At 45.3% G+C, this 144,179-nt stretch overlaps 2 protein-coding genes and 1 pseudogene across 11 annotated transcripts; 1 reads left to right on the top strand and 2 right to left on the bottom strand.

Moving 5' to 3' along the window:
* Nucleotides 1–21,283: 21,283 nt before the first annotated feature.
* CLEC19A (C-type lectin domain containing 19A) lies at nucleotides 21,284–42,677 on the bottom strand. The gene is made up of 6 exons (XM_037813811.1): nucleotides 42,474–42,677; nucleotides 31,390–31,413; nucleotides 31,208–31,351; nucleotides 25,388–25,482; nucleotides 21,987–22,119; nucleotides 21,284–21,363 (listed from the first exon to the last, which is right to left on the bottom strand). The coding sequence occupies exons 1-6, from the start codon at nucleotides 42,559–42,561 to the stop codon at nucleotides 21,284–21,286; spliced, it is 564 nt and encodes a 187-aa protein (XP_037669739.1). The 5' UTR covers nucleotides 42,562–42,677.
* A 7,210-nt stretch (nucleotides 42,678–49,887) lies between these two features.
* Nucleotides 49,888–138,652, bottom strand: SYT17 (synaptotagmin 17). 10 transcript variants are annotated; one of them, XM_037815274.1, is made up of 9 exons: nucleotides 135,041–135,057; nucleotides 134,731–134,933; nucleotides 134,569–134,591; nucleotides 133,776–133,924; nucleotides 127,600–127,748; nucleotides 124,769–125,388; nucleotides 79,461–79,581; nucleotides 74,854–75,009; nucleotides 49,888–51,285 (listed from the first exon to the last, which is right to left on the bottom strand). In XM_037815274.1, exons 2-9 carry the CDS (start codon nucleotides 134,831–134,833, stop codon nucleotides 51,089–51,091), a joined length of 1,518 nt encoding a protein of 505 aa, XP_037671202.1. In that variant the 5' UTR covers nucleotides 134,834–134,933; nucleotides 135,041–135,057; the 3' UTR covers nucleotides 49,888–51,088. The 10 variants fall into 10 exon arrangements, with proteins under 10 accessions (XP_037671202.1, XP_037671205.1, XP_037671208.1 ...); XM_037815277.1 differs by lacking the exons at nucleotides 134,731–134,933; nucleotides 135,041–135,057 and adding an exon at nucleotides 138,245–138,652; XM_037815280.1 differs by lacking the exons at nucleotides 134,731–134,933; nucleotides 135,041–135,057 and adding an exon at nucleotides 138,245–138,652 and having other exon boundaries at nucleotides 133,776–133,910.
* LOC119518201 lies at nucleotides 116,216–116,530 on the top strand (annotated as a pseudogene).
* Nucleotides 138,653–144,179: the final 5,527 nt, after the last annotated feature.

Below are 144,179 nucleotides of genomic sequence, written 5' to 3'. Positions count from 1 at the left end.
TTTTCAAATCTCCATGCTCCCACTGCCTATCACAGGGTATGGGCAAGACTGGTGTTCATTTGTGTCTGCGAAAGGACCCTGAGTCTCTTTGCAGTCTTCAGTGGCCCTGCCAAGTAGTTCCTTGGGGTTGGAAGCCCCACAGCTCTAGGAAGCATGCAAACAGATTGCAAAGAGTGAGTGGAATAAATATTTGCACACTCCAGAACCGTGGTGACTTTATTAGGCTGACTCTCTTGCTGGGGGGCAAGTATCTGAGATTGATAGGTCTTTGGTGGGTTGGACTTGCTGTGTTATTTGGCAAGTCTGCCCCCAGAGGGTCATTTGGAAGCTAAAGAATGAATAGTCCAGGGCAACTGTGGGAAGGACTGGGGGAAGGTGTTGGATGAGACTTGCTGTGTGAGTCAGAGGCTTCTCAGCTGCAAGGAACCCAAAAAGGCAGACATAAGCCTACTCACCAGCCAGTCTGCACCCAAACCATGCCCTCCATAACAACTACATCATCCCTAAAATTACCCGCAAGTCCATCAGCTTGGCCTTGACCACGGTCTGTCCATGGGCTGCCTCCCACCCACCCTTCCAGACCTATCTCCTTTTGTTATTATTCCTCCATCTTGAGCATGATTGGTCTCACTTCCTTGGATATGAGCAGGAAGTTTGAAGTCAGAGAGCTCCGCATTCAAGTACTGTCTTCCCCATCACACCCTGAGTGCAAAGCCTATTGCCTAGCACATAGGAAGAATGCAATAAATAGTTTTAAAATAAATGAGTCCTTGCCACTCACAGTGTGGCTCCTAGAACCAGCAGCATAACCATCTCCTGGAAGCTGCTAGAAATACAGAATCTCAGGCTTCACCCTATTCCTAAAATACAGAATCAAAATCTGTAACAAGATTCCCAGACAATTAGTACCCACATTAGAGTTTGAGAAGCACTGATCTAATTCATAGAATTGTGAAAATTAATGACATCAAGTGTAACTGCCAGCAAGTGACTGGTAAAGGTGTTGGTGTTATTACAAAGTGCAAGTTGCAACCCACTAGTGGGTTGGGTAATAAATTTAGTGGGTAGTAACTATTTAAAAAATAAGTAGAAGAGGACAGAAAATATCAAAGGGCATCACATGGAGTAAGAGTATTGTTCCACGAAATTTTGTTTTTGCTTGCGTATGTGTGCATTTGTGCACGTGTGGGTCATTATGTAAAATATATTTGTTACTGAACATCATGATCTAAGAAGTTGGAAAGCCTTGGGTTAGTGGTCCGGAGCATAGATTCTGGAATCAGACAGCTAGATTCAAATCCCAGTTCTAGTGTTTATTGACTGTGTGACTTGGGAAAGTTACTCGATCTCTCTGAGCCTCAGTTTTCCCTCATTTTAAAAACAGAGATAAATATGTGGCCATTTATAGGATTGTTGTGCATAGTAAATGAGGGTGTTCGTGTAAATTGGGTGGCATAACACCCGCTATATTGCACATGTTCAATGAATGGTATCACCATTAGCAATGAATTTTCTGTCCAGTTAGGGAGACAAGGAAACACTATGGGCAAAAGGGAGGTATACTTGGGCTGTAAGAGACAGGAAAAACTTCCTCCTGTCCTTGAAAGACTCCAGGCTTAGGCCATCAGAAAGGGTTCCTGGAAGAGGTAAGACTTGAACTGTCCTTTGAAGACTGGACAAGCTGTCGGAGGGTGGATGGGATTGTGCAGGCCCTTTGTGGAAGCCAGCAGGGCTGCAAGCCAAGGACAGCAGAGCAGGGGCTCAGGGAACATGCCTAATTCTGGCTCCTGGGAAGTGATGATAAATATCGCAATCAGCAGCGATTCTTCTCTCTGACCGGGAATAAAACTTCCCAGTTGAGAGGAGGGTCTCTGGGCAGGGCTATTTTTATTTGGCGAGAAAGTTTTGCTGGGACCAAGATGGCTAAAATGGCTAAAAGGGCAAAAATGGCCCTCCGTCTTCCGAGTTGGTTTCTTGGCATCCTTGGAGGAGGCAGGGTTGGGAAACAAAGCAGGCATTCCCATGAATGGGTTTCTTTTCCTCTTTGCAAATACTCTGGATTTACACTCTGAAAGTCCTTTTAAGTCAGGAGCCATGGAAGGGAAAGAGCTTTGCCATGTACTATCCTACAGTTAGGCACTCAATTATTTTTAGCAGAAGAAATGCAGGAAGAAGGACTAGGTCCTAGGTTTCAACAACTAGATCTGGGGGCTTAGATAACTACATGCTGAAAAAGAAGTCACTCATGTATAATTTTCATGACAGACACACCATTTCCACTCTACAAAAATGATTTCCAATCAAGATGTTTCCATGGCCCTTATATGACTAGGGATTAAATTAGCTCTGCTGGAAAGAAGCTTTTTTAATTTTGAGTTTTCCTTTTATTGGTCTGATAATTTGGAGCTGACAAATTGTGGTGGATTTGTGTTATGTCAGCTTAGCTAAGATGGAATTGCATTTTGTCTTCCCTGCAGATTCTCAGGTTAGCGTGAGCCATGGAGATATCTCGCCCAAGATTTGGGAGGCCAAAGTGGAGCAGCCGCCATCTTGCTTTCTACCCATGGAAGGTGGGGCAGGCATGAGGGCTCTTAGAGCTCATGCATAGGCTTGCTTATCTGCTGGCTCACCTGGTTGGCATTGGGTAGCAGCCAGGCCCACAGTTCCTCCAGCTCCTGCTGGATCCTCTTTCAGTTCTCTCACTCCTGGGTCAGTCGTGTGCTCATCTGCCTGGTAAAGAGGACCAGCTTCTCCTGTAGGACACGTGCATCATTGAAGTTGGAGGTTTGCAGGCAGGGAGAGACCTACCTGGGTTCCAGTCTGCCGGGTCTGCCCTTGAGGGTTCCGGGTTGCAGGGTTGTCCTCATTCTCCTTCACTTCGTGTCCATCTTCCTTTACTGCCTGTCTGCCCTGTGGACATCAGGTTCCAGTACAAGACACAGAAACAACAGTCTCATGTGGACTGTGCATCCAGCTTCCACCATTGTGTAGGGTTGAATCCCTATATAAATCTCTTATGATATATATCCACTAGTGGTTTTGCTTCTCTGATTGAGCGAATTATCCTACCTCCATTCATACTCATGGTCTGATGTAGGTAAGGAAGACATTATTATCCTCATTTTATTGAAGAAGAAACAGAGCTTGAGCAACAGACTCAACTTGAGAAACTGGCTCAGTACTGGTGGAATCTGGTCAAGAACCGGGACTTCTCTCACCTCGGTGGGCCAATAGACCCAAGGATGAGGCAAAGGAAACCCAGCCTGTTTACTTCTTCCTGTGATTCTGTGCCCTACCCTCCAATGAGCTTCCATGCCTCAGTATTGAGAGAACAGAGTAGAGAAAGAAAGAGAGGTCAGTGTTGACCTTCAGCTCTGCTGATTGGTGGAAGAATGTGAGGGACAGCTTGAAGTGCCCAACTACCCTATCCTTTATCCTTTAGACCCTCTCCTTTCAGGGGGTTGGGCATTTAGCCCTCAGCCTGCTCTTTGCTTAACCCCTTCCTATTTCTGCTTTCTAAAGATGAGTTCTTACTCTAACTGGGCTGTGACTACTAGTGGGCAGAGTCACTGTTGATTAAAAGGTCATGCCCACATGCTCTCTTTCTAATTGATATGTAATTGGTAAACAGAGCCAGGGCCTCTCCTGGAGCCCAGAGATTGGCCCACCCATCTCTCCCTATACATGTTTATCTGATGTGGCAGTTTTAAAACATGCCCCCCAAATTGTTTGACACACCTCCCATCAAGACTCAGGGTCTATGTTCCTTCCCCTTGAATCTGGGTTCCTTGACTCCCTGACCTAGAGAACGCAGCAGAAGTGACTCTGCCAGTTTCCAGGCTCAGGCCTTAAGAAACTCACAGACTTCACTTCCTATCTCTTGGGAGGCTCACTCTTGCAACCTAGCCAGCATGCAATGGGGATGCCCAAGTAGCCTATGGAGGTGCCCCCATAGAGAAGACCTGAGACCCTTGGCCCACAGCCCTAGCTGAGTTCCCAGCTGAAAGCAAGCACCAACTTGCCAGTCATGTGACTGAGCCACCTTAGGAGTGAACCCTCCAGCTCCAGTCAAGCCACCCCAGCCAGTGCCATGTGGAACAGAGAAGACTTATGCCCACTGAGCTTTGCCCAAATACTCCATACATGAGCAAAAGAAATGATTATTGCTTTTTAAAGTGTTAATTTGTGGAGTGGTTTGTTAGGCAATGATAATAACAAAACCTAAGAAATAGGCCATTGCTTTGGAATTAGGGAGAAAAGGGAGGCTCCCAGCCCAGCCATGCTAGAGTTCTGCTTAGGGGGTTATTGAATACTGATCCAGTCAGTCACCAAGGGATATCCTGAGTCCCACTCTGCTCTTGCTCCTTCTGTATTCAGCTCCCTTAAATGGTGTATGTGTGTGAGTATGTGTGTGTGGATAATTAGAAAACTGGCAAGGTAAACACAGTAGATGCTATTGGTGTCTCACTCATATCCTGTAGGACACTTTTTACCTATTTGAGACTCCCACCTCCTAGCTGCTCACACCAACAACCTTCCCCAAGGATTGCCATTGGGAGACTGGAGCTGTCTTGGCTACCTGGGGGTGACTAAGGGTTAGGCTACCCCTCACTGGTGGTTAGTAACCAGAGGCTGACTGGTGTGGGGGTACAAAAGCCCAGCTCCCTTGCTTCAAAGCAGAGCAAACTCTGGAGTGCAAGTTATGCTCTAGAGCTCCCCATGGGATGAGGCTGAGGCTAGACTTTACCTGAAACCATGTTCTTTCTTAACTTCTTCTCCAGCCCTATTCTGATTTTCTTCCCCTACAAGTTTCTCCTGTGAGCACTCCCTCAGTATATCACTTGCACACAAATCTTCATCCTAGGTTCTGCTTCTAGGAAATGTGACCCAAGTGAGCAGAAATTCCTGGTTTCCTGAAATCTGTACTTCCTAAATGCTGGTCTGGGAGTTTTGAATAGATTGTAGATGATAACCCTCACTCAACCATCCATGAACATGTGTGTGTTTCCCAAATGCTGCCAAGTTCCAACTTGACTATTTCATAAATCCCAAGTGTCTCCATGCCCCTTAGACATTTATGTATGGATAAGATATAGGAAAAAAGGGAAATACAGGTGTGCTGGTTTGGATATATTATGTCCCCCAGAAAAAGCTATATTCTTTAATGCAATCTTGGGGGGCATGTTGATTAATCTTTTGATTAGGGTGTGACCTCTTGATTGAATGTTTCCATGGAGACTTGACCCCACCCATTCAGGGTAGGTCTTGATTAGTTCCCTTGACTACTTAAGAGAGCTCAGGCCCTGATGCTTGCTGATGCTGACACTTAGAGATGCTTGGAGATAAGAAGGATGTTTAGCTAAGAGATGAAGCCCAGAGTTTGCCCCAGAATATGCTAAGACAGGACTTCCAGGCACTTATAAAGAAACGTCCAGGGAGAAAGAACCAAGCAGGCACAGGAGCTGAGAGAGGAGCTGGAACACAATCTGGGATCAGCAGACACCAGCCATGTGGCTTCCCACCTGAGAGAGGTGTTCCGGATGCTATTGGCCATCCTTCAGTGAAGGTATCTGGTTGATGCCTTAGTTTGGACACTTTTATGGCCTTAGAACTGAGAATTTGTAACTTAATAAATCCCCTTTATAAATGCCATACATTTCTGGTATTTTGCATAATGACAGCATCAGAAAACCGGAACAACAGGGGAAAGTGTTATGGAACCATATGGAGACTTCATCTCCCCACTTCCCACCCCCCCTCAGAAATATGTGACCAAGAGCATGAGTCTGGGGATTCAGGACTGGCAGTAGGAGAAATATTATGGGCTGGCATGAACATTCCAATGGGATGAAAAATTCCAGTGTTAAGACTTGGAGTTTTGGGGTTCAGGGAACTGGGAGCAAATTGTGAGACCCCTGGTTGGGCAATGCCTCCATGATATGTTGATATATTTAAACTCCTGTTTTACCACAGGGACTGGGGAAATTGGGGGAGGGGGTGACAGCTAAGGGGTGCAGGGTTCCTTTTTTGGAGTAACGAAAATATTTTCTAGTTTATTATGGGGATGAATGCACTAATATGTGAATATTCCAAAAGCCTATGAATTGTACATGCTAGATGGGTAAATTGTATGGAATGTGAATTATATCTCAGTAAACCTACTTTTATAAACCCACCTGGATTTATTTCTGGCACACTATGGTAGCAGCAGCAGCAGTGTCATCCAGTAGTGGACAACTGGAATGGGTGAGGTCCGTGGCTGGGAGTTAAAGGTGGATAGTGCTACCCCTCCCCAATCCATTGGAGGGTGGATACTGAGTCTTGGGACGTACATAGTACCAATATAATCAAAATGCCACCCAGGAGGAAGAAGATGGTGGCATAGAGAGGAGTGAAGTTAGTTAGTCCCCCTGGAGCAACTAATAAACAACCAGGAACAACTAGTAAATGATCTGGAATAACTGCTGGGGGGCAACCGTGACTGTCCACACATTGTGCACAAACCTGGATTGGGAAGAATGCCTGAGACTGCAGTGTGGAATCTGTGAGTAGAAATTGCAGATGTGAGCTGGGAGCCCTCTCCCCCACAGCAGCCCGAATATAAAGCCTCGCTGTGATAGAGAGCAGCACTCTCTAAACAAGTGAATATACTCAGTCCAGTTCCAACTGGGATTTTAATTGGCAAAAATGGACTGCTCAATGCAAGCTGCAAATCCCCAACAAGTAGACAGAAGCTTTTAGTGACGAACAACCTTGAAGAGCCAGGGGACTTCTCTTTCCTGAGAGGGGGAGCCCAGAGGATGGAGTGCTATCTCTGGCTGATAGGTGAAACTGGGGGTTGTGGACTGATCATGAAAGGGGGCTTTCTGTCCCCTTTTCTCTCTCTCAACCTGAGCAGATCAGTGGAGAAAGCCTCAGCCATTTTCAGTTCCCAGCATCAGACCCAGATGAGGGTGGAGATAGCAGAGTCAGAGAGACAAAGAGCATATTTAAATGCAAATGAAAATTCCCTAGAAGGTGTATCTTCCCTAAGAGGAAAGAGGTGGTGCCAAGCTCTACTACCCTCCTTACATTCAGAACCAGACCCCAGGGCCTGGGGGAAAACAATCAAACCAAAAACAACTTAAGCTGAGAATTAAAGGGGCCACACCTCCTTACACCAGTCAGGAGTGACAGGCTAACAGATGCCACCTGCTGGGCAGGTTAGGAAAAGCACAGTGACTTGAAGCATGACAGAGTGTGCCAATCTTCTAAGACACACCCTCAGGGAAACCTGGTGCTGAATATTTCTTCCTTCAGGGACCTGAGCTACTTCTGGTCCGGGAAAACCTGATTAGGGTAACCAAGGAAACCAGATGCCTAGACAACAGAAAACTACAACGTACATTAAGAAAAATGAAGGTATGGCCGAGTCAAAGGGAAAAACTTACACTTCAACTGAGATACAGGAATTGAAACAACTAATGTTAAATCAATTCAAAAAGTTTAGGGAAGATATGGCGAAAGAGATGAAGCGTATAATGAAAACACTGGGTGAACATAAGGTAGAAATCAAAAGTTCAAAAAAACAACAGCAGAATCTATGGAAATGAAAGGCACAACACAAGAGATGAAAGAAACAATGGACACATATAACAGCAGATCTCAAGAGGCAGAAGAAAACACTCAGGAACAGGAGAACAAGACACCTGAAATCCTACACACTAAAGAACAGATAGGGAAAAGAATGGAAAAATATGAGCAATGTCTCAGGGAACTGAATGACAACATGAAATGCTTGAATGTACATGTCATGGCTATCCCAGAAAGAGAAGAGAAGGGAAAAGGGGCAGAAGCAATAATAGAGGAAATACTCAATGAAAATTTCCCATCTCTTATGGAAGACATAAAATTGCAGACCCAAGAAGCACAGCATATCCCAAACAGAATAGATCTGAATAGGCCTATGCCAAGACACTTAATAATCAGATTATCAAACATCAAAGACAAAGAGAATCCTGAAAGCAACAAGAGAAAAGTGATTCATCACATACAAAGAAGGTTGATAAGACTATGTGCAGATTTCTCAGCAGAAACCATGGAGGCAAGAAGGAAGCGGGGTGATACATTTAAGATACTGAAACAGAAAAACCACCAACCAAGAATCCTATATCCGGCAAAACTGTCATTCAAATATGAGGGAGAGTTTAAAATATTCTCTGACAAACAGACAGTGACAGAGCTTGTAAGCAAGATGCCTGCTCTACAGGAAATACTAAATGGAGCACTTTAGACAGATAGGAAAAGACAGGAGTGAGAGGTTTGGAGCACAATTTTGGGTGATAGTAGCACAGCAATGTAAGTACGCTGAACAAAGATGACTGTGAGTATGGTTGAAAGAGGTAGGTTGGGAGCATGTGGGACACCAGAAAGAAAAAGGAAAGATAAAGACTGGGACTGTATAACTCAGTGAATCCTAGAGTGCTCAACAATTGTGATAAAATGTACAAATATGTTTTTTTTCATGAGGGAAAGCAAATGAATGTCAACCTTGCAACATGTTAAAAATAGGGAGGTATTGGGGGAAAATACAATCAATGCAAACTAGAGACTATAATTAACAGAAACATTGTATTATGCTTCTTTTAATGTAACAAAGGCAATATACCAAAGCTAAATGCATGTAAGAGGGAGACATAAGGGAGGGGTATGGGACTCTTGGCATTGCTTCCCAGCTGTCATGTTTTTTTGTTTTTTTTTCTCTTTCTTTTTTCTTTTTCTTTTGTCTCTCTACCTTCTTTGACTCTTCCTCCTTCTTTGTGGAAGAAATGGATATGTCCTTATATAGATAGTGGTGATGGTGGTGAATATATAATTACATGACTATACAGGGAACCATCAATTGTTTACTTAGGAAGGAATGTATGGTATGTGAACAAAACTGTCTTAAAAAAATGGGTTGATGAAGAAACCTTGAGGGCACTATATTGAGTGAAATAAGTCAGACACATAAGGACAAATATTGCAGGGTCTCACTGATATGAACTAATTATAATATGTAAACTTATAGACACAAAATATAAGTTACCAGGATATAGAATGAGGATAAAGAATGGGGAACGGTTACGGTTGCTTATTATGAGCAAAATGTCCAACTAGTTTAAACTTAAATGTTTAGAAATGGACAGAGGTGATGGTAGCACGTTGTGAGAATAACTAACAGGGCTGAATGGTGTGTGAATGGGGTGGAAAGGGGAAGCTCAGAGTCACATGTGTCACCAGAAGGAAAGTTGTAAGTTAAAAGATGGGAATGTATAAAACAGTGAACCTTGTAGTGGGCAATGTCCGTGATTAACTGTACAAATATTAAAAATCTCTCATGAACCAGAACAAATGTATGACACTATAACTAGAAGTTAATAATAGAGGGGCATATAGGGGAAAAAAATATACCCACTGCAAACTATATACTACAGTTAGTAACATTTTAACATTCTTTCATCAACTGTAACAAATGTACTATACCAATACTACGAGTCAACAATGGGAGGGGGATGGTTAGGGGTATGGGAGGATTTGAGTTTCCTTTTCTTGTTTTTATTTCTTTTCTGGAGTAATGAAAATGTTCTAATAATTGAAAAAAAATTAATGGTGGTGATGGATGCACAGCTGTATGATGGTACCAGGGGCAACTGATTGTATACTTTGGATCTCTGGATAATTGTATGGTATGTGAACAATCTCAATTAAAAAAAAAGGTAAAAAAAAGAAAAAACCCCGCCACCCAATTCTCAACATAATCCTAAGGTACCTAGGTTGCCACTTTGGGCTTTGCCCTCCCTCCTCATCTCTCTAGGCTGGTAAATTTCAACTGCAAGGTAGACACTACTAAACCATTTTCTTTCACCAGCTATTTTCACCAGTTCTGACTGACCCCTGCCTGCTCAGAATGAGGCTTCTCATTCCCCGAGTTTCCTGGAAGGGCTCTCAGAGCTTCAATTCAGAGAACTCCTGAGGAGGCAGGGACCAGACAGACCATGGATTTCAGATTATTATAGATCATCGAGTCTGTATTTCTTTTGCTTTCAAAATGTAAGAATGTTAAGAACAAATGTTAAAGACAATTACCCACAATTTGACATAACGTGAAAATTGCTTTGTAACTTTTCAAAATCAAATTCAAACACTGTCTGCTTCAGGGCTATGTGGTCCTTTAGAACATGTGACTTTATTTGACTTTGTTATTGATTAGGCCTCAGATTCTATAAAGTTAGATATCAGGAAATTGATAATTTGCAAATGACTTTTATCCTGCAGAGATGCAACTGATTTCTGTCCAATAGAGATGATAACTTCAAAGATTATTGTCATGTTATTATTCTAGAGCAAGGGTTGGCAAATATTTTTCTGTAAAAGGCCAGATAATAAATATTTTAGGCTTTGCAGGCTGGATGCTCTCTGTTGCAACTACTCAGCTCTGCCCTTGTAGCATGAAAGCAGCCACAGATGATACATAAATGGATGAGTGTGCCTGTGCTCCAATGAAACTTTATTTATGGACATTGAAATTTGAGTTTCATGTAATTTTCACATCATGAAATATTGTTCTTTCTTTGTTGAGCCATTTAAAAATGTAACGAATATTCTTAGCCTACAGGTTGTACAAAAATAGACAGCAGATTGGATTTGGTCTACGGGCCAGACATTTGCTGATTCGTGTCCTAAAGTTTTCACTGCCCTGTAGGTCATTAAGCAGTTTTGCATTTAACATAGCAATGTCTCTTTTCCAATGAATGTATATGTGTGTGTGTGTGCAGTTGGAGGTGTGTGTATTAGTTCCTCCTACCCTCTTTAAACTATCTTTACCACCCTGCTGATCCCTTCATTAAATGAGTTAAAGAAATCTGTGACACGTACCATACAATTTGTATGGCAGTTGTTGTGGTAAATTGAATTAGGTATCCCAACAAACACTTATTCTTAATCTTAATCCGTGACCCTATGTATGTGAACCCATCATCAAAACGACCTTTTGAAGATGTTATTTTTAGTTAAGGTGCAGCCAATCAAAACAGAGTGGGTCTTAATCCATAGTGCTGGGGGTCTTATAAAGAGAAACCAGAAGTCATAGGAGCCAGAAAGGAGAGGATATTGTCATGTGATAGGAGGCAAAATACAAGCCAAGGAATTCCAAGGATTGCCAGCAGCCAGCACCCGAATGCTACAGACCCTGGGAGAAAGGAAATCTTGCTGATATTTGATTTTGGACTTCCAGCCTCAAATCCATGAGCCACAGTTGCTTGTTGTTAAGCCAACCCACTGTCTGGGTATTTGTCATGGCAGGCTGGCAAACTAAGACAGTTATGTTTTTACCCTTTTGGAGATTATACTTTGACATATAGAATAGAAATCCTGGGGAGCTGGCTTCTCCCTTTATGTCTCTCCCAAATTCCTGTCCATTTTGAATGTGGAACGTTTTGACTACGTCTTCTGTTACCTTGGCTCTCCCAACCCCAAGTGTTTTATCAAGATGCTCTCCTAAAAAAAAGGGAAGCCTGTCCCTAAAAGGAATTCTGATGCCTATGAGTTTCCTCCCACCACTCTATTATTATTATCACAAGCTTCCTTTTGCAACATCTTCTGCCATGAGACCTCCTTTAGGGGTGAGGGCACAGGTCAGGGGCTGGGACTGGCAATGGGCGAAAGGTAATGAGTTAATGACACTGGTCGTGGATGATGCACAGCGGGGCTTAGCTGGGAGGTTCCAGCAGACATCAAGCTGCCACTCTCCATGTAGAGGAGAGCAGGGCACATGGAACCCTCTAGGGCTCCCGCAGGGCTTCTGCCCATCTCTTCCAGCATCCTTCATTAGGGCGCAGCTGTGGATTCGCCCCTGTTGGTATATGCTATCATTATTACGGACCAGTGCTCCCCAGAAGGCATGGTTTTGACAGGCCAGTGTTACTGGTGGAATCTTTCTATTGTAAGGCAAATAGCAATGACTCCGGGGAGCTTGGGAGAAAAGTATAGGTTTCTACGGAGGAGAATTTCCCTAGATGCCTGGTTGTTGTTTGATTCCATAGGGGGCAGTTGTTAATTAAATGGTCCCTGGGCTGTGGGAGGTGGGCATTTCCCAGCCTGGAGTGGGGGGAGTGGAAAAGCTGGCGGCCCCATCCCAATTCAAGAAGATGGCCAAGAGAGCTATGAAAAATGCTCATCTACAGTTATAATCAAAGAAATAATGATTAAAAGCAGTTCCAGCAATAAATGTTACTGTTTTTGTCATTTCTGCCAACCCATCTTTGCACAGATAGGGTGTGAATTGGTATTGCCTTCTTGAAAGCATTTAGGCAATAAATATATTAAACATGTCAGTGTTTTGTCTCAATCACTGCCAGCTGGTCTTGGGTTCTTGCCAAAGTCAAATCTATAAGAAAGCACCAGGCTGAGGTTTATTAAATTTTAAAAGTAGCCATGTATATATTTTTTTTTACTAGAATGGTTGTAGGTTTACAGAAAAATCATGCAGAAAATATAGAGTTCTCATACACTCCCTCTCACACACGTTTTTTCCTATTATTAACATTTTTCATTGGTGTAGCATTTTTGTTACAATTGGTTAAACAATATTATGTAATTATGCAATGAACTTGAGCCCACTGTTTACATTAGGGTCCACTCTTCGTGTTGTACAGTTCTATGGATTTATTTTTTGTGGAGACATATACAACCTCAAATGTTCCTTTTTACCCCTTTTCAAATATACAATCCAGTGTTGTTAATTATAGTCACAAAGTTGTGCCTCCATCTCCATCAAGTAGCTATATGTATTTTTAACTACACAAGTAACACATGAATATATGCTCATTGCAAAAAAAATCAAACATGACAGATAAAACCAAAATTTCCCCTTGACCATCACCTCTGTCCCCAAGGTCTCTACTATTACTAGTTTGTTGTATATCTTTACAGACCTTTTGCTCTCTAAAAGTGAAGTATAGGTGTCTGGGGTTTTTTTTTTTTTGTACATAAATGATGTAACAGTCTATGTATTTTTCTTCAACTTGTTTTCATCACTCAACAATATGCCTTAGATATGTGTAGTATCTGTAAATAGAGACTGCATAGCATTCCATTGAACAAATTTGCCATAGTTTTTTTATGGCCAGTTTATTTTAGGGCAACAGTTCTCAATATTGTCTCCTCTGGCCCCATGCCAGAGATAATGGAAGATATTTACATTCATTTAACACATCCCTTTAGAGATGTCAGAGTTATACATGGTGTCCTGGGGGCCTCTGCATTCCATATTTTAAAAATTTCTTGAACTAGATAATTGTACTTAGGTGGCTACATAAGTGAATATCCTTGTTAAGAAATGCACATGGTATGCGTTCAAGGAACATCATGTATACAAACTTCTCTGAAGTCTTCAGACAATAGATACATAGGTAGATGGATAGATGGATTGATAGATGGAAAGACAGAATGATATGGCAAATGTGGCAAGATGTTAAAATGGGTGGATCTTGGTATCTGTGGTGGGGGATATGTTGGAGTTCTCTGTATGGGTTCTGTATTATTTTTGTAACTGTTTTGTAAGGTTGAAATTATTTCAAAATAAAAAAAGTTTAAAGAAAAAAGAAAGCACACCCTGGGAACTTTGTTAACCTATCCTTGAGGATCAGAGGAAGGAAGACAGGGTTTCTTCAAGAGAATTCCCCAGCTGGTGGGGGCCCCCTTAAAAAGACAGAGGCTGGGCTATTCGCTCTGGAATTTGCTTAAAAATAACTGAGGTCTGACTTTTTTGGTTTTTTATTAGCCTTCCAATTGAGTGAACCCCTTAACTATGCCCCATGTGTTTATCCTGACAGTTAATAATCGCCTTGTGATTCTGTTTTGCAGCTCCGCAGAGAACAGCCCACTTGCTAGAAGCCGAGAACAGAATATCCACCCCCAACCCCAAGGATGAGGCTTGGTTGTGCTCATCTCCGAGAAGACTCCCCCGAGCTGCAAGCCCTCCGTGTTTTCAACCCTTGCCACAGTTTGAAATTTAGAGTTGGTTCCTTGTTGCGTTCTTGCAATAGAGATGTTTTGTTTTGTTTTCGCCCTGGCTTCCATGAGCTCTCCTCTGGTAAAACAGCGCCTCTAATTCCTGTTGGTAAGATATCGCTCCCCATCTTTCAGCCTCAAGATTTAGGTAGCATCAGCCAAGCACCCGGCATGGACTCTGATTGGCTTAAGCAAGCAGACGTTTCTATTCTGGCCACAGTGATTGGTTGGGCAACACAGCCAATGAGAAAAGAGGTGATGGCTAGGGATTCTGGAAAAGAGCCACCTCTCCTTCTCTTAAAGGGTGTGAGATTTTGGGATTACTCTGGTCATTTTTGCTTCCTTAAAGGGAGAGACTTGAGCTTGGGGATGAGGCCAACATCATGGAGACAGAGCAGGGAAACAAATGTCCTGGCACTATCATTGAAGTCCCTGGATCAAGCTGAACCTGAAGCTAGAATACCTCTGGACTTTTCAGTTCCAAGAGTAAATAAAAGTCCTTTTGTGCTTAGGGCAGTTTGGGTTGGGTTTTCTGTCACTAGCAAGTAAAATCATCTCAATGAGGCATTTGTCTACAGAATGCCAACCGAGGACTGCCAGAGAGCGTGACCTTCCAGCTGCTTATTGGGACTCAACTGGAGAGTGGGGACCAATGTGTTGGCAAAAGTTCAGGTGAATAGGAACTCTCCTACAATGCAAGTAGGGGTGTAAATTAGACTTTTTGGCACCAAGATAGCATTAAATGGGCAAGGATTTTGTTAGAGAAAATGACCGTGTGAATGGAAATGCGGGGGTAGAGGGAGCAGAGAAATCTAGGGGAGCCAGCAGATGGGGAAGTGAGTCTGACCCACAGCCAAAGTCTGCCAATAGGGGAATCCTGTGTCTCCCAGGAACAGATCCACCTTAGTATCCCTGCCTCACTCAGCCATTTCCTGGGAGCAGCACAAATGAAGCGATGGATTTCAAAGCACAAAATCTGGAGTTCTCGGTCAGTAAAGCTTCTGGTAGTAGGAAGATTTCAAGGTGCCACTGTATACATGCCCAGAAGAGAGTCCACAGTTACACAAGGTCAATAGTGATTAACTCTGGCCAGTAGGATTATGGGTGATCTATCTATTTATCTATCTATATTTAACTCTATGGTATCTATATGTGTATCTATATATGCATACACATACATACATACATACACATACATACATACACACATATACTGTAGTCCACATACTGTTTTTATAATGCAAAAATAATTGTTTTAAAAATGTGCATATCCTTTGAAATAGCAATTTAATTTCTAGAAATATATCCCAAGAGAATAATTGAACATGTGTACAGAGATCTTATTGTGTTATTTATGATAGTAAAAAATCAGATGTAACTTAAAAGACTAACAATAGGAGAATGGATAAGTAAGTTTTGGTACATCCGCACAATGGGATCCCATGCTTTATTTACAATGGTAGCTATATTTATTGTCATGAGCATGAGTCTATCATCTATTTATCACCAATCTATTTATATCTATCATTATCTATTTTTCTCTAACAAAATCTATCATTTCCCTCACCCATCCATTCATCCATCCATCCATCCATCGTTTATCTCTCATTTATCATTGATCTCTTACCTTTCATTTATTCTCTCTCTAACTCCCTTTTTCTCACCTAGTCTGGGATCACTCTCAGGCTTGGTTGTCTGGATTTCCTGCCTACAGCATCTCAGCAACATCAGCCTAGAAAAGGTCAGGGGTTCTGTGGGCTGGCTTAGTGACACCCAGATAAAACGACGGGAGACAAATACCTGAAGAAGATGCAGCCCATAAGATCACGAGTCATCAAGAAAAGGCTAATTCTCTCGAGTGTAAGGAAGCAGGGAAATGTGAACAGAGTTTAGAAAGATTTCCATCTATAGTGGAAAAAGAGAGATAGTTGCGATGCCTGAGGAATGGATTTTAGTTTCCTGGAAAATTCATCAGCCTATGCAGAACTCCTTATTTCCCCAAACTGTCTGATAAATCACAGTCAGAGTTGGAAAGGTCTGTGTCTTGATTTTATACCATAGAAAACTGAGACTCAGGTTAAGCCACTTATATGAGGTCATCCAAAAAGGGGAAGAGGTGGGATCTGAACCCATGTCTTTTAAGTCAGAGATGCACCCCCAAGGAAGGGGGAAGAGGGCCTCCAGCCCCTTCAGAGTCTGCCTTCGCACCAGAGAGCTACCTTAACTGAAGTCATATCCTTTCCAGAGAAGCCCTCATCAGTGACTGAGTTAAGTAAGAGTCTCAAGGCTTGGTCGCCTCAGCCCTGGGTGGCACACTCTGAGGGACAATATTTGCCCCACATTTTCCTGCCCAGTTGGGTGAGAAGTTGTCAGGCTTGCATCTCATTTCCACTGCTTCCTCTGCCCCATCCTACTTCCTCTCCTTCCCTTCACAGGTTTTCATCCCTAATGAACCTCTTGCACCCCTACCTCTGTCTCAGCACCTGCTTCCAGAGAACCCAACTGCGACTGCTGATACCAGGAGCAGCCTGAGACGGCAGGTGACAAGATGGGGCTTGGGAGCTGGATCAGTGACTCCCAGGCTGGTGATGAGGATTTCATCACTGTTGGTAGGTGGAAGGCGGACAGCCCTGGCCCCAAGGTGGTGCCCAACTGTTAGAACTCTCATGGGGTGAATTGGGAGAGTGTAAGAGGGGAAAGCAATGCACTGGCAGGAGTGATGTATCAGGTGGTTGAGATGTACAGAGAGCAGAGTAGCTGTAATAACTAGATCGGATGGTTATTGCTAAAAGGCACTGATGCTCTCAGGAAGATTGCAAGCAGCTGAAGGCAAGTAACCAGCATTTGCCCCAGGAGTGGAAGCCCAGGAGCCTCTTTGGTTGCATACAAGGACGTTCTCATCTCCTGTGCCAGGAGGGCAGAGAAAGCCAAAGACCAAGCCCAGGACTTTGTTGTCAGAGTGACTGATCTTCACAGGCAGTTAAACTTCCAACCAAGGCAGGTCAGGGTCGTGGTGGGGACCCTGATCCATGGGATGGAGTCAACTTGGTGAAGCTTGCAAAAAGGTTAACACGCCAGACTCTTCTGAGGCTGCAGAGATAGCCCATGACATCACCAGGCTCCCTTGTCCTCTGGAATCCAGTTGAATTCAGCAAATAGGAAGCACTGATAGGAGATCGGGGGATAGGAAGGAGATGTTGGGGTGTTTATTCCCCTCACCCCTCCTCTGCTGGCCTGTGGGTTGATAATGGCTATTCCAGAGAACCCTTCTCTACAGCAATAGCTCTCTCCGAGTTTTTCCCAGCACCCCTGTCTCCCCTTGCCCCTTCACCCTGAGGGATGGTAACCTTCCCACTATTTCTAGTCCTGGAGAGTCTCACCAGTCTTCATTGATCTCCTTAACCCTGCTCATACCTTTGGAAATAGCCTTTTCATTAAACTCTCTTCCATTATCCTTTTGAGAATTCCCTCTATTCCGGACTGGGACCCCATCAGATATACATTGTGAAGACACTCCGTGGGCTTTGGTATCAGGCAGCTTACCTTCCTGTCTTACTTATCCTTTCTGAGTCTCAGTTTTCTCACCTGTCGAATGGGTACAATAATAGTCCTTACCTCATCATGTTGTGGTGAGGACTCGATGAGATAGCTTACGTAAAGTGCTAAGCACCACCTTGGCACTAGGAATCCTTGGTAAATGGCAGCAGTTATTTTTTCACTGAATGGCACAACATCACATCTAGGATTTTGTCTGATTCCTACAATAATCCCTAGAGATAGGACAGCTTGTTTTACTATCCCCATTTGTCAGATGCATCAACTGAGATTTGAGAGGGTTTAGAGGTATGTGAGGTCCCATGAAGAGTTAGTAGCAGAACCAGGCCCAGAATCCAGGGACCCTGAAAGCTAATCTCATGTAATCCCATACTCTTGTAGTCTCCTTTCCCGGTTTTTCCAATGTAAACCATATAGGACACAGGTTGGCAAACTACAGCCCGTAGGCCAAATCTGGCTCACCACCTGTTTTTTTACAGCCCCAGAGCTAAGAATAAATTTTGCATTTTTAAATGGATGAAAAAAAATCAAAAGAAGAATAATACCTTGTAACACATGATAATGGCATGAAATTCAAATCGAGGTGTGCATAAATAAAGTTTTATTGGAACTCATGGCCACATCCATAATGTCTATGGCTGTTTTTGTGCTAAAACAGTGAAGTTGAGTTGCTGCAACAGAGACTATATGGCCCACAAAATCTAAAATATTTACTTTCTGTTCTTAATAGAAAAAGCTTTCTAACTTCTGGAATAGGAAATGGCTTCTCTGGATCTTCTTTTATTTGCTAAGTGCAGCCTGCTCTTCTTGACAAGAAAACCCATGCCATAAAACTACTATCCCTCTTATTAATAATAGTAACAGTTAGCACATAATGATCTCCCACTAAGTGCCAGATCTTTTTCATTCAACATCGCATGTACTGTTTACAGGGTGATAGTTTTCTCCCCATTTTACAGATGAGGAAAGCAAGGCTCTCAGAGGTGAAGTGACTTGCCTGAAACCATGTAAATGGCAAGCAGTAGGGCTGAGAATAGAGTCCAAGCTTTCTGACTCCATAGCAGATGCATTTTTTTTTTATTAAACCTCACTCCCTCTCTGCAAAGAACCATTTATGACCTCTGCAAGCATTCTGTGCTGAGCAGTCTAAACCCAGAAGGATTTAAACAGGGGCTTCCCTCAAAAGGAATTGTTTTCAACTGAGTCAAACCCATCTTTCTTTCCTATGAGGACACCCTGGGATGCTGTTATTTAAAGGGCACACCAGTCCTGTCTGAAATTTCAATCTCACGCTGATCTCTATGTTTTATCTTCTCTGCTCTCTCCATCATAGGTCAGGCTTGTGACTCAAGGGGCTTGGGGTAGATGGGGGTATGGTTTTCGCTTTCTCTGCTTCTCCTCTCCAGCTCCATTGAATAGGGCAGGATAGGAAGTAGAGTCTGGTCCTGGGGCACATACCCTCATTCCTCTTTCCAGGCCTAGCTCCCCTAGTTGGGAGCTGGGAAGGAAAATAGGGAAGGCAGATGTCTTCTTACAGAATTTCATCTCCTGTTGGTGGTACAGAAATTCCTGGTTTCCCTCCAGCTTCATCTGAATCCATTTATTGCTGGTGACCTCTGACAATGGGTTAGTTTCCTAGTAGATGGTGCATGTGCTTTTCTTGGGCAGGGTTCAGTTTCATCCAGACTTACTCCATAACTGAAGCCCTCCTCGGATGGGGCAGTGGGGTCTCCCTTTGGCTCTTCTAGTGGCTCATGCCTCCAGCCCCATTTTGGACTTGATCTCATTTGGCACAATGGCCATCTGGGCAACCCTACAGCTCCTGTTTCTTTCTCTGACAATAATTGTGCAACATTGAATGAATGAGTAGCCTCAATTCTTCACTCTTCCCTGCATCTATACCCATACGATGGCCTCAGTGAGGGCAATGTTCCTCCTCTCCTCTTGACTTTGACCAATGGCACTTGGGCAGAATGGACCATGTGCTGGTTTTGAGTCTAGGCTTTCAGAGGCTTTGCCTGTTTCTGCTTGCCCCAGCTAGCCCACTCTTCCAAGGAGAATGAAGCAAAGCCACTCTAGCTGCCCCAGGGATCTGCAGTGAGAAGCAGAGCTGTCCAGCTGAGCCCTGCCTAGATCAGCCAAACCCCAGCTGAACCACAAATGCATGAATTATAAACCACTGAGTTTTGGAGTGATTTGTTATACAGCAGTTTTGTGGCAACAGCCAACCAATACAATAATAATAACACCTAACTTACATAGCACTATGTGCAGGCTCATTGAATTCTTACCTCAACACTCTGTGCAATGTACTATCATTTTATAGATGGAGCAACTGAGGCACTCTAGCCACTCTAACTCTGTGCTTCTACATGTGGAGCCAGGAGAACCACCACGGCCCTTTTCCAAACCATGCCTGGCCCATGCTCACATACTTTTCCTCCCAGGTCCACCCGCCACCGTTCCATTTCTCCTCTCTGCTTTGGGCAACTACAGGAAGCTTCCCACCTGGGGATCCCAGTAGATATCAGAATCTGCTCCCAAACTTCCTCAAGTTGCTCCTGACCCAGTTCCTTTCCAGTAAAGCACCAGAGGGGATAGCAGTTAAACAGCACAGCTTCCTGCTGGGGAGTGAGAGTCTAGTGTCTCTTTCTTGAAAGTACCCCATCTGTAAAACCAATTCCTTGGAGCTGTGTTCACTCAACTATCGGGATGGGGAGGAGACATTCCCTTTCCCTTCCTATGGGAAGGGGAAGTGAAAACCCTCTTCACCGTGCTCCCCACAAGGCCAGAGTCTTTGGCTCCCATTATTCTTGGGTCTTTACATGCAGGGGGCAGTGGAGTGGGGGTAGTGATTGTGGTAAGGCCGGTTCTGCAGACCTTATGTGAGCTCTGGGGGAAGGCTACTGACCCCATTTGTTCAGTGCTCTCTTTAGAATGAGGGGTAATTAGGACCTGTTGATTTCAATTGTGAGTCCCAGGGCCAATTCTGAAGTAACAGCAAAGTTCCCATTTTAACATCCTTTTTAGAAGGTTCTTCTTGAAAAATCTGAGATGCAGGATAATTTAGCAAATGTCCATTGAAGTTTTTTGTTTGTTTATTTGTTTGCATGTTTCATTCTCCCTCTGCTTTCTCACTGGTGCCCAAGGGGCTAGATTTTAATTTTGTTTCCTTTTCCCAATCCACATCAAAGAAGAAACAAAGCTCAGAGAATCAGAAATAGAATCCAGGTGTCCTGACTCCCAGTCCAATGCTCTTTCTCTTAACAAATATGTATTACTTTTCCTGCCTGGTCTCTAGTCTTTCTTTTGACCACATGGTTCAGACGATAGTGACTCCCATCCCATTTGCCCCTGGGATGTGCATCTAGGCAGGGCCCGGTCAACCAGCACATGCCGAAGTGATTGCTTCAGGAACAGACATGTGACCCGAGCCAGGCCAACAACCCCTGGACTTCAGTTACTTGAACCTATAAATCCATCCTCCCCCTTTGTGTTTATTAGGCCAGTTTGAGATGACTTTCCTGTCATATGTGACCAAGTGACCATCCAGTATCTTTAAGATTTGCTTGTTTAAAATATTTGTCTGGGAGATTTACCTTATCTGTGTTAACATTTACTGAGTGTCATCTCTAACCTAGGTATAGCTACAAGACGATGCTGGAGTTGGGTCTCACTCCAGGAGGACAAAACTGGATCAGCAGATGGGCAGGGATGGAATCTTGCAGACAAAGGGCAACTCCTGGCTGCAGGCATTATCATTCCATGACCTCAGAGCTGCAGTGGAAAGAAAGCAGAGAACCTGGGTGAATGTCCATCCACCACAATAAAAGTAACCTCACTAACCCATGGGGGTAAAAGCCTTCTCCAATAGGCCTCAGGTCTACACTGGCGGGCCTTCCTTGCTTATGCTTGAGGAGATTGCTGTCCAGCCTTTCTGTCTTATAAGGCTAGTCTTAGCCTGCCACTATGGATGGACAGGACAAATTTCACTCAGAGGCTTGGCCCAGCTGTGGATCATAAGCTCCAGGATGGCTTTCTGTTAAGTCTCTGCTCAAGTTCTGTATAACTAGGTTTGAGAACCAGCTCCACTACTTGCTTGCTGTGTGTCCTTGAACAGGTCTCTTAACCTCTCTGAGCCTTGTGGGTGCTTGCACTTTAGTAAATGAAGAAGCTGACATAGAAGCACCACTCTTTGACTACACACTGTACAATATGTTTTCATGTTCTGAATCATAGTCTGCACGACCATGATGTACCATTAAATATTTTTCAAAACTTCTTCACTACTCGAGACCCCTGGTCACTCTCCAAGGTGCTGAACGACTCACCAGTTGCCTGGGCACCCATGGTACCTCCCCAGAATCTCCTGCAAGAGCCCTGGCCTCTGCGGCACCCACTGCTGTTGGGCCGGTACCAGATTTGCATGCAGTCCTCCTCTTCTGGGTCTGTTTGGATGCTGTCATCTGGCTGGTTCCCATCCCAGTAGCTGTAGTCGTAGAAGGAGCCGTCGGTCCATTCAAACTGCCCTTCCTGATGGGTTCCACCCAGCGGTAAGGAAGCAAGCCAAAGAGAGGAAAATCAGGCATCTGAGCCAGCCCAGCTCAGGGATAACTTTCTAACACCTCTACACCTGTGCAGAAGCCCTTACTTTTAATCTGATACCACCGCTATTAATACCACTCTTACTAGCTGCCATTTGGCAACGGTTTGTTATGTGTTATGTCATTTTATCCTCACCATCCTGCAAAGCAGGCATTGTAATCATCCCCATTTTACAAATGAGAAAACTGAGACTCAGACTGGTCTACTCAAAGTCACACAACTCATAAAGCATTAGTGCTGGAATTTGAGCTCAGGTGTCTCTGACTTCAGTAACCAAAACCGTAAGCACTTCTATTTTACTGGCAGATGGGAGTCATCCTTCATCACTTTTCTTTTGTCCAAATAGCCTGTGTTTTTCTTGCCCGATGTGGAATGACTTTGTCCAATTGCAAGAAAAGTTCTGTTAGGAATCTGATTGGTGCTGCAATAAATACCCAAATTAACTGTTGGAAGAACTACATGTTTGTAATGCCAAGGAAAAATATCCATTTCTCCATTTATTCAAGTTTTAGAAAAGTCTTCTTCAAAGCACTGATGATTATGGATGTAAAGGGAATTGCATGTTATCACTGACAGACTAGAGCTTGAGATCCCAGCTCCCCTCGCTTTATGGCTCTGCCACCTGGATAAATTATTTACCTCTCTGAGCCTCAGTTTTCACACTTATACAATGGAGCTAATATCTCCCTCAGAGACTTGTGAGGGTTGAGTGAGTTAAAGCATTCAAAGGACCTAGCACAGTACCTGCTGCATGGTGATCCCTGAAAAGAAAACAAAACCAAGCCCTTTTACTGTACATTTATTATTATTTTTATTATCAGGTCTTGTATTACAAGTTTCCTAGATTCTCATTAAATGTATTCATAATCCAATGTTTAAAGTTGCTGTTATGACTAGAATGTTTGGGATTTTTAAATTACAATTTCTATATGGGTTCTTTCCAGATGAATTCTATTGATTTTTTAAAAATATACTGAATTTGTTACTTCTGTTATTGTAACAGTAACTTCTACCATCCTTAATGAGTTCTTACGTGTGCAAGGGCTATGCTGAGCTAAATGTAAATACATACATTAACTCATTTAATTTTCACAAGACACTATTATTTCCATTTTACAGATGAAGGGACTGGTGCTCAGAGAGGTAAAAAAAAATTGCCCCAAATCACTCACCAGCCAGTAAGTGGAAGAACAATAGTGCTCCAAAGCAGGATGAGAAGCATGTATGCAAAACAGAGACTCAGTATGCATCTTACCCAGGGAACATTTGGGGAAAAATCTCCAGGCGGAGCTTGCTGTGATATTGCTAGGGATGAAATCTGGCCCAAACCACCCTCTGCAGCCTTATCCTCCTGCCATTGCTCCATCCACCCCTGCCCCACTCTCCCTTCCCCCATCACTGTTCCATCACCCCTGTCCCATGTGTATGCCAGCCATTCTGGTCTTTAAGTTCTTAGAATGTGTCATTATCTTGCCCAACTCAGACCTTTGCCCACACTGATCCTTCTACTTGGGATGCTCTTTCTCAGTGTCTTAGTTTCCTATCTGCTAAAATAAACACCCTACGATGGGTTGCTTAAATAACAGGAATTTATTGGTGCATGGTTTTGAGAGCAGAATTCCAAAGTTGAGGTGTCAGCAAGGCACCTCCTTGAAGACTGGCAATCTGGGGCTGGCTGCTGGCGATCCTTGGGTCCATGGCTTTTCAATCACGTGGCAGTGCACATGGCAGTGTCTTCTTCTTTCTCTTCCAAGTTCCGTTGACTTCTACTTTCCACTCCTCCCTGGTGGCTTTTTCCCTGTGGCCTTCTCTATCAGGCCCCCAGTAATAGCGTTAAGATGCATTCTGATTCAGTTGGCTACATCTTAACTAAAAATAACATCATCAAAAGGTCCTATTTATAATGGGTTCACACCCACAGGAATGGATTAAGATTATGAACATCTTTTTCTGGGGTACATAATTCAGCCAACCATACTCTGTCTTCCTCCTATTTATCCCTTAGACACTGGATTAAATGTCTCTTACTTAGGGGGGCTGTGTCAGCCATGGATGTGCACTGCTCAGAGCTCCTTCAAGAGCATCAGCTCCAGGGATCATAGCTGACTAACGGCCTCAGCTCCTGCCTCTTTGGTTCCATCACCTTGTTTGTGCTGAGGATGTGCTTTTGTCCCTTTGGATCCAGCACTGCATTCACAGTGAGGCCCATGATTCCTCCAGGCTGTTCTCAATGTCTGAGAAAGTCAGGGGTGTGGAGGCTGGCCCTTTCCTGCCCAATGTGAGGTTACTGTAATAGGCATCTGTGATGGTTAAGTTCACATGTCAACTTGGTTGGGATATGGTGTCCAGTTGTTCAGTCAAGCAAACACTGGCTTGATGGTTACTCTGAGGGTATTTCACAGACAGATTTACATCCATGGTCAGTTGAATGCATCTGTGGCTGATTACATCTATAAACAACATAGGAGATTTCCCTTACCAATGTGGGGAGTCTCCTCATCCAATTAGTTGGACGTCTTAAAACCAGAACTGATGATTTCAGAAGTCAGGAGAAGAATTTCTGTCTCTGCTTCAGCCAGCAAGTTTCTCCTGGGAAATTCTACTTCACTTTCTTGAGAGTTTCCAGCTTGGAGTCTGCCCTATGGAGTTTGGACATGCCAATCCCCATGGTTGTGTTTGCCAATTCCCATAGTAAACCTGTTTCTCTGGAGAACCCCAACTAATACAGCATCCTTTGCTTGAGGACTCCCCATTAGCCAGACCAAGATTTTCCCAGACCTGTGCTATGCTCTGAGGCTCTTCCTACCTAATCCATCCTCCCCCATCCCCTTTTATGGGTCTCAGCCCCGCATCATGGTCTGCAGGCTTTCCCTGCCTACTTCTGCCCCATTTTTTTGTCCTGCACAGATGTTGCCCTTCAAAATCTCTTGTAAGTCTAATTTCACCTTGGTATCTGTTTTTAGAGAATCCAAACCAACACAGGAGCCTTCCCTGAAACCTCCATACTGCATGTTCTCACCATATCCTCTTTCACAACATTTATCACATTCTAACGGTGGCATCTTGGAGCCTTGAGTCCTCCCTGTTTGTGGGTACACATCTGTCCCTGGCACCTAGGTCTCTGTGAAAGTTGGTATAGTCAAAATGGAATCTTGGGGGGTGCTTCCGAGGGAGGCGATGGCCACTGCTTCCTCACCTGTCTATGATCTTGAAGCCCCATCCAGATGTCAGCTGGGATCCCAAGAACCCAGCTGTTTACAAGGTGATACACAAAGACATTCTCCTCCCAGCCGCAAATATGAAACACAGTAGCATGTTACTCATTATTTCTTTTCAGAGGACATAGTTGAAAATTGAAATTAATCCTTGTTAACCTTCCTGTGCCAAAGTAGAGGACATGATGAATCCTGTTGCTGCTTCTTTTTTCTAAATTAAAAGGCCACCCATGTGCGGCCATCCTTACAAGGTCATCTCTGGATTTGACCCATGTCAGTTTCAAGCAGGACCCAGCACTGTTATTTATCCCTAAAATTTAAATCAATCTCAAAATCACTGTAAAACAAGGTGGATTTTATTGAAGATAGCATGAAGAAACAAAGGGGTTTATATTGCACTGTACACATCAAATCACTTATGAAAATCTCCATTAGACATTTTTATTCTCCCTTAAAAGCCCACCTTACACCCAGTCTTTACCTATCATTCTTTCCCATACTATCTCCAAAACCTTCTCTTTTCCTGGGAAATTCATCTCTAGGCTTGAACTTGCATAGCCATCTCAGCAAAACATGCCCCAGTAGGCAAAACCAAAGCTCCATAGTTAGCCCACCCTCCCTAGAAGGTCTTGGTGTCTCCTTGGGGGAGTCTTATTCCCTATTTCAAAGAGTTTATCAAATAATTCACCCACCAAAAGAAGTCATGGAGGAACTTGGAGAGATTCTGCAGCCAATAACAAAGAAATGGATGAATGGATGATGATATACAGACAGACAGACAGACAAGCAAACACAGATTCACAGATAGACATATATAGATTTTCTTTGTGCCATTAAAATGTTTCTTGAGCACTGGTTTTATGCTAGGTACCGTGCTGAGTGTTTTTACGTGCATGAACTCATTTTGTCTTCATGCCAAACAGGCATGGGGGCAGACACTGCTGGTTGTTCACCTAATGGTCATTCCTAATCCCTTTGTCTATTGCCTACAATGAAACCTAGGAAAGTCAAATTATCACTTTCCCAGCCTCCTTTGCAGCAAATGCTGGCCATATGACCCAGTTTGGCCAACTGAATATAAGGGAGAGTTTCTAGGGGGTGGGGCTTCTGAGAAATATTTTTCACCCTGATAAAGGAAGGAGATGTATGTAGAAGGCCCCAGTTTCCACTACCGTCCTTCCTATTTGGGTTTAGCCATGAGTGGACATGAAACCCAGAACTGCTGCATTTGGAGTCCCTGGAGGAAGGCCAAGATAACTGTTCAACTGATGCCATATCAGGGAGCCTGAAAAATGTCATTTGCAGAGGTCAGAAGGTCAGGCAAGAGATATGAGAGTAAATGGACAAATGACAGGCACACTTCACTCAAGTAATTCACAGACCGTCCACACTGGAAAAGATTCCCATCACTGGCTTCCACATACCACTAAAGGGTAAATTTTAATGTGTTGACAAAGTCATTATAAAAGAATAATAAGCAGCCCCAGACCTAACACCTAACTAATAACTCATTTCAAAATATGACTCTGCTGAGGTATTTCTCATGGTACAACACAGTATACTGGCTCCCAACAGCTGCTTCCAAATGACCTCTCTCTGAAGGCTGCCACTTTGTCTAAAATGCCCCCATTAGAAGATTTCCTTTCAGTTGAGGCCTTGGTAGCAAATCATGGCACACACACTCACTCTCTTTAGTTCTGTGTTTGGGGAAGACATTGCTAATTTATTCTGGATTAATAGCACTCAGAATTCTTGTACCTAGAATCCTTCTCAACACAGTGCCCCAGGAGTCACATGTAGGAAGTTGCTTAACAGCCACTGTTGAAGGAAATGGAGAGGGAAAGGAGAGGGCAAGGCAAGGCTTGCTTGCCCTGAAAAAAGTGACCCGACATAGAAATGCTAAGCTAGAACTGACTTCCTTGGGGTGCCTTGCATTATAGTTAATAAAAACAATAATAGCTCCCACTTAATGACTATTGACTTGGCCAGGCACTGTGCTAAGAACTTTAGATATATTATCTCCTTTAAACCCGTGACTCTAAAAAGGTCAGTGAGTGTTCTGGTTTGCTAATGCTGCCTTTTCGCAAAATACCAGAAATGGATTGGCTTTTATAAAGGGTATTTATTTGGTTACGAACTTGCAGTCTTAAGGCCATAAAGTGTCCAAGGTATTGCATCAACAATTGGGTACCTTCACTGGAGGATGGCCAATGGTGTCCGGAAAACCTCTGTTAGCTGGGAAGACACGTGGCTGGCGTCTGCTCCAAGTTCTGGTTTCAAAATGGCTTTCTCCCAGGACGTTCCTCTCTAGGCTGAAGCTCCTCTTCAAGATGTCACTCTCAGTTGCTCTCGGGGTGTTTGTCCTCTCTCAGCTTCTGCGGAGCAACAGTCTGCTTTCAACGGCTGTCTTCAGACTGTCTCTCATCTGCAGCTCCTCTCTCAGCTCCTGTGTGTTCTTCAAAGTGTCCCTCTTGGCTGTAGCAAGCTCGCTCCTTCTGTCTGAGCTTTTATAGACTCCAGTGAACTAATCAAGGCCCATGTTGAATGGGTGGGGCCACACCTCCATGGAAATCATCTAATCAGAGTTATCACCTACAGTTGGGTGGGTCACATCTCCATGGAAACGCTCAATCAAAGAAATGCAATCTAATCAACACTAATATGTCTGCCACACAAGATTGCATTAAAGAATATGGCTTTTTCTGGGGGACATAATATATACAAACCCGTACAGTGTGATTATTGCTATTTCCCAGTTGTGCAGGTAGGAAGTGATGGAGCTAGAATTAGAGTCTAGGCTGGCCTGCTTCTACTGCTCCTACGCATTGCATACTCATCTCCCATGGATTTCTTCATTTGAAACATCTGCTGCCTCCATTCCCTGAAGTTTCCCAATTCTTCAAGATTGTGGTCCAGGGCCAGTTCTTCCAGAAACTCTTCACTGTGCACACTATCAAATTCTTGAACACCTATTGCCCAAAGTATCTGTTTCCCCAGGAGTTGGCTGGTAGGTTTGGTTTTCTATTTCTTAAGGTCTGGTCTCCTAAAACGGGCTGCAAGGACCACACAGACAGACATCATCTCATTTCTATATGACATCTCTTCCCTTATCCAGGAGTGTGTGTTCTGTCCAAAATGAGAGTGGTAAGATTCCTGGGGGACAAAAATGGTCTTCAGTCCAAGAAGTCTTTGAACTTGGTCCTATGAGGGTAAGCACTGTCATCCCCAAAAGCCTCTCTCATGCACAATTCTGGCTCTCCAACATCAACTGCAGAACATGCATTTTGAATGGCCACCCAGTCATTTCAGTACCATAGCCATCTTCATTCAACAGCACCTGCTTGGGTACTATTTGAATATTTAATCACATTTCCCCCATATTTGTTCAAAATTACCGGAAAATGGAAAAACCCAGGGTGCTGCTGCAAGTAATTAGAAGCAGAGATCAAATGAACTTAATTAAACTGTCAAACAAAATGTAAGCTGAAAGTCTGAGAATCTTAAACCTCCATTAGAGCCTCCATGGACATAAGCTGATCACATGTTTAATTATGAAGGACAAGAACAAAATTAAAAACCATGAAGAAAATGCTAGAAATATAGAATTGGATTGTGTCTCCAAGACAACATGCAATTAGGGATTTTACAATATTGTTTAGCTTTAGGGGACTGAATCCCATTTAAAACAGGTGAACATATTGTTCAAATTCAACTTTTCTACACATTTTCAGGAAAGTGTTATATGACAAAGTGGGGAACTATCTTTGTAAGAGAAAAAGGGGGCGCTTAAAAGAGAAAATTAAGTATGAGGAAAAGATGGACACTGGGAGTTGAGAAGAGGAAGAAGATAAAGTCGTGGCAGGAAAGAATGGAAAAACAGGTGCTGGGTCACAGACTGCTGGCAAAACCCGGACTTTGCCTGGAATTTCTTGTGATACCCAGTTATCCAAGGCTTAGGTCACAGCCACCATCAGGCAGGCTAAGCTGTCTCCCCTGTCAACTGACTAAAGTAAAATCTTCATCCAGAATCACTTTTATATTCACTCTTCATTACACATGTCTCATTTCGCCTTCTAGGTTGGGAGTTCTTTGAGAACTTATTTCATCCATCTTTCTAAGTGTCAATCCTGTGCCATGTTCTGCTCTGTATCACTAAGGGTTTGACCCTTGAAGACAGCATTTCCCAGGCTTTCATGTCTGCTGGCTTCCTACCAATGGGAGCCATTGATGAGTGATTGGAGGATGGGAGGAAGAGAGAAGCCCTTCTGTGCCTTGGGAATCTCTGGCAGGGGCCGTGGCTCCTCAGTGGCTCCAGCTCCCACAGGAGTGGCCATCAGCGTAGGGGTGGAGTTTGCTTCCTGCTATTGCAAATCACTAGTTTGCTTCATCATCTCCTCTTCAAATTCTCAGCTTCCATCAATTGTGAACCCACCTCCCTGTATTAAATCATCCCTGTTTAAAATATGTATAATACTTGTTCTCCTGGTAGGACCTTGACTGACTCAGTGTATTCTTGAGTGCCATTGAGAATGGAGCAGGTGCTCAAATTATCTGTTGGATGAACAGATGGGTCTAGTGAAGACTCATTTGGAAACTAAGAGAGTGAAGCCCTTTTCTATTTTTAACAAAACTCAGTGACTATCTATAGCAATAGAATAAAAATTTAAAAGGAAAAAATCCATGGAACTACGCTACACCATGAACCCTAAGTTAAAGCATGGACAATAGTTAATAGTACAATCATAAAAAATGTGCCTTTATCAATTGTGACAAACGTACCACACCAATGTAAGGTGTTAAAAATAGGGTGGTATATGGAAATCCCGTATTTTATGCATGTTGTAAAACCACAACTTCTCTAAAAAAATAAAACACTTGGTGACTCTAAAACATAAAGAACAAACCCTCTTTCTAGTCTCTGAGATTGTTGAATAAGAGAGGCAAGATTGCAAATTTGTAGTTTTGGGTGTCATGGGACATGTCACGCCTGGCTTCAAGGAAACAAAACAGTAGGGAGGTCAAATGTGAAACCAAGTAATTGAATCGTGATGAGGAAAGTGCTCTAAGAGAGGTGGGTATAATTAGGGTACCAGGGAGTCAGGGTGATGTCAGGGCAGAGGTATCATCAGATCTAAATCTTCAAGGTTGATGGAGGAGACAGGGACAGGAATTCCCCACAGAAGGAACAGAATGTGCAAAGGCATGGAAGAGTAAAGGGGCCGGACCAGACTGGAGAACTGCAAGGTGCTCAGTGTGGCTGGGGCTTGGGAGACACTGAGCAATGTGGAAGGAGGCTGTGGAGGAGAGGCGATGGCATCAGACTGCACAGGCTCGATGCCCATCCCCATCACCTAGTGACCAACTGAGCAAACTACTTACCTTCTCAGAGACTCAGTTTCCTCCTCTATAAAATGAGGATACCTACCTAAAATGGTCTCAGGTAATGATGTACCTGAAACACTCAGCAAATAAGTGGCAGTTATTGTTTCTTCTACTATGTGCCTTATATTCCTTCGGTGTCTATTATGCTGTTTGGACCACAGGGTTGAACCTCCTGTGACACAGAGCAGAGCACAGCACGAGACTGACACATATAAAGATGGATCCTGCAGTGTGCTCTTTGCTCTCCCTGCTAAATGCTTTGCCTTCTACTGCCAAGGACAGTTTCCATGAGAAATGGGGCTGGGTAAAAGTTAGCTTCAGTTATCAAAGGAAAGCACCAGTGGGAGCACCATTCTCCCCCTCCTCCCCTACAAGGGGTAGCTTGGTGATGCCATGGGGGACCCAGGAGCCCACTCACCTGTGGATGAAGGCCAGTTTGGAGGACTTGCTGCTGAGGGAGAACTGGGAACAGTGGAGATCTGCCTCAGCCCAGGTCTTATTGAGAGGGATGAATCTATAGCAGTGGTCTTTGAACTCCATCCAGAACAGGGGGCACAGGGAGCCTGGGATGGCTCTGGAATGGCTGGGGCAAAGAGAAAACGGACTGGGAGGGAGGCTGGCAGTGCTGAGATTGTTTCCACAGCTTACAGATGTTCAAGAACGCCAAACACGTCCCATTGTGATTCATCCAATTCTACAATTGAGGAGCAAAAAATACACCCATACCTGAAATCGACAAGATAATAAAAGTAAGATTGGCTCATTAGAGAACATTTGGAAACCACTGATACACTTGGGTATATTTTTCCTCATGCCACACTTGTATGCAGTGATTTAAGAAAAATGCCATTGTGATCATACTGCACTGTTTACACCTGCCAGTGTACTGATTTCTAAAAATTAAATGTTAAAGTAGAAGCATTTCCCCCATGTCATTATACATGATTTTGTAAACATTGTTTTAAATAGCTCTCTAATACACCACTGAGTGAACGTATTAGAGTTTATTTAATTATTTCCCTATTTTTGGATAATTAGATTGTTTCCTTTTATTTTAACCATTACAAATAATGCTGAGATGAACAGCTTTGTGCAGAAAGCTTTTCCGGCATTTCCAGTGATCTTCTGAGGCTTTGATACAATTTGCTAAATTGCCTCCTGAAAGCAATTTATACTCCCACAGTAATTTCTGAGAGTTCCCTATCTCAGCGTGTCCTTGCCAGAGCTGAATGTTATCACTTCACTAGAGATCTTTGCAAATTTTATAACCAAAAACTGGTATTTTGTTTCAATGTGCAGTTCTGGGCAATCTGGCGAGGATACTCACTTTTTCCATGTGTTTATTAATTAGTTATGGCCAAGGCTATTTCTATCTTTTGCCCATAGGATTTGTTCAGGATTTGTTCTTAATTCTGAAAAGGAACAAATGAAAAATCCTTCCAAGTCTCAGCCCCTCCAAAGGTCTTTTGGGAGATGCCCTTTGGAAACCACAACTCAAGATGGCAGACCAGGCAAGGCAAGTGTGCTGAGAACTTTACGCACGTCGGGTTGGTGTGGTTCATCTGTGGGGGCAAGTGGTGGGTCACAGTGAGATGGGCCAGGCTGGGCTTAGGAAGCCTGGGTCCCAGCCCAGCTCTGCTCCTGATCTGCTGGGTGACACTGGCCCACTGCTCCCCTTCTCAGCCATCAAACTAGCTGACCTCTGGAGTCCCTTTTGCAGTCGATCACCCAGAGGTATGAAATCTTTGCCTTCCAAGCCACTATCGTGGTTGGCTGAGCTCATGGAATATTCAGTGGTGGATGCCATTGATTGAGCATTTAGGATGCGTCAAGCACACATAGGGAAATTGAGGCTTAGAGTAAGGGACTTGACTAATAAGTCTGCTAATAAGGGGCAGAGAGGGGATTGGAGTCCACGGTTCCTGTTTCCAAAGTCTTTGATCTTTAAGTCCGTATAATGCTTCATCATGGGAAATCAAGAGGCTGAAAAGAGTTCCAGCACCTACCTTATAGGGTTGCTGGGCCAACTAATTGGGCCAACTAAATTAGTCCAGTGCTTGGCATATATTGATCACTCTATTAATAGCACCATTGTTATGATCAGGTCAGGGTCTCATAACTGGGGTTGATGGGCTTCAGGGGTCCAGGGAATCCCCCGAAATTGAATGCAAAGTCACCAAAGCCCGTGGATGCAAATGTGCATATATGCACATGTACCTCTGTGCATTTTTATGACGAAGGAAAGGGACAGTGTCTGCAATCAAGAGAGCTGTGCTTAGCAGGCACGTTCCAGGCCAAGCTTCTGATCACTAGTCAGAGCCATTTGGCTTTGCCATTTGACGGGAATCAGCCTCTCCCCCGCCCCGGCAGTTGTGCTGACCACTCCTGGCTAATCCCAGGCCTTGTGGACAGTCTTTGCCACGTGTCTTGCAATGCATGCCAGTATCTGAACTGTGGCCAGCTGAGTCGGAATCCACTCACCCTCCTCCATGTGGTAAAGGGAAAGCTGTGTTTGGGGAGTTAGGCAGGAGCAGTGTCCAATATCCTACTCCTCTCCCTGCCACTTTCTGGGCCTCAGTCTCCCCCTCTGTCAGTCGAGAGCACTGGGCAAGGAGGATGTTGCCTCAATACCTTTCAGAGGTTGAGAGGGTTGAAGGCAGCCCTTGTAACATCGGTGTCACTGGGCTCTTTGTGGGGACTTTTTGGCACTGTCTTCTATGCAGAAAGCCTCAGCTGAGTCACCCCCTCCTTTTGGACCAGTTTCCCCCTGAGCAGGGATGAGAAGCAGCAAATCCTCCCCATCTGCTTTCCACCCATCGCTTGCCACCAAGGACACTCATTTGTGAGAACCTGACCCAGTTTGTCCAGGAGCAGCTGGAATAGTTCACTGGAAGTACAGCATTTGCTGGTGCTAAGCCATGTGCCCCACTCCCACCCCATCACAAATATCCATACTAGAGATGAAAGCAGGGTGACCAACTCATCCCAGTGTGCCTAAGACTGTCTCAGTTTTTGAACTGAAAGTTCCACATCCTGGGAACCCCTTCAGTGCCGGGCAGACTGCACCAGCTGGTCACCCTTGAGCAGTGGTTCCCAATGATAGGGGGCAATCCCCACCCACCCCCTGGGTGGGGGTGTTTGGCAATGCTTAGAGACGTTCTTGGTTGTCATAACTTGGGGGAAGATGATGCTACTGGCGTGTAGTAGGTAGATGCCAGGGAAGCTGCGAAGCATCCTACGGTGCAGGATCCACAACAAAAGGATCACCCAGCCCCATATGCCAACCGTGCTAAGGCTGAGAGAGCCTGCCCTCGACGGAAGGCAGAACGCCAACAAGGTAAGATACCCCCGCAGCGCCACAACACAAAACATCCCGGCCAATCTCCACATTGCTCAGCCGATTCATATTTCCTTTAACAAAAATTAAGCCTCAGCCCCACAGCTGATTAGAAGCAGAGTTTGGATTATTTCACTAATTTCAACGTTAGAATGTATTACTATTGTAAGTCTGTGGCTCAAAAGCCCTGGAGACATTGCCATAGCATTGTGTTTCAATTTCATATTAGAGACCCCAGCAGCCATGGCTACAGAAGGGAAATCTTGCTCTTTCCTCCCCGAGTTTAGGATAAAGCAGAGAAACTTCTTTGCTCTCTATCTCTAATGTGGGGAATTTTTTTCCTGGTCTCCATTTCACTGAGGGTGGAAGTCTTCAGGGGTCTCTGCTTTCTGAGAGGGGTTTAGTCTCAAGTCCCTGCTTCAAATGGCTCTGACTCGACAGCCTACCCCTATGCCAGTGTTAAAACCCAAGCCCCTGTTTGGGTTCTAATGAATTGGAATAGCTAGCAGTAAATACCTGAAACTATCAGAGTACAACCCAGAACCCTGGAATCTTGAAGATGATTGTATAAAAATGTAGCTTATGAGGGGTGACATTGTGATTGGGCAAACCATATGGACCACACTCCCCTTTGTCCAGTGCATGGATGGATGAGTAGAAAAATAGGAGCAAAAAAAAAAAAAAAAAAAAAAACGCACTGAGTGTTCTTTTTTACTTTAGTTGTTCTTTTTCACTTTAATTTTCATTCTTATTATTCTTGTGTGTATGGTAACGAAAATGTACAAAAATTAATTTTGGTGATGAATGCACAGCTATGTAATGGTACTGTGAACAAATGAATGTACACTTTGTATGACTGCATGGTATGTGAATGTATCTCAATAAAATTGAATTAAAAAAAAAAAACCCAAAACCCTGGATCACTGAGCCTGACACCCAAACTCAGGGCTCTGCAGCCGATATGCCCACTGCTTCCATTTTTTTTCACCTCCCTCTTTTCCCTGGTCCCTGAGTGCTCCCCTCATGTTCTTGGAAGCCCAGCTTAACTTTATTTTTTTATTTTTTTTTTAATATTCATTTTATTGAGATATATTCACATACCACACAGTCATATAAAACAAATCATACATTCGATTGTTCACAGTACTGTTACATAGTTGTACATTCATCACCAAAATCAATCCCCAACACCCTCATTACCACACGCACAAAAATAACCAGAATAATAATTAAAGTGAAAAAGTGTGCTTCAGGTTTTAAAGCAGGGAAGGATAGTGAGGCATTTACCTTGGGCCCCAAATTTAAGGGGCACCAAAAAACTCAGGAAATAGTATTTGAATGCACCAGCTTAACTTTAAAAGGCTGTAAAATTTTATCTGGCATTTGTGGATGTCTATAGTTGAAAGGTTTTTTAACTTTTTATTTTGAAATAACTCCAAACTTAGAGGAAATTTGCAAAAATAATACAAAAGAAATAGATAGAAGTCCAATTTACCCCCTCACCCAGATTTACCAACTTTCAGCATTTTGTGGCATTTATATATCATTCTCTCTACCTAACCTGCTATCTAGTTATCTGTCTATCTATTATCTAAACATTTGAGAGAAGGTTTCATACATCGTGCTCCTCTAACACTTAACACTTCCAGGTACATTTCCTGAGAACAAGGATACTCTATAGTGGGGAGGTTTTATATTCTTTAATTCACCATTGTACCTGATCTGGAAGACTCTACCTATGGATATTGTTCCCTCTTGGTCTTCTATCTCTTTTTCTTTTCGTTTGCTTTTTTTTTAAATAAACTTTTAATTTTGAAATGAATTTAGATTTACTAAAAAGTTGCAAAGATAGCAGAGTTCCCATATACCCTTCACCGTTTCCCCTAATGCTGTCTTACAGAACCCATGGCAAGTTTGTCAAAACTAAGACATTCACATGGGCTTAATACTATTAATTCAACTACAGAATTTATTCAGATCTCACCAGTTGTTTTTTTCCCTCCTGTTAGCAGATCCAACTCAGGATACTGCCTTGCATTTGGACTACTTATGTATTTTATTTGTCATCAAACACTTTAGCTAGGATTGGATGACATTAGACAGACTTGGTAAGAATTGGCCAGAATTTTCCAGCATTCTTGGATTTTTGCTCAAAATCATCTTTACCTCCTTTCTTTGTCTTTTCCTTACATCCAATCAGTTTTTCAAGTCTTGCCAGTTCCATCTCATAAAACATTCAAGTTGGTTCTTTCTTTCCCATTTCCATTATTTCTGCCACTGTCATCTCTCCCCAAGACCTTTTCAACTCCTGTTCCTCCTGCCTCCAGTCTGGTCCTTCAGATCTGCTCCCCCCCAGGATTCAGAGGGGTCCTTGAAACTGTCTGAGCTCGTCTCACTGGAACTCTCCAGGTTTTCCCATAGCCCAGGCGATATGGGCCCCTGCCCGTCACTCACCCCTCTTACTCCATGCTCCAGGTTTGCTCGAGGTCTTACCACTTCTCAAACATGTGTCCAGACCTTGCAGAAACTTCCCTCTGCCTGCCCCTGGCCATTCCCTGCTTCTCCCGCAAGTTTCAGCTGAATGGTGACTTCTTCAGGGAAGATGGGCAGGCACCTCTGAAAAAGGCTCTGCAAGCACCCGGTACCCCAGCTCTCACACGCCCACATGAAATCTTGCCCAATGTTGGTCCCCATCCTGATCAATGCCCTTTGGGATCATCTCCCTCCCCAGTGCCTGGCACACAGCAGGTGCATGAAAACTCTTCTTTTCAATGAATAAATACAAACACAGCTTCTTTTGGGTGCTTTCACCACCTTATAGGGACAGTGGTGAGCTGGATATGTGCACCACCCATGCCTCCCTGACTTCAGGGTGGCATTCCTGCAGTTTTCTAAGCACTGAAGGCGACTTGCCCCATGCTGGTGGATATGTCAGAAGGAAGGCTCCAAGTGTGGAAGACAAGCTCTCTGAGGTTGACCCCTGCAGAGCTACTTAAGCTCCTTCCTCCCCATCCCCTTCTGTTCCCTTTGATTTTCTCCTCTGAGTAAATGGTGATTATGGATGCCTGGGGTGAAACATACCAGAAAGCAGAGGCTGTGACAGGTCCCCCCTTTAATCACTCCCCTTTTCTCCTTTAATTGGGAGGCAAAAAAGAACTGCTGGCTTGCACTGGGATAGTAATTAATTTGGACCTGGCTGGAATTCCCTCCATCCCTTCCTTTACCTCTGGGAATTTAAAAGTTGGGAATAGAAGGGTCACAGAAGCCTTCTACCAACCTGAACCCCAACCAACTTTTTCTAATTTGTGTCTCTCTCGTGACGGGATTTCTATAGTTCTATAGTTTGATGGTCACGTGAAGATAATTACGTAACAGCCAGAGCCAACCCTTCCCGAGCATTCACTGGGTGCCAAGTGCTCTGGACATAGCAATTCATTTCATCTTCACGCATCCTACAAGGTAGGGGCTGCTATCAACCCCATTTTACAGGTGAAGAAATCAAGGCACAGAGAGGTTGAGCTCCTGGCCCAAGATCACACAGCAGCCAAGTGGCAGAACTGGGACTTGAAGCCAGACTTTCTGGCCACAGACCTAATTCAGAGATTCCTGCCACACTTAAGCCCATTTTGCCCCAATCTTGTTGGGCTGGTCATTCACTCCTTCCTTTATTTACGCAGCAAGTTCTATTTTGCACCTACTAGATCTGAGCAGGTGGCAGTGTGCTGGAGTTCCTGGGGCAAACGATGCAGATGTGGCTCCTGACCTCATGGATATTATAGTCTCTGGAGACTGAAATTAAGAAAAAGTAGCACAGAAATAAAGATGTCATTACTAGGTAATTTATGGATGTGAGCCATGCAGGTAAAAACTTGAGAGAGCAGCTTCCAAATTATTTTGGAAACTGATTATTTGTTTGCTCTATTCCTCTGGTTGCAGCCCAGTCTCTAGCTTCAAGGAGCTCACAGATAGTTACAACTGGGCACCACGTGTCCACTTCCTGGGTGGAGGAAATACAGGGTTTTTCTTTGGGAGGACCTATAAGTGCCATGTAGACCAGAGTTGAGATCAGGGAAGGCTTCCTGGAGGAGGTGATGTCTCAACTGAGACCTGAAGGATGCATCAGATTCAGAGAGAGTTTGCAAAGACCTGGAAGTGTGAGAGAGAATGAAGCATCTGGAGGACTGAAAATGGCTCAGCCTGGTTGGGAATTCCAGAGGGGGAGGAAGCAAGAGAAGAGGCTGGAGGGGGCAGACGGGATTAGGGGTGGTGGGAGGGCTGGGAAAGAATGCACAAAGGGGCTTGTTGCTCTGGAAACCAGGAGCCTGTCCCTCAGCTCCAAAAACCCCCAAGATCTCCCAGCTGGGGTGGGAGTCAAAGCCTGTGGGAACTCTGAGCTTGTTATGGAGAAAGAACACACGACTGGAGTTCAGGGCTCCCCCCACCCCCCACCCCCTTTTAAAAAGAATAAATTGTCACCTTCCCACTCAATCTGGCGGCTGGCTCCCCTGGTCCCACTCCAGGCGCCCACGAATGCACAACCACCCTGCCTTCTCCTGCCCGGATCAGCCCTGGGAGCCAGCCAGGAGAGGAGGCAGAGGTGGGCTGGGTGGGGGGAGGCTCCCAGGGCAGGGGGGAAGGTGGCCAGAGGACAGTCGCCCTCAATTCTTGCTGCCCTGTTGGTTCACGTACCCCACTGCCGGGTCCTTCTCTCCCCAGAGAGCCCTGGCTCTGGGAGCAGAAATGGCTGCCCCAGCCTCTTCTTTCTGAGCTTTGCTTTCCCTTCTCTGGGCCATCCCTGTGGCCCTGGGATCCAGGGGGAAGAGCGAAGGACGTAGAGCGTGGCGGTGCACGATCTTGGGCCAGGACCTTGTATTGCTAAGGACAGCTACCATCCACTGGGTGCTTGTGTGTGAATCCTTGGGCCCAACCCAGAGCTGGGTGCCAATGTCACCCCCATTTTACAGATGAGGAAAAGGAGGCTCCGAGAGGTTAAGTCATTTGCCCTACACAGCTAGGGAGTGTTGGAAGAGCCAAGAAGGGGACCCAGGTCTGAAGAACTCAAAAACACAGGAAATATTTTTTTTTTGTCTTGCTTTCTTTCATTTGTTCAAGAAATATATTAAACAGCAAATTTAACAATTAACTAATTAAGCAAATAATCCAGAGCTTTCTGATGGCCTCTTTTGCTTCACTCGGTGTCTTCAAGCTGCTTACAGTCTGGAGGGAGAAACACCTATGTGGTGATGAGATATTCTAGACGTACGTACAAGACCAAAGAGGAGGGGCGGGGAATGGGCCAGAGTGACCCAGGGACACTCTAGGATCTGAACTCGCTGCCCTGCTCTAGTTGGCGAGGACACACAGGTGCTCCGGCTTAGGAGCTTGGACTCAGGAGTCAGATGGCCCCAGTTCTCAGGCCTCAGTTTCCTCATCTGTAAAATGGGCAAGATAGTGGTGCCTACTTCACAGCCTGTGCCTGGCTCATAGGAGGAGTTCTAGGAAATTAGATATTACTGCACCAGAAACGGCCTGAAACCTGGGACCTTACCAGTGGCTGGAGCAGAGGGGGCGATGCCAGCTTCTTGCAGGGGAGAGAAAGGGGCTGCAGACTCGACTGGTCCCCTATCTGCATCCCTTGTACCCCGCAGAAGCAGGCTCTGAGCTTCAAAACACTTTGCTATAATTTCCTTTGCTGCAGAGAGTTCTTGGGCTCAGGAGTCAGGGAAAGGAAACTTCGGGATGGTTAAAGAATCACAATAGCACCTAGGTGCAATTGTTCCAAGGCGCCAGGGACAGATCTAAGCACTTTACACTCATTAATCCATTTAAACTGATGATTCCCCTGGTGGTTGTTTGTGCTCTGTGGGCCTCAGTTTCCACAGCTGTAACCTGGAAGGGTTGGACTGATGGATTTCCAAGCGCCTTCCTGCTAACCCCAAATGCTGTGCTCTCCAAGGTCGCTGGGTTTGAAATGCTCTCAGTCCCCTCATTTGTAGAGCAGGGGTGAGGGGTGGGGAGAGATGTCCGGAAGTTTCTTTCTATGATGGAGGTTTTTTGGTCACACCGAAAACTGTATCTCCTGGTTAATTCTATCATAACACCATCAACTGCAGCAGCAGAAGTGGTCAGAATAATGACTCATTTTCTAAGCACTTATCATGTGCCTGACACTTTGCTAAGCACTTCATATGCATGAGCTCATCGAGGCTCCCCAAAACCCTGGTAAGGGCCAAGTTTATCCCCACTTTCTGGAAGAGGAAGCTTGAAGCTCAAAGAGGTCCCTTGGTTATAGCAAACAAGAAAGGAAAAAACTGCCCTAGTTGCTCCCACTCTCAAGCTCACCCTCAAATCCCCTTCCCTCCTGGGCCCACAAGCAAGATTTAGAACGTATGAGGCAGCCTTCAAAAGCATCTCTCCTGCTCGCCCATTGCACAGGCTCTGTGGTGGATAAATGTTGAAGAACTGGGTCACAATCTTGCAGCAGAATGGCCCGCAGACAAATGACGGCCACCCACGCGGAAGATGGTGAATGCCAGCCCATGGAGTCGGAAGTTGAACCTTGTACAATTAACTTTCAGTCGTGATTTCCCATCTACATTTCCTTTGCTCTGTTGGTAGCTGAATTTTGTGTTTTACAAATCCTCTGTTAAAGCAGAAGGGGTGGTTATGAGTGGTCACAGCATCTCTTAGAAGCTGGGCTGGACAATTTCACGAGGTCAGTAGTTTAAACTTTGGATTGTCAAAAAAATAGTAATCATGTGAAGCAAAATCAACCAAAAAATGATTCTTGCACATGAATGGCACATGTTTAAAATGTGTTTTTTTTTAGAAAGCCCCAATCTTGCTGATTTCAAACCCTTTTTTTCTTCAGTGCGTTGCTTTTAAGAGAGTTATTGGTCAGCTATCAGACTCTGGTTTGATGCATTTTGTACCTAGCTCTACTGTGGCATGTTTTCCATTGTTTTACGACATCAACATGAGAGCTGTAATAAAATGTGCAATGGGGTTGGAAGCTGGGGAGGAGAATTTTCCGCTGTACAGTTAATAAATCATAACAGATTAACACATGTTCAAAAAAAAAAAAAATCAGGGGGGTCCAAGGACACTCCAAGAGTCTAAAGACAGAACTGGAAACCCTGATGCTCCCCTGAGTAAACTAAGACAATCCCCCAACCCCCTACCACTAGTGTTGCCAGATTCAGGGGGAAAGAAAAGAAACAGGATACACAGTTAAATTAGAATTCCAGATAAACATTGGGCAATTTTTAGTATAAGTATATCCCATGCAATATTTGATACATACTTATAGTCAAGATTATTTATTGTTTATCTGAAATTCAAAATTAACTGGGCATCCATCTAGTATTTTATCTGGCAACCCTATCATCTCACCATTTCAATCTTCCTCAATACTTGAACGGTTCAATAACTTGCCCTTATGAGACTCTCCGTCTAGGTATTTCATTATTAGTTTTACTTCAAAGGGGATAAAAATAGTGTCTCTGACAAAGCGCTGTTGTGAAAATTATTGTGGGAATTAAATGAGTCTATGTATGAAAAATGCTTAGAACAGTGCCTAGCACGTAGTAAGTGTAATGGAAGTCTTTGTTGTTGTTGTTGATGATATTATTATTAGATTCAGGACTCTTTCCAAGGAAGTGACTCCAACATACAGAGGGTCCCCTGGAGTCTACACCCCGGCCTCCCCAATGCAACAAGGAAGAACCTGAGCTCATTTGAAGCCCTGCTTCCTTCCAGTGGGACTCTGGGAGGTCACAGGCCCGAGGCTGATGGGTCCCCAAACCCTTAGGGCTGGGTGTCACTGGGCCAGGCCTCCAGGGAGGCCACCGGAGGGACAACTGGGCCCTTTCTGCATGCCCAACCTCTGACGGCACAGCAGTGGGGTTTGAAGCTCCCTGAGAACAGCTGTCACAGTCCAAGGAACCTGGGTGCTCAGATGATGACATGTCCATAACAAAAATACCATTTTCAGGGCTCCCCATGGCACGAGGCACCACATGCTGGCATTTTCCCCATGTTGTCTCCTTTCCCTCACACAGCAGCCCAGAGAGGGGCTATTATAATCCCTGCTTTCCAGAGGAAGCTGAGACTCAGAGAGGTTAAGAAACTTGCCCCAGGTCACACAGCTTGCAACCTGAAAAGCTGGGATTTGAAACCCAGACCCCAAAGCAGTCCTTTTGGTCTGGCCCTAGGAGTGTGCCCATGATGGGGGCTGTCAGGGATCTCTGCTAGGTTCCTTGGCCCAGGTGGGCCTCACTGATGGAACCTCAAGTCCCTATGCAGCGTCCCCCTGTCTACCTGCACCCAGCCCTGGCCCTCACACTCACCTGGGCTGATGCCGATGTCCGTTTGTGGGAAGGCCTCTGCAGACAGGAGGGTAAGGGAGACCACAGCCTGCAGCTCCCACCTCTGCATCCTGAGCCCCAAGAAAGCCTGAGAAGAGGAGAGAGGCCCTTCGGCAGGAAACTGGGGTCCAGGATTGCTGTCTGGGCACAGGTGCAGCTTCCCGGGAGCTCGGGAAAGATAGGGTGGGCCCTGTCCTCTCCTCCCCTCCTCCGCTCCTCCCTCCTCCCCTCCCTCCTCTTTGCACCTCAGTGGAGACGTTCAGAGTGACAGCCCCTGGGCCAGCCCCGCCCAGAGACCCAGCCCATCCAGCCTCTGAGGACGCAGTGGCCTTGGTGGCCTGGCTTTTCCGAGGCTTGGTTTCCTGCTCTGTAAAATGGGATAGTGATGGAGCTCACATCCCAGCCTGTTAGGATGTCATGGGAGGTAATGCATCTCAGCCGCCTCAGAGCAAATTAAAGGAGGTAGAAGGTTCTTGACATTTGACAGTAAACCAAATGCTGTCAGCGCCCAGCTCTCTTGCATAGACTTCTCACACTTCAAGTAAATGTTTAAAAACCTGTGGGTGTTTTTTGTCAGGAACTCATCACATTTATAGAGAATTAATATCTTTAAAACTTGGAGTCTTTCTCTCCCCTGCTTTGTGTGTCCTTATGCAAGTCACGTTACCTCTCCGAGCCTCAGTTTCCTTCTCTCCGAGCCTCAGTTTCCTTCTCTATAAAATGGGGGATGATAGCAGCCACCTCACAGAGATGAAATAACGTGTGTATATTATACTCAGCATCGATAAATAGCAGCGAATTTTTAACTGCTATTGTTAGTATCATTTTATCTTTATTGCCCAGTCGCAAGCCTTTTCCTGACATCCCCCCCCCCCCACCCTGCGCTGCACCCTTCTCCAAAATGCTCAGCCAGCTCTCCTGACACTTTGTGTCGCTAGCATTCACAGGGATGACTCCAATGTGTCGTGTCGGCTTGGCTTCCAAGTTGCTCGTTTTCTCTCCGAAACACCCGCTGCCGAGGGTGAGGAATAACTTAGTTCGTGCCCACGCTGCGTGCTTTGCACTGCTGGCACTGGGGCTGAAAGCCTGCCAAGGCCCGACTTAGGGTGCGAACACAGCTCAGGCCCGGTTTCAGTCTGCAGCACGCCTCGGGCCTACCAGTTGCCTCAAAACTTTGGCACTAGTACACTCCTACCCGTAAGAAACTTTGGTGCACGTGTACACACTTATAGATGATATGCATCTTCTGCTTACTGTAACGGTATAGCATGTCTGCTATAAAACACACCCACTAAAATTTTTTGACATTTGAAGAGGTTGATACAAAATATGACTGTAGAAGTTTGGGTGCTCTCTCTCCACACCCCGTCATCTTGTGTGCTGCCTGGTGGAGGTCCCTGCTGTCGTGTTCCCGGGGGTGGCCTGAAAACCAAACACGCCCTCTTGTGAACATATTAGGTGAGGAGGAGGAGGGCGGTCAAATGCAGGCCACTAGAAATCCTTTAGAAACGTGGAAAAATTCTTGGATTCAGCAAATAAGCCCTCTAAATTAGCTGTGTTGAATATGATGTCTGAAGGCTTTTGTAAATCAGTTCATGCCCCCTCTCTGGACGGAAACACAGAAAGTACTTATACAGCAGCATCACCGGCTCTTCCACTACCTGGAACCTGTCAGAAATGCAGAATCTTGGGCCCCACCCCAGGCCGGCTGAATCAGAACCCGTATTTTAACAATATCCCCAGGCAGGCAGGTCGTGTGTACATTAAAGTTTAAGAAGCATTGCTCTAGACCAGGGGTTGGGAAATTTTTTCTATAAAGAGTCAGGTAATAAATATTTTAGGCTATGCACGCTATATAGTCTTTGACACAACTACTTAACTCTGCTGCTGTTGTACAAAGCTGCCAGGACAATATGTAAATGAATGGACATGGCTTTGTTCCAATGAAACTTTATTTACATAAACAGGAAGCCAGCTGGATTTGGCCTGGGGGCTCTGGTTTGCCAATCCTTGCTCTAGAACTCAAGTTTATTGGTCAGAAAGTAGAAACCTCTTCAGTTGACAAATATGACCTTTGGTAATGTTTGGGAGGTTGTGTTTATTACATAGTAGTGTCTGGATTCTTAAAGTTGTGTTTATTGCATGATGGTGTGCCCCTAAGCACACATACACACACTCACACACACTGTGCTTAAGGTGACCCGAGAATTCAGGGAAGAACTAGCTATCAACAATTATCTATCTATCTGTTCCGGTTTGCTAATGCTGCCATTAAGCAAAATACCAGAAATGGATTGGCTTTTATAAAGGGAGTTTATTTGGTTACAAAGGTACAGTCTGAAGGCCATGAAAATGTCCAGATGAAGGCATCAACACAAGTATACCTTCACCGAAGGAAGGCCAATGGCATCCGGAAAACCTCTGTTAGCTGGGGAGGCACGTGTCTGCCATCTGTTTGCCCCCAGGTTGCGTTTCAAAATGGCGGTCTCCACATTGTCAGCTTTCAGCGGCCGTCTTCAAAATGTGTCTCTCAGCTGCAGCACCTCCTTTTGTCTGTGACCACTTTTATAGGACTCTAGTGATTCATTTAAGACCCACCCTGAATGGCTGGGGTAACACCTCCATGGAAATTATCCAATCAAAGGTCTCACCCACAGTTGACTGAGTCACATCTCCATGGAAACACTCAATCAAAGGATTCCAACCTAATCAACAGTAATACATCTGCCCCCACAAGATTGCATCAAAGAACATGGCATTTTGGGAGACATAATACTATCTATCTATCTATCTATCTATCCATCTATCCACCTACCATCTATCTATCTATCATTATCTACCATCTGTCTCTCTCCTTTAACTTTTTTAGATTTTTTAAAATGTTGTATATTTACCAAGAAAACCAACTGACTCAGGATTCAAACACAGCTCAGGCCCCCTTTCAGCCTGCAGCATGCCTTGCATCTACCAGTCACCTCAAAACTTTTGTGCTTTTGCACACCTGTCAGAATCTTCCCAGCCCCCCTCACCACCATTATAAAAGAAGCAGTAAAGGCTGGAGGTCCATGTCAAGGCTTTCAGTTTAGACACATCCTGTTCAAATTCCAGACCTGCTGCCGCGTGACCACACACTGCTTGTTGAATCCCTCTAAGCTTCAGTTTCCTCATCTGAAAAATGGGGACAAATCAGAGCTTCCTTCAAACAAGTCAAGTGCTTGGAACAATGCCTGGGACGTGTGCTAAGTGCTCAGGACACGCTATTTATGAGCAGGTCACAGTGGAACCTTTGAAGGTACTGTAGAGGAAAGTGAAAATTTGAGGCATAAAATAGCACCCAAAGGAAAATCCCTGCCAATCTTTAGGACACTGCCTTCCAGTCTTTTTTCTAGGAGTAAGTTTTGCGTTTTTACCTAACTGCCACCATTCCCAAGTTATTTTTTTTCATAAATATTATTTTATTAACACAGTCTATTTATGAAAAAAAAGTCTTTTCTATGATGTCAGAGGAGAAGCGTGGTGCTTGGGGTCACCTGGAGAGAGGTGATCTGCTTCTCTATATAGAGTTCATGGCTTGTCAGGAATTACACCTGGGAAAAGCAGATTTGTTTCTGTGTGTATTGCCCATTAGAGACGATCTTTCCTCAATATATTTTTTAGTTATTTGGACTTTAGGGATAGAAGCAGGTGGTATGGGGATTTTTTTCTTTCTTTCTTTTTTAAGGAAACTTGGCCTCATCTTCAAAGTAGTTGGCAAAAGTAGTCACTCTCTAAATACACTTGGGCCTGTAGGGGTGGATGTAAGAGGGGGTCCTTCAAAAGGTAGAAGGAGAAAGAAAGAGAAATGGAAAACAAATGAGGCTGAATGGGAGTTGAGGAGATGGGAAATAAGGTATACATAATAAATTTAATCTTTGAAACATGGCTCTGCAATATGGGAAAAGAAGAAGCAAGGGAAGTCATAGAAAGCACAACCAAGAAAATGTAGCTATTGAATGTTGACTATCATAGAATCAGGGACACAGGGGCCCTTTGATTTTATCCTATCTAATCCTGTGCTGCATACTAGACCAGCGTTTCTGCCCCAGATGGCCAGCTTTCATTTGTTCCTTGGGTATCAGCCATACTTTCAACTTCTCCTGTGCCAATATGGGCACTCCAGTAATCATATCACATCGTGCAGCCTCTTTTAAAGGCTGGCCAATCAGGCTTGAGGAAAGTAGCAACAAAAAGGAAGTGTGTTCTCTTGGCTTGATCAGCATGCTTGATTATGGGAGCGTGATGGGAGCAAATAGATCTTCTCCATTTTGCCAGTGGCCCTGCCCAATTTCTCTTTATTTGAAACCATGAGATGGAGCACATGGTTTAGTATTTTCCAACACCTCTTGTATCTTTTGCTCTTTCCACTTTTCCAATTTTGTCAGAACTTCATTCTTCTCTGAGGAAGCATCTGGGACACCTCTGTTGCATGGGGAGACACATGGCTGATGCCTGCTGGTTCTTCACTCCCAGGTTCTACTGCTTTCGGCTTCTGGTTCCAGTGGCTTCTTCTCTGAGCATCGGTGGGTCCTCTCTTAGCTTCTCTGGGGCTTTTCTCTGTGAGCTTCTTTTAATTTCATCCCTCAAAGGACAGGCAGACATATCTGATCCCGAGCAGAGGATACATATGTGGGTCCCAGGAAAGATGGCAGCTGTGCTAAGACTGTCCCTGTCATCCAATAGCAGCAGTTTCATCTGACTTGGCCGTTCCTTTCTTACAAAATTCTTACAGCAGGTTCTATTTCTTCAACCCAGACTTCCTCTTTGCTTCTGGTGCTTTTGAATATGTCTGTCTCCTTCCTGTTTGTGTACCTCTTGCTTTATCTGAGGTCCTCTTATGTGCCCCCTTCCACATAAATTCTCATCCATTTTCATACCTGTAATCACCTCTAATTTCCACGTCTCGACTCCCAAATCTTCATCTCCAGTTCAGGCCTCTTTATGATTTTCGTTGTCCCATAGACATTTGAAATTCCATATGTCTTAAACTAAAGGCTGATTCTCCCCCTACACAACTCTTTCTCCTCTGGGGTTTTCTATTTGGATAAATGTCCATCTGCTATTTACCCAAGCAAGAAACATAGACCTCACCTTTGGATCCTCTCTCTGCCTCACCCTCCACACTCAGTCAGTTACGAAGTCCTGATAATCCTACTCAGTCTTACAGGCTCCCCCAGACCCTTCTCTCCCATTTCCACCGCCTCCCCCACCAGTTTGGCCTCCATGTTCATCTGCCTTCAACGGCCTCCTACCCAGACTCCCTGACTCCAGTGTGGCCCTGCCCCCAACTTTGAAATCTTTCCCGAGTTATTTCTTTTAATTCAATTTTATTGAGATATATTCATATACCAATCATCCAAAGTGTACAATCGTTCACAGTACCATCACATAGTTGTGCATTCATCACCCCAATATATTTTTTGAACATTTTCCTTGTACCAGAGAAAGTGAAAATAAGAATCAAAAATAAAAGTAAAAAAGAACACCCAAATCATCACCCCCTCCCACCCTATTTTTCATTTAGTTTTTGTCCCCGTTTTTCTACTCAGCCATCTGTACACTGGATAAAGGGAGTGTGATCCACAAGACTTTCACAATCACCCTGTCACCCCTTGTAAGCTACATGGCTATACAATCGTCTTCAAGAGTCAAGGCTACTGGGTTGCAATTTGATAGTTTCAGGTATTTACTTCTAGCTATTCCAGTGCATTAAAACCTAGAAAGGGTCATCTATATATTGTGTAAGAGTGTCCACCAGAGTGACCTCTTGACTCCATTTGAAATCTCACAGCCACAGCAACTTTATTTCATTTTGCATCCCCCTTTTGGTCAAGAAGATGTTCTCAATCCCACGATGCCGGGTCCAGATTCACTCTGGGAGTCACATCTTGCATTGCCAGGGAGATTTACACCCCTGGGAGTCAGATCCCACGTCCCCCCGTTATTTTTAAATGGAATTTTTGAATGTGAGAAAAGAGGCATGTGTCCACTGGCAGTGGAAGACAGTCCATCCAGAAAGGAAAGGAATGCTGCTTCTGTCCTTTGGGGTGGCTCCCAACTTCCTGGGAGTGAAATCAGGGCCCCAAAGAGCTGTTCCTGGCATGCCGGGACCCTTCAAGTCTGAGCAGGGCTGGGCAAGGGTCAGTTGCTTCAGTTGAGTCCCAGTGGGTGAAACGGACTCCCGAGGGGTTCTCAATCCTCTGACCCCGAGCTCAGAGCTGCTGCCCAGGGGGAAAAGGGCAGTGCCTTTCCCCCCAAGAGCAAGAGGACTCAAGGACAGAAGCAGCTTCAAAACTTCCCGCCACCACTCCTAACCTGCCTCTTCTTTCTGAGCTTGGGTTCCCGCACCCCAAGGTGAGTGGGCAGGTGGCCCATATACCTCCTTTCTCACCTGCTAGCTGAGGAGGAGGAGGCTGCTAATTAAAACCAGTGGGCAACCCACGACAGGGGCATCTTGGGCACAGGTGTCTATAGAAACCAACTCATTCACCTTTCCACACGTCTTTCTCTTTTCCTGACAAACTGTCTCCAGAGACGCAGACGGCTCTGGCTCCTGTCCTACCACTGCTCCCCTCCAGTCAACCAACAACACTGTCTGATGTCTGCCTGGGAATATCAGCCACCATGTGCCAGGCGCCACATTGAGGCTTGGCGGGCATCGCCCCAGCTATGCCTCACGCCATTCCTATGGGGGTGAGACCTGGTAACCTGAACACCCTTCCACCTTCTATACCCTGTGTTCATGGAATAAAAGAGAATGCAGAATGCGGGCAGCCATATCGGCCTGTGTGGGGCATTCCAGTGCCGCTTCTCACTTGCCACTTAACTTCATTCCATCTGGGTTTCCTCGTTTTCTGAAAGAGGAAGAGTATCTTCCCAGCAGGTTGCTGCCTGAGGATTAAATGAGCTGATGCTTGGCACCTGGTCAGTCCTGTGCTTATATAAATGAAGGCAGCAGGTGCTCCTGATGGCCCACCTCATCTCTCCCGGGCCCCCTCTGAATTCACCTGTGGCTGCCATGGAGCCACCCTGTGCACGTAGACAGCTCAAGTCATCGGGCACACGTCTCTCTCTTTCTCGGCAGCAGAATCTATCTGGCACCACAGAAGTTCGCTCCGTCCACACAGGGCACTGATGATTCCATCTCCTAGCCCTGGAGCCTCCCGGCTGAGGTTCTACGTATCACGGAGCAGAGACAAGCCATCCCTGCACTGCCTGGCCTGAATTCATGGCCAACAAAACTGTGCACAATAAATATTATTGCTTTGAGTCACTGGGATGGTTGGTTACTCAGCAGTAGTAACTGAACACCCTCCCACCCTCTATACCCTGTGTTGATGGAGTAAAAGAGAATGCAGAATGCAGGGCACAAATAAATAATCTTTAATTTCAATGAATAGCTCCCCATCACACCAGACAATATGCAGTGGATAACAAGATACAGAAGCATCCAACAGACAGAGATCTATTCTAACTACACTCAGTCCTCAGCACGAGAGAAATGACTTTGGTTCACACACAGACACAGAAAGACCTCCAGAGTATGGTAAGGAAAGAGGTCACCTGGGTGGGGTGGTGGGTGGGTCTGGCCATTTTAATTCCATGAGATCAAGTCCTTTTCAGGTCTTCTGTGGGTCACAATCACCATAATTCAGTCCAAAAATGTCCAATTTACTGTATCGTTTTCTATTTACTTGACATACACACACGCTACTCTTACTGAAGGAGGGGTCTTTGACAGACAGGAGGACACTGGGTGAAATTTCACCGGATGGGAGAGGCAGAGAGATGGATGTGTCTGGTGTCGGGGTCCAAGCCCACCGCCCGGCTCCCCAGGAGGACACAATTAGGTACACACGTGTTCACGTATGAGGACGCATGCACGAGAACATACACAAACACGCCCACAGGGAGTTCCCTGGAATAAGCTAACACAAGGACAAATTCCTTTAAGCCAGGAGAGTTTTCTTACACTGGAATATTTTTTGTTGCTGTTTGGTTTCCCCCCAGTAGTCTAATCTATCTATCACGTTCACTAGAGAGAAGACAAAATACTTACTTACACCTTCGCGTTTGAAGGCCCCCAGGGAACAGAAGCCTGTTCAGAAGTTCCCCAGTGGGGGGATGTTTTGGGAGTGGGGGGTCAGGTCTCCCGCACGCTGGCCAAACTCTTGGCAAATTTAGACTTGATGGGAGTCGGTGCCCCCTAGGAGGGCCTCTCTCTGGCCTGAGGGTTGAAAGTGCATTTGGGGGCAAATGTAAAGGGGTATCAACAAGAGCAAGCACTGCCAATAAGTCCCACAGCAGAGCCCACTCTGCTCGTGACATATGGATGGGGGTTCCGGAAAGTTCTCAGGCCCGGCTCATCGAGGTGGCCATTTTGTGATCAATAGTCAGCTTCCTCTCAGTTCTGAGTAGATGCGGAGTGTGCGTGCGTGTGCAGGTCTGTTCTGAGTGTGTATACAGGCGTAGATGTCATAGGGATGTCATTTTTTGTCTTAAATTGTCTTCCTTTTTTTCTTTTTTTTTTTTAACAAATGAAAGCCGCTGTCCTGTGGCCCTCAGGTCACCTCCAGTGACGCAGGAGACACGCGGTCACACTCCGCCCGGGACCTCAGGCTGTGCCACTGCTCCACGGCCGTGCGGTGGGTGTTGAGCATCCGTCGCCAGTGGTTGGATTCGGAGGGGCCTGAGGAGTACTGGCCGATGACAATCCTCCCGATGAAGTCGTTGCTGCTCTTCACGTTGTGGCCAAACACTAAGGGAGCCGAGGGGCACGGGTGGGCGATGAGGAGGCGAGAGGGAGGAGGGGGACAGGGCAGGGAGGCGGGGACAAGACAGAGGCCATTAGTCTACGCATTCCTCAACTGCAAGGGTCACTGTCTGTTCTTTTTGGGGTGAGGGTTCCCTGATCCCTCTTCTCCTCCCTTTTCTCCAGTCACACCAGTTGTTCGTTCTAGATATCTGCACCCCCTGCAACGTACAACTTTAAACTTTGGTCGCACTGCCTCACCACACGGCCCACGGAACACCATAAATGGATCGTTTCAGTTGAAGACCACACTGGCCACCATCATGGGGGTCCAGGTGAGTGGCTGGGCCAGGGTTTCTCAATGGCAGCTCAGTGCACATTTTGGGCTGGATCATTCCTTGTTTTGGGGGCTGCCCTGGGCATTGTAGGGGGTTTAGCAGCATCCCTGGCCTCTACCCATTAGATGCCAGGAGCACATCCCTCCCCCATCCCACCACCAATTGTGACAACCCAAAAAGTCTCCAGACATCACCAAATGTCCCTTGGGGGGACAAATTCATCCCAGTTGCGAACCACTGGGTTAAGCTGTGGGCTGTGGGGCTAGGGTGTGAATTCTGGTTCAATCATTTGCCTAGCTCTGGGAGCCATGAGCCTCAGTGTCCCCATTGGTTAAGCAGAAAGCTTAACAGCACTTTGAGCTGGGAGGCTTTGATGAGGTGTGTGTAAAGCTCTCAGCACACAGGGCCGGCACGTGGTAAACGCTCCATGAATGTCACATGGCTATTTCTCACCTGAATTTCTGTCTGTTGACCTTTCATAAAACAGACCTCACGTTTCCTCTGTTCCATGCAATGGAGGCAAATTTCCTGAAAGAAACGTCTCTGATACTTCCTTCCCACCCCTCGTTGTGCTGCACGTCCCTTTGGAAGGCTTTGCTGTTAATCCGATGCAAGCTTAATTTGTGTCTTTCAAAGCCTAATGAGCTGGTTAGCCTGATTTATCTTCCTGGCCAACTTCCGCCTAATTCTTTATCTGTGTGTGGCTGCAGGGAGGCCATCTCGCTACGGGGAAAGCAGGCGTGCGGTGTTATAAATGAGGGGCGACCGGATGGGAACCAGCACAGCTTCACCCAGCGGGAGCCAAGCAAAGGGGGGCCCGATCCGGGGAGGGATCCCGATTATCAGACAAGCGAGCTAAAATATGCAGCCAAAAATAGAGCATGAATGCTAACGAGCCTCTGTTCTCCCCTGTGGGGTTCACATCAAGAATTCCAAATGATACAAATGGGAAAGAAAGAAAAGTGGAAAAACAAAAACAAACACTGTGTACATTGTCTAAAAACCAAACAGGCCTGGGCGGAACTATGAAAAGTGAAACAACTCTATGCCAGCTATATCGAGAGTGTCCTGCACCTGTCAGCTCTTGGTGGACAAAAATGGGAGCATACGCATTTTTTGTATGTTTGATAAAGTGCTCAGTGTGCGTGGGTGAACCTCATTTAAATAAAATCCCTTACAAAAGGGAAAAATTAGGAATGAAAGCTGTGCTTAGTAAAGGAAATGGCTAATGGGCTGAAACATTTGAAAAAAATTTTTTTTGCACAAACACTCGGAACTTTGGGGTCTAGTGGCCAATGTTAGATGTGATCCTGTCGGACAATATAAGGTACCACAGCCCCCTTCCTTGGGAGCCAGGCATCTAAAACAAGCTACTATTAGGAGACCATCTCACACCCCTTTGGGGTTCTTTTCTTGGGGCAAGATGTTCTCTCTGCCTCTCCCTTTTCAAAGCTCAAGAATGAAAATGCAGAAATATCCCTAGTAGATGGATATAGGCTGTACTTCCTTGGGAAAGGGGTTTTAAGAAAGGAAATGTCAAGCCCTATCATATAGTGCTGGTGCAAGGACAAGCTAGTTCAACTTTTGGGGAGGTTCATTCTATTAAAAATAAAAAAGCTCATACCTCATGGCCCAGGAATTATGCTTCTAAGAATTTAATTATGCTTCTAAGAATTTATCTATTTAATTATGCTTCTAAGAATTTATCCCATAGAAATATCTGCACAAATGGGCAAAGATACATGTACAATGAAATTCTCTGTAGTAGGGATCGGCAAACCACAGCCCATGGGCCAAATCTGGCCTGAAAACTATTTTTGAAAATAAAGTTTTATTGGAACACAGCCAAACCCATTTCTCTACAAATGTCTGCAGCTGCTTTTGCGCTACATGGGCAGAATTGAGCAGCTGTGACAAAGACCCCCGAGGTCTGTGAAGCTCAAATATTTACTGTCTGGCCCTTTACAGAAAAGTTTGCTGACCCCTGCTCTGGAGCATTGTAAGAATGAAAAACTGAAAATAACAAAAATGTCTATGAAGAAGTGTAGCTGAGACTACTGGTGCCCTGCCCAGCCCTCAGCCCATCCTGGAGGCTACCCAGAGCCTTTGTGGACACTTCTGGAACAGCCAGCAATGCTTACTGGGAGAGCTTGCAGCTCTCTGCCTGAGGGCGTCCCCAGGCCGTGGGAGAGTGCTCAGCCCATGTGCAGGGTTGGTCCTTGCCTAGGGGAGCTGATCCTCCCAGGGACAATCCTTGACCAGAAGAAGATAGGAGTTGGTGAAATGACACCCCAGCCCTTTAGTGGGGCAATTCTAAGTCATGAGCCACACAGTCTCTTGGGGAGCCCCAGCTGGATTGGAGCCCTGTTTCCCATTAGGGTTACTATCATCAGCACATCCTTGATTACTCACCCCCCTTTCCTGTTTCACTCCATCACTCCCTGATCGGGCTTGCTGGGATCACCTCCCTAGGAACCTACTTGCACCCAAGTCGAGGTCTTAGGATCCACTTGGGAGGAACCCAGAATAAGACTGGGGTGGTCTTTGGGCAATCCCACTACTAGGTATATAATCAATAGAATGGAAACAGGGACTCAAACAGATATTTACACACTGATGTTCGTAGTGGCATTATTCAACAACTGCCAAAAGATTGAAGCAAACCAAATGTCCATCAACTGACGAATGGATAAACAAAATGTGGTATACACATACAGTGGAATATTATTCAGCTGTAAAAAGGAACAAAGTTCTGATACATGTGATGTGCTGGTTTGGAACTATTATGCATCCCAGAAAAGGTCATGTTCTTTAATCCATTCTTGTGGGGACAGACCTATTGTGGGTGGGACCTTTTGATTAGGTTGTTTCAGTTGAGATGTGATCCAGCTCATTCAAGGTGGGTCTGAATCCTATACTGGAGTCCTTTATGAGAGGGTAACAGGCAGAGACATTTGGAGAGAACAGAGAGAGAGAAATGCCCCGGAGATGCTAATAGAGAACCCACAGATGCTCAGAGACAAAGCCACTGGAATCAGAAGCCGAAAGTGATGAAACCCGGGAGTGAAGAACAGCAGACACTGGCCATGTGTCTTGCTATTTGACAGAGGAATCCTGGATGCCAGCAGCCTTTCTTCAGAGAAGGTTTCCTCTTGTTAATGCCTTAATTTGGACATATTCACGGCCTAAGAATTGTAACTTGTAATGTCATAAATCCTCATAGTTAAAAACCAACCCATTTCTGGTGTATTGCATTCTGGCAGCTTTAGCAAACTGAAACATGTGACAACACGGATGAACCCTGACGACATCATGTTGAGTGAAGCAAGCCAGGCACAAAAGGGCAAATATTGTATGATCTCAGTGATATGAAATAATTAGAGTAAGCAAACTCATGGACTCAGATTCTAGAATATCAGATACCTGGGGATGGGGTGGGGGTAGGGGTAGGGAATAGGGTATTAAAGCTTAAAATGTGGTGAGTTTCTATTTGGGACAATGGGAAAGTTTTGGTAATGGATGGTGGTGATAGCACAACATTGTGAATGTAATTAACAGCACTGAAATATATATCTGAAAGTAGTTTAATGGGGTTAGGTTGTACATATGATAATAGAATAAAATTTTTAAAAGATCCATGAAATTGCACTACACAGTGAACCCTAAGTTAAACATAGACTATAGTAATAGTTGGTGATAATAAAAATGTACTTTCATCAATTGTATCAAAGGTTCCACAGCAATGCAAGGGGTTAATAATAGGCTGGTAGATGGGAATCCTGTCTTTTATCATGATTGTTCTGTAAACCCACAACTTCTCTAATAGATAAAAATTTTTTTAGAGATGTCTCATTAAATACTCTCTGATATAATAACATCATGGAAATCCATGAGACTTAAAAATGAGGTTGACCTGTACTTATGATGTGGGAAAATCTCCAAGACATATTGTTAGGTGACAAAAGCAAGCTGCAAAAACAGTAATATGTAAACACAATCTCCTGTTTAAAAAAATGTTAATAAATGTTTAGGAAACAATATTTGGAGGACTGTTTACCCAACTATTAAAAGTATCTTTCTTTAAAGAAGGGGAACAGAGGAAACTTTTCACTTTCTGTTTTACGTAAGTTTATATATCTTGAATTTCTTAAAATAAGTACATATTATTTTGTAAGGAAAACAAAGGGGAAAATAAGTTGATATTAGGAAACCCACATCCAAATCACCAGAAGGAGAAGACTGAAAAGGCAGCCTAATATCCTATGCTCCTTATCCCAATTTGCAGAGTATCTTGGCTAGTGAATGTCTGGCCCCAGAAAGACAGGGGCTCTTAAGTGACTCAGTCTTTCAGAGGGTAAGCAGTTGAGGCTCTAACATCTGAGTTAATTGGCAGTTTTCGGCACTTGCAAATAACTGGATGTAGTTATGGCAATTTTAACAGGTCTTTTGCAAACTCAAAATTTAAAATGCAAATTATAATAAGCTGAAGCTGAATAAAATGAATGACTTCCGTGATAAAAGACACCTGGGAGAATCCTGGGATTTGCCATCACTGTAAATTCCAAGGAGTGTGGTGCTGGAGAGATTTGGGAATTAAGACTGAAACTCATGCAGAGACTCTGGAAAGGGCCCAGATACCCCGCCCCCTCCATTTTATAGATAAGGAAGCCAAGTCACACAGCCAATTGATATTTGCACCCAGTAATCTTTAAAGGAAGCCAAGTCCACAAAACTAGATACCTAAATTGCTTCTCTTCAGAAACACTCAAAATTGGAAATTCTGTTGTAAGACAACTCCAAAATGCCTACTGACGGTTATGAGGGATCAATTTTAATATGGTCACTAATGTATTACCGGGCAATGTATGCACTCTAAGTGCACCCCAGACTTCCTGGAAGCAACTTTCCAACACCCCGTACACTCCAGAGCATGGCAGAACAGCATCTCAACAGTCAGAACAGATGTCATGAAATTCACGCACAAAATTCATGTGGAGGGTTCCCCAGACTTTCCCACAGAAACTGTTTACTTGTCATGCATTCGGACGTAATTCGAATCAACTGGGTCATCTGGTTTCTGCTTCTTAAGTAACCTGATGAGACATGATGGGAAGCATCCACCAGGCTTCAAAGATCAGCCTTTGAAGGACCATGGATAGTCACAGCATGTGCTGTTAATTAAGCACCTACTGTGTGCACGGCCCAGGGCCAAGCACTTCAGTTGGATTGACTGAATCTTCACATCAGCTCCCTAGACCAGGGTTTCTCAATCTCCACACCACTGACCCTGGGCCAGATCCTTCTCTGCTGTGGGGGGCTGTCCTGTGCATTGTAGGATGTTTAGCAGCATCCTTGACCTCTACCCACTACCTGCCAACAGCAGTCCCCATCTTCACCCAGTTGTGACAACTGCCAAATGCACCCTGCAGTGGGTGGGAGAGCAAATCCCCCTCTGGTTGGGAACTGCTGTGGTTGCTAACACTGGCCCCATTTTAAAACTGGGGAGATGGAGACTCAAGAGAGATGACCTGAGATTGCTGGTTGAGTCAGAATCCAGGATCCATGTGCTAGAGTTGGTGGGGTGGGGTAGGGGGAGCTGAGGCCTTCTCACATGTTGCTATTTGCTGTAAAAGTGAATTTGTTCTTCACTGCCAGAGCTAAACTCTTTGGGTTGCTAATTTAGTTTGCCAAGACAGGCGATTCTGGAAGGGAAGCTGGTTGACAGAGAGTGTGGGTGTGATAAACACTGCAGATTCAAAGAGAAAAAAAAAATCCTGATCTTTACCAACAGGAGCAGACTTGGCAGCTCCACATTTTGCATGTTTGCTTCACAAGGCGATGATGGACCTCCCATCTGTGTCCCAGGCTCTCGCTTCACCCCCTACTTGCAGCTTCGAGCCTGAGGACACAGTGCATGGACATCCCCAGACCATGATGAGAACCCCAACACCTCATGCCTGACCCCTGTAATCCATCTTGGATGCTGGGTTGAGCTGCTCCCCCATTTCTGAAAAAATGCACTAAGCCAGCCAGTCCCCCTCTAGTCCTTCCTAATTCGTCATGGCAGAGGGAACCCCACACTTTGTCAGGATGTTCATGCCTTATGTTAACTCAGAAGAGATGCAAAGCAGTCTACATACCCCTGCACCCCAACCCTGACAAAGGAGGTACCCATTTCCCTTTTGACTTTTTCAAAACGTCCTCAGACTACTGCACGTGCCCTTTTCTCTTCTTTCTGAAATCTAGAGGCTGTTTCAGGTTATTATTTCCAACAAGGTAGATCATATCTCTCCCCTGGGCCTCAGTTTCCCCATTTATACAATGGGTGGGCGGTCACAGGTTCCAAGGCCCCATCCGGCTCTGATATTTCATGGTTCTAAGAACCTTATGTCCAGACATAAGGGTGATGCTTTTCAAGCTTTCTTGGCTCATTTTGTGTTTTGTAGCAGCTGTGTGGACAGAACTTTTTTCTCCACTTTCTTCCCTTCCAATGGTAATAATGACAATTGAGATAATAGTTCTATAATACTGAAAAATCAGTAATACTGAATCCTGAGTTCTGTGTGCCAGGCACCAAGCCACGGACTTCATGGACATTAATTTTTAAAACTTAATTCACACTTCAGCCCTATGAGGGAAGGTACTCTTAAAATCCCAGTTTGCAGGTGAGGGCTTAGAGGCTTTGGGAGGTTATGTGCCCAAGGCTGCACAGCCAGCACGTGGTACTGCAAGAATGTAGAGTCCAAGTTCACATCTTTTCAAAAAGAAGAGTAAAATCTCACCCATCCCTCCTGTAGTGGTTTGAGTCGTGAACCACAGTTTGGACATGTTCTTGGTCTTGGTATGTATTCTGGTGGGTGTGGATCCATTGTCAATAGGATCTCTGCAAGATGCTACTTCAGTTACGTTGTGGCCAAACTGAACCAGGTTGGGCTTTAATCCAGATAACCAGAGTCTTTTCTAAGCAGAGTGAGAGTCAGACATGGAGAAAACCACAGCAAGAAGCTACAAGTCAATGGAACCACATGTAGTGCCACATGTCAGAAAAGCCAAGGACCAAGGATCGCTGGCAACCAGCCCCAGAACGCCAATCCTCGGGGAGAAAGTGTCACTTGGCTGATGCCTCGATTTTAGACTTCTCCTAGCCTCATAACTGTAGTCAGTAAGTTCCCACTGTTTAAGCCATCCCATTGTGTATTCGTTTTAGGGGCCAGGAAAGCAAGATGCCCCCCACCCCCACCCCAAAGGGACATTTAACAATGCATGGAGATATGTTGGGTTGTCACCACTGGGGAGGTGGGGAGGCCTCCTGGCGTTGAGTGGCTAGAGGCCAAGGATGCTGTTCAACTTCCTCTAGTGCACAGGACAGTCCCCCACAATCAAGGATTCTGATTATCTGGTCCAATATGTCAACAAGTATGGGGCTTGAGAACCTATGCCTTCAATGAAATCCATGTGGGATGAGGTTTCTCTTCATTAAATATCAAATCTCACCCCATCTCATCCCACCCTCACACCAAATGAAAGTCACCAAAGGAGACCTGAGAGGCTGTGTGGATCAACAGGGGGAAAAAATGGGAGACTTGGGGAAGGGGAGGGAAGTAAAGCACCTCTACCGGGCTGGAGAGGGTTTGGGAGTGTGACATAGAAGAAACTCCAGAGTGGATTCAAGAGGAGGGCAGGTTGGGAAGTGGAGGTAGGGGCTTCTGAAAAATGTTGCTGTAGTTTATGAATTGGATCCCTTTCTCTCTCTTCAAGAGACAGAAGTAAAGATGGACATTTCTTTAAAAATTCTAGATCTCTTCTTTGTGACCGTGTGGGGGACTGAGCCATATGGAACTGCATTTATTAAGACAACATATGGATTGAAGAATCACTTTCAGATCTGCGTGTGAATCATGCTGTCTATGAGGAAGGATTTAAAGCTGTGACTATACAGCAACGTGCTTGTCTTTACATGAACAACTGCAATTTATACATCCAAACGGGGATCATCTCTGTACTTTTCTTTCAGGGATGCTGGTTTTGCGTTGGGGAAATACTTGCTACAAATTGTCTTCAGAGCCAGTTACAAGATACCTGTTGATGCTTGAACAGGGATAATTAATCATCTTCTAAAATAATTGAGAAAGTAAATGAGAATTCCACATACAATGTGATCAGGCGGTTTATAGTTGTTTACATTGGACTTACTTTATTTAGTGTAATGTTTTGAGATTTATCCATGTTGTTACATGTATTAGTATTTCTTTCCTTTTAACTGATGAGCAGTATTCTATTGTACAGATGGACCATAACTTGTTTATCCAATTCACCAGCTGATGGACAACTAGATTGTTTCCCCTTTCTGGCTATTACGAATAATGCTGCTATGAACATTTGGGTACATGATTATTTTGTGGATGTGTTTTCCTTTCTCTTGGGTAAATATCTAGAAGTGGAATTGTGGACTTGTGTCATAAATGTATATGGCACTCTATAAGGCACTGCCATAACTGTTTTCCAAAGGGGCTATACCATCTTGCTCTCCCACCAGAAATGTATAAGAGTTCCAGTTGCTCCATATCCTCACCAACACTTGGTAGTTTCAGACCTTTAAAATAACCTGTATTAGTGGCTGTGTAGTGTGTATCTTATTGTGGTTATAATTTGCATTTCTGGTGACTAATGAGGTGGATCACGTTCCCACGTGCTGCTTGGCAATCTATGTATCCTCTTCTGTGAAATGTGTCTGTTCAAATCTTTTGCCCATTTTTTACTAGGTTGTGGATTTTTTGTCTTATTGATTTATAAGAGTTCTTTATATATGCTGGATACATGATCTTTGTGGGATATAAACTTTGCAAAAAATTTCTATCAGGGCGTGGCTTGCCTTTTTGTTTTCTTAACTATGCCTTTCAAAGAGCAAATGTTTTTAATCTTGATGAACTCCTTTTGTGGTATATTTAGTACCACATTTTTTTACATTTTTGTGCTTTTTGTTGGTGACTTTGTTGTTTAAAGTGGCCCCCAAGTGTAGCTCTGCAGTGCTGTCTAGTGTTCCTAAGCACAAGGAGGCTGTGATGTGCCTTATGGAGAAAATATGTTTGTTAGAGAAGCTTCATTTAGGCAGGAGTTATAGTATTGTTGGCCATGAATTCAGCATTAATGAATCAACAAAGTATATTAAATAAGGTGTCTTTAAACAGAAACACATAAAACAAGGTCATGTATCAACCAGTTGATGAAAATGTTGTGACCAGAAGCTCACAGGAGCCTACCCTGCATTTGTCCCAGAAGCAAAGGGCCAGTATTTGTTAATTCAGCGATTGTAGAGACTTGACAGAACATAACTACCAGGAATAATGAGAATTAACTACATATACAAACATATACACTCACATACACATGCACACATACACACACATGTATACATAAGTACATGCATTCCTGGATAGTGGGTACAATAATCTACTAAGAGTTGTTACCTCTAAGTAGCCTCAGTGAAATTAAGCAGAATAAAATCATTAGAGGATGCTATTCCTGGGCCTGATCTGTAAGAATCCTAAAAGATGTGACAGCTTAAAGCTGTCTCTAAAAATCACTTCCATTATAAGCCAACTACATTTTGTTCTGCTTTAACAGGTGGGGGAGTGCAAGGGAACTGCAGAACCCTAGGGAAGCCGTTTTCATGCAGACTTCAAAAACAAGAACAGAAGGGAAATTTCACCCACTGAGCACCTGCCATGTGCTAAGTAAGCCTTCACACGTGTGCCAATGTGGCCAATCCTTCGTGAAGGCAGGAACCACATCTGTTTTGCTTGTTCACTTACGTTTCCCCAATGCCTAACAGCCTTAGGCACACAGTAGGTGCTCAATAAATACTTATTTAAGCTCCTTACCATGGCCCCAATTTATTGCTCTGACCTCACTGCATAATTCTCTCTCCTCATTAGCTATGCTCTGGCTACTCTAGTCTTCTTTCTCTTCCTGGAACAAACAAGCTCATTCCTGCCCCAGGGCTTTTGCACCTGCTGTTCTTCTACCTGGAGGGTTCCTCTCCCTCATCTTTGCAGCTGGCCCTTTCTCAGCTTGTACCACTCAGTTTAAAGTAATGCTTTATGACCTCTCTGTCACCTCACTCATTTATTTAGGTGCTTGCTTATTGTTTGTTTGTTTCACCCCAACTAGAATGCTAGCAGCAGGAAAGCATGACTTGCTGCTGTCTTCCTGCTGTTTATACAGCAACCAGAATAGCCCCTCCAAAGAGGAGGACCTTGACAAATACCTGAGGCTGTACAACCAGTGACTAAGTCCAGATTCTGGATCCAGACTACCTGGGTTTGATTCCTGGCTCTAGAACCTTGGGCAAGCTATGTACTCTATCAGTGCCTCAGTTTCCTTGCCCATGTAATGGTAATAATGATGATTCCTATGTTGTACATAGCATGGCTATGAGGATTAAGTGAGTTAATTCACGTAGGAATTACATGCCTGGCATGTAGGAAGCACTAAATGTTTGCTGTTAATATCGCTCTATACCGAATGAGCAACCCTTTGAGGCAGATTTTATATGCATCTGCTAATAGGAAAACTGAGGCTCCGAGAGATCAAAAGGTTCTGCTCCAGATGACAGAGTGATGAAGCTTTGGCTATCTGGTTTTCTGATTCCTAAACTGAAGCTACTTTCACAGCAGCAAAAAAGTTTCCTTCAAATGTAGGCTGCAGGCCCTGGCATTTTAAAGGTTAAGCCTTCTCCTGCTGAATGGCAGCCCTGGGCTAGTGAAGTCAGGCTGAGGCCGTGGGCAGAAGGGATGTTGAGAAGGATCATCTCAGACCCACGCAGGTGGTGGCTTTGGTTGTGATGCCAAAGATCGCTTCTTGCCGGCACCGAGGCACAAGGCAAGGTGGACATCTGGCCTCTGCTGGCTCCCCTTTTCCACCCCATCTAGCTTGGGCCCGGCAGGGAAGTGTGTGGTTGGATAAACCCTCAGCTCCCTGAAGATCTCCCCCATGGGGACCTGCCTGGCTTGAGTCTCCATCCAAAGGCACCAGAATCATTAAATAGCCATTCAAATGGAATAAAGTTCCCCAGGAGTCCTGGCAGCTGGCCTGGTGTTCAAAGGTTGCCGCTGAAACCCAAAACAAATGTTGAAGATCCAGCCAAGTCAAGGAGCAATCTGGAAGAAGGGCTGAGGTGGATGGTGGGGGAGAGCATGGGGGTGGGTGGGGTTCCCCCTGCAGGCTCTCTGCGCTGCGGAGTGACAGGGTCTCTCCGTCTGTCCTCTAACTGCTTGGCTGGAGTTCTGGCTTCTGCCCACATCCAGGTTCAAGACACCATTCACTGAGCTCTTACTGCATGCACACTTTGCACATGGTTTCCTTTTGTCTGAGCAATAGCCCTGTGAGGTGGGAACTGAGATCTACAGACTGTACACTCAGTTACAGATTTACAGATTACAGATTACAGATTTACAGATTACAGTTACAGATTTACAGACTGTAAACTCAGATCCCACCTGTAAACTGAGATTTACAGGTGGGAACTGAGATTTACCTGGTTCAAAGGAGTTAAGTCCTTTGGCCGAGGGAAGGAATCATCCCCTACGTCTAAACAAGTTCTGTCAATTCGGCCTCCGATATTATCCCCACTGAGTTACTGCTCTAAACTCTTCTGCTGCCTGCTTGGGCCAAGCCACCATCACCTCCTGCCTGGAGTGGTATAATCACCTCCCAGATGGCCTCCTGGCTTCCATCTTACTCTCCTACCACCCATTCTCCACTCAATATCTGGAATGATCTTGTTAAAACATTATCTAGATCATACTACTTCCCAAGTCAAAACGTCTCTAAACTCATCTTGCCCTCTCTGCTCTGGTCACACTGGGGTAAGGCGGGAGGACAGAGGAAGGGGTTTCTTGCTATTGTAAGCATCATTGTCTGACCAGCATCTGAGTTGCCTGGAGCTTATTAGAAATGCAGAAGGTCAGGCCCCACCCCAGACTCAATGAATCAGAATCTGCATTTAAACAAGATTCATGTGCACATCAAAATGTAGTGATTAAGACTGAGGACTTCAGAATAAACAGCTTTATCTGAAGCTTTGGTGCAACCACTCACCAGCTGGGAGACTTTGCCTGTTACTAAGTACTTCCCTTTTCTGAGCCTCAGTCTTCCCAACTGAAAAATGGGCTTAAAATAGATCACAATCATGGTTGCTGAAAGATTAAATAAGATAATGGACACAGAGAAGGTTCTTGATAAATGCAAGTGATAGTACCTCTGTAGCACAGATAAGGAAGCTGAGGCTCAGAGAGGTTGAGAAATGTGTCTAGGGTTTAATATTGAGAATATATAAGGAAACCCTTCAACTCAACAAAAAAAGACAAGCAATCCAATTTTCAAAATGGGTAAAGACTTGAATAGACATTTCTCCAAAGAAGATATACAAATGACCAAAAGCACATGAAAAGATGTTCAACATAATTAGCCATCAGGGAAATGCAAATCAAAACCAAATGAGATACCATTTCATACCCACTAGAATGGCTACTATTAAAAAAATGGAAAATTAAAAGTGTTGGAGAGGATGTGGAGAAATAGGAACACTCATTCACTGCTGGTGGGAATGTAAAACGTGCAGCTGCTGTGGAAGACAATTTGGCATTCCTCAGAAAGTTAAGTGTAGAATTACTATATGAACTGGCAATCCCACTTCTGGGTGTATATGCAAAAAGAATTGAAAGCAAGTACTTGAACAGATATTTTCACACCAACATTCATTGCAGCATTATACACAATTGCCAAAAGATGGAAGTAACCAAAGTGTCCATCAACTGGTGAACAGATAAACAAAATGTGGTATATACACACAATAGAATATTATTCCATCACAAAAAGGAGTGAGGTTCTGACAACATAGATGAACCCTGAAGATATCATGTTGAGTGAAATAAGCTAGACACAAAAGGATACATATTATATGATCTCACTGATATGAAATAATTAGAATAAACAAACTCACAGAGTCAGAATCTAGAATATAGGTTACCAAGGGATGGAATGGGGATAGAGGATAGGGAGTTAAGGCTTAAACTGTACAGCATTTCTATTGGGTGGGGGATGGAAATGTTTTGGTAATGGACAGTGGTGATGGTAGCACAACAGTGTGAACAGAATTAACAGCACTGAATTACATATTTGAATGTGATTAAAAGTGGGGAACTTTTAGGTTGTTACTAGAATAAAAACTTAGAAACAAAATCCATGGAACTGCCCAACACAATGAACCTAAGTTAAACCACAGATTATAGTTAATAGTTGGTGATAACAGAAATGTGCTTTCATCAATTGTAACAAATGTACCACACCCACCAACACAGTTATTGATAATAGGGTGATATATGGGAACCCAGCATTTTATGCATGACTTTTCTGTAAGCCCACAACTTCTCTAATAAAAGAAAGAAATGTGTCCCACACACAGCAAGACTCTGAAGCAAGGTCTAGCTGACTTTAACCATGGTGTCATACTGCCTCCTCATGACCAAATAATTCTTTCCTGGAAAGTGAAGAACCTCAGTCGTCTGGCTGAGCTGGAGGTCCAGCAAACCTGGAGAGGAATTCAGGGGTCTTCTGAGTGTGAACCTCCTGCCCCCACCCCCAGAGTTCCCCTCTGCTTCTCTTCTCTCCCGGGACTCACATGACATGAATGTTAGATTTTTTTATATTGTTCCATAGGTTCCTGAGACTTTTCCTGTTTTCCCCCAATCTTTATGTTCTCTGTTGTTTAGATTGGATAATTTCTCTTGCTAGGTCCTCAAGCTCACTAAAACTTCCCTCTGTTAACTTCATTCTGCCACTGAGTTCATTCAGTGAATATTTTATTTCAGTTATTGTATTTTTCAGCTCTAAAGTTTTCATGTGGTTCTTTTTTACATCTTCTATTTCTCTGCTGATCTGTTCTCACCATTCTTTTCAAGAGGGCTTGTCTTACTTCTTGGAGCATGATTATCATAGCTGTTTTAAACAATTCGAACATTCTAACATCTGGCTCATCTCACAGATGGCCTCTGTTGATTATATTTTCTCTGAGAATTTGTCAGACTTTCCTGTTTCTTTGTAAATTGAGTAATTTTGGATTATATTGTGGATGATTTGAATATTATATTATAAGACTCTGGGTCTTATTTAAATCCTATTGAGAATGTTAGTTTTTTAGTTTTAGCAGGCAATTAACAAGGTTGGGTTCGGACCACAGGTTTTGACCTATCTTCTGTGGGCTGTTGTTCCAATGTCAGCTCAGTTTTTCAAAGCCTTTTAAGTGCTATTCAGATCCATCTCTTGTGTGTGCCCACCAATCTGGGACCTGGGTGGTCGCCTCACTGTCCTGTAATTCAGGTCTCAAAACTTTTGGTATACTGTTTAGGATCAGATGCAGCTAGGGGTGAGCTCAGGGGTTCAAAAACAACTTACAGGATCCCCTTCCTGAGCTGCCTCCTCTCTGTGATCTCCCTGTTACTCTGGCTCCTGGCGGCCCCATTTTAAGGTCTTCTGGCTCGAAAGCTGAGGCTTTAATCTCCCTGCTCCTGCTCTGCCACTTATTTCCTGTGACTGTGTCTGGCTCTGGAGCTAAGCGCCTACTGCCAGCTCTTACTCTGGCCTTTCTCACACATAGTCCCGACCCCAGGGAAGTGCAGGAGCAGAAACTGGCCTGGTCTGTGGCTGGGTTGGCACAGACTTAGTGTCAATCCCTGGCTCCTGGACATTGTACCAGCTGGCAGCTTTGGGGTGAATGTGATTAGGTGAGAGAGATGCTGGGAAGACAACCACAGGCAGCTGGACTGAGCTATTAACCTCAAAAGTGCCAGCATTTCAACCCTCTCACATACTGCTATTATAAAAACAGCAGCTGTGATTTTCTGAGTGGCCATTTCTGGAATAGGCAGGTCCACATGCTGATTTGCCTTTAATACCCATAATAGAAATGATCTGCTACATTTTACCCAAGAGGAAGTTGGGCCTCAGAGAAGTGGACTCACTTGCTTGAGGTCACACAATTAATTGGCTAATGATAGAGCTGAGACCCAAACCTAGGTCTGTATAATTCCAGGGACTGCTCCTCTATGACAGATCCACCACCACCAGCATCATCATCATCATCATCTGGCATTTATGGTCTAAAGTTTTTAAAATGAGGTATTTAGATTGGGAACACATTACAGAGGAGAAAACTGAGGTTCAGGAAAGGACTCTGTTTCCCAAGGTCACCCGTTTGCTAAGTGGCACCCATCATTTTCCTCCCATGTGCCTTCCTGCCAAGCGGCGCAGTGCCTGAGCGTGAGTTGACCTTTCTGTTCCTTGAGCTCGCCTCACCTTCCGTCTTTTGTGAAGCAGTGGTGCCTCCAATGAACTTGTTTCCTGGTTTTGCATCTTGTGAAATGTTTTTTTTTTTTTTTAATTTTTGTTGAAAGTTAAACATTTGTATTGTAAATAGATTTTGTTTATTATAGTAAAGGCTTCAGGACCCAAAAAACCCTCAAGAATGGCAAAAGTGAAATTTGAACCAAAATCTTTCTGACTCTAATCCATACTCTGAACAGCCATGCAACCCTCTCTCTAGGAGGCAGAGTTCTGCCAGTCACTGTTTTAGCTGGGCCTGGCACCCACTAGGTCGAGCTGGAAGGAGAGGCTGCAAAGAGGAGGTGTGGTGTGCAGGGGCTGGGACAGGGGTGGGGCTCCTGCCCCACAATCAACTCATATTTCTCAATCTCCAGGGAGTTTCCAGCTCTCTCTGAATGGCTCTTCCCCTCTGCAACTGTTTTATTCTTTTCTCTATCACTGGAAACCCTCAGCTTCTCCACTGTCCCACCTCCCAAACACTTTATGCGTATTCTCTGTTCCCCATTCAGTTCTGGGGTCTTCCCAGGCAAGAGGGGAGGCAGCCCCACCCTCCCTGCCTCCCATCCCATGTTCTCTCTCTTTCTCATACCTCATCCCACCAGCAGATTCAATTAACCAATTTGATGCTACAGCTGCAGAAAGCCAAGCAATTCTGGGAAACAGTGATGAGGTGCCCTGGAACTCACAGAGGGGCCAGGGAGACCCCCAAGCAGCCTGAGGTATGAGGAAGGAGGCAGAACGGTACAGACAACTGCTTGCCTCGCCCAGGCTGCACAAGAGAATCACCTGGGGAGTTCTGGAAAATACAGATGCCCAGGCCCGACCCCAGAAGATGCTGATTCCATTTCTCTGGGCTGGGGCCTGGGCATCAGAATTTTTAAGCCTTCCCCAGGGAATATTAACATACAGTAGGGTTAGGGAACCTAATGATGTTCAGGGGTGAGAACTACTGCAAGAGAATTGGGCTTTTTTTTTTTTTTAAACAAATGGGATCATCACTTACCCTGATGCACTTCCTGGGTCTCCTTGGACTTGCTCCTCAAAGGGTGGTCTGCAGCCCCATGACATTGGGTATCACCCGGGCACTGTTAGACATGCAGGGTCCCAGCACCCACCCCAGACCTACTGAGTCAGAATCTGCATTTTAACAAATCCCTTAGGAGACTGCTATGTGTGTGAAAGTTCGAGAAGCACTATTCTCAGTCCTGGCCAGGAGATACCGAGAGTTGGCACAGAGCTGGGAGGGTCACACAAAGTTAAGTAAAGAATTACCATTTGGCCCAGAATCCCACTTCTAGGTATTTACCCCAAAGAATTAAAAGCAGGAACCTGAACAGATATTTGTACACTGATATTCCTAGCAGCATGATTCACAAGGTGGAAGCAACCCAAATGGCCATCAATGGGAGAATGGATAAACAAAATGTGGTATATCCATACAACCGACTATTATGCAGCCTTAAAAAGGAACGAAGTTCTGACCCATGCCACTACGTGGATGAACCCCGAATACAGCAGGTTGCATGTAGTAAGACAGACACAAAGAGACAGATGTTGTATGATTCCACTTATATGAAGCAGCTAGAATGTGCAAACACTTAGAGACAGAAAGTAGAGGTTATGGGGTAGGGTGGGGGAGGCGGGAGGGGGAGTTAATGCAAAATGAGTGTAGGGTTTCTGTTTTCCCATCAGAAAGTTCTGGTAATGGATGGTGGTGATAGCACAACACTGTGAATGTAATTAAAACCACAGAACTATATACTTGAAAGTGGCAAAAATGATTAATTTTGGGTTGTATATATGTTACCAGCACAGTATAGAACCATACAATACAAAGAGAAAACCCTAATGTAAACTATAGACTACAGTTAATGATATAATTATAATATTTTCCATTAATTGTAACAAAAGTACACAAATGTAACACTCATGCAAAATGTAAATGGGGAAAACTGAGTGTGTGAGGTCAGGTTTGGTGCATATGGGAACTCTGTACTTTCTGCATAATTTTTTTTTTGTAAACCTATGATTGCTCTAATAAAAAAAAAAAAAAAGCAAGGCATGCTAGTCGTTGTCTGGTTTCCCTCCCCGGGGGGCTCCACAGCTGCCCACTACTGGTTAGTACTGATGAGACCGCCCCAAGCTTATGCCCAGGTCTGTTACTGCAGCAGTGGCCTAAGAAATTCCAACGAGCAGGGATCAGCAGGGCAGGTGTCTTCCAGGCCGACTCCTGGCAGCCCACGGGCTCAGAATAAGTGTGGAAACCAGCCTCAGTTTCTCTTCCAGACCTCGATTTCCCTTCTGGGGCTGCAGCCCTGCCTGACCTCTCCTTGTCCCCCAACCCCTGCCAATTCACAATTAAATAGACATAAAGGGGCTCTTCCCTCTCCCACCCCTGCCCTGAGAGGTGCCCACAAGCAGCACACCCCCTACCCTGACCCCCACCCCCACCTTCCCCCAACACTGTAGCCCTTTCCTAAGTCAAGTGCCTCATGGCTAAGTCTGCCAAGGGGACAAGAGCAAGGAAGCCCAGGGGACTTAGGGGAAACTGAGGGAGGCTTGGGACATTTGGATGCTTTCCCTAAACACTTCACCTTCAGCAAGGCAACGGGGCTCCCTCTGATGTTGGGGTGGGGGGTGTGGAGAGGGGGGACAGAGAGATGAGACAATACCCCCCCCCCCCATAAGCCTGCAGAATGATTTTTTCCTTCCCATTTTGAGTTTTCCTTTCCAAAGAGTCTGCCTATATACTGACAAGGTAGGTAGAATATATTATTTATGTATATAAACCCTGTCTTCTTTTTAAAAAGCCTCACAGTGGCATCTGGCTGCATAAATTTGGTTTCCCTCAAATAATAATAATAATAACAATAATAAGTTAATATTTATGGAGCACTTTCTCTGAACGAAGCACAGTTCTAAGCCTTCACATGTATTAACCCACTTGGACTTTACAACAACCCCCTGAAGTACCATTTATCCCCATTTTACAGATGGGGAAGCTGAGGCAGAAAGAAACCAAGGAAAGGGTCCAAGATCACACAGCCAGGTGTATGAACTCAGGCCACCTGGCCCCAGGGTCTGTCCCCTAACCACTGTGCTATCCTCCTTCGGAGTGGCAATAAAAGCACAAGTGCCTCTCCTTGGGGAGGGGGACAGTCTGCAGAGCATCAGCAGCCCCCAGCGTCCAGACACTTCTCTGAGTTGCTTGTGTCCTGCATAGCTCACGCTGCATTCTTTCTTCTCTTTTTTTCTGTTTTCCTACTTCCAATAACAGCCCAGTAATTCCAGTGGCCTACTGTACTTTCTTTCGGTTCAGTAAACCTTTCTGAATTTCCCAGAATCCTTCTGGAGGATGTACTGCTATTTTAGGAGTCAAAAAACAATGTTCTCCCTTTCCCGTTTTTTTTTAAAAACTTGGGCTGCAGAAATCAACTGATTGAAAATTGAAGAAGACTCCTCATTCCACCCACGAAAGGAACTGTTCAGAAAGCCCAGCCCACCAGCTAATTACAGACTTTCCCCTGGGATTCTCTGTGAGTGCTTAAATTGCAGCTCAACCTTACTTTTGTTACCCAGTGTTTGGAAACAAGCTAATGGGCTGGGTTTCAGCTCCTTAGCCTGGAGACAGCAGCTCTTTCCCTCAGTTGATAAATAAAGCAAGTTAGAATCCTGCGGGTTTGCATTCTGGAGAATTGTAGCTATGCCTGGATATCCACTAGCTCAATCCACATTTCCTTTATAATTCCAGCCATACCCTTCATGCACAATACTATCCCAGCTTGGATTGCCACTTACTGCTGGGGTTTTGAACCCAAAGTATGCATCAGAAATATCCAGGGAGCTTAGAAAACACAGATGCCTGGGTTCCCAGTTTAGTCCAGTTGAATCAAGTCTCTGGGGGTGGGACTAGGTAGTGGTAGCTTTTCGAAGTTCCCAGCTGATTCTCATGTGTACCTGGAGTTGAGAATCCCTGACCTAAGCGGGCAGGGAGGCCCCGTGGGCCTTCCAGAAAGAATGTTTTCAATGGGCTTCTAACCTGAGCCAGGGACCAAAAACCCAAATGCTGACAGGGGCCAGGGGGCACCATATTTAGTTAGTGAATAGAGAGCCCAGGCATCATCCGATGGGGGCAACTGGCTATTGCCCCAGCTGACCACTGCCCCCAGGAGTGCTGTGGGTCAGATAATAAATGGATTGGGAGGTGAGGTTAGTCCCCCTCTAGTTTGAGGGTTCTGCCTCATGGTATCACTTTGGGCATTAAGGGTTCAAGAAGCCTCCGCAGTGTATGACAAATTTTCTGTACTTCTGTGTATTTTCCTGGGTGGGTGTGGGGGAGGGGGAGTGCTCCAGAGTTCTGATCACATTCTGTGAGACTCTGTCACTCCCTCTCCCCAAAATGAAAAACCGCTGTTTTCACTGTGGCACACCCTGTGATGGTATATAATGCTGTTATAGAAAATAAAGAGTTAGATCCATTTTTTGCATTGTATTGACCTGGAGGCACTGAACACATTCTCCGTTAATTTTTTAAATAGCACATTTCTGAGCAATGCCCATACAATGGTCTCGGCCCACCTCCGTGAGGACAGGGATTTTGTTCACTTCTATTCACCACTCTGTTCCAGCCCTTGGAAGCAGTCCTGCACAGAGAAGGTGCTCAATCCATGTGTGCTGAATCAATGAGTACTTATTTAAAGGAAGCGAATCTGCTCTGTGTGCATAGTGTTTGTTTGAGCAAGGAGAAAAATGGGGGATGATGCATATGAGGACGTTAAAAAAAAAAGTGGTTACTGCACAGAGTAGGAACTGGAAGGGGGAAGAGGAAGAGAGCAAAATTTTCTTTTAAGAATAGTTAACACTGACTGAGTACTGTGTGCTAGGCACAATGAACAGGCCGTATATGCACTGATCTCAGGTAACTCAATCCTTCGAGATGGTCCGCTATTATCATCCCCATCTTACAGGTGACAAGGCTAAGCACACAGATCTTGCCCAAAGGACTCAGATCAGGCACTGGGGCCACAGCCCAAGCACCCAACCCCTCTGCAATTCTGATCCTCCGTCCTATTGCATCTTTTGGTTGGGTCACTCATTATAAACAAGCATGTGCTATTTATATATATGTGTGTGTGTGTGTGTTGTTTGCATGTGTGTATTTACATTTTATTGTGATTAAATAAATATACAATTCAGTAGTGTTAATTACATTCACATTGTTGTGCTACTATCTCCTCCATTCATTTCCAAAACTTTCCATCACCCAAACCAGAAAATCTGTACCCATTTAGCAATAACTCCCCATTCTCCCCTCCACCAAGTCCCTGGTAACCGCGAATCTACTTTCCATCTCTAGGAATTTGCTCGTTCTAGGCATTTCATATAACTGGAATCATGTCTTACTACACATAACGTTTTCAAGATTCATCCATGTTGGAGCATGTATCAGAACTTCCTTCCTTTTTATGGCTGAATAATATTCCATTATGTGTACACACCACATTTTGCTTAGACATTCATTTGTGGATGGTCACTTGTGTTGCTTCCACCTTTGGCTATTGCGAATAACGCTGCTATGAACATTGGTGTACAAATATCTGTTTGAGTCCCTGCTTTCAATATATTTTTTTTTTTTGGTCTATGCCTAGGAGTGAAATTGCCAGTTCATACAGTAATTCTGTGATTAATTTTTTGAGGAACTGTCAAGCTGTTTTCCACAGTGACCGCACCGTTTTACATTCCTATCAGCAATGCATGAAGGTTCCAATTTTTCCACATCCTTGCTAACACTTATTTTCCGTTTTTAAAATAAGAGCCATCCTAATGAGTGTGAAGTGGTAACAAGCAAGTGCTACTTTTATAATAAAACTTCAGGTAAAATATAAGCGTCAGACTTTTCATTATGAGCTCTCAACACCCCCCGGGGTCCCCTCCTCATCTAAATGTGCACCAGTAAGTCCTTTGTTCTCCGTCGGATCTCAGGAATTGTTATTTCAAGTTTTGGCCTACATCTCGGGTCAGCAGAGTTCCCCTACCTGCCTGCCCACCAGTTATGGGCTCAACAGAGTCACTGTCTTCAGTCTTGGCCTGAAACCTTGGCGAAAAGTGGGACCTTGTCTGTTGGTAACTCTGCATGTCAGCCATCCATTGCAGGCCATGTCAGACAGGATCTTTCTATCTGCTTAGAACAGGCATCTCTGATTGGAAGCAGAACCTCCAGGTTATAGGCCCTGAGAGAGTCCAGAGTCACCAGCTGAGGGCCTCAGAGGAGGGAAGAATTGCAATCTTGGGGATGCAAAGCAATAAGCTCATGCAGAAGAAGCCTTGCATGCAAGGGTTTCTCAGCCCTGGCCTGATCTCTCCAAGAGATCTAGAGCCAAGGACTCCAGGCTAGATCTAAACAGCGGATCATTTCCAATGACACTGGAGAAAGATTCCTCAAAGGGTGATGTCAGATCCCCAGTGCCAACATTAACAAGGTGTTTGAGGAAATGCAGATCCCCGGGTCTTCTGTGCAGGGCTTGAACCTGGCTGTTAGACCTTGAGTGAGTAATTTATGTTTTAAGCCTCAGTCCTTAGACCCATAAGTTGAAGAGGATGCTGTCAACCTGAGGGAATGTGTTATGGTGAATATGAGCCAGGACATACGTGAAGTATCTACCATGAATGGGACATGGGAAACAATAACCATTACTTCTGTTAACTCTAATCCCCCTTTGCTGGGCAGCTTCCCCAGTGATCCCCACTTCCTGCTACTCACATCCTCGTGTAATCCCCTCTCCTTGAGTGTAGGCAAGTCATCTAGTGACTTCCTTCTAACAAACAGAAAATGGCAAAAGTGATAGGGTGTCACTTCCAAGATCAGGTTAAAAAAGACCCTGGTTTCCATCTTGCTCACCCTGCCTCGCTCCTTCTCTTGCCTGCTCTGATGGACACCTGCCATGATGTGAGCTGCCCTGGGGAGAAGCCCAGGTGGTGAGGAATTGAGGGGGCTACTGGTCAACCACGAAGAAGGAATTGAGGCCCTCAGTCCAACAGCCCACAAGGATCTGAATCCTGCCAACAACTATGTGAGTGAGCTAGGCAATGATCCTCCCCAGTTGAGACTTCTGATGAGACAGCAGCCCAAGCCAGCATATTGATTGTACCTTTGTCAGAGACCCTCAACCAGAAACACCCAGCTAAGCTATGCCCGGTTTCCTGACCCACAGGAATGATGAGATAATAAATGTTTGTTATTTTAAGCCACCAAATTTTGGGGTAATTTGTTATGCAGTGATAGATAACTAATGCACCACTGGAAACAACAGAATAAATTCTACCAGATAGTGGCACATGAAACGTCTACTCCAACACTATGCCTTCTGGGAAGCCTTTCAAAATTCTCTTGTGTGGATTAGGCAACCCCGTTTTCTTATGTTTCCCTAAACAACTTGAATCATCATTGTCATCATCAAAGCTAACTTTTTATGTCCCAGGTATTATTCCAAAGTCTTAAGTCACTGAACCCTCACAATAGACCTATGAGGCAAGTACTATTATTGTCTACTTTTATAGATGAGGAAACTGAGGTTCAGAGTGTTAGGTAACTTGCCCAGGGCCTCAGTCACTACATGGCAGGGTCAGGCAGTCTGGTTCCAGAGTCCACAGTTGTAATAATTATCCATATGGTTCTATGTGGATAATCGTATTTAATCTTGCCCAAGTTCACAGATAGTAAGTGGATTCAAACCTGGATACTGAATACCATACCTGAAGCTTTTAAACATGACCCTCTCTGGATGCCTTCTATCCCCAGGATAATAAACTGAACATGCCTTGCCTGGGGTTCACGAGAGTCTGAAATGCTACTTACCTGTAAACACTAGGCTGGCATTTTCCAGCTCTTCTTGGGGAACTTTGAAGCTGAAGGATTCATTGTAGAAAGGATCAATTGTGCCTCTTAAGAAGGATGTCTTCTTGGACTTCACAAGCTTGAGTCCGTGTACTAGCTGGATTTTCACAAAGGGATCTGAGAATTGGACATAGTGTCACAGAATGTTAGAGATCATAAAACCCAATCCATCCATCCATCCTTTCACCCATCCATTCTTCTATCTATCCATCCTTCCATCCATTCAACTTTTTATCCATCTGTCTTCTCATCCGTCAGTTAACTCATCTGCCAATCTTTTCATTAGCCTTTTACCTCTCCATTTATCTATCCATCCATCCATCCAACTTCCCATCTACCTATTCTTATATCCCTCCATTTTCCCATCCATCCATCCATCCATCCATCCATCCATCCATCCATCTGTCCATAAATCTGTTCTAGTTTCTTCATTGCTAAAGCAAATATCATGCAATGGGTCAGCTTAAACAATGGCAATCTATTCGCTCATGGTTTGAAACTAGAGAAATTCCAAAACTGAGTCATCAGTATGGCAATGGTTTCTTCTTGAAGACTGGCGTTCTGGGGCTGGTTGCTGGCGATCCTTAGTCCTCGACTTTTCTGTCACATGGCAGTGCACATGGTGGTGTCTTTTCCTCTCTATTCCAGGAACTGTTGACTTTCAACTTCTTGCTTCCCATGGCTTTCTCCCTAGTTGACTGAATTTCATTCTGCTTATAAAGAACTCCAGTAATAAGATTAAGACCCATCCCGATTGAGGTGGCCACACCTTAACTGCATGTTTTTCTGAGATACATGGCTCCAAACCACCACAGTGCTCCCTCTGGACTCCCTCCTTCTATATTCAAAATACATTCATTCCATCACAACATTCTAAAAGCCTTAAATCATTTCAGTACCAATGTCAAGTACAAAGTCTCATCCAAATCAGTTATGGGTATGGTCTGTACTGGGGCCCAATTCCCCTCTGTCTGTGGACCTGTGAAATCTAGAAAACAAGTTATCTGCTTCAATGGAGGGGCAGGCATAGGATAGGCATTCCCATTCCAGAGGGGAGAAATTGGAAGGAAAACAGAGGTCACAGGTCCCAAACAACTCTGAAATCCAGCAGGGCAAATGCCATTAGATTTCAAGGTCCGAGAGTCTTCTAAGGATCAATGTTTCATCCTCTGGGTCTGTTGAAGTGGCAGCCCCACCCCTTCCAAGGGCTTGCACAGTGGCCATGCTCTCCACAACCCCGGGCATAAGCCCCACCCTTTCCAAGCACTCGGGTGGTGGCCAGGCTCTCCTTAAACACCAGGGCACAGGCCCCACCATCTCTGAACGCTGAGGTAGCAGCCCTCTTCCTGAAAAATGGGGCACAAGGCCCACCCCCTCCAAGCATGGGGGTGGATCAGCCCTTTCCCCACACATGGGTGGGCCTGCTCTGTTGGCCCAAGGAGATCTATTTGTTCTAGACCTTGGCTTCCATGGTTCTGCCCTTGAGGAAATGGCTGAGTGGTTCTAGGTTCAGTTAAACCCTCATGTGGAGCACTATTCTCCTTGGACTTGCTTTCTGGAAGGTCCCTGTTGGACTGCTTCTGGACTTAGTCTCAGAGACCACTATCTGGATAGGTTCAGAATTTTCCAAACCATCAACTTCTGGTTTCTTTGTGTTTAAGAGTTCATTTCTCAGCTTATCCCTTTCCTTTCACATTTTACTATAAGCTGCAAGGAGAAACCAGGCTACACTTTCCACACTTGGCTTGGAAATCTCCTCAGCTAAATATCCAAGTTCATCATTTTGAAGTTTTGCCTTCCATCTGACATTAGAACTCAATTTTGCCAAGTTCTTTCCCACTTTAAAATAAGGATCGCATTTCCTCCAGTTTCCAATAACACAGTCATCATTTCCATCTAAGGCCATATTGGAAATACCTTTAGCATTTATATGTCTACCAATGGTCTCTTCAAAGCAGTCCAGGCTTTTTCTATCAAGCACCTCACAATTCTTCCAGCTTCTATCCATTACCCAATTCCAAAGCAGTTTCCACATATTTGGTATTTGCAACAGCAACACCCCACTCTCCTGGTACCAAAACGTGTTTTAGTTTCCTTATTGCTAAAGCAAATATCATGCAATGGGTTGGCTTAAACAATGGCAATTTATTCGCTCATGGTTTGAAGCTGAGGAAGTCCAAAACTGAGGCATTGGTAAGGCGATGCTTTCTTTCTGAATACTGGCATTCTGGGGCGGGCTGCTGGTGATCCTTAATCCTTGGCTTTTCTGTCACATGACAATGCACATGGTGGTGTCTTCGCCTTTCTCTTCCAGGTCCTGTTAATTTCTGTCACATGGTGTTACGGTTTGCTAATGCTGCCGTTAAGCAAAATACCAGAAATGGATTGACTTTTATAAAGGGGGTTTATTTGGTTACAAATTTACAGTCTGAAGGCTGTGGAAATGTCCAAATTAAGGCACCAAAACAAGTATACCTTCACTGAAGGAAGGCCAATAGCATCCAGAAAACCTCTGTTTGCTGGGAAGGCACGAAGCTGGCATCTGCTGATCCTGGATTGTGTTCCAGCTCCTCTCTCAGCTCCTGTGAATTCTTCAAAATGTTGCTCTTTTGTGTTTTCTCGTCTCTTAGCTTCTCCAGAGCAAACACTGGGCTAGCATCCCCAAAGTGTCAGCAAAAATCTGCTTTCAGTGGCAGTCTCCAAAATGTTTCTCTCAGTTGCTCTCCAAAATGTCACTCTCAGCTGCTCTGAGGTCCTTCTGTTTGTGACTCTTCTATAGGACTCCAGTGATTAAATCAAGACCCACCCTGAATGGGCAGGGTCCATATCTCCATAGAAATAATCAAGTCAAACATTTCACTCACAGTTTATTGAGTCACATCTCCATGGAAACACTCAATAAAAGGATTCCAACCAAATCAACACTAATATGTCTGCCACCACAAGACTGCATTAAAGAGTATGGCTTTTGGTGGGACATAATATATCCAAACTAGCACACATGGCAATGCACATGGTGGCATCTTCTCCTTTCTCTTCCAGTTCCTGTTAACTTTTGTCTTCTTGCTTCCCATGGGTCCAGCAGGATTAAGACCCATCCTGACTGGCGTAAGCCACACATTAACTGAATTAACCTCATCAAAAGGTCCTACTTACAATGGGTTCACTCCCACAGGAATGGATTAAGTTTAAGACTATGCTTTTCTGGGGTACATAGCTCCAAACCACCAAATCAGCCATTCATCCATGTATGTATCCATCCAGCTTTCCATACACCTACCTTTCCTTTCATCCATCAATCCATCTATCACCCATTCATCTGTTGTTTTCATCCATTTGCCTATCTGCTCATTCCTTCCTCTTTCCCTCAAGCCAATATTTATCAAGTTCCTCCCATGTGTCAGGCATAATATTCATTTTATAGATGAAGAAATTGACAAGTCAAGATGAGAAATGATTTGCCTACGACTGGTTGGTGGGGACACAGCCAGACCTAGAATCTGTCCTGGCTTTCTGTCCGTGGCCTCTGTGCTCCAGAATCCATGATCATGTAGTGAGCCCATGGCCCATGCAATGAGTACAGACACGGAAGAACTATAGCTATCATTTTTAGATCACTTTACAGTTTACAAAGGGATTCATGTACATTACCTAATGTAATATTTGTCTAAATAATCCTAAGAGACAAATATTACCTCCATTTTTCAGATGGAGAAATTGAGTCTTAGAGAGGTAAAGTAACTTCCCCAGGCCACATCATTTACATGCAGTAGAATTGGGATTTTGTTCCAAGCATTCTGATTCCATAACCTTCAGTCATTTTATTATACTGCCTCTTCCATTACGGTGAGTCTGAAACTCTCCAGCCCTCCACTGGCCCCTTTGAAATCCGTTCTTATCATGGGCCTTTTGAAAATTCAAGATGTCTTCTAAGTTCAGCTGTCACCTTATAGAAAAAGCAATTTATTTTAGCTATTGCATTTAGAGAAGACACTGTTTCTACCACCGAGCTGAAGAGATCCTGGCAGCCACGGCTCCTTTGATGATAACATCCTTTGCTGTCACGGAAGAATCTGCATACAGATGGAATAGAATCGGTCCCATTTCTTTAAAATTTATGTTTGAATTGGGTTTGCTATAAAGTAGACCTTTTAAACCCAACAGGCTTTTATAGCAACTCTTTAACCAAGATTTACAGTATGCTATGAACTGGGAAAAAAATTGGGGGCATGCCCATCTCTCTTGCTGATTAGAATGCACGAGATCGCCACTTGGAGCTGCAGAGTATAAAACAGGATGTAGGTGTTCAGTAGATTCCACACTGATATCAGTCAAATCCCCAACTCAAAGAGGGTTTCTGAGATGGCATCATGTACCTGCTCATCCCAAGAGACATCCAAACACTTATTTTTCCTCCTGAACTAGCATCCTAGTTCCGGATGCTCCTACCCTCACAGGGCCTGATCAATAGTATTCAAGAGGCAGAAAAAAGAAAATTGGGTCCTTCGGGTCAGACAAACTTAGATGCACTAACGACACGGCCAAGGAAGGAGGGTGGGTACTTGTACCTGAACCTTGGCTCACATCTGTCTGAAGAAGTTGCTTGGCTCGAATGACATCAACATTCAGTCTCCCAGCACTTGGGAGATAATTCAGTGACAGAAGCAGCTCCCCCAACTCCACTTCATTCTGCGGAGAAAGGAAATGTTCAGGAAGTTGCTTGTTTCTTACACCCACCATGCAGGAACTGATTCCAGCAGCTCACAAATGGGCTTCTGTAGGTGGATGCGTTTAAACTGGGTGCCTCTTTCTTTGACTTCTTTTAGCCTCTGCCCCAATAATTTTCTCCCATTTAGCTCAGAAAGTTCTTTCTGTTCTCAGAATACTTAATGACAACAACAACAACAAAAGCATCAACAATAAATAAATGCAACATTTTAAGTACTGTCCTAAGTACCTTATATGCATTAATTAATTTAACAAGTCTATAAGGTATTAGTATTACTCCCATTTAACAGATGAGGAAACTGAGGCTCAGGAAGGTTAAATAACATGTCCAAGGCCACACAGGTAGAAAGTGATAGAGCTGACAAGTGGACCCAGGGAGGCTGATTCCAGATAGTTCTGACCACTATGCTTTGCTGCCTCCTAGAAGGACACCAAGGAGGCAGATTACCAGGTAGAGTAACTATTTTGGTGAGAAATTTGTTCTCAACCTGTAATCCACAATAGAGTCCATGCCTGCAGCTTCATCTTGGCCATGCTTGGCACTACATGACTTCCCTTGATAAAGAGTAACTGTCTCCTAAATGGCGATACCACCACTCTTAAGGAAAATGCACTTAAGCAGCCAAGAGCATGACTACAAATTCCCAAAACCATCTAGAGAACAGGAGGTCCCCCCACTTCTCTGATCCTTGCACTTCTTTAAGAATAATTTTTGTATTACAGAAAATGTCAAACATATGCAAATTAGATAGACTAGCATAATGAATCCCCATGTATCCATCCCCCAGCTGTAAGCATTGTCAACATTTTGCCAAATGCTGTTTCATCTACACCCTTACTTGAAAAAATTTTAGCTGAATATTTTCAACTGAGTCCCAGACATGATGTCATTTTATCTGTATATCCTTCAGAATGGAAGGGCATTAAAACAAGCATTTTTATTATGGGAAATTTCTGAACATATACAAAACAAGGCAGAGGAGTATAAGGAAATCTCCATATACCCAATAGCACTCAGCATCAACAACTATCAATTCATGGCCAGTCTTGATTCACCTATACCCTCATTCAACTCCCCATATTATTTTGAAACAACTCCCAAGCATCACATTATATTATTTGTGATATTCCAGAATTTGTCTCTAAAAGATAAGAACTGTCATCTATATCTATCTCCATCCATCCATCCATCCATCTATCCATCCATCCATCCACAATTTCTATCTCTTTTGATGTAAGTCATTTCAGCAAATTAATGCCAAGTGGCAGCTTAGAACAATGCTTGGTACATAGTGGATAATCAATAAATTTTGCTGAATGTATAAACAGTTGAACCAAAAACAAATTACTAAACTTAGGGAGCTAATCCCCAAACAAACAAGAAACAACCTTGCACATTAACTCAGAGGTTGCAAACTGGCAGCCCATAGGTGTGGTTTGTTTGGCCCACGTAGTGTCAAAAGAAGACTGTCAACATTCAAAATTCAGGACATTTCACATTTTAAAAACAACCTGAATTTCTTGCCTTGGTTGAAAAATAGGAGGGTCTGACAACACTGAGCCCCAGTTCCCACCCAGCAGTGTGTGAGTGCAGGGTCACCCCTTTAAATAGGGCTCCCCTCATTTCACCAGGCTCCACACCGAGCCTCCTTTGCTCCTTTTCATGATGGCTGCCCTACCCTGGGCATACGAGTGTGCAGATTTCCAAGGCAGAAATGGTCAACTCAGTGTCCTGAGTAATAAAAGCAGTTCAGAGCCCTTTACACTGTTGCCAGTGGTTTTCTACTTGTCCTCAAGGGCCTGGAAGACACTTCCTTAGAGCACAACCCTGCCAACCCATTCACCCTCCAGTGAGTTTCACAGAAGAACTCAGCTGGGCCTTGGCCAGGGAGGGCCAGCCACGTCCGCGTGCACTCTGCCCCTCCTAGGTTTGTAAGTCAGAGCGATGGCGTCCCTCCTTTTAAAACTACCCAGCTTCTCATCTCATAATTCAGCTTACAGTCAGCTGAGCAGCACACACAAGGTAAAAAAAAAAAAAAAAAAAAAATGGATTCTATATATCTGGCTTCATCAAAAGCCTTTCACTTAAAGATGGGCCAATTGAGGAACAATTTAGTTTGGTGAGAGACTGGCCTCCGTATATAGAGCAGTGGTTCTCAATCTCCCTCGGGGGACACTGGGCAGGAACATTTGGGGTTGACATACCTTGGGGGAGGAGAGTGCCACTGACATCTAGTGGGTAGAGGCCAGGGGTGCTGTTCAACCTCCTACAGTGTACAGGAGAGCCCCCGTCCCCCAACACCATCCCGGAGTGAATAATCACCTGGTCCCAATGTCAATAGTACTGAGGTTGAGAAACCCTGAAATAGACTGTTATTTTGCTGAAAAGAGAAAAGGGGGGTAGACGTCACTTTTATGGTAACAGAAAAAGCAAATATCCTCTGACCCAGTAATTCCACTTGCAGGAACTTAACCTCACACATGCACTCACACACGTTGCACAATGTGCACACAAGGATCCTGAAGACAACATTAGGGATTTGATAAATATCGATTGTGTGCCAGGACTGGGACACATTCCATAACTTTACAGAACACACATGCAGGTGAGAGAGACAGACAATAAACATATTGCAAAATATATAAATGAGGCGATTTCCAATCACATTAAGTATTAGGAAGAAAAATAAAGCAGGGTAAGGGAGATGAGGGGTCCTTCTGGGGTGACAGGGTTATTATTAATGCAGTGATGCATTTGCCAAAAATCAGCAAACCATACACTTAAAATGAGCATATTTATTGTTTGTAAATTACAGGTCAATGAAGTTGACTGAAAAGGGGAGGGTCTGAAGTAAGTAAACATGATAAAATATGAGCACTTGACCAATCTAGGAGATGGACACATGGGTGTTTATTATTTTATGTTGAAAATATTTCATTAAAAAATCTAATAAGTAAAATAACATGGCTTCCTGCATTGGGCATTGCTGGAAAGGACTCCTTCCAGATAAAGGGTTTTCCAGAAGACAAAAACAACCGACCTACAGGGGCTTTCCAAGAAGACGGAATGTACCATACAGAACTGGAGCTAAGCAATCAATACCTGGTGACAAACCAGTTTTGGTCCAGCAGAGAGAGTTGAGAATTGACAAGTAGATCATACTAATCAATGTATGTCCCCTCCCCATGGTATAAGACTTCCTTCCACTTTTGTAAAATGGGTCATCAATCAGTGAGAACATTTCCTCACTTGTTTTCATGTTTGCCCTACATAAGCTCCCCCTTCTACCCCTTTGGGTGGAGCTCCCTTCTACTTGCTGAATGGGACGCTGCACAGTTCACAAATCACTCAATAAAGCCGAGAGCCCCTAAACTGCATGAAAAGTTTTTCTTTTAACAAACATAAAATAAATATTTTTAAAAGAAAGCAAACCAAAAATTAAGATAAAGCAGGGTACAAGAATGGTGAATGATGGGGTATCCGTGGGAGCTGCCATTTAGGCTCAGGTGGTTGGGAAACGGCCTCTCTGGGAGGTGATGTTTGAGGAGGAGCTTGAGTGAAGGGAAAGAGTGAGCCACGTGATGTCAGGGAGGGAGAGCGAACAGCAGGTTCAAAGGCTCTGGGATAGGGAAGGAGGAATAAACCTGGTGTGTTGAAGGACCAGATGATAGATATGATAAGAGATGGATTCCAGAGAGTGACCACAGGAAGCAGAGAAAGCTTCCAGGGGCTGACCAGGGGGAGCCTGCCTACCTCCAGCTGCCCTTACAGGAAATGGAAGGAGGTGGTGATGTCTCTGAGGCCATCTCAGGGCCCTCAACAACCAAAGGGCCCTCAAGTCCTGTTTTGTTCCCTCAAGAGTGGAGAGAATGTCTCGTTCTCTTCCCAGGGCTATCAATCGGAATCTTCAACAAGGCAGTTTCCTGGTGTCCTTTCCTTTCTAAGAAGGTTGAGTGTTTCTTGTCTCAAAAAAGCAAAGCTCTCTTATTCCTATTTCCCTTGGTAGGATGCAAGGATACAAGCTCCCCTCTCCTCTCTGCCTGCCCCGCCTTCAGCACATATCTGTTGTATTTTTCCAGGGATGCATTCTCATTGATCCAGCACATTCTCTCCGGCCTTGTCTCATCTTGGGTATGATCAATTTGCAAGAATCCGTTGTCTGGAGTTGGGGGAAAGTTGGCAGAAAATAAAAAGAAGGGCTAATTGGACAATACTGAGGGGTTCAATGATAGATTTAATAAATATTCATTTAATAGTGACTGTGTCCTAGGCCCTGGGGGTGTCACAGTTATGATGACTAAAGCAAACCATTACTGAGAAACCACCACCTGTCAGGTACTGGCCCAGGCATGTTGTTTCAGTTTCCTTGGCTGCTCAAGCAAATACCATGTATTGGATCAGCTTACACAATGGGAATTTATTAGCTTGAGTTCTGAAGCTAAAAGAAAGTCCAAATCAGGTGTCACTGAGGCAATGCTTTCTTCCCGGAGACTGGCATTCTGGAGCTGGCGGCCAGCAATCCTTGGTCGTTGGCTCCAGTGTCACACGGCAATGCACATGGCGGCCTCTCTTGGCCTCTTTGCTCTCTTCCGGGTCCTACTGAATTTCAGCTTCTGGCTGCAACTTGGGACTATCTCTCTGTGTCTGAATTTCATTCTGCTTAGAAAAGACTCTAGTAATAGGATTACAACCCATCCTGATTGAGGTGGGCCACACCTCAACTGAAGTAACCTCATCAAAATATCCTACTTACAATGGGTTCACACCCACAGGAATTGAATAAGCTTAAGAACCTGTTTTTCTGGGGTACATACAGCTTCAAACCACCACACATGCCAACCTGAATGTAATTTCTTGCCCTCAACAACTCCAGAGTTTCTCATTTTATAGATGATGGGATTCAGGCTCAAGGTCATATCATAAACAATAAGGGCAGGACTTGAGCTCAACCTATGCATCAACTCTTATGTCATGCTGCCACGTGATGAAGATGTAATTCTGGCCATGAAGTAATTTGCAGTCTATTGAAGGAGTGAGTGGGGAGACATAAAATAAGTACAAGAGCTTAAGCATTAATAAGCTTTATGAACCAGGCCCAGCCCAAGACAGCTCTGGAACCTGTGGTGCAAACAGCATCCACCACTCAGACATTAAAACCTGCAACTCTCACAGCTTGAGGGCAAAAATGGGGGAAGGGGATTCCTGGAACCAGTAGCTTAGCCTTCTCCCCAGAAGGAGTAGATGATGCTAAATTTAAACCCTGACCATCAGCTGGCTGATGAGGAACTTTGAATGTGGGTGCAAAAAGCAGGACCTTCTAGTCCAGTAGTTTTACAACCTGCCCCCCAGGAAGGTTTCAGAATTCACAGTGGTTTTTTGCAGACACTCATTAAGTGCAGGCACATCCAACTTGCACCAGCTAAACTAGTGACTCTCAGCTGGGGGTGACTTTGCCCCCACTTGCAGGGATTTGGCAATTTTTGAAAGTCACAACAGGACAGGGGGTTGCAACTGATATCTAGTGACCAGGCATGCTGCTAAATATCCTCTAATGCACAGGACAGTCCCCTGCAACACAGAATTATCTGGCCCAAGATTTGAATAGTGTCAAGGTTGGGAAACCTTGAAGCAAACCTATGAATCTTGGGCTGAGTAGCTCCTTCTCTTATACATGATTTAGCCAGTTCAAATGTTAATAGGAACCAAAGACTTTGAACTTTTCTCCAATAGACAGGAGAAAAATCCACTAGCTCAGCTGAGCTTGTCTTGAGTTTCCTGCTCCAGACCTGAAGAGGACAAAGCACCAGCTGCAAACCAAAGCCTGAAAAAGATCAAGCTAAGAGGATCTCCAACTCTAAGTCTCCCTTTTCCTAGTCAAATATAGTCATTTAAGATTGACATGTCAGAGCTGAAACAATTTAGTCCAAAACTCTTACTCACTTCCCTGCTTAAAACCCTTCATTGCTCTTAGAATAAATCCCTCCATCCTTAGTCGGTCCACAATAGTGTTTCTCAACCTTAGTGCCACTGACATTTGAGCCAGGCCATTCTCTGTTGCGGGGGGTGGGTGGGTGGCTTGGGGTGTGGTGGTTCCTGTGCATTGTAGGATTTTTATCAACATCCCTGGCCTCTACCGACTAGATAACAATAGCACGCTTCCCAAAACCAAGTGTCTAGACCCTCCTCAAAGTCCCTTGGAGGACAAATCGCTCTGATTGAGAACCACTGGCCTATGAGGATCCACAAGAATCTAAATGACTTGGCTCCTGCCTACATCCCATCACCGCTCCCACCCCCCACCACAGCCACATCCGCTTTCACCCTCCTCCTTGAAAACATGAGGCCGTTGCTGCTGCAGGGCTTGCCTGCTGCTCCTCTACCTGGCAGTCTCAACTCAGCTGTCACCTCCTCACACAAGCCCAGTTGAAAAAGGCCTCCACCTCCATTGCTTTCCATCACATCGCCTTGCTTTATCTCCCTCATGGCACTTATCTTGTTCTCTGTAAAGGCAAGGATGGTATCCTTCTGTCTATCCCTACAGTCACAGCACCTGGAACAACTCCAATCCAGGGCACCATAAGAAGCTCTGCAGCCCGGACACAGCGGCTCTGTAGCTGGCACCTCACAGTTGGAGAGGGGTCGTCAGCCTGCAGGAGCCAACCTCAACAGACTGAAACTGAATTGGGAGAAGAACCTGGGGCCCTTCTACCTTTTCCCTTTCCCAGGCTCTGTCACACAAATAAACAGGACTTGTTTCCCCTTTTTTTTTTCTTTCAACTTTTATTTTGAAACAATTTCAAACTTCAAGGAGAGTTGCAAAAGTAATGCAAACCCAGAGAACTCCAACTTAACCCCCATCGCCAGATCCAACAATTTTAACATTTTGCCATTATTTCCTATAGCATTCTATCTAATCTACCAATCTACCATCCATGTATCCATCTATCCATCCATCCGTCCACCCATCTATCCTTTATCCATCCATCACCCATCTATTATCATCTATCTATCCCTCTATCCATCTATCAATCTATTATCATCTATCTACCTACCTATCTACCTATCCATTGATCTTCTATCATCTATCTATCCATCATCCACCTATCCACCTATCTATCCATCTGTCTATTTATCTACCTATTTCCTAAACCTTTGAGAGTAGACTGTATACATCATGCTCCTTGAACATATGGCAGTTTCCTGTACATGGTTTCCTTTTTTGAGATTCCAATGAGCCCAATTGAGTTGAACCATGTGGGATGGGCGAGCAAGAATGGAAATAAATGATCTACAAATTACTCAAATGAATCAAGAAGCCACCCTGCAAGCCCACAGCAGCTGGCTTGTACAAATGTTGCTCTGCTCTCTACCCAAAAATTCTCTCCCAGCAGCTTGTGAACACTGTTAAGCTCTAATCAATAAAAAAGGAAATCAAAGAAAACCATTCGGGATAAAAGGCACTTTCTGGGGAAAATCACAGCCCAGTATGCCTTCCAACATACTACCTTTGAAGTGCTTCTAAATGGCACTCTTGCTTGCTCTCACCTAGGAGAGGGTTTCAGATGTGTGCACACAACTTTTAATGCTGTCCAAACACACTGCTTTGTGGCTCCCCTGCCTCGGTTCCCAGGGAGCTGGGAGAGACCTTTTGTCTCTTAATTTACTGTACAAGCAACATTCAAATAGGAATGGATTAAATAAAAAAAAAAAAAAGCAAAATTCAACAACAATCCCAGCACTTCATGCATTTCATCAAATGCTCTTTTTCCTTTTCCTTCAGGTTCTTTTCCAGTCCTTGTCAATATACCAGCACAGTGTTTACATAGCTGCATTCACAACACAGACGACCTTTAGAATTCCCTTGGACTTAAAACTCAAAGAAATACACATGCACGTTTTCCAAGCCACCACCTAGACATCATAAGCATTGTTTTGAATGTTCACATATAATATTCCATAATCCAAATAAATACAGTAATTTATTTTAACCATTTTCTTCTTCCTAGATACCTAGGTTATTTTCAATTCCCTAAAATTGGGCATGCAGGTATTTTTCTTCTTTTAGATGATTTCCTGCATATAAAACCCGGGGGTGGGATGGGTCACTGGTCAGACAAGATGAAGATTTTTTTTTCGCCACTCTATAGGAATTGCCATGCTGTTTGCTAAAAGGTCTGAACTCACTTCAAGTATACCAGCAGAGGGCAAGTGTAGGAGTTTCAACATGACTACTGAGTACAGACATTTTAAAAAATGAAGTGGGACCAGTGTGGTGGCTAAAATATATAGGTGCAAAATGGTTCCATGTCATTGATTATCTATTCATTCCTCAATTCCACTGCATTTCCTCTTTTGGGTTGAGATGATGACTTTCTGATTTTTCAGGCCTGTCTTGGTGTGGATTCAATGACTTTCTTCTCTATGCCCACAGCGTGGCTGACAGTATATATTTCATACTGGATTATATTTGCCTGTCATTTGACGGGATTTTTTAATTTTTCCTGTCCAATGGATATCCTATTGCAGATTTAACTTGTATTTCCCTGACTGCTAAAGAGGTTGAGCATCTTTTCACGTTTATCAGCCATTCATGCTTTGAAAATCCAGTTCATTGCTTTTTGCCCCTTTTTCTATTAGATATGTTCCTCTTATTCATTTATAAAAAGGCTTTTAAATATACGGATGCTAATATTTGTCAGTTCTGTGTATAGCAAACACATTCTCCCAGTTGCAGCTTGCCTTTTAATTCTTTTTACCATGTCTTCCAATGAACAGAAGTTCATCATTTTAATCTGGTAGAATGTATCAATCTTTTTCCTCTATGGTTTGTACCTTATGATCTTTGAAGAAATGCTTTCCTAAAGATACACCAAGGTCCTAAAGACAGTCTCCTTTATTTTCTTCTAAAGCTTAAATTTTGGTCTTTCCAATTTCAGTTCCTGGACCATCTGGACTTGATTTTGGCAATAGATGTGAGGTAAGGCTCTGTTTTCATTTTTATTTCTCCTCTCTTCCTGTGCCTGAGGCTTTGAGTTCATTGAGGGTAGAGGTCTTACATTACTTACCTCCATCCCCTCAGTACCACTGGCATGTAATGTTGGCCAAGCGAATTGTTTGTTTATATCCTGTGTATGCAGCTCTCGCTTCCAGGGAAGATGCGAGAGAAGCTCAATAGTGTGATGTCTGAGAGTTCATGTCTAGGACTCAATGGCCATCCAAATTAGATCAACTTACTTCAGATCCACTCGAGCTGTCTCCAAAGAGTGAAAAATTGATTCTCTCCTAAATTGGGCTGCCAGTGAGTGTCCTGTTGCAGAAACACCTGTTTAGCAGAGATGGTTCTATAACACGCACCACTATTGGCCCAAACCTGACCTGGGGGGCATGAGAGCTAGGGTCCAGCTACCCAACGCCCACAAATGGAGAAAATCATGGTTGGAGAGAGTCCCCCTTGTGGAGACGCAGCCACAGCCAGGAGAGTCAGGATGCTTCCAGGGAATCAGCGGGGAGAGGCCCTGCCAGCTAAGGGAGGGCCTCAGAGGCCCGCAGCCCCTTCTCCCTCCAGCTCACTCCATTTCTACATAGAAAGCCCCCTCTGCTCCTCAGTGTTTTACCAACTCTTCCCCAACCTCAGATCCAGCCCAGTCATTCAGTCAACAGTTACTTCCAGAGTATCTACCACATGTTGGGCACAAGGCTCACACATAGTAGGTGCTCAACTCTTATCTGTTGACTGGGTGACTGGGCCGGACACAAGGGACACAGTAGGACAGGCAAGGTCCCTGTAATGGAGTTCCTGAGAGTAAAGAAATAGTTACATAGCTAGCACTGAGGTGGGTGCTGGGAAGAACAACGGGGGGCCCTGGGACTGACCTTCCTAAGTCTCCCCCAGTGGAAGTGTTGCTGAAGCTGAGATCTGAAGGACAAGCAGGAGCTAGAGGCTCAAGAAGGACGATGGCACATTGAACAAGTGAAAAGGCCAACGTGGCCAAGTGCAGAGAGCAAGGTGCAGGGGCAGCGGGGAGGCCAGAGCTGAGGCTGCGGGCAAGGCAGGTCAGAGCACACCTGCGGCCAGGTAAGGAGTTTGGACTCAGGAACGAGGACGACTTTGGAAGGTCTTTAAGCAGAGACTCACCTAATTAGACTCGCATTTTTAAAAGATCTCTGGCTGCACCTTCAGCTTCCTCTGACTCCCTCTCCCGTTCACCTCACAGATTATTCACCTCTTTTTGCCTCTCGTAACAAATTCTTTTACGTGGCTATTCTCCTTTTCAAGGACTATAATTTTCGGAGGTGAGACTGCATCTTCTACTTTCTCGCCCAGCTCTCTTTTCTGCCCTAGCAACTGAAGGTAGCTTAGTGTACTAGAAAAAGGACTAGATTTGGAACCACATACCTATGTTCAAATCCCAGCTCTACCATGTACTGTGTGATCTTAGCTACACCAATGAATCCCTCTTTTCCTCATTTCCTTTCCTCCTGGGGAACACAGGGGACATAGTCAATTCTTGCTTTCCCTGGTACTTTCGTTCTATAAGGTTGCCATGAATCCTGAATTAGCAAATACAGAACCATTCATTGCTCCAATGGGAAATACAGGGTTGGGTTCCCGTGAGCCTCTGATCACATCCTTTTTGTGAACCCATGTACACATAGCCTTGCTGTATGTGTGTTTCTGTTTAAAGACATGATATTTAATGATATTGTTCATTACAAACATTGAACTCATGGCCAACAGTGCTATCACTCATGCTTCAAGGAAGATTACCTGACATGTGCATCTTCTCTGTGAGTCAATCACAGCTTTCTCCTGCTTAGGACACTTGTCAGCAGTACAGCACTATGCTTGGGGAATGTTTTAAACAACAAAGACACCAACAAAAAGCACAAAAAATGCAAAAAACATGCCACTAAATAAACAAGTGAAAGGACACCTACTTACAGTAGAGCTGAAACAAGAAAGCATTGTTCAAGGATCAAAGACCTAGATGTAAGAGCCAGGACCATGAAACTCCGAGAAGAAAATGTAGGGAAGCATCTTCAGGATCTTGTGGTAGGAGGTGGTTTCTTAGACTTTACACTCAAAGCACAGGCAACAGAAGAAAAAATAGATAAATGGGACCTCCTCAAAATTAAAAACTTCTGTGTACCAAAGGACTTTGTCAAGAAAGTAAAAAGACTCATATCCAATAAGGTTTAATATCCAGAATATATAAAACCCTACAACATAAAAAGACAACCCAATTTAAAAATGAGCAACAGATATGAATAGACATTTTTCCAAAGAGGAAACCCAAATGGCTAAAAAGCACATGAAAATGTGCTCAATATCACTAGCCATTAGGGAAATGCAAATCAAAACCACAATGAGATATCACTTCACACCCACTAGAATGGCCACTATTAAAAAAAAACAAGAAACTAATGTGTTGGAGAGGATGTGGAGAAATAGGAACACTCACTCACTGCTGGTGGGAATGTAAAATTGAAGACAGTTTGGGAGTTCCTCAGAAAGCTAAGTATAGAATTGCCATATGTTCTGGCAATCCCACCACTAGGTATACACCTGGAAGAACTGAAAGCAGGGACTCAACAGATGTTTCCAAACCAATGTTCATAGTGGCATTATTCACAATTGCCAAAAGATGGAAGCAACCCAAGTATCCACCAACCAATGAATGGATAAAGAAAATGTGGTACATCCATAAAATGGAATATTATTCAGCTATAAGAAGGAATGAAGTCCTGATGCATGTGACAATAAAGATGAACCTTCAGGACATTATGTTAAGTGAAATAAGTCAGACACAAAAGCAGAAATATTATATGACCTCACTGTTATGACTATAATAAGTAAACTCCCAGAGTTAGAATCTAGAATATAGGTTATCAGGAGACAGACTGGGATTAGAGAATGGGAAGTTGATGCTTAACTTGTACAGAGTTTCTATTTAGGTCGATTGATGGTAAAGGTATGGAAATGGGTGGTGGTGATGGTAGCATATTATTGTGAGTATAATCAATAATACTGACCTATACAGGTGACTGTGGTTAAAAGGGGAAGCTTTAGGTTGTTCATATTACTAGAAAAAATATTACAAGACAAAACAGGATTCTACAACACAACGAACACTACTGTGGACGATGGACTATAGTTAATAGTACAAGAAGATTCTTTCATAAATTATAACAAATGTACGATACTAATGCAAGATGGTAATAATAGGGTGGTATATAGGAAAAACGCACCTAATGTAAATAATGGAAAAATAGATCTATTTTAATAATCTTTCATTCATTGTAACAAAGGTAACTACTGTTTAAAAAATAGTACAATTATTTTAAAAAGTGCTATCATCAATTGTAACAAATGTTCCACACCAGTGAAAGGTGTTGGTGATGGGGTGGTATATGGGAATTCTTTCGTTTATGCATGATTGTTTTATACGCTCACAACTTATCTAATTAAAAAAAAGATTTTTTAAAAAAAGGCCTTGTTTAACCTCAGCTGGGAACGTGCACATCAGGCAACTTAAATTCTTTACCACTCTGCACATGTCCATGAATGACTGTGAAAGCACTTTAAGCATCGATTTGGGGGTTACAAATAAATTTTAGTGAGTAGGGAATCACAAGTGGGGAATCCACAAATAATGAGGATCACCAGTATACCCCATGTTGTTCTAATGAAGACTAGCTCTTCCTTGAAATTCTTCCATTGGTTGGCAGGACACTGTTCCTTCCTGGTTTAGGGAGGGCCCTATAGGAAGTATCTGTTGTTTCTATTTAATCCCTCTCCCAGCCCTTCTAGTATCGGAACTTCTTTTGCTATAGTTTGGGTGAGGCTAACTCCGGGCATCTGACCCATCCTGGCTAGAGCAGCCCCCTCTTCTCCTTTGCAAAAGTGATGGCCATGAGACCAAACCTGCCAATCTGAATCCTCCTCTGGGAGGAGTGGGGGGTGGTAAGCACAATTTTAAGATGGCCTCCAAGATTTCCACCCTTTGGCATACACACTCTGTACAGTCCCCTCCCCTTGACTGTGGGTGGGACCTGTGACTATGATCAGCTAGCACTCTCATGATTAAGTTACATTATATGGCAGAGGTGAAGGGATTTTGCAAATGTAATTAATCAGTTGACATTAGTCAACACTGAATTCGTCAAATGGGACATTATTCTTGGCAGGCCTGGCCTGATCAGGTGTGTCCTTTAAAAGAGGATTTAGGTAGGTGTGGTGGTTCAATGCTGTATATACCCCAGAAAATTAAATCTAATCCATTCCTGTGGTTGTGAACCCATTGTAAGTAGGTCCTTTTGATGAGGTTACTTCAGTTAAGTGTGGCCCAATCCAATCAGGGTGGGTCTTAATCCTATTACCGGAGTCCTTTATAAGCAGAATGAAATTCAGACAGAGTGAGAGAAAACCACAGATAGAGTGGTCAGAAGCTGAACATCAAGAGAACCTAGAAGGGAACAGAGAAGCCAGGAGAGGACGCCATGTGCATTGCCAGGTAACAGAGAAGCCAAGGACCATGGATCACTGGCAGCCAGTCCCAGAACACCACTCTTCAGGAAGAAAGCATAGCCTTGATGACACCTCATTTGGACTTTCTTTTAGACTCAAAACTGTCAAAAATAAATTCCCATTATATAATCCAACCCATTTCATGGTATTTGCTTGAGCAGCCCAGGAAACTAAAACAGTAAGAGACAAGAAGCAGTAACACACATTCCCCAGTTGGCCTTGAAGAAGCAAACTGCCATGTTGGTAGAGAGGTCCACATGGCAGGGAACATCAGGTGGAATCTACAGGCAGAGAGTCTCATTCCTATTTCCCATGGAACTGAATTCTCCCTACAACGAGGGAGCTTGGAAGAGGCCCTCAAATCTCACATGAGATCACAGACCTGGCTGCCACCTTGATTTCAACTTGCTGAGACTAAGCAGAAAACCTGCTGAGCCAGGGCTGCAAAGTGTGAGATCATAAATGGGTGTGCGTTTGAACCACTAAATCCATGGTACTTTGTTATGCAGCAACGGCAAACTAATACGGGGTGCTGGGCTGTGAGTTGGTGATGGCCAGTTACCCAACATGTAGAAAGAGTCTATCTGAGGGATGGAGAAAGAGGGAAAGGTGGCCTTGATGACAAGGTTTGAGATCCTGGGTCCAGCTGTGCCTGAAGCTCAGGGAACTGGAGTTCTCAGTTCCCTGAATTAGTACCTCTCCACCCACCCCAATAAGGGGAGCCTGAGTTGGGATTGTATCCCTAGTAGTCCAATGGGTCCTGCCTACCACACACTTCATGAGAGGCAAGTTCTGCCTTTCCAGAGGGTGTCTGAAGGCCATGGATAAGTAGGTCTCTGTTACAACTCCATTGCCACCCAGAAAACCAATGTCCTCTCTCACATAGGCTCGACCTGCAGATGGCCTGGTCACCTGGCCAGTCCTGGTAGCCAGGACCTCAGTGGGGTGAAGTGGTGCTGAAGAGGACCTCTGCTGCTGGCCCTGGAGAACAAGGGACGGGGGGGTCAAGAGGGCCATGGCTGGTGGGGAGTCGGAGTCACTTCCCATCTGGGCTCCTTAGGGAACATGCAGCCTTCACTCCATAGTGCTGCTGAATGCACCTGAGGTTCTGCCTCCATGCACTGGCCCTTGCCTTCCCAATTAAAGGTCTACACCCATTTAAAGGGGCACCTGGAGTCAAGGCAGGGTCACCAGCATAGACAGAATCACTTTAGGAATGAAACCCTCAAGCAGAGTCCCTCCCTTCATCTCCCCCTCTTCTTTCTCCCAGCACTGGTTTACACACATCTTGACAATACCACCAATTGGTAACTGGCCAGATTAAGTGAGGCCACGTCTTCCAGAAATGTCTGATGGAGCCCATGATGGACACCCTGCTCAAGGGGGCCCCACCAGATGCTCTGTCTCCTGAAAATCTGACACATGAATGGAGAGAAAGAGGAAATAACCCGGAGTCTCTGAAGCCAAGTTCAGTTAATCCTATCCCTCTAGAACTGTGCAGTCCAGTATAGAAACCATCATCCACATGTGGCTACTGAGTACCTGAAATGTGGCGAGTCCAAATTGAGATGTGCTGTCAGTGTAGAATCGACAATGGATTTGAAGACTTAGTATGAAAAAAGAACGCCGAGTACTGTACTAATAATTTTTATATTATTTACAAATCAAAATAATAATTTAGATATCTTGGAGTAAATCAAATGGACTGTTCAAGTAAATTTCACTGCTTCTTTTAAGTTTTTTCAGTGTGGCTACTAGAAAATTTAAAATTAGATACGTGGAACAGGGCAAGATGGTGGCATAGAGAGGAGTGGAATTTAGTCAGTCCCCTGAAGCAACTAACAAACAACCAGGAACAACTAGTAAATAATTGGAATAACTGCTGGGGGACAACCGTGACCATCCACACATCGTACAACAATCTGGACTGGGTGGAATGGCTGAGATCGCAGCATGAAATCTGTAAGTAAAAACTGTGGAATTGCACTGGGAGCTCCCTCCCCCCACAGCAGGCTGAGCTGCAAAACCTCACTGTGGGAGAAATCAGCAGTCCCGGAACAAGCGAATATAGCTCAGCCCAGCTCCAACTGGGGTTTTAATTAATAAATGTGGACTGCTGAATACAAGCTACAAACAAAGACAAACCCCTAACAAGCAGAGGCTTTTAGTGACGACAGACCTTAAAGAGCCAGAAAACTCCTGTGTCCTGGGAAAGGGAGCCCAGAAGACCAAGTGCTATCTCTGGCCAAAGGGAGAAACTGGGGGGCCGTGGCCTGGCTCTGAAAGGGGGCTGTCTTTCCCTTTCTCTCTCTCTCAACCTGAGTGGCTCAGTGGAGAAAGCCTCAGCCATTTTCAGTTCACAGTGCTCTGACACACACAGGGGTGAAGATAACAGAGTCAGAGAGACAAAGGAGAAATTCAAACGCAGAAGATAACTCCCTAGGAGGTGTATCTTCCCTAAGAGGAAGGAGGTGGGGCCCAGCTCCAGTGCTGGCCTTACTTTCAGAACTCAGATCCCAGAGCCTGGGGGAAAACAGCCAAAACAGAAACTAAGGGGCCACATCTCCTCACACCAGTGAGGAGCAACAGGCTGACAGGCACCACCTGCTGGGCAGGTTAGGAAAAGCATAGAGGCTAGAGACCTCACAGAAAAGTCTGTCAATCTTCTAAGATACACCCTCACGAAAACTTGAAACTGAATATAACCCCATTCTGAGATCTGAACTTGTTCTGGTCTGGGAAAATCTGATTGGGGTAACCAAGGAAACCAGATGCCTAGACAACAGAAAACTACAAACTACATTAGGAAAAATGAAGATATGGCCCAGCCAAAAGAACAAACCTCAATTAAGATACAGTTGCGATATTGTTTCACTTTAATGAAACAATCAATTAAAGATTTTCAAAGAAATATGCTAAATCAAAAAACCAAATCAATGAGTTCAGGGAAGATATGGTAAACGAGATGAAGGACATAAAGAAAACAGTGGGCAAACACAGGGTAGAAATCAAAAGTTTGAAAAAACAACTGGCAGAATCTATGGAAATGAAAGGCACAACACAAGAGTTGAAAAACACAATGGAGACATACAACAGCAGATCTCAAGGGAAAGAAGAAAACATTCAGGAACTGGAGAACAAGATACCTGAAATCCTACACACAGAAGAACAGATAGGGGAAAGAATGGAAAAATATGAGCAAGGACTCAGGGAACTGAATGACAACATGAAGCGCGTGAATGTACATGTCATGGGTGTCCCAGAAGGAGAAGAGAAGGGAAAAGGTGCAGAAGCAATAACAGAGGAAATAATCAATGAAAATTTCCCATCTCTTATGAAAGACATAAAATTGCAGATCCAAGAAGCACAGCATACCCCAAACAGAATAGATCTGAATAGACCTATGCCAAGACGCTTAATAATCAGATTATTAAACATCAAAGACAAAGAGAGAACCCTGAAAGCAGCAAGACAAAAGCAATCCATCACATACAAAGGAAGCTTGATAAGACTATGTGTGGATTTCTCAGTAGAAACCGTGGAGGCAAGAAAGAAGTGGTGTGAGATATTTAAGATGCTGGAAGAGAAAAACTGCCAACCAAGAATCCTATATCTGGCAGACTGTCCTTCAAATAATGAGGGAGAGTTTAAAATATTTTCTGACAAACAGACAAAGAGAGAGTTTGTGAACAAGATACCCGCTCTACAGGAAATACTAAAGGGAGCACTAGAGACAGTTAGGAAAAGACAGGAGTGAGAGGTTTAGAACACAATTTTGGGTGATGGTAGCACAGCAATGTAAGTACACTGAACAAAGATGACTGTGAGTATGGTTGAAAGAGGAAGGTTAAGAGCCTGTGAGACACCAGAAGGAAAGCAGAAAGATAAAGACTGGGACTGTATAACTCTCAGTGAAACCTAGAGTGCTCAACAATTGCAATAAAATACACAAATATGTTTCTACATGAGGGAGAACAAATGAATGTCAACTTTGCAAGGTGTTAAAAATGTGGTGGTATTAGGGAAAAAATACAATCAATGCGAACAAGAGACTATAGTTAACAGAAACATTGTATTATGCTTCCTTTAATGTAACAAAGGCAATATACCAAAGCTAAATGCATATAAGAGGGGTACACAAGGGAGGGGTATGGGACTCTGGGCATTGGTGATGTCTGACTCTTTTATTCCACTTCAGTTTAATTCTATCTTTCTTTTTGTTCCTTTTAGCTGTCATTTTTTTTCTTTCTTTTTCTTTTGTCTCTCTACCTTCTTTGACTCTTCCTCCTTCTTTGTAGAAGGAGATGCCCTTATATAGATAGTGGTGATGGTGGTGAATGCATAAATATGTGATTTTACAGGACCATCAATTATTTACTTAAGACAGAATTTATGGTGGGTTAACAAAACTGTCTTTAAAAAAAAATGGGTTGATAAAGAAACCTTGAGGGCACTATATTGAGCAAAATCATACAGACACATAAGGACAAATATTGTATGGTCTCACTGATATGAACTAATTATAATATGTAAACACAGAGGCATGAAATATAAGTTACCAGGATATAGAACAGGCTAAAGAATGGGGAGCAGTTGCTTATTATGAGCAGAAGTTTAACTAGGTTGAACTTAAGTGCTTGGAAATGGACAGAGGTGACAGCAGCACATTGTGAGAATAACTAACAGTGCTGAATGGTATGTGAATGTGGTGGAAAAGGGAAGCTCAAAGTCATGTATGTCACCAGAAGGAAAAGTGGAGGTTAAAAGATGGGAATGTATAAAACAGTGAATCTTGTGGTTGTCAATGTCTGTGATTAACTGTACAAATATTAGAAATCTCTTTCATGAGCCAGAACAAATGTATGGCCTTTAACTAGAAGTTAATAATAGAGGGGTATATAGGGAAAAATATACCTATTACAAACCGTGTACTACAGTTAGTAGTATTTTAACATTCTTTCCTCAACAGTAACAAATGTACTATACCAATACTATGAGTCAGTAATGGACAGGGGGGATGGTTAGGGTATGGGAGGATTTGAGTTCTCTTTTTTTGTCTTTATTTCTTTTCGGGAGTAATGAAAATGTTCTAAAAATTGAAAAAAATTTAATTGTGGTGATGGATGCACAGCTATATGCTGGTACTGTGGGCAACTGATTGTGCACTTTGGATCTTTGGATGACTGTATGGCATGTGAACATTCTCAATAAAATTAAATTTAAAAAAACCCAAAAAAACCACATTAGGCTGAGAAAATATGTAGGAAGGAAGTAAATTAGTGGTGGCCTAGGGCTTGGGGTGGGGGGAGGCAGGAAATGGGGAGTGATTGCTAATGGGGGTAACAAAAATGTTCTAAAATTGAAAAAAAAATTAGATATGTGGATCGCTTTGCATCTCTACTGGACAGCACTGCTCTAGAGAGAAGCCCTTGGAGACCTGCTCCCCAGGGCTTTCCTGGGGTTTTGTGGTTCAATTCACTTGATTCTATGAACCCCTCCACTCTCCTTCCAACAGCCCCCCACTTTAAAAAAATTTATTTTAGTAACATACATACAACCTAAAATTTCCCCTTGAGCCCCATTCAGATATGTAATTCAGTGCTGTTAATTACATTTGTGATGTTGTGCTACCATCAGCATTGTCTGTTACCAAAACTTTTCCATCCCCCCAAGAGAAATTCTGCACCATTTAAGCTTTTTTTTTTTTAAATTCCCCATTACCACCCCCATTTTTTCTCCCAAGGAGACTGGGTTTAAAATCCTGGCTCTTCCATTTACATACTGTGTGATCTCAGGCAAGTTTCTTAACTCCCCCTGGCCTGTTTCCTTATCTGTGCAATTGGAGTAGCAAAAATGTCTCATACAGTTGCAAAAATAAAATGTGTTCATATATATGAAGAGTTCAGAGTCCAGCATTTAATGAATGAGTTTATTATCATTGCATTCACCATTTCCCTTAAGCTGACCAAAGTCAGTTTTGCTGCTGCTTGAACTGAAAAGACCCCTTCTTACGGTCTGCGGTAGGGTGACTTATGTACCCCAACAAAGACATGTCTGTCATCTTAATCCACGTTTCTCTGGTTGCCCGCTCATTTGTAAACAGGACCCTTTGAAGACGTATTAACAGTTAAGGTGTGGACTCATCTGTAATGGGATCTTCTAATATCCTATTTAGGGGTGACCCCAGCTGATTGAGGGCAGGCCTTAATCCATAAGACTGGAGGCCTTTTTAAGACCAGAAATTTAGATGCAGCCAGAGGAGCCAGAAGCCAAAGTGAGCAGATGTGAGAAAGAGACCTCCCCGTGTGACGGGAGGCAAGGATGAAGCCAAGGAACCCCAAGGATGGCAGCAAGCCAGCACCAGAACGCTTCAGGCTTTGCCGACACCTTGGTTTTGGACTTCTAGCCCCTAGAACCCCACAACAATAAATTCCTGTTGTTAAGCCAACCGGAGTGTGGCAGTGGTCAGAGCAGCCTGGAAAACTAAGGCACGGCCCCGTGAATTTTCATCTTGCATTACAGTTTTCCACGAACGTGACGGTCGACTTTCTCAGATGCATCTCCAGGTGACAAGGAAGTACTGAGCTTAGGAGTCGCCCTGCCTAAGTTCAAGCCCTGGTTCCCCCATTTCCCTGAATAATCTGGGGCAAGTCCCACCTGACCCTCATTTTCCTGGGGTGTAAATGGGGATGATCACCAGAACTCACAGGCTAGTGTGAATATTCAGTGGGATGTGTATGGAAAATGCTCACTACTTTGGGAAACTGAAAGCACTTACCAGTACTTGCTATTTATTATTTTATGATAAGAGTCTTGAGGGCAGGGGGCAGGAATCAGTCATGCATGTAGCCCCGAAACCTGCCACATGAAGAAGATCAATAAACATTGGCCTCACATGGAAACTTTCAAGCTCTCTCCCTGAACGGAACTCGCTATTTTCTCCGGAGTTTACCACCGGATACCCCAGTCACCCACCTCACCACCTGCTCAAGGCTCAGTGCCTTATCTTCTCCACTCTGGCTGGAGTTGATGAATTGTTTGGCTGGCACATGTTGCTGTATCCTCCTTGGTCAAACTGAGTCTTGGTCTCCTGGCTAGAAGATTTCAGTGAAATCATCATAGTAATGACTGCGAGCAACATCTCTTGGTGCTGACCAGTTGTCAGTTCACGTTAGCTGAGACCTTGCTACGAGCCAGACCAGTGTGAACACCACAAGCATTAGCAGGTACCACCCTCACCACAACCTTTGAAGTTGGGTTGTTACTCCTCCCATTTTACAAAGAAGGGAGCCAAGCATCAGTGAGACAGGGTGGAGGTTAAGAGCAGACCCCTGGGATTTAAAGACCATCTCCTCCTTTCACTAACCCCATGGCCTTGGGAAAGTGACTCAAACTTCCTGTGACTCAGTTTCTTTATCTATAAAATGGGGATAATGGCAGTGTCTGCGTGGTTTCCAAAATTAAAAGTAAAACCTGTAGACTAGCAACTGAGTATTCAGGGAGAGTCAGCAATTATCATCATTACTAGGGACGTGAGCAACTGCCTAGAGCCACAATGCTGGAAGTGGTTGGCCTGAGAATTATGGATCTTTAAGTCCATGCTCTCGGCCATAGTACAGCACCACTGTATACACATGCTAGACTGCTTAGTGCCTCACATGAACCAGCTTGCTCAATGCCCACAACAGCCCCCTGAAGTAAGTACTTTTATAATCAGTGTGTGCCGGTACACGTTTAACTCTCCAGAAAAAAAGAGAAAAAGGCTCTGATTTGTAGCATCTGTCAATTTCATACACCACAGGCAGATGTGAAACTACCAACAGGAAGTCAACCAACCAGCTTGCGAAAATCCTGAAAATTTGATAATCAACTCTTGTGAACCTGTGCAAGCCGGCTCAAGCACACTACATGATCCCCAATTTACAGAAGAGGAAACTGAGGCTTAGAGATGATAAGTAACTCACCCAGGCCCACACCTCCAGTGAGTGGGAGAGCCGGGAATTGAACCCAGGACCGTGTGACTTCAGGGCCTCCCTTGTATGGAGCAGTGCATGCAGTCGCAAGACCTCTGACCTGGAAGTCAGGTGACCTAACCCTGGTTCTGCTTCTGTCAATGAAAGCTGTGTGATGTTGCGAAGTTGCCTAACCTCTCTATGCTGCAGTTTGTTCATCTACAAAACAGAGAGGTTGACCCAAATCACCTGCGGTTGCTCTTCTAGCTCATGTTATAACTAGGAATCAAAAGCACGTGTTGAGGCCTGAAATGAAAAATCAATTTCTATTTAAAGAGGAGGAAAATAAGGATGACATGCAAAGAAGCTTCTAGATGACGGCTGCTTTGTCAGTCTTTGGCCTGGGCCCAGCACAGCCTGCTCAGAGTTGCCAAAAGACTGCTGTTCACCAAAGCCTGGGAAGGAAACAATTTTCACACACAAAGGCCAGGGTATCTGCTGGGAGGGTCAAGGCTGACAGCAGCTTGGAACCAAGTTAAAGAGGGATTTTCATTAAAAAACTGACATTTACCTTGTCAAGAGCCTTGCTTGTTATGGTATCAGGCAGGGACGATCTCAAAATACAAAATGTGTTTAAGAGGCTGTTTACTGGGCTGTTTTTGGCAGCTGACACGGCAGGCTGGGGGCGTTTATAGCTCCAGAAGTTTCCAGGTATGAGGCCCAATGAGCACATAACTCTGGGCACCTCAAATCACCAATTATTTTTGCTTTAAATAAAAGTCCTAAATTCCTTCTAACTCCTGTCTGCTTGGGGCACAGTTAAGAATCCAAGTAGCATATACTGAAACACAAATCAGGTTCTAAGGCCAGTTCCTCAAAGCCTCAACCTCGACAGCTCCCCCTCCCACTTCTTCCTTTTGGCATCCTTCCTCTCCAGCTCTCTCCACCCCCACCTCCCAGGGCCTGGGCTCCTAATCACCCTGTATTCAGTGACTTCTATGTGCCAGGTGCTTTACCTGCTGGATCTTGGTTTAGCAAAAGGATGTGGAGTGGAGTCTTCCTGCCAGGGTTCAAATACCAGTTTTGCCATTTACTACTTCTGTGGCCTTGGGCATGTTATTTTAAGCATGCCTCAGTTTCTCCATCTATACAATGGATTGATGGTGATAGTAAAGACAATGAAAGCACTGGGCAGAGATCCTGGCACACGGCGGATGCTATGTAAGAGTCAGTTGTCATGATTGCTATCCTCACCAATACCCACCACCCCACCCTCGGGAAGTGAGCACCAACATCCCTAATTTAGAGGCGAGGACCTAGATCCAAGGTTGTACAGCTGGCAAATGGCTCTTTAACCAGGTCAATCAAACTCAAAAGCCAATGCCATTTACATGATGATATTTATTCAATTCAAACAACAGCTACTGAGTTTCTTCTAAGTGCTAGAGATACCAAGAGTAAATAACAAAAAACTCTGATACTTATTAGTTACTCTGCCTGGGGTCTGGCTGAGCCTTTACCTGGACATCAAGAGGACGCTGAGTGGGGACTTTTCCAGTTGACCCCAGAACCAGCCGCTCAGGCCCAAAGTTGAGGACGGAGAGAGGTGCCAAGGAGCCACAATAACACCTCCGTCTGGGGTTCGTAGGAGGCAGGAGCTGGTTCTGTGGTATTCACCCCAACTTCCTGCTCCCAGACTTGACCAGCAGAAGGGGTGGCGGTGGAGAGGGGCATCAGCCGAGTGGGAAGAGCTGTGCGTTTCCAACCCAAGCCAAGAGACGTGACCACCAAGAGAATCAATGGCTGAGGACAGACCCGTCTACAAAAAGTAGGCATCTTTTTATTTAGGGGCATCTGCTTTGTCAGGGTTTTTGTTGATCTGTTTTGTCCCTTCCTGATCAGAGGAAAGGAGAAATGGGAGGTGGCAAGCAGAGCCTGGGAAGACCCTGATTCCCAGCTCTTGGGATGGCAAGAATAAGCATAGCAGACGCTGAAGGTGCCAAGGTGCACACCCATATCCCCAAGCTCTGGCCATGTCAGTGCCGGAGTCTGCCGAGCTTCCCGTTGTCAGCCCTGCTTCTCTCTGCCCGAGGGCACTCTCTGGCCACCTAAACCCTCTGCTCCCGTCCACCAGGCAAGCAGGAGGTGCCGTGGAATTGAGGACTCCTGGGGGCATCCCTCAAGCCGTGGTGATCAGAGTGGTTGTGTCAGTGCTCCAGCTCCCTCGCTCCTCAGGTAGGGCCCACCTGAGGATGGGTCCTGCACAGGGTTTCCAGAAGCATCAAGCTCCAACGGCCCACAGTGCTCACTTGCTTGAGAGACACACCCTTTACTGGGTGCCCTTTGGTCTAATTTTCTTCCTTCCCTTCTGAGTTTTCTTGGCACCACCTTCCAAACAAAATGCCCCCACTCTAATCTGTCTTGGTACCTGTTTCTGGGGAGCCCAACCTGAGACAACAGGTGACTTTCCCACCTTCCAGGGGTGAGTGGACACCAGGGAAGATAGCTGGGTTCGAGCCATCTCCCTGGGACCCACTCTGGAGGGCTGCTTCCTGGTGAAGGGGCCCCACCAGTAAGAGGGCATGGCCTGTGCCCCCAGGGACAAGAACTCAGGGGTGAGTTTGATGTCCCATACCAGGGCCTTTCAAATAGTTGACATATGCCTCCCACTAGGGTCAGCACTTGAACCCTTGCCTGCCAAGGCTCTTCAGTGGGAATGTTAACCAGGGAGGCACAGTGTTAACAGAGAGGACAGCTAAATACATGGGCAGCTAAAAAGAGATGCTTGCTTTTTCTTCTCTTAAACCACACTCCCAACTCACTCCAAGGCCCTTGAGCAGCAAGCCTCGTGGGCAGTGGGCTAGAACATGGACATGGCAATGAGTCTCCTTCCATCCTGTGGGTGAGGCCCACACCTGAGGGAGGCCAGAGCGTGTCCTGGCCCACGACCAAGCCAGGCTCGGGAGTATCCTCCCAGGGACTTCTGGAACTTTCCACCTGGGTGGCCTGGCTGGTAGGAGATAAACCTAGGACAACTAAAGGCCAACTTTGCTTCCAGTGGGAAGGGCCTGCCTGAGAAGAAAGACAATAGAGGAAGGTGGAGTCAGGGACGAGAGAGAGAGTGAGAGAGAGTGAGAGAGAGGGAGAGAGAGGGAGAGAGAGAGGGAGAGAGAGAGGGAGAGAGAGAGAGTGAGATTCTGAGCACCTGGACCCAACAGCGCCTGCAGCCCACTCTCCCACAGACCCTTCTCTTTGGTCAAAGCCAGTTTGAGGTGGGTTCTGTCAGTTTTAACCAGGATTCCTGATGAAAACAGACATTTTGTGGCCACCTAAGAAGGTAGGCCTCTTTACCCTAGAGACTTGCAATTTGTTTTTGTTTTCCTTCCTCAACTCAAAATAGGATACCTATTTGGGTAACCCCATTCAAATCAGATTGTTCTTTGGCCATTTCTAAATAAGCTGATCCATTCAGCCCTGCTGTGACAAGCCATGAGCACTGACCTCAGATTCCAAAGGCATTCCTGAAAAACAGGATCCTGAGCAAAGGCAGAATCCCTTCTAAGGGGACATCTTCAAGGATGGAAGGCAGACAGACAAGCTGATATAAAACACTGGGGTATTTTTATGAGAAATGCTGTCTTATCACACCCCAGTTAGATGGCATAGGTCAATGTCCAGGCTCCCTCCTATGGAAATAATTCACAGCAGTAGGCAGGGCTTGGAGTCAGTCTCACGATCAAGTCCCCACTCTGGCTGTGCTACCTTGGGCAAGTTGCTTAACCTCTCTGGACCTTGAGGGCCTCATCTACAAAATGCAGATGCTGTTAGTGTCCATCTTGCAGGGTAGCACACACAATTCACTCAGCTCAGGGCCTGGTGTGTTGGGAGTACACAAAACACATTACCTGCTCCCAATCTCTCAGAGTCTAACTCGATCAGAGGCAAACCGCATGGCCTCCACTTCCTACATCACAGGGCCCTGAATTTGAGGCTTGAATGGTCCAAAAGATTTTCCCATGGATCGACCAAATCTCAGGTTACAGCAATTTTCAGAAATATAAATATCCAGCACTCTATTGTGCAAATATCACTTTTGACTAAACACATTTTCTTCTTCCAGGCCGAAATCAAATATTCCTCCTCAGTGCGTAGGTTGGCTTTGGAATATAAGATGCCACACCCTGACACCACTCAGAATTCACCCCCCAAGAACCTCTAAAACCACTCTGCCTGGAGTCTGCTCTTTTCCAGAACAGTTCCCGTTCCAGTTTGCTAAAGCTGCTGTCATGAAAAATACCAGAAATGGATTGGCTTTTATAAAGCGGGTTTATTAGGTTAAAATTTACAGTCTGAAGGCCATAAAAGTGTCCAAACTAAGGTATCAACAAGAGGATACCTTCACTGAAGAAAGGCCAATGGCATTCCGAACACCTCCATGAGCTGGGATGGTATGTGGCAGCTGTCTGCTGGTCCTTTGCTCCTGGGTTGTATTTCAAAATGGCTTTCTCCAAAATGTCTCTGGCCTTCTGTCTCTGTTAGCTTCTCTCTTTCAGCTCCTGTGCATCTTTGCTTGTTCTCCCAGGGCGTTTCTCTCTAACTTTCTGGGGGTCCTCTCTTAGCTTCTCTGGGGCAAACTCTGGGCTTCATCTCTTGGCTTAGCATCTCCAAACATCTTTCTGTGCATCTCCAAGCATCTGGGTCTGTGTCAGCCCTAAGCTCTCTTAAAGGACTCCAGTAAACTAATCAAGACCCACCCTGAATGGGCGGGATCACATCTCCATGGAAATAATCTAATAAAAAGGTCTCACCCACAGTTGGGCAGGTCACATCTCCAAGGAACAACCTAATCAAAAGATCTCACCCACAATAATTCTGCCCCCACAAGACTGCATTAAAGAACATAGTCTTTCCTGGGATGCATAACAGTTTCAAACCAGCACAGTTCCATAAAAAGTACTCCTACCAGCAGCTGCTGATCAGGTGTGTCTTTCACCCCTGGCACTGGGATGTCTGGGTGCTGCACTAACCATGTCATCGCGTTAAACCATCACAGCACCCAGCCAGTGAACACCAGAGCCGAGGGCCAGACCCAAGTCCATCCAGAAGCTCCAATGGCCAAACTTTTCCCTCCTCACCAGCCACCCAACCTTTCTCAGAACAAGGCTCCCCGGAATTCAAGCCTCCTGGGGCATCTGCCAAAGCACAGATCTGCGAGCCTCTCACCCAAGACTTAGGGATTCGGAATCAGTGTGGTTGAGGTCTGGGGATCTCCACCTTCTCCCGGGTGATATGGGTACTTCTTACAGTTACAGACCAACAGCCCCAGAAACCCCACTCTCCTTACAGCCCATGGTTTTGGTCTTCCTGAAGGCAGAGCTTAATGTCTAAAGCAACTAATTTTGAGTATCAAAGAGTTCACTTCCTCCTAAACCATATCATTAACCAGAGTTCAGTATTTGTTTATGGCTATTTTTTTTTCAGATAAAATCTATATACAGTGAAATGTACAACTTTTAAGGGTACTGTGCTGGATTTGAATGTATTGTGTCCCCCAAAACGCCATTATCTTTGATGCAATCTTGTGTGGGCAGACATGTTCGTGTTGATTAGATTGTAATTCTTTGAGTGTTTCCATGCAGATGCGACCCACCCAACTGTAGGTGATGACTCTGATTAGATAATTTCCATGGAGGTGTGGCCCTGCCCATTCAGCGTGGGCCTTGATTAATTCACTGGAGCCCTATAAAAGCTCAGACAGAAGGAGTGAGCTTGCTACAGCCAAAAGGGACACTTTGAAGAATGCACAGGAGCTGAGAGAGGAAATGCAGTTTACAGAGACATTTTGGAGACAGCCCTTGGAGCAGACTTTTGTTCCAGAGAAGTGAAGAGAGGACAAATGCCCCAAGAGCAACTGAAAGTGACATTTTGGAGAGAAGCTGCAGCCTAGAGAGGGACGTCCTGGGAGAAAGCCATTTTGAAACCAGAACTCTGGAGCAGACACCAGCCATGTGCCTTCCCAGCTAACAGAGGTTTTCTGGACGCCATTGGTCATCCTCCAGTGAAGGTACACGATTGTTGATGACTTACCTTGGACACTTTATGGCCTTAAGACTGTAACTTTGTAACCAAATAAACCCCCTTTATAAAAGCCGATCCATTTCTGGTATTTTGCATAATGGGCAGCATTAGCAAACCAGAACAGGTACCACTTGATGAGTTTTGACAAATGCATGCACTGTGTATCCCCAAGCCCTATCAAAATATAGAACATTACTGTCAGCCCAGAAAGTTCCCCGTTTCTCCTTCCCCACTCTCCTAGTCACAACCTCTGTTCTGATTTCTTCATGATAGATGTGTTTTTCCTGTTCTTGAACTTCTTATAAATGCAATCATATAGTATGAGTTGTTTTGGTGTCTGGCTTCCACTTAGCCCAATGTTGGTGAGATTCATCCATGTTATTGTATATGTATCCAATCTTTGTCCTTTTTAATTTTAGTAATATTCCATTATACAAATAGAATAGTTATTTATCCCCTTTCCTACTGATGGATAACTGGGCTGTTTCTAATTTGGAGCTATTATGTATAAAGCTTGTGTGATTATTCATGTACAGGTTTCTGTGTGGACATATGTTTTCATTTTCATTTACTCTGGAAAGTATCAAGGAGCAGGGCTGCAAGGTTATGGGTGGATTTATGTCTTATTTCAAAAGAAACTGCTAGAACTTTTTCCTAAGTAGTAATAGCATTTAACTCCCACCAGCTATATATATGAGAGTTCCAGTTCTACATCCTCACCAACACCAGCCATTCTGGTGAGTGGGTGGGCATGGGAATTTCTTGATGGGTGGGTGGGCAGGGGTAGCTCACTGGTGGCTTTGATTTGCATTTCCTTGATGGCTAATGATGTTGAGCATCTTTTCATGAGCTTTTAGCTATTCATACATCTTCTGTTAGGAAGTTTCTGTTCAAAATATTTGGCCATTTTTAAAATGTTTCGTGGTTTTGTCTTTGAGTTGTCAGAGTTCTTTACATATTTTGGATATAATTCCTTTGTTGGACTTATACCCAGCCTTCCTGCATGTATGCATCCCAGAAAAACACGTTTTCAATTTTAATCCATTCCTGTGGGTGTGAACCTGTCGTAAAGAGGATCTTTTGGTGAGGTGACTTCAGTTAAGGTGTGGCCCACTTCAATCAGGATGGGCCTTATTCCTATCACAGGAGTCCTTGATAAGCCAAATGAAATTCAGACACAGAGAGAGAGAGAAAGCCACAGAGGGAGCAGCCAGAAGCTGAAACCAATGGAACCCAGAAGAGAAGGGAGAGAACAGGAGACGCCGCCATGTGCCTTGCCATGTGACAAGCTGAGGACCAAAGATCACCGGCAGTCAGCCCCAGAGGGCCACAGTCTTAGGGGAGAAAGCATCACCTTGATGACACCTTGATTTGGACATTTTCCTGGCCTAAAAATTGTGAGCAAATAAATTCCCCTTCTCAAAACTCTCCAATGGCTTCCCATCACACTGAAGAATAAAATCCAAGTGTTGAGCTCAGCCTACAAGACGTCTGATACCAATTCAACCTCATCACCTGACCCTCTTCCTCTCCCTCACTCTAGTCCAGCCTCAACATGCCAAGCAAGGTTCTGCAACCAACCTTTGGACTTCATGTACCTGCGGCCCGGAATGTTCTCTCCACTCCCAACCCCAGACTCACTCCCTCACACCACCCAGCTCTCTACTCAAATGTCATCGCATCACCCATGCAAAACAGCCTCTCCACTCTCACCACCCAGCCATGCCTCTCCAGCCCCTTATCCTGCTTTATTTTTCCTCCTGGCATCTGCTGCACTAACATGGTGTCATTTCTTAACTTTTTTGTTTGCTGCCTGTCACCCTGGTCTAAATGGTAAGCTCCACGAGGGCAGGGACTCTGCTCTGCTTGCTGAGGAGAGGAATCTAATGTATTCATTATGGCACCAGGATTTTTAGGCCAAAGACCCTGCATCTTACCAATTAGCGGCCTGCACAACTTACTTAGCTTTTCTCTGCCCAGCTTTCCCCTTTGCAGAATGGGCCCTTGCAAGGAGAGGTGAGTCAGCACGTATAAATTGTTTCCAACATTGCCTGGCTCAGTTCAGTGTTCCTTGACTTTTAGCAATATTTTTAACCTTAGCCCCAGAACATGATAGCAATTAAATAGATAAATGAATAATTTATAAATTATTCCTACATGCATATAAATTTTCTCAATCCAAAGCCCCTTTACATTCAGATGCTGCTTTCTCCTAAGAAAGTTCTGTTTCTCTACAGACGCACTGCAAGGTAGGGAAGGAACATGTCCCCCAAGTGACTTGAGTACATGGGGCCCGGCAGGTGACACGACTTCAGTCACATCAGAACCAGGAGCAGGGCTGGGATGAGATCTCCGGTCCTTCCTGATGCTCCGTGGGGCTCCAACCTGAGCACGGGGCATCGAATCTCCCCACCCTACCCCACCCCAGCCATTTCTGCCAAAAGCCACATGATCTCAAAAGAAAATGAAATGCCTTCCTCCTGGATAGTTTAATGGTTGAAAAGGGGTAGGGAGGTAATGCTTCATTGGTGCAGACTTTCCCTTTGGGGTGATGGGAAAGTTTTGGTAATGGATAGCAGTGATTAAGAGCACTGAATTATATATTTGAATGTGTTTAAAAGCAGAAATCTTTGGTTGTATATATATTACTAGGAACAAAAATTTAAAAAACATCCATGGTATTGCACACACAAACTGAACCCTTATAGTTAATAGTACAATTATAAAAATTATAATTATAAAAATGCACTTTCATCAATTGTAACAAATGCATCACACCAATGCATGTGTTAATAATAGGGTGGTATATGGGAATCCTGAGTTTTATGCCTGCTTATTCTGTAAACCCACAACTTCTCTAATAAAATAAAAATTGTAAAGATTTTTTTAAGAGAGAGTGTTGAGCCTATGCAGATTTCTTCTTCAACCTACCAAAGCATCAATTCACTCCAAACCACTCTGATGAGCAGAATGTCTCTTTAAGTCCAGCTTAAATTCCTGCCTATGTCAAATACCTTTCACTCTTCATATTTATGTCCTCATTGCGTGATCTTCTGGCCAAACATTATCAGTGAGACAAAATGTGCAGCAGCTCCACTAGCTGCTGATTTCCCAAATGCTCGGATCAAAGGTGCAATGTTTGAAAACACAAGACAAACAGGACTTCCTGTCTTAGCCAGAGGGTGCCTCTCTGCTGACCCTAAAATCCATCTGTTCATCTTCTATACAGTTTCTCCAAGGCAGAGAATGTAGAACTAAGGCATACCTCATTTTACTGCACTTTGCAGATACTGTGGTTTTTTTTTTTTTACAAATTGAAGGTTTGTGGCAACCGTGCTTCAAGCAAGACTGTCGGTGCCATTTTTCCAACAGCCATGTGTTCATCTCGTGTCTCTGTGTCACATTTTCATAATTCTTGCAGTATCTCAAGCTTTTCCATTATTATTATATCTGTTATGGTGATCTGTGATCAGTGATCTTTGATGTTACTATTGTGATTGGTTTGGGGTGCCACAAACCACGCCCACAGAAGATGGTGAATTTCATCAGTAAATGTGTGTGTTCTGACAGCTCCACTCACCAGCTGTCCCCCCATCTCTCTCTCTCTCCTCGAGCCTCCTATGTTCTGTGGCACAACAATTTTAAAATTAGGCCACTTAATAACCCTACAGTGGGGGAACATTTTGATTGAATGTTTCCATGGAGACGTGACTCACCCAACTGTGGGTGAGACCTTTTGATTAGATCATTTCCATGGAGGTGTGGCCCCTGTCCATTCAAAGTGGGTCTTAATTAGATCACTGGAGTCCTTAAGAGAGCTTATGGACAGACGGAGATCAGAGAAGCTGAGAGAATTTGGAGAGAAGCTGAGAAACGTAATCCAGAGCTTGCCCCTGGGAGAGAAGCTAAGAGTTGACACAGATCCAGATGCTGGGAGACACTTGGAGATGCAGACAGAAAGACGTTTAGACATGCTAAGCTAAGAGATGAAGCCCAGAGTTTGCCCTGGAGAAGCTAAGAGAGGACTCCCAGATGCTTAGAAAGGAATGCTCCAGGAAAACCAAGCAGAGAGCTGAGAGAAGCTAAGAGAGACAGAAACCCAGAGACATTTTGGAGAAAGCTATTTTGAAACACAACCTGGGAGCAAAGGACAAGCAGGTGCCAGCCATGCACCTTCCCAGCTAACGGAGGTGTTCCAGATGCCATTGGCTTTTCTTCTTATTGATGCCTTAGTTTGGACTCTTCTATGGCCTTAGAACTATAAACTTGAAACCCAATAAATCCCCTTTATAAAAACCAATCAATTTCTGGTATTTTGCATAATGGTAGCTCTAGCAAACCAGAACACACCCTAACCCAATATACCATTAGGACAGACTGCAAATGAGAAACTGAATAATTTTGTCTCACACACCATTGCATGATCGTATCTTCCCTTCCCATTCAACTGACCCACCCAACGATTTGGTGAAGGCAGACACTTGCATCCAACTAAGCTCAGCATTTACATCCAGTGCATTTACAGCCTCAGTGCATTTTTTTGGGAGGATTTTGTTTCCCACCTGCAGTGCAGGCCTACTTTGCTAGATAAGGTTTTTTGTTTAGGACCAATCTTCCCTTTGCCACGTATGGAATGAGAAGCAGAGCAGCTACCTGGGTATCTGGATCTCTCCACTGCTTGGCTGTCCCCCGACCTCAACAGCTTCTCTGCCTGAAAAATCCTCTTCATCCACAGCTCAGTGATCATCTTGCTATTTTGGCAGATGCTGCTAATAGTTTCCCAACATCTAGTCTCCCCGCTTTCTATAGCAGAGTTTCTCCACTCAGAGCTACTGATATTTTGTGTCAGATAACCTTTTATTGTTGGGGGCTGTTCTGTGAATTGTAGGATGTTTAGCAACATTCCTGGCCTTGACCCACGAAATGCTTGTAGCCTGCTCTCGCACATACACACACATATACACACGTTGTGACAATCCAAAGTACCTCCCAGCATTGTCCAATGTCCCCTGGAGGGACCACTATTCTACAGTAATAAGAGTTTTAAGTAGGCTCATGGCCACTTAGTTTCCCAGCCTGGTTCAGAGTCAATGACCAATACTGGGTTACAAAATTTTGGGCCCCATGTCTTAACGAGGAACAACCCTGCAGTCCAATTTTAGGATCCAGGGCTCCCTTCCCACCACAGACCAGGTTGAGGCTAGATCTTACTTGAGATCACATCCTTGCTTGGTTAGAAGAGACCAAATCCCCAACTCTGCTTCTAGGGAACCCAACACAAGAGCATTCATTCCAGGATTGGTGTTAAGAATGGATTCTGGAGCTGCCACTGGCCAACGATGAGAACCCCGTCACTGGTGGAAGGTGGAGCACTGACGGCCCCAGGCCTGTGGAAGCAGTGCAAATGCAAAGACTTTTGCACTGGGATGGGATACAGTAAAAGGGGACACACTGGGTCATGCAAGGTCTCTGGCATTTGAGCATGAGAGGAATAGGGATTGTAAGGACGATGGATTTGGGAGGCCATTGTTAAACACCACCGACGCTTCGAACAGAGAAAATGCTCAGAACATTCAGTCACCAACTGGAGTCAGAAGGCCTCCTTGGCATCACTGAAAGACACTTCATCTCCTCCAGGGCAAACAGAGTGAAGATCAGGCACAGGACATGATGGTAGGCCTGGAGGAACTTCAGAGAAGGCCGAATTCTCATCCTAGGCACGTGTCTTAGTCCAAAGTCAGGGCCTTGATGGGAAAGGAGTGGGACTCTGAGACTGGCATAAGGAAATTAGTGTAGATGCATTTAGAACCTTGAATCTTCAGATTCCCATGAGCCCTACAGACCCACAGAAGGGGCCCCCTCTCCCTGTTGGAAGGCAGAGGTCTCCTGCTTGCCTGAGGACAAGGCAAAAGCCTCAAATGAGGCAGGTACCTTACAAAACCATGCTGAGCCTCCTTAGGATCTGTGCCACCACCCTGCCTGGCCACCAGATCAATAACTAGGAGCAAATCTCAGCCTGACTAACCGGGCAAGTGCTGGACCCCTAAAGTAGAGGAAGGACTATACACCAAAGGAGCTCATGTGTACCAACAAAAACAGGGCCATTTGGCTGGGAGGAGATCCTGAGGGTATGGGGTCAGGAGAGGCTGGAAAAGAGAGACTGTGTGGGTACAGAGGGATCCCCCTTCTCCTGATACAGGATTAACACCTGGCAAGAGTCCCAAGAGATGTTTCTAAAATGCCTCCAGGTGTCTCTTAGAAGTTTGGGAAAAAGGCTGACCCATATGAAATGAAATAGAGATGCCAGGACAGCCCAAGAAGACTAAGGACAAAGGCATCAAAAGACGCAGAGAAGTGGGTGTGTCAGAATGGCTCTACCAAACCACAGTGGAAAACCCAGCTGACTGTGTTCATCAGGAGGGCCTGGAGGCCCCGAAATACACTGATGGTGGGATGCACCAGCACTGCTGAGAAGCTCTGTCATGGGTGTTCTCTGTAGGGAAAGGCAGACAGTAGGATTAGGAGATAATGAAACAGAGCTGGGCTCCCAGTAGCAATGGGGATGACAGGATCCCAGAATAACAGAGGTTGGGAAGAAGCATTCAGCCGTCAGAAGCAAGGTGGACATAATAACTGTAATGGGCACCAAGGTCAAAATGGCAGCCAGAGGGCCTGACCTACAGAAACCACGGAGATGGCTCAGTGATCACAGAGTTCCTACGACCGCCAACCAGGGCATCACGCAACATCCAGAATCAGAAGAGATCAAGGATGGATGAGCTAAAATCAGCCCACTGGAAAGTCATGATCACTTGTCCAGTTTCCAGACCTACCCCAGTTTTCAGATCTAGAGCCCAGTGAACAACTGAGGGGCCAGGTCCTCCCGAATGGATAATGCACAATGCCATGGCAAGTGTCCACAGGCGTGAATCTCCCAGTCCTTCCCCAAATGCACCTAGAGCTGTTTATTTGGGGGATTGTATACTGGGAAGGGGGAGAACACGCAGAGCTTTACAGGCTGTTGGAAGTAGATTCTGAGTTGATGCTGATACCTGGTATGAGAGGCAGAATAAAGGCCTCCTAAAGTTGTCCAACTCCTAATCCCCAGAACCTGAAATTTGTTATGTTACATGGCAAAGGGTATTAAGGTAGCAAATGGAATTAAGGTTGCTAATCAGATGACCTCAAGATAGGGAAATCCGGGTGGGTCCAATGTAATCACAAGGATCCTTAAACGTGGAAGAGGGAGGCAGAAGAGTCAGAATCAGAGTGATGTTGCTTGAGAAAGACTCAAGCCACCATTGCTGGCTTTGGAGAAGAAAAGGGTCTACAAGTCAAGGAATGCTGAAAAAGATAAGAAGATGGATTCTTCCCTAGAACCTCCACAGGGGACATAGCTCTCCCAACACCTTGAGCTTTGGCTTGGTGAGACCCATATTGGACCCGTGCCATCCACCTCTCGGACTCCTACTGTCCACTTTTGGCTCCCCACTATCCACCCCTAGGCCCTCTGACATCCACCACTTGGCCCCCTGTTGTCCCTTCCTCGGCCCCTGATGTCTGCCCCTTGACCCTGTGCCATCTACTCTCTGTCCTCTACTGTCCACCCCTCACCCTCTTCTATCCTCTCTCAGCTCCCTGCTGCCCACTCTTGGCCCCTGCTGTCCATCTCTTCAGAGGGCAATGGCAAGCGGCAGTCCTAAGGTTAACTCAGCTCATGAAAATGCTGGTTCCCCTGTTTCCAGAAGGCGCAGTGCCAGGAATGGTGAAAGATACTCTCTAGACAATATTCACTGAGGCACCTGGTCCACTGGCAAATAATCACCCACAGGCTTGCTTTGAATCTGCTCAGAATTGAAGATTCTGCTAGCAGTTGAGGATTTACCATGCCCCTGGCACCATGGGGCCAGGTCCTTTGACAAGGTCACAGTGGGCCAGTTGTAGTATCTCCACTTTCCTGATGAGAGGACAGAGGCACCCATCACACAGCTAGGACACAGAGGGAGGTGGGACCCACAGCCAAGTTTTCACAGTTCACCACAGTGGCTCCCCATGGAAAGGCAACTCTTGTCAACCCAATGGTGGTCAAGCTTCCCTCATGTTGGGGGTTGAATCATGTCCCCCACAAAAGACATGTTCAACTTCTAATTCCCAGTCCTGTGTGTGCATGAACCCATTTGTAAACAGGGACCCTGAAGATGCTACTATTAGTTAAGGTGTGACCAAGATGAATCAGGGCAGGCCTTAATCCAATATGGCGGAAGTCCTTATAAGCAAAGGAAATTGGACATGGAAATAGAAGCTCAACATAAGAAAAGCCAGAGAGAAAGACAGAGATGGCCATGGGACAGAGGACTGCCATCACCAGCATGCTACCAATTATGGAGGAAGGATGGCCTGGCTGATACCTTGATCTTGGACTTCTATCCTCCAAAACCATAAGCCAATAAATTCCTGTTGTATAAGACAATCAGTACATGGTATTTGTCATAGCAGTTCATCAAACCAAGACACCACATCTATGTTTCACCATCTCCCACCCCTGTACCTTCAGCAGGCGATGCCACCAGATTGGGGTGGTCTCTAATTTCCTTCCAAATGGCCCCTCAAGTGGAGACATTGTCATTAAAGAGGAAGAGGTAGATTAATAAGGGCTCAAATGGAAGGATTTCTGAGCCACATTAAATACAAAACAAGTCAGGGGCAACACAGCACATAGAGTCTGAATCTCCTTGTGTAAATACATTTCTTAAAAGAATCACAAGAAACTATTAAAAGGGGGTTATCTTGGAGGAGCAAGGACTTGGCAGCAGGAGAAGGAGGGAGGCTTTCATTTGTCCTTGTGTATCTTTCTGTATGTTTGGATTTGCTCATTTTGCACATGCATTACTTTAACTTGTTCCTTTTCAATGTCAGTGGGGGTTATCTGGGCACTGAGATTTCAGGCCAGTTTTTATTTTATTCTATATATCTCATTGCATTTTAAAGGCTTAACGAATGTTGTATTAAAAAAAAAAGTGAGCTTAGTCAGGGGTCATGATGGGCGGCAAGATGGCGTCCGCCAGCAGGGTCGTTCAGAAGGTCAAGCCACATATCCATTAATAAGGTTTCCTGACAGAAGAGACAACCCCAAGCTCAATATATCAGAAGCTTTGAGATCAGCAAGAAAACCACCTCAATCTTCTGCAATCTTACAGCTTTCTACAGGAAGTAAACCACCAGATTTGCTGATGCATCAGGGTCCTCCAGAAACTGCAGAAATAACAAAATCATTACCTCAGAAATACAGAAGGAAACAAACCTATGTCTCAGGAAGGAATCAAATTTATCCAACATAGAGGTCCAGAATAATCACTGACAAGGCTGCTGTTCATCATCAGACAAAAGAATTATCTTTACCACAAAGGGATTTCCAAATGACAAATGAGCTACTGTTCATTAAACAGCTTTAATAAAATATTTTGTTAAAAATTGAAAGAAAATTTAGATGGACACTTGTATTTCCTAATTTATGCATCTTGGTCAGCTTCTCCACAAGCTTGCCTAAGTATTTATAAGCTTTACAATTATTCAAGTAAACATTTTTAAATGCTAGTCTATTAATTTACTCTTATCAAGTTTTACTACTGTTGAACTACTAAAAGCACACAATGTCTGGAAAAATATCATAGATTTTCTCTAATTTCACTTTTCTTTCAGGTGCTGTTTACAGATAGAAAGAATTCATCAGGCAGAATTACTGCTGATTAGGATCAGGGAAACAATGACTCCATTATTTGTTCTTAATTCTTTAATGTTTTTACACTGACAAGGTTACTGGAGTATAACTGGCTTAATGAGCATATAATATTCTAAAGGATAAAAATATAGACAAGGTGAAACAGGTGACTTTGCAGCATTGAGATGGGGGAGATAAAGCAAAAAATTATTATTTTTAACCTATATTCACAAAAAAATGTGAAGGAGTACAACATGGAAAATAAATTAAGAGTTCAAAATGAATATAGCATAGGAATGTGTTTGACTAGAAATTGCAATTACGTTTTGGTGGGTGTTAAAATGTCACGATCTTTTGCTTTATTTTACCGATTTGATTGTGATCATGTACGCCAATCCTGATAACCAGTAACGTTCTCAAACTTAATGTCTGAAAGCCTCATAAAATCTACCTAAAAATTTACCTTATTAGAGCAATTTATGAAACTTAAGGAAAAAAAAAAAAGTAAGAACTGTATCTTCGGTCCTTGGACCCCTTACTTTTTTTTCCTTAAACTTTTTATCTTGAAATATTTTCAAACTTACAGAACAGTTGCAAAAAGAATACAACCCCCACATAGAGAACTCCAACATAACACCACCTATCTGGATATGCAGATCCATCAATTTTAACATGCGGACACATTTGCCAAATCATTCTATAATCTATTTATCAATTTTCTAAATATTTGAGAGTGGGTTGTATACATCATGCTCCTTGCACACTTAATACTGCCATGCACATTCCTAGGAACAAGGATATGCACTCATGTAACCACTTTAACTGCAGTTATCAAGTTCAAGAACTTTAGCATTGGTATAAAGCATACAGCCTATATTCCAATTTTTCCATATGTCCCAAGAATGTCCTTTTGATGCCCCTCACTTGTGGGTAACATGTGTGGAGGGCTTGCATGGAACAGGCACTGCGTGAAGTTCCTTGGCCCGTCCAACCTTCCCAACACCCCAGCTGGGCATCCTGCAGAGAGGGCTGGAGTCACCCACTGGCATGAGTCCCAGCTCTCCATCCTGCTGGCTGTGTGACTTTGGACAAGTTATCTCCCTCCCTGAGCCTCAGTTGCTCCATAAGTAAAATGGGAAAAAGAGTAACACCGATCTCACTCAGTGTGTAGGGAGCATTCACCGAGATCATGGGTATAAAACACAGTACCTGGCATAATTAATAATCAATAATCATATTATGATTATATTGTCCCCACTTTACAGATGAGCTTTAGCAGAAAGTAGGGTCAAAGTGTGAGCCCAGGCCCGCTTGGTAGCACAAGGCTCCCTGCCAATGGGGGCTCCATCATGGCTGCTGCCCAATCCCACCTCCTCTCCAGGGGATGAAAACACAGGTACTTCCATGTGCATCTTCAGTTTCAGTCCAGGTCACTCACAGAATCATAAAAGATCTGGGCTGAAGCACAAGGCCATGTAGGTTGTGCATTCCACCCCTCTGTGGGCACCATTCCCATTATAGTCTATATGAATGGGGATTCCTGGGTTTGTGCAGTGCACAACCTGCACAGCTATACATGGCAGCCCTGAAGAGGTAATTTGCTTATGTGGTAGCTCATGTTTCCAACAGTATCTCCCATCCCACATACTCATTTGCAATGTGACCTCGTCATTCTCCCATCAAGAGGTGGAAATCTATTTCTGCCTCCCCTTGAAGCTGGTCTTTGGCCAATATAATGTGGCAGAAATAACATTTTGAGACTTCCAACCCAGGCATTAAGAAGGTTTGACATGTGGAAGAAATGGAGATGTCCTTATATAGACAGTGGCGATGGTGCCCAATACATAAATATGTGACTATACGAGGAACCAACAATTGTTTACTTAGGATGGAATGTATGGTGTGTGAACAAAATCATCTCAAAAGAAATGGGTTGATGAAGAAACCATGAGGGCACTATATTGAGTGAAATAAGACAGACACATAAAGGCAAATATTGCAGGGTCTCACCGATATGAACTAATTCTAATATGTAAACTCATAGACATGAGATATAAGTTACCAGGATATAGAAATGAGGCCAAAGAATGGGGAGCAGTTGCTTATTATGAGCAGAATGTTCAACTAGGGTGAACGTAAATGTTTGGAAATGGACAGGGGTGATGGTAGCATGTTGTGAGAATAACTAACAGTGCTGAAAGGTGTGTGAAGGTAGTGGAAAGGGTGAGCTCAGAGTCACACATGTCACCAGAAAGAAAGCTGGAGGTTAAAAGATAGGAATGTATAAAACAGTGAATCTTGTGGTGGACAATGTCCGTGATTAACTGTACAAATATTAGAAATCTCTCTCACGAACTAGAACAAATGTATGTCACTATAACTAGAAGTTAATAATAGAGAGGCATATAGGGAAAAATATATACCTATTGCAAACTATATACTACAGTTAGTAGTATTATAACATTCTTTCATCAACAGTAACAAATGTACTATATCAAAACTATGAATCAATAATGGAGGGGGTGTGGTTAGGGGTATGGGAGGATCTGAGTTTCCTTTTTTTTTTGTCTTTATTTCTTTTCTGGAGTAACGAAAATGTTCTAAAAATTAAAAAAAAAATTAATTGTGTTGATGGATGCACAGCTGTATGGTGGTGCCGTGGGCAACTGATTGTACACTTTGGATCTTTGGGTAGTTGTATGGTATCTGAACAATCTCAATTAAAAAAAAAATTAAGCAAAAAAAAAACAAAATTTAACAAAAAAAAAAAAAAAAAAAAAAAAAGAAGGCCTAACAGCCTCCACTTTTATGCCCTTGGGAGCCCTGCACCATTATGTGAGAAGTCTGGCCACCCAACTGCAGAGAGCATGCAGGGAGGCCATGAGGAGAGGGAGGCTCTGAGATTACTGGAGAGAGAGAGAAAGCCAGCTCCCCTCCCCCAGCATCCACGCTGAGCCAGTCCCTAGTCAAACTACAACTGAATGCAGCCAAAGACCAGAGAAGAACCACCCAGATGCCATGAACAAGTAAGTGATTGTTGTTATTTGGAGCCACTACGTTTTGGGCTTTTTTGTTACACGGCAAGGGCTGACCAAAACAGCACATCCCTGGGTTTCCACATTTGGGCACTCTATGCGTAGACCCCGTGTGGATGGGTACCCAGAAGAGTGGCTATCAGGAAAGGCCACCTCTCCCTTGGGGCACCTCTCCTGTGGTCAAAAACGTGGTCCCCTGGGGTCACACATCTGTCTGTGGGTTTCTCAGAATCTCCTCCCCATTGCCCTCCACTGACCTTTTCCTTCCACATCCCCAGAGGTCAGCTGGCCTGGGCCACACCAGAGACACCTCCCCCTTCGCCCTTCAAAGCCAGACACAGTTAGGAAGAAGAAATTAAGGTTTCTGGAGGAGATAAAATAGTACTGTGCTTCAACACTGTGGATGTGAGTGATCCTAGTGAATGTGTGCTTGGCAGCGGTTGAGATGGGAAAGTTTCCACAGTTTAAAAAAAAAAAAAAAAAAGAGCAACTAAAGGGACCATGACAATTAAATGCAATACATGATCCTGGATTGGATCTAATAACGGAGGAGAAAAGGCTCCAAAGGACATTTTTTGAGACATAACGAAAAAATTAGAATATAGACTAAAAGCTTTATATCAATATTAAAGTTTTAAACTTGATAACTATACTTAAGGTGGTTACATAAGTGAATATCCTTGTTCTTAGGAAATGTATATGGAAGTATTATGTGTTCAAGGAGTGGATACAAGCTATTCTCAAATGTGCAGAAAATGGATAAATAAACAGATGGACAGACAGATATGGCAAAATATTAAAATTGGTGGATCTGAGTATCTTGTGTGGGTAGACTGGAGTTCTCTGTATGGGTTTTCTATTGTTTTTGCAACTGTCCTGTACATTTGAAATTATTTCAAAATAAAAATTTTAAAGGAAAAAAATCATATTGCACTTTTTCTAAGCATAACGGCTTCTCTTTCCTCTTGTTTTTACTCTCTCCTCCTATGTCACTCTTTGGCTCAACAAATATACAATGAATGCTTTCGACAGCAATGAACAAGATGGAGCTGGTTTCTGTACTCACACTCTTTACAGTCCAGCCACTGGGTCTAATGGCCGCCTTAACTTCCTCCCATCTTGGCTTCTGTGTGCCACTCCTCCCATCTCCACCCTTTGTACCCAAGCTGGCCTTGTGACTTGCCTCGACCAACAGAATACAGTGGAAGTGACAAAGTGCTAGTCCTCTGCCTAGGCTCCGAGAGGCCTGGAAGCTTCGGCTTTCAATATCCGGGAACCCCGAGCTATTGCATAAAGAGGTCTGGATTTGATGCTACAGAGACCACTTGGAGAGAGAGAAAGAGAGACACCTGGCCATGTCCCAGCTGTTCCCACCATCACATTTGAGGCACCAGACATGTGCATAAGGCTGTCCTGCACCTCCAGCCCCAGACAAGCTCCAGGCAACTGCAACTGTACGAGTGACCCCGAGCAAGACCAGGAGCAGAACTGCTCAACTGAGCAGACTCAGGAGTTACAGTTGATCCCCCTTATGCAAACTGACCTACTTGCTAAAATTTTCGTGTAACCCCAAAATCAACACTCATAGCTCTTTGCCAGTTACGTGCAAACACGTGCAGAATGGAGAAAAAACTGAGTTGCCCAACACACGTTTCCAGCTGAGGTTACACAAGGTGGATACTCTGCTTTCCGGTTTTAACTCTCACACTGTAAACAAGTGTCCTTTTCACAGTATATATAATGCCAGGTTTTTCACATCTCTGTGCTTCTTGTTGGTGATTTTGCTGTTTAAAATAGCCCCCAGCGTAGTGCCGAAGTGCTGTCTAGTGTTGCTAAGTGCAAGAAGACAGTGACATGCCTCACGCCAAAAATACGGGTGTGATAAGCTTCATTCAAGCCTGAGTTACAGTGCCATCGGCCATGAATTCAATGTTAATGGATCAACAATACATATTAAATAAGGTGCCTTTAAACAGAAACACATATCAAACTCAGGTATTTATTGATTGCCTGATGACCACGTTGTGACCAGAGGCTCATAGAACCTAACCCCGTGTGTCCCCTTGGAGAAAAGTTCTGTGTGAGCCAATTCAGTTTTCATGGCAACCGTACAGAACATAACTACCACAAAGAATTGGTTGTACATGGTTGTTTTATGCCATTAAGTTTTGGGGTGGTTTGTTAAAAGCAATAAATAACTGAAACAATGTATTTCCTGTAATGCACTTACAATCATTTGTAGAACACCATCAGATGTCTATATACAAAGATAGATGATAAATGGAAAAATAAAAAGGAGGAAGAAAAGAAAGGAGGGAACAGGGAGGGAGGAAATTCACTTTGAGGGCTCCTCTCTTCTTTCCATCCTGCATTCATTCAATAAATATTATTAAGCCCCACTATATGCCAGGCACCATTCTAGTAGCTGAGGAGAGAATAGACAAAAATCTCTGCCCTCATGGGATTTACATACTCATGGGGGAGACAGCCCATAAAACATATGCTCTATGGGATGATGAGTGCCACGGGGAAAAGTGAAGCAGGGGAGGAGATAAGGAGCACCCAGGGTGGGGGGGGGGGTGTTGCCATGGAAACGGGATAATGCAGCAGATGCTGCCTCTGGAGTGTGGCATCTCTACCCACCTCTGGCACCAGCACAACTGCTGGGCAGTCCCCCGGGGACGTGGTGGAGGGCACCCACTACGCCTCTTTCTCCTTTCTGCCCCAGCCCTTCTGGGAGGTCATGGGCACCCACCTAGGCAGTGTGCAAGGAGAGCTGGGAGGGGCAGAGGCCACCAGGACAGCCCTCGCCAATGAGGGACGGGAGCTGCTGGGTCCGTGCTCCAGCCTGGCAGTTCCCAGGAGGCCCCGGAAGAGTGGAGCACCAACCCACCCCACCAGTCTTAGATGGAGGCTCCCTTCTTCCCCCTCTCCAACTCCCCCCACTCTTGCTTCCCAGAACAACCTCCTAAGTACACTACCTGCACCCAGGACCTTGTCTTGGCTTCTGCTTTCGGAGGCCCCAAATGAAGGCAGCTGTGCCAGGAAGGCTTTACTGAAGAGGTGACATTCAAGCAAAGACTCAAGGAGGCAAGATGCACAGCTGCCTTATTCTCCATCTCCAGGGTCTCCACTGACCTGGAGAACAGAGCTTGGCAAGGCCTAGGGTATTTTGTCTAGCGGGTAACCCTCTTGCAACTGTCAAGTTCCTTGACGGGTGACACAGGGTAATTCTTTGAAAACCAGTGATGTCAAATGTTAAGGAGGATACGCAGAAAGCACCCAAGAGGAATTTCCTCCGATGCTGGTCTGGGATTAAAGCCACACCTTCGCCCTCGTCTCCTTGCTCTCACCACTTCATGGCTCCTGGCCTGGCTTCCGGTTGCAGCTACCTTGAATTTTGTTTTTCTTTTTTTTTCTTTTTTTTGCATTTCTGGATGTCAAAGGTCACTTTACTTGTCAGTGTAACAGTCCAGAAGTGCCAGGGAATTAGCTTCCCCAGCTCCCAACAGCCCTCATTCAATGACTGATAGGAGGCGGTTTATAAACACCCCAGCTGCTTCCCCCTCAGGGGGAAGGATTCTGCGGTGCTTGTTTCCCACCAGCACCCAGTTTCCCCTGCGGGGTTCAGCTCCAGCCCCCCACACTGGCAGCTGGTTTGGGAAGTCATCCTTCAGACGGCTTCCCCACTCCATACTGGTGTTCCCTGCCACTGTCATCTCCCCGATAAATGACTCCCTGCCTCGAAGTCGTCTTCTTGGGGAATCCTAAACTAAGAAATCCCCTATCTTTGAACACAGGTATAGACACACATGTGCGCACGCACACACGCGCGCACACACACAAACTGACACGTTTACAACCAACATCCCCAAATGTGATGCTGGGTCATCACACTCCTGGCCAGGATGGCACACCTTTGAGGAGCACCTCAAGGTGTTTGATGCAAACAAAACAAAACAAAACAAAACAAAACAAAGCCCTGCCTATGCCACTCAGGGCTGCTGTCCTCAGTGCGGATAAACCAGATCGGCCTCCTACAGGCAAGGCTTTTCCTTCCCTTGGGCGCCCCACTTCATCCTCCCCACACTATTAGCCAGCACCCCGTGGGCGGGGGTCAAACAGTCACACAGAGACAGAGCCTGGCCCGTGGATGGGGGGCTCCCCAAGAAGCCAACTGCATTCCCTGGGCTGGCAGGGGAAAGGAGGAAATCTAGCAACTTGTCGGAAAAACATCCGTAGATCATTCCGTTTGCTATTCCTCATGCTGTTTCCCCCAAACCAATTTCTAAAAGTCAAAATGACTAATAGCTTCATACTCCGGACAATTATTCTTTTTATTAAACAACCTGGCATCAATTACTGAGGCTCCCAGGATGGGAGTGGTTACACGGATTTATACATATGGTAAGATCTCATAGAACTCTACACCAAAAGAAAAAAAGAAATAAGGAGGGAAGGGAAGGGAAGGGAAGGGAATGAGGAAGGAAGGAAAGAAGGAAGGAAGCAAGGAAGGAAGGAAGCAAGGAAGGAAGGAAGGAAGGAAGATATGTGCAGAAACCAATGAAATCTGCATAAGGCCTGTAGTTCAGTTAAAAGCATTCAACCAGTTTCCCGGCGTTGATTATGTACTATGGTTGCATCCAGTGCTATCTGTGAGGGCAGCTAGATGAAGTACACGGAAATTCTCACTACTACTTTCGCAACTTCTTGTGAGTCTAAAATTATTTCAAAAGAAAAAGTTTAAAAAGAAAATGCAAAAATAAATAAATAAAAAAAAGTCTTTAAAAACAGAAAGGAAAGCGCTCCCAGGGGAGACGCGGCGCCCGCCCTTACCTGAGAGCTGGGAAGCAGCGCCTTCCACCAGTGCCCGCCCTTCACCAGGTCGACCTCGCACAGAGGCACGGACACTTTCCCGATGACGCAGTGGCGGGAGAACTTATCAAAATCCACCACGGTGAGGAGCAGGGTCCTCCTCTGGGCCTCCAGGAAGGGGATCTCGAAGGTGTAGCGCTCCTCAAACACGGGCTTCTGCGTCTTGCGCTTGACGCCCGTCTGCTTGGAGTTCTTCTGGTCCGGCAGGAGGCAGATCTTCACGTAAGGGTTCGAGTGCGCCATGTCCTGGCGCGAGCCGTCGTAGGAGACGGGGGGCGGCAGGTCCCGGGCCTCGATCACCCGCACGGCGAGGTGGTTGTGCAGCAGGTCGTACTGGGTGCTGAAGTGCAGCATGCCCAGCTGGTACCTGGATAAGATCTCCTCGTCCGTCAGAGCATCCACGTCGTCGCTGCTGGAATCGAGCGAGTAGAGCCGGGGCTCGAACTTCCTGAAGTAGTCGTCGGGGGTGTAGGTCCGTCTCAGCACCGAAGGCTGGATGGGCTCCTTCTTGGCGCTGAGAATGCCGAACTCAATGGGTTTAATATCGACGAGTGGGGAGCTGGGTCGTCTCGACTCCAGACCTAAACAGCCGGGCCGGGAACGACAGTTAATACCAACATGGATCTCCCCGATTCTCGCGCTGCGCACACAGCTTCAAAAGGCTCTTTACGTCTTCTCGCCACACCTCGAAATGTCACTCATTCTACGATAGGCAATAGCCTCACCCTCATCCCGGCAGCTAAGGCACTTGCTGAGTGCCTTGTGTACAATAACTCCCCGTGAGGGATTACATAATTACCATCCTCTGCATTTGACAGACGAGGAAACAGAAATTTTCGGTAACTTGCCTAAGGTCCCATAGCCAGGAAGTGGCAGAGCCACGGTTGAAGCCCAGCTGTCACCCCCACGTGGGGCCAGACCACCTGGATCGAATTCTAACCCAGCTACTTACTGTCCATGTGACCCAGGCACATTATTTCAACACCCTGGGACTCAGTTTCCCCATCTGTAAAATAGATTCTACCTCAGAGGACTGTGGTAATGATTCACTGAGCCAGCAGAGGGAAAGGGCTCAAAACAGAGTGGCCACACATTACAAGCTCAATAAATGGAAAACATGGTACTTCTTCAAGGATCATATTCAAGCTCATCTCTTACAAGCAGGCAGCCTCTTCTCTCTCCATTGACCCACATAACCCATTGCCCCCAACTCCATCACTGTAATCTCTGCTTATTCCTCTCATGGCATTCTTGTTAATCGCCCAAACATCTGTCTTGCCAGGTAAAATCGCAAGCCTCTTCCCTGGTACGTGGGAGGCAGTCTGATAAATGCTCGCTCAGTGGAAATCATCTGTGTTAGAATGGGGCACGAGCCTCAGAGATCATCTGGGCCACTGCACTCTGCTAGAAATAATAATGCAAGCCACAAACGCAAGCCGCGTATGCAATTTAAAATTTTCTAGCAGCCATGATGAAAAGAGACAGGTGAAATTAATTATAATGGTATCTGTTATCTGGCCTGATATATCCAAAATATTATCATTTCAACACGTACTCAATAATAAAAAAATTTAGTGAGACAAATTCTTTGACTTCTTTTTTTCATACTGTCTTCAAAATCCAGTGTGCATTTTAGACTTACGGCACATCTGGATTCAGCCCAGGCCTGAAAGTCCAACATGGCTGGTGGCTGCTGGGCCGGACCATGCAGGCCAAAACCAAGCCTTTCATTTTACAGATGGAAAGACTGAGGTCCAGAGGGGTCGGCCGCCCCTTCGTTTCATGATTTCAAGCCCTTGAATTCTCCACTTCCTTTTTCCTTCCCCATCTGCTCCCAGGAAAGGTCAGACACCAATCATTTCCACCCGAGTGGATAGGTTTTGTGAATTTTAAGCTCTCTGTTAAGAGAATTTCAGACATCAGCTAAGTGGGAAAGCAGACATATTTTTGTGGGATGAAGGGAGGTTGGGAGTTTGGGGGCTTTATCCCCCTCCCTTCCCCTCCTACCCAAGTCAGATCAATAAGTCAAACACATAATTATATGATAGAGTAGACAGACTGGGTGGGTGATCTTTGGGCCAAATTTGGCTCATGGATACTTTGGGGGGGGGTGTTAGGGGGGTTGAAAATAGGGAAATTTCATATGAAAATCCATATTGCCAGTTTCTCCTTAGAAAGATGACACAATACTGGGATCACATTCCCCCATGACAACCAATGGGAGACTATGGCAGCCACCCCTTCTTTCCAATTGGCCACTGTCTCCACCCCACCCTAGTATCCCTGACACTGAGGCCAAAGGTCAGCTGTCATTTGTCACTGCATCAGGGTGGGGTTTTATCACTATCACACACTCTGCACTCACTGACAATCCACCAGATCCCCCAAAACACTTGAGTCTGCAACAATGGCTGATAATATGGTAACACTCGCCTTTTGGGGGTTGAAACAATATATGCTGACATCATCGATCAGTGGAGCCAATTGGATCAAACTGGCCATTGGGAAAAGCAAGTATCAATCCAATTGATGGCTCTGGGCTGAACCCAGCAGAAAACAGGTGCCATGTACCCCTGTGCCACATGTCATTCTCTCGCTGTCACCCTTGTCTCCTGGGCTGTCATCCCCCTTCCCTTTACATCTCTCCTTGGGGATGCTGATGAGTCTGGGAAAGCCGTCTCTCTTCATTTCTCCTGGGGACCCCGCAAATGGGCTTTTAATTCACTGACCCTGGATGGCAGCCGAGCAGCACAGGCTTGCTCCAGCCGGGAACCCCAGAGAGAAGCACTTACTTGAAACCCTCCGGGTCAGGCTGTACGTGGATTTGGACGTGTCTGAGGATGAGCGCCTCTGATCTGGGGAGCTGGTCCGTGGGGTCAGTGGGACTTCGCTGGCTGTGTGGACAGAGTCACTGTCCTTGTCACTGCTCCGACTGGCCATCCTGTAGGAGGGGGAGAGCTCTCAATGGCTGCCAAGGAATTCCCAGGGACTGGCATCTCTGTCCCTTGGAGGATGGACCCATGATGAAACAGCTTTGGGAGGCACTTTATGCAAACTTGGAATCATGCAAATTCGAGAGTGTGGTATCCTTAAACTCTCAACTACGTCTTTGTGGGCAAAGTGTGAAGTGATCCGAATGAATATTCTCCAACTTAGAACAATCTGTCAAAATCTGCATAATGCCCAAAGTGGGGCTGCGGGGAAGGATCTGTAAACTTACTTGGGCTATTGCCACATGGTGGCGCCACTCTGGCAAAGCAAAGACACAACCAGTTGTATATATGCACCCTAACTTGTGCAAGTACCCTGCTATTTCAACAGTCACTGTGTCTATAATTTAACACCTTTTAAAAATATCCTATAACAATGTCACTCAAGGGTTCTTTGAGTGGCAGGGCTAGGGCTACAAAAATCGCCAAGAATCACTGATTTAAGGACAGACATTTGATGTGATAAAACAACTGAGAATTCGCAGCAGCTAAGACTTAGTGTGTGCCTCCGGGTGAAGATGGAAAAATACAAGAAAATAAAAAGCACTGTTGGGGGTGGGGGGCAGGGGACAGGGACCCAACAACACAATACAGGGGAGTGGTGACAAACGTAACCTCTGGGTTTGAATCTTGATGGGCGAACTTGGGCAAGTCCCGCCCCCTCTCTGTGCCTCTGTTTCTCTTTCTGTAAAATGGGGATAATAATAGCATCCTCCTGGTGTGGTTGCTGCAAACCCCAGATGAGGTTAACACAGGAAATGCTTAGAATACTGCCTCGTATGCAGCAGGCAAGTAGCTCAGTACATCTCAGCTGATAGTATTAAAACGGTATGGCTTTAATGTTTCCTAATCCTTAGAAGACTAGGTAAGGATGCAAGGGGGGAGGGAAAGGAGGGGGACAGAAGCTGGTGAGGCAACTGTGAGGTGGATGCTGCTAATATTGCACCCCTAAGCTCTAATGGCTGTAGATTTATGCCTTCCGAGACTGCAAACCCCTAATCTGATATTTAAGCCTGTACGGAAACCAGTCTTGATAAATGCAGGTTTTGAATTCTGTGAGGTCTTCAGATGCATCCTGTGCAAGAAATAGAAGGGTCATAGCCAGGACAAAGTCCGGGCATGTTTAAGGGGGAAATGCCCATGTTTCCTTGCCTCCTGCCCCTGATCTGTAAAAGGTGAATGCAGCAGATGAAATGGGGGAGGGGGAACCCCTAAATAGGACCATAGCATATCCATCAGTCTTCTTTCTTCTTAAATGAAAATGGCACCATCTTTCAAGGACGGCAGGATGAGAACCAGAGGGCCACCAAGTACCTCCACCTGCACAGCCCTGCTCCTCAGCTGCCACACCTCCACCGGGGCCACCTTCAACTCTGAGATCCCATCCAACCTTCAAGGATCACTTGGAAGCCTTGGTTGAGTCCTCTCAGAACCACGTACCTCCACCCGGGCCTCCCTGGTCTCCCTCCAGCACTCCAAGCCACACTGTTCCCTCTGCCCGCAAGGCCCTGCCCACCCCCCCTGCTTGTCCAGTTCCTGCCCATCACTCAGGTCTCAGCTCCAGTGGCCGCTCCTTAGAGAGGCCCCTGCGCTGCTCCCCCAACACCTGCCCCCACCTCCGTCGTTTCCTATCCCTGCACCTTCCTGCCTCCTTTCCCAGCACGGCCTGTAACCCATCATTGGCTTGTCTTCTGCTGGGCTGTGGCTCCCAGCAGACGGGGACCGTGTCTCACTCACTGGGGCCCATCTTGCCCTAGCACAGTGCCCGGCACATGTGGCTGCTCCATATCCAGAGTCTCAGTAATGAATGAATGAGCATTCCCTCCGTGTGCTCTTCTCTGATTGACCTTGTGTCCTTGTGTCGCAGGTATTGTGCGCGTCTTACTATGCCCTCTTATCGGCAGGATCTGTCCCGATTATGATCAAAGGCACCAGGCCCTGAGCAACTACTATGTGCCAGGCTCTGGGCTAAATGCTCAGAATGAACCACCTCACTTCGCCCCTGACACAATCCCAGAGTTGAGCGCTATGAACCAGCCCCGTCTTCCCAGACAGGGAAATTGAAGCGGGCGGAGGGAGGGGCAGGAGTCCACCTTGCACCACCATCAAATGGCAGAATCCCAACTGAGGCCAGACTCCGGAGAGCACGCCCCACACCACTGAGCACGGCCTGTAACAGCTCTGCATGCAGTGGGTGCTCAACGCATGCTTGTTGGCCAAACAACTTGACTTTAATTCACTCTACAGTGAGGGTCTTCCGAACATTGACCCCACAGGAGCCAGTTGGATTGTAATTTTCTGACCCTCACTAGACCAGCCCAGACAAATAAAGCTGGGGGGAGGGGGTTATATGACGGGAGCATATGTGACAGTTATTGGTGTGTCCCCCAAGATTACATGCAGTGCGCATATAAAGGACCAGCTCATGGCCGCATGCCACCCTGCAGAGAAGCAAGTCTCTGAGTTCTCAGCTCAGATGTCACAGAAGGAACAGCACTGCAAAGCCCATACACTTGACATTTCTACTCCCTGCCTGTTTGATAACATGCAACTGCCCACTTGGTAAATAAATCTGGGGAGAGTACAAGCTGTCAATGTGCTTTTTGAAGGGTTGAACCCATCTCCCCTTTACAGATTTCTCTTACAATTTTGCATTATGTTGAGTGTCAAAAATGTGGTAAGTGCTGCCCAGGGTGATGCAGGGGAGATGTGGTTTGTCTTGGGAAGTAGGAAGATCATGTACAGTTGTTCAGGCTGTGGACCACACAACTCTAGTCAGCACCACTCACAATGACCACTGTGTGAATGCACCCCCCTGGAGTTGTGTGGAGCAGTGGCATTGATGGGGAGGTGCCAGTTCACGTTTCTGCTGGTATCAAAACAAAAGAAGTGTCTGTCCAGAGTGTCCCAACCCCCTTACCCTCAGAAAGAGCCCCCTTTCACAAAGGGTCAGCAGCCAGAGCCCAACCATCCTCCAATTCAGTGTTAGAACCTGGGCCGTGCATCTATACCACTCAACAGCTGGATATCTGGGGACAAACAGGTGCCTGATTATGATTTTCAAGGTCTATCAGGGTCTCCACTGGTACAGAAGAAAATCCATATTCGTTAATCGGGTACTCAAAACCCTACACAACCTGAGCTTGCAGGCTCATTTCCCATGATCCCCCCCGCCCCCACCCCACTCTTCTCAGACATCGTGGCCATCTGTGGGATTAGCTTGCCTCAGTCCATTCCCTCCTCTCAGGTCAGAGCACCCAAACTGGCTTCTACAGGGATCAGCAAACTATGGCCTCTGTGGGCCAAATCCGCTGCCTGTTTTTGTAAACCAAGGGTTATTAGAACATTGTCACTCCCATAGTCAAGTGATTAGCATTTGACCCAAACCAGGACACTGAGAACCTTTCCTGAGTTTTTCCTGCCATTAAGAATGAGGCAAAGCTAGTCAAATGTAAGCATCAAGCTGGCACATGGAGAAAGCAAGCCTAAGAATGAAACCAACACAGAAAAAGAAAAAGAAAAAGAGGGAGATTGATGAAGCTCCAATGACATCATGTAATCCCCTGGATCCAGCTATGCCTGAAGCCATCATCCATGAGTGTTTCTATAACAAGAGTCTAAGTGCACTGGGATGACTGGATTTATCTCTTGTACCAAAATTCAAATCCCCTGGGCATGACAACAGGACCCTATATGGCCCTGAATGTACCATACTGCCTGGCACATGGTGGGTACTCAAGAAACACCTACCAAATAAACTGACATTCACTTTTCACGTGGATGATTGGCACTTCCAGGATTCAGTTTCTGCCTGTAGGTCAGTCAACAACTCTTGTTTTGAATGAACAAGGTAAAGCCAAATCCCTGCCCTCCTATAGCTGTCATTCTGGTGAGCACTGCTTTAAATTCACCAGATGGGCTAAGCCAAACTCCTCCACCAGGAAATGGAAATTATTTCTTGAAGAATGAGTTGGTTTCAGCAACACATGCACCTGTAGGAGTCAGGCTACAACCCATGACGGATGGAAGAGTTCCTTAGCATTGCTTTGCTCTCAGCTGAATGAATCTCTATCGATACCTAATCAGGATAGAAACGAACACACCCAGAGCCCTTCCCAGGCACCAGGCACCGTGCTGAGTGCATCTGTGCATATCTTTTTTCAACTGAGGTGAAATTCACATAACATAAAATGAACCATTTAAAAATGTACAATTCAGTGGCATTTGGTCCATTCCCAAGGCTGTGCAAATGGTCATCTCTATCAAGTTGCAAAACCTTTACATCACCCCCAAAGGAGACCCCATACCCATCAAGCAGTCACTCTCCACTCCCCTCTCCCCCACTCCTCAACAACCACTAATCTGTCTCCAGCCTCTCTGGATTGACCTCTTCTAGACCTCATTTACTCCTGACAATAACCCTGTAAGGGAAATACTATTATTATTCCCAATTTATGGAGAAGGAAACTGAGGCTGAAATGAGGTAAAAAGAATCACTTACATTGATGATTATCAATAAGATGTCAAGCCCTTGTAAGTACGTCTCCAAATATTAATTCCTTCTTGAAAATTTTTATTGTGGTAACATATATATACACATAAAATTGCCATTTTAACCATTTTTAAGTTTGCAATTCAGTGGCATTAATTATATTCACAATGTTGTGCTGCCATCACCACCATCCATTACCAGAACTTTTTCATCACCTCCAACAGCACCTCTGCAATAACTCCCCATTCCCAGTTCCTGGTGGCCCTGTAACCTCTACTCTATTTTCTGTGATATACTAAATTCATTTAATTCCCCCCAACAACCCAATGACACAAGCACACTATTATTTTTATCATTCCCATTTTACAGATGGGAAATCGAGGCACAGAGAGATCAAGCAACTTGCCCAAGGCCACAGAACTAGAAGATTGTAGCCAAAATACGATTTGAACTCAGATCCCCTGACACAGAGAGCGAGCACTTGGCCACACTGCTATGGAAATACTCGATACTTGTTTCTAAGAAGAGAAAATGAGAGGACCCAGGATGATCCCCAACCTGGAGGCTCAAACGGGGCCCCGGCAGCTTCTTAAATCTCAGCACATGGATTTAGCTGAGACAGCACCGGGTCTCGGGCTGTGGGCCCTGGCACCCTCTCCGTCTCTAGGCCTCCCACGCTGTGTGTACCTCGAGACACTGCACTCAGTGACTTCAAGCTCTTCCCGGTGCTGGCTGTCTTGAATCTACCCAGACTCTGACCACGTTCCTCCCCCAGCCAGAGAGAGAGGTGGACCAGACACGTGGCTGAGAAGCCTCAAAACTGCGTTCCCAAAATATCTGAGCGACTGGCAGATGGAGATGTTGTATGCAGGCGCGGGAGGAGAACGAATTGGAAATAAAATGAAAGATGCCAGAGAGAGCATAAACAGCGTTGGAGGACAGGATGGAGCCTGGAGGTGCTTTTCTGCTTCCCTGTTTCAGAAGTTCTTGTTCAGACCAGGAAAAAGGACCTTGTTTGCTCACTCGACTCTCCCGATCCACGCAACAAATATTTACTGAGCATCTTCTACCTGCCAGGTACTGGGCCAGGTGTGAGAACAACCTGCCGTACTGACTTGCACGGGAACCTTTAGAATCTGGCCATCCCTTGGAGAATACTGGTGCTCCCAGATCTCTATTTCCACTTGGAAAAACACTCAGCATGACTACATATTCAGCATTACATGGTTCGTATCTCAAATGGCCCGATAGGAAACTAGCTGAACTAAAGCTCCACCACCAGCTGGTCTCCCCAGCGTGCAAGGCAAAACGAGGGGCAGGAATACATCCCCGTCAACAGCAAAGATTTCAACGGAACCCCAGGCTTGCCCTCTCTCATTCTCCAAATCCCCCTTCCGTGGCCCTGATTCCCCCTGCCCCCTCTCAGAGAAAGGTCTCGGGGTTGATTGATTTCACTTTCAAGGAAGTTCAGAGCAGTTTCACTTACAGCCAGGGTGGAGTCTGGGCAGGGAAAGGTCCCAGAATTTCAACTTCATCCTCACTCGACTGGCAACAGCTGGATTCATAGCAACTCTGACAGCAGTGCCGGCAGGTCCATCTACACAGCAGCAGATCGGAGATTCTAGAAAGAAAACCCTGAGGCCATTGGGGGAGGTGGGCAGGGAGGAGGTGGGGAAGTGGGAGAGAAGGAAGAGGGAAAACGACACCCAAAATTACAAGCAGCCGAACCCCGGTGAGAAACGACGACATTCGGGGTCGGGGGGGGTGGGTGTCTGTCTCGGTGGCTGAACACTTAGAACAAAATGTTTCCCATTTCTGTTTACCAACTGCGGGCACAGAGATGGCAAACATCACCTTCCTGGAACCACTAATAGCAAGAGAAACACTTGCAGGTATTTTCTTTTGCAGTTTATGTGAACATCTTTCTTGACATGTGGGTGGGTTATACATCATGAGGGCCACACAATATGTTCTTGAAACAAAAATGAATATTACTCTGTCTACTTGAAAGCAAAGGGGAAAAAAGACATTTTAAAAAATAATGCCAGTGACAGGAAAGCAGACAGAGATAGCCAAAGCGAATACGTAGAGTGGGGCAGGAGGAGCCCATGTTTCATCGGGCTCTCTGGTGGGTGAAAAGGCATCGAAACTGTGCCATTAGCACATCAGGTCATCGTTTCATCCTCAATATCCCCACAGCCCCAGATAAGCCTCCCCAAATGAAAGGCAAGCACTTCTTGATTAGAAACCAGACCAAACACATCATTGAATTAACCCACCTCGTTTAACGGTTCCAACTGCCCTTTTAGAGATCCACGGTGAAGCCAAGGGCGTAGGGGAGCGAGAGGGTTACAAAAAGAGAGACAAGACCAGTTTAGCAATATTCCGGCAACTCAAAAAAAAAAAAAAAAAAGCCCTGCATCTTGCATCTTCCCACTTACCATCCTGGGAAGGGAGCTGACTTCCTGACAAGGTGTTGCTATTTTCAGGGCTGCTGGTAGCCTCCCGGCCAACCAACACCAAATAAAGGGGAAAGTTGAGCATTTCGATCTGATTTGCACCGTATGCTGTTATGAATCAGAGCGGGTGGAAAGATAATCATGCTATCCAATGCAGCCACACTTCGGGAGAAGAGCAAACCTTCCTAGACAGAAATAGCCGTGAAGCCCACCCAAAAGGACCTGATTAGCTAACAGGCAGGCACAGGGTGGATGTTACTTGGCTACCTCCCTCCACTCCTGGAGGCCCTACCTTCCAATTCTGCTCCAATGGTGATGGTGGGGAGCGCCATATGACCACCCACAAATCGAGGGAAGCGGAAAGGAAGCCAGAATTTGGTCCTTGGGAGGAGGGAGGGGCTGCCTCCTTCTTTCACTCCCACCCCCCACCCCATCCTCCTCTCCCAGGTTCCCAAGGCACAGACAGCCTCCTCCTCTACAGGGAGGTCTAAATGGCCCGGCCAAACCAGGTAGAATTGGAGGAATCCAGCGTTCCAGCCCATGTCCCAGAGGGGCTCAAGAAACAAACATAGCGCGTTAAATCATTTTGAATCAAGAGGGAGAAAGTTATGTTCTTTTTACTTCCCCTTTAAGGAGGAGAAATTCTCAACGTGGTACTATTGTAGCTTAATATATTTCTCGAGCACTTGTTCATCTCACCTCCTCCCTTTCTCAACAGAAGAGAGCAGACCCCAGCTCTGAGACTTGGAGATAGCCGTACCCAGCTAGAATTTAGTAACGTGGCATTACGCGCATTGTTTATTTTTCCAGTTGCTTTCTATTTATATCCAGTGATCCTGGTTTTCTATTAAGGCAGTGGCCGAGTTTCTTTTTCATATGATTTTTTAAAGGAAAAAAAGTGAATCTATTTATAGGAAAAATGTTCAGTAAATAATAGTACAGGTGGTACGTGGCTCGTGACAAACGCAAAATCCTTAAGGTGGTAAGAGAATAACTGCAGACTGGGAAACAAAGTCTGGGGCACTAATCACAAACTCCTCCAAAACCAAAAGTCAAACCATACACACAACGAGACCCGGAGGTGCCAGGGGGTCATGCAAAGGGCGCCTAGTAGAGAAACACTAAGTCCTGGCCTGATCACCGACCAATCGTGTGGCTTGGGCTTGTCAGGGAGCCTCTCTGACCCGTTACTCCTTTTCTTTAGTGAAAGGACTCCCTCACTTCAAAGTTTACTGTCGGGCTGAGATAGGACACTGACTACGACAATGTTGTGTGCTCTAGAATATCAGCATCCTTTCTGTGTCTTCTGGGACACAAAGTGGTTTTCAAGACCAGCTGGAACCTGGCAGATACTGCAGTGAGCAAAGCAACAAAAAAACCATGCCCTCATGGGGCTTACATGAGAAAGTGCTTTAAAATGTTTAGGATAAAGGGATGCTTTTTCACAACGATCCACCCCATTTTCTTAACTTAGGGAAGAGTTTCCCAGGTACATGGTGAGCTGAAGGAGAACATTTATAAAACCAGCATGAAGATGTGAAGTCAACTTAGCTATCTCAAGGCCCAGGTACAAGAAGAGTGTCCCGGGAGCAACAAGAAACCACGGAGAATGAAGACAAAGGAAGCAGAAAGCATTCAGATGCTCCCAGGCCTGTCTTTCCTCACCTGGGGTCTCCTGGGTGGTGGAGATGGAGGAGAACCACATCAAGCCAGAAAAAAAGAGGAAGGAGGAAACAGACATTCTAGAATGGGGGTTGGCAAACTTTGGCCCGTGGGCCAAATTCGGCCCACATCTTATTTTTGTGCAGCCTGCAAGCTAAGAATGGTTTGTACATTTTTCCATGACTGAAAAATTAAAAGAAGAACAATACTTTTTGACTCATGCAAATTACATGAAATTCAAATTTCAGTCTCCATAAATAAAGTTTTATTGGCACACAGCCCCACCCATTCATTGCACATTGCCTGGGGCTGCTTTTGCACTACAATAACACAGCTGAGTAGTTGTGACAGAGTCTGTATGGCCCCAGAAGAACAAAAATCATTACTATTTGGTCCTTCACAGAAAATGTCACCTTGTTCTAGAAGGAAAGCCACCATCGCTGGGCCATCTTTATACTAGATGTTTAACACCAATACCCCTCTTCTCTGCCTAGATCCAACCTCCACACCCAAGCTGCTGTGTGACCTTGAGCAAGTCACTTAATTTCTCTGTGCTAAAGGCAGTTATTAAGAACCATAGAAGCCCATCAGAACATTCTTTACTTTTCACTAGATTGTGCATTCTGGAGGCAGGGGCTGTGCCATTTTCACTGTTGCATCCCCAAAGTAGGCACAGAGTAGATGCTCACTCAACGTTTGTTGAGTGACTATTAAACAGTCCACCCAGTAACATCCAGCACACAGTAGGTGTGCAGTAAATGTGACCTTCATTGAACATGAAAAGAAGTAGTGATTCCATGAAAGGGAAGTGACCTAAGGTTTTCTTGGAGAAGCAAATCAAGCCAATCTAAGCAAGGAAAGAAATCCAAGTCTCCACCAGGTAACAGAGCATGGAGGTCCTAGCAGGTGGAAAAGTCTAAGGACAAGATGAGGGCATGTGTGAGCCAGAGAGGGCGGGGCTAGGGGACCAGCAGCCACCAGCCGTAGCTAAGAGGAAGAGAAGTGAGACAGGATGGCACTGGGAGCCTGGAGGCTCCTCTGCCAAGCTCAGAAAAGCCAGCTCCACTGGCAAGCAGCTGGGCGGGTCTGACGGCTTGACCTTGCCACTGACCTGTTGCCACTTCCCTTCATGTATGGCACAAAAAGGCCTCTAAGTCAAGCGCCTGCCCCCTCAAAACAAAGCTCCTTGTAAATAATTTCAGTCCAAGAATTATTTGGGGCCGGGAGGAGAGGTTCCTCCAAGGTTATGGGGGTCCCCAACTCTCAGACCCCAATGCAATGAATCAAAGTAACCGGCTGCACGACCTCTCCTACCAGGGCGCCTCTGGCCTGTGTCCTCCACCCCTCAGCACCCAGGGCCCTGGAGAGACAGCGTCCTCACCCCTCCTGGCCGGAACAGCTGCCTCAGGCTCGCTCCGCCGGGCCAATTAGCCCGAGCTGTCACCACGGCAACGGCAGCTGGCGGGCCAGGCGGCTGGAGCGCCCCGGGCCGCCCTCCCCAGGGGTAGGGTGCAGGGGGAAGGGGAAGAGGGGGGTGGGGGGAGAAGTCAGCCCCATCTCCCCCATTCCCTCTCCAGGAGGCATGGGCATGGATTGCTAGTCCATAGGGGGCCCTCCATCCCGAGGTCTGGGGTTCCCCAGCCTCTCCTCCCGGGGCGCACCCCAGCCGCTGCACAGGTTGCCCGTCTCCGGGCACCCTTTTTCTCGAAAGCAAGTTTGTGGGAACCCAGCCGTGTGCCCTCCCTTCCGCGCGCTCACAGTCGGAGGGGGCGCGGCACCCCCCACCCCCACCCTCACCCCCACCCGGGACCTTGCCCCCCAGCCGCAGCCCTACCTGGATGTACGCCATTTTCGTCCGAGCGCACTCACTCCGGCCCGGGCATGGCGCCTCCACGGCCACTTTGCCCTCGCCAACGGTGGGGAGGGGGGAGAAGCAAAAGGGGAAAGGAAGAAAAAGACAGCCGGGTGGCCCCAGACGTGACTGGCGTGACTGATGAGCGGCGCCCGCCCCTCCGCGGTTCGCCCCGTCCTTGCCTTTCCCTGCGTTCCGGCTTTCCGAGCCCGGGCCGCCTCCCAGGGTTCGGAGAGCTGGGGTGCCCGGGGTCCCCGCCCCGGCCTCCCTGGCTGTCCCGCGTTTCCCCCGAGGCGCTCCCGGGACTGGAATAAGGCCGGGGCGTCAGGGGAGGGAGCCCAGGGCGGCCGCGGAGACTGCAGCGACCCCTGCACAGGCCGGGCTGGAGACGCCGGGGCCGAAGCGCGCCGCGGTCGGGGGAGGGGACGGGGAAGGGAGAGGGGGTGGGAGGGGGCGGTGCACGGTCAGCCCATCTGGTCGGCCCGGGCGCTTGCACCTACTGAGAGCAGAGCCCCCGGGGCGGCTGTAAAGCCGAGGGGGCACAACCCAGCCGGTCTCGGAGTCTGGAGCTGGTAGGGTCCTCTCCATACAGCCCTCTCCCCAGACCAGGTTGGAAAAACTTTATTCCCGCCCCACCCGACGCGCCTAGAACCGTTGCGGTGAGGAACGCCGAGGCTAAATGAACAGGAGCCCCCAAATAAGATGGGGTGTAGAGCGCCCCGAGGAAGGTGCAGCCGGGGCCGCGGGGGCCGCGCGGGGAGAGCCGAGCGCCCCTTTACCCCCAACCCGCCCCACTTGTGCGCCCTGGGCAGTGCAACAAGTCTGGCGCGGGGCGGCCGGGCAGCGCCACCCAGCGTCGTGCCCGGCGTCGTGCGCGCCTCTGCCGGCTCGGAGCTCAGAGGCAGCGAGCGTGCGCCCCGGGGCGTGTCTGCCCGCCAGCCTGCCTGCGGGGCCTGGGTGCCCTGGGCCCGGAGGCCCCCCGGGACCCTTTTACCCTCATCACCCCCCAAACCGGTCCTCCCACCCCAAGGCCACAGAGCTTGGGCTGGCTTTCCACGGAGAGATTTGAGGTGGAACAGTGCCCTCCCCTGATACTTTTTTTTTTAAAGGCGAACAAACCGTCCGCTGTTGCCGGGTCTCCAGCCTATAAACCTTTTCACTTCCCAGCGCCTGTCTTTTCATCGGAGGAAATGGGATAAAATCACTGCCCTACCTACCTGCGGGGGCCGTTATGTGGGAATAAAATCTAGCATACATATACATTTTTGGGTATATAATATTTAATTTGGAGCACATAGCATGTGACATGTGGAGCGCTTGCTTGTAATGTGGCTGGCAGTATCCCAAACTCTTGGGAGGCGTTGTCTCATTGCATCCTAACCTGCCTGGCTCACTGCTAGGCATCGGGCCAGTGCCCCACCCAGAGGAGGCACCCTGTAAATGTGCTGTTGCAATGAATGTGTGGACTGCTCTTAGCTCCCCAAGGACAGGGCTGGCATTACTCCCAGTTTACAGATGAGACAACTGAGGTGCAGAGAGGCACTTTTCCAAGGCCTGCCCACTCCTACCTGATGGCCTTGGCATTCGAACCCACCCAGTCTGTGCCCCTAACGACTCTTTGGTATTTATCCAACCATATTTCTCCAGCACTGATAGGTGGGGAAGGCTTTACAGGGGAGGGGTGCCTGCTGGGATGGGTGCACCTTGGGGGGAATTAAGGTAGATGAAGGAGTTTGCCAGGTGTTCCCATGAAAAAGAAGAAGAATAGCTAACATTTTTGAGGACAATGGCAGTATTTTATGCTCTTTTCACAAATTCAGTCCTTTTATTCTCTGCCAACCATGAGGTGGGCACTCCTGAGATCTCACTCTAGCTGAGAACAGAGGAAGCATAAAGAGGGTATCTGGCTCAGAGGAGCTGGGATTTAAACCCAGACTGTCTAAGACGGAGTCCTTCCCAGCCATTGTACCAAGCTGCCCCTCAATGCTGTATCTGGGGGGCATAGTGGCTGTGAACCCCTTAGGGTTAGCTTGATACCTTAATCCCTGAAGATTGGAAATGGTCTGAAAATACCAAGCAACCCTGCCTCAGTGAGAAGGTTATTTAAAATGCGCATAAAAGAACCTACTTCTGGGCTTATCAAATGCTTTAATGTGTGGAAGAACCTGGCACACACTAGGCACTTAATAAATGTTTGTTGAATGAGTAAGTGGATGGTAATAATATTACCATTTTAAACTCTTCAGTTATTGTGATTGAGTGCTGAGCACATCACGTGCAATCTTATTTAATCCTGACCACAACCCTATAATTATCCCCATTTCACAGGTAAAGTAACTTGCCCCAGGTAAACATGAAAAGTGGCAGAGACGGGATACAAATGCAAACCTGTTTAGCCCTAAATGCCCAGATCACTACCGCACCATCCTGCGTGGGATGAAAGGATCCAGGGGAGTGGCAGGTATCGCTCTGGGACTGGATTTCAGGCATCCCCAGCCCTGCCCTTCCCAGGGACCCATAGTCCAACTCAGAGGTGTCACCTGGACTTAGAGCAATCCTGGGGCTGCTTCTACAAGGCAGCTGGTGCCTTTGCAGACCTGGGTGGAGAAGCCCCGGGTCCAGGTGGGGAGACTGACAAATACAAGGTGTGAGAAAGGGGGGAGCATGGGGGACAGTAGGGTGCAGAGGAGGGCCCCAACCCAGCATGTTCAGGGTAAAAGAAGGCTTCCAGGAGGGGTGACATTAAGCTGAGTCATAAAGAACCAAAGAAGGAGAGAAGATTACTGTAGGTCCCAGTGAGGCTTAAATGGGGGTCCATGGATAAAATTTGGGGTGGGGGTGGGGGTCCACGGACTTAGAAAGGAAAAAATCTACATCTCCATTTTCACTAACCTCTACCCGAAACTTAGTATTTCCTTTCATTATGAGTGCAGGCAGCAAACCACAACACAACAGTATTAGCACTTACTTGCAACCTTAGCACCAAGAGAAATCACATATGTTCATACCCCGTTACAGTTGGTGCAAATAACTTGAAATTTCATTTATACTCTTTTCTGCCTGGAAATTACAGTAGTCATTAGACCCACCACTAGATCTTTCTAGTTAATGCATTAATAAAGAAGCAAGTAAGTTAGCATATTTATATGTTTTAATAAGTGTTTTTCGATGTAATTATAATTTCATTATAATCCTATGTATCCCACTTTACAGATTTAAAAACATTATTCTGAGATGGAGTCTATAGGCTTCACCAGACTGCCAAGAGGTCCCTTGTAGGATTAAGAATCCCTACAAGTAGCATGCCTGCTCATCAGCCTAGAGGCCAGAGTGGGCACTACAAATAGTTCTCTGGCAGGAGGCTGGGGAGCGCGGCACCCAGGTGAGGGTCAACAGGTAGGTGCAGCCTGATGTCAGGCAGCCTCGTAAATTACCAGGTAGATGAGCAGGGAAGGTCCTGATCAGATCTGAACTTTAGAAAGATTTTGGGGTGTGTGCATGTCTGTCTGTCTGTCTGTGGGCATGGAAGCCTGGAGGCAGGGAGGCCCACGAGAGGCTGTTGCAGAAATCCAGGTAGGAAGTGATGTGAGTCTGAACTAAGGTAATGGCAGTGAATCCACGCAGTAACTGAGTAGAGATGAGATTGTAGAAGGCAGGAAAGGCTGGAGAAGGGCCAGTTTGCTAGGAAGGAGAAGTTGTTTCATGTTTGGATATGTTGAATCTGAGGTATGTGTTGTCTAGGATCCCTGAAAAAAACCCAGTTCAATCCAGCTTGAGCAAAGAAGAGAATTTACAGGCTCATTAACTGTGAAGCCCAAGGGCAAATCCTGCAGGCATGGCTGGATTTAGGGATGCAACTGAAGTCATCAGTGCACACTCTCTCTCTCTCCCTCTCCATGTCTCACGTCTTCACAGCTTCCCTCTGAATGCTGGGCTTTTTTTCTGCTGGAGTAGGTTTGCTTCACATTGCAGGAAAATGACCACTCATGGCCTAATGCTTTTATTTTTAGTTTATGCTCCAAAAGGAAGAGAGATATTATAGCAAATCTGATGGAAAAACTTGGATTGGTCCTGCTTAGGGCACATGCCTACCTCTGGATCAGACAGGATCCCAGAGGATGGAGCTCTCTGCTTGATTCAGCCCAGACCAAGTGACCTGAGACATGTGGGTATCACCAGCACTGGTCCCACGAGGACCACAGAGAGAGGGGAAGGGGTAAGTGGGATCTCCCAGAAAGAGATGCTGGGAGACAAAATTGTGTCCATGATGGGGTGGCCCTGGAAGACAAGCCCTCTTAACACCGAGTGACCCACTCAGAGTTGATGAGGAAATGAAGCTTCAAGCCTGTCCTGCTGGCCCCTCTGGGCTCGTCCCTGTCTACCACTCCTAAAAGGAACAGGGCCTCTCACCTTCTCCTCTTGAACCCCCAGCCCTGGGTGGCAGATGCACATAATAAAGGTTTTCTCTTCAGGACCATTAAGAAGGTAGTTAGAGGTGGTGATGCAAACCACAGTTCTCAAAATACCTATTAAAACTTAGAAGCTCTGGAATGGCAAAAGAATCCATATGGGCAACACAGATTCTGGTTAGGTGACTTACTATTTCCGTGGTGCAGGCTGACGGCACTTGTTTCCTAAGTCAGTTTTAATTAGGCAGTTTCCCAAACATGCCATTCAGATACTGCTTTAGCTGGACCTATAACCCTGGGCTGTGTTTCTAAATATTAGAGGAGGGAGTTGGCTCCAGCCTAAATAGATAGCCTGGAAGTAGGAAGGGTGATCACTTGTTAAGTATGATCCCAAAAGCTGACATAACCACCTAACCCAGTGTAGGAGTCAAGCCCCTTTCATCTCCACCCTCACCCAGCAGCAGTGTGGTTTGATAGCAAGAGATCTGGCTTCTAGTCCAACCTTGCCTACATAATAGCTGGGCAACCTCAGGCAAGCTACTTAGCCTTGGAGACCTCAGTTTCCCCTCCTGTGAAATGGGTATAATATGTCCTTCCTAGGGCTGGCATGAGATACGGCAAATGAGAAAAATGCATGCGAAATGCTGATACATCCTTCACAATTAGTGGTTCTCTGTTTCTTTCCCCCACAGCATACATTCGATCTGTGGCCACTGTGCCTCTAATTTCATTTTGGAGTTGGCAGGGAAGAGTGAGGCCACGAAGAGAAAAGGGTGATGAGGTTAAAATCCTGGACGCTGGAGCCAGCCAGACCTGAAGTCACACTGCCTGCCCCTTACTAGCTATATAATTTCAGACATGTTTCTCTATGAGCTCAGCTTCCTCCTTAGTGAAATGGGATAACAGTCATGATTTCATGGGGGTGAGGATTCAGCAGGCTATTAAATATCTATCCCTTAGCACAATGTCTGCCACTGAGGAGGTGCTCAATAAATTGCTATTTTTTAATTTTCAAAATATGAACACTGCACAGACAAGTGACTATTATTGCTAGGTACTTAATGTACCCTGAACATGTTTACCTGCGGGACACTGTTATCGAGTTCCGACTTGGCGGGCCTGGGCCAGGGGAACTGATCAGCCCCTAGGAAAGGTAGTGGGGCACGGGTGGTAGCGCCCTCCACGGCCCCCCGGGCCTGAGAAAGTGGAGCCCAATGCAGGCCCCATTTCCTCACCCCAAAGTACAACCGTTGGGGAGGGCTTGCCGGAGAAACCCCCCCCCCCCCCCCCCCCCCCCCGTGCCTTACCCGCACCCTCCACCCTCTTCGTTACCGGAGCAACTCCCGCCCCTTTTCAAACAACCTCCGCGCCCTCTCAGAACCAATCCAAGCCTTTAACCCCTACAGCTACCCCGCCCTCTAAACCGCCCGATATAAGCTTGTACTCTCCCCTAATAAACTCTCTTGGATTCCTCACCCTCAAAGAAACGTGTCCCGCCTGTTTCTTCT

Source organism: Choloepus didactylus, chromosome 21 (genome assembly GCF_015220235.1).
Source record: "Choloepus didactylus isolate mChoDid1 chromosome 21, mChoDid1.pri, whole genome shotgun sequence".
Taxonomy (NCBI): domain Eukaryota; kingdom Metazoa; phylum Chordata; class Mammalia; order Pilosa; family Megalonychidae; genus Choloepus; species Choloepus didactylus.
The sequence above is the reverse complement of the archived record's forward strand: the minus strand, read 5'-3'. Positions and strand labels throughout refer to the sequence as shown.

What these genes read in the sequence shown, in the direction of transcription:
- CLEC19A (XM_037813811.1), bottom strand. Translation starts at nt 42,561, where the DNA reads ATGCAGAGGTGGGAGCTGCAGGCTGTGGTCTCCCTTACCCTCCTGTCT. An exon ending in GGACATCGGCATCAGCCCAG is followed by an intron (nt 31,414 to 42,473) that starts GTGAGTGTGAGG and finishes AAACAATCTCAG; the next exon opens with CACTGCCAGCCTCCCTCCCA. An exon ending in GGCTTCAAGATCATAGACAG is followed by an intron (nt 22,120 to 25,387) that starts GTGAGGAAGCAG and finishes GGAACCCATCAG; the next exon opens with GAAGGGCAGTTTGAATGGAC.
- SYT17 (XM_037815274.1), bottom strand. Translation starts at nt 134,833, where the DNA reads ATGCTCAACTTTCCCCTTTATTTGGTGTTGGTTGGCCGGGAGGCTACC. An exon ending in TCAGCTCCCTTCCCAGGATG is followed by an intron (nt 134,592 to 134,730) that starts GTAAGTGGGAAG and finishes GATCTCTAAAAG; the next exon opens with GGCAGTTGGAACCGTTAAAC. An exon ending in CCTGACCCGGAGGGTTTCAA is followed by an intron (nt 125,389 to 127,599) that starts GTAAGTGCTTCT and finishes CCGGCTGTTTAG; the next exon opens with GTCTGGAGTCGAGACGACCC.